General features: G+C 50.0%; 1 protein-coding gene across 4 annotated transcripts; it reads right to left on the reverse strand.

The window, feature by feature from the left end:
* Window positions 1-1,267: 1,267 nt before the first annotated feature.
* On the reverse strand, window positions 1,268-120,328 carry ECE1 (endothelin converting enzyme 1). Of its 4 annotated transcripts, none has more exons than XM_077837228.1 (19): window positions 120,212-120,328; window positions 69,341-69,427; window positions 47,647-47,788; window positions 46,593-46,805; window positions 31,938-32,062; window positions 29,335-29,481; window positions 29,073-29,138; window positions 27,925-28,116; window positions 23,580-23,722; window positions 21,426-21,540; window positions 19,180-19,290; window positions 17,904-18,002; window positions 17,134-17,211; window positions 13,125-13,228; window positions 10,830-10,940; window positions 9,351-9,418; window positions 8,014-8,204; window positions 6,681-6,776; window positions 1,268-5,174 (listed from the first exon to the last, which is right to left on the reverse strand). In XM_077837228.1, the coding sequence occupies exons 1-19, from the start codon at window positions 120,212-120,214 to the stop codon at window positions 4,998-5,000; spliced, it is 2,268 nt and encodes a 755-aa protein (XP_077693354.1). In that variant the 5' UTR covers window positions 120,215-120,328; the 3' UTR covers window positions 1,268-4,997. The 4 variants fall into 4 exon arrangements, with proteins under 4 accessions (XP_077693354.1, XP_077693355.1, XP_077693353.1 ...); XM_077837229.1 differs by lacking the exon at window positions 120,212-120,328 and adding an exon at window positions 109,552-109,681; XM_077837227.1 differs by lacking the exon at window positions 120,212-120,328 and having other exon boundaries at window positions 69,341-69,481.
* Window positions 120,329-143,634: the final 23,306 nt, after the last annotated feature.

Consider the following 143,634-nt stretch of genomic DNA (forward strand, 5'->3'; position numbering starts at 1 on the left):
CAATGTGTATGATAATCAAGGTGGGCCATTTCCAGTACAAATCCAGGTTTTCTCCCCCCCCAACACACACAAACCCACTCTCCTGCTGGTAATAGTTTATCTAAAGGCATCCGATGAAGTGAGCTGTAGCTCACGAAAGCTTATGCTCAAATAAATTGGTTAGTCTCTAAGGTGCCACAAGTACTCCTTTTCTTTTAGCTTACTTGTGGCACCTTAGAGACTAACCAATTTATTTGAGCATAAGCTTTCGTGAGCTACAGCTCACTTCATCGGATGCCTTTAGATAAGCTATTATCAGCAGGAGAGTGGGTTTGTGTGTGTTGAGGGGGGGAGAAAACCTGGATTTATGCCGGTAATGTCCCAAGTTGATTATCATACACATTGTAAGGAGAGTGATCACTTTAGATAAGTTTCAGAGTAACAGCCCTGTTAGTGTGTATTCGCAAAAAGAAAAGGAGTACTTGTGGCACCTTAGAGACTAACCAATTTATTTGAGCATAAGCTTTCGTGAGTTACAGCTCACTTCATCGGATGCATACTGTGGAAAGTGTAGAAGATCTTTTTATACACACAAAGCATGAAAAAATACCTCCCCCCACCACACTCTCCTGCTGGTAATAGCTTATCTAAAGTAATCACTCTCCTTACAATGTGTATGATAATCAACTTGGGACATTTCCAGCACAAATCCAGGTTCCCCCCCCCCAAACCCACTCTCCTGTTGGTAATAGCTTCTCTAAAGTGACCACTCTCCTTACAATGCATCCAATGAAGTGAGCTGTAGCTCACGAAAGCTTATGCTCAAATAAATTGGTTAGTCTCTAAGGTGCCACAAGTACTCCTTTTCTTTTTGCGAATACAGACTAACATGGCTGTTACTCTGAAACCAATCATCATTGCTGTGTACCAGTATTAAATTGTTTGTTTAAAATTTATACTGTGTGTGTATATATACACAGCCTTTGTCTGGTAAAAAAAATTTCACTGGAACCTAACCCCCCCATTTACATTAATTCTTATGGGGAAATTGGATTCACTTAACATCGTTTCGCTTAAAGTTGCATTTTTCAGGAACATAACTACAATGTTAAGCGAGGAATTACTGTATAAACCCATCTGCATGTTAGGCATGGGATCCCACTGATGTCCCATACAATACAAACCACACTGTCAATGCTTAGAACTGACTCACCTTGACCAACCAGGTGAGAAGGCCCTGGGGCCTGCAGGAATCAGAGCAGCAATAAAAGAGACAGACAAAGCCTCAAACCCAATAACAAGTATTTTATTTCAATTACAATAAGCGCCACAATGAATGTTGAAAAAACAGTTACAAAAAAATCCCTCCTTTAACATATAAATACTAAAAATCCCTAAAAGTCCTTCCCTTTGTCTAAAGTATGATGGTGCCCCTTGCTGGAGGAAAACAGACTGGAAGCCGTTACTGTCAGCAGTTTCCTGTTAAAATCTAGGAGAGAATATTGAGCAGCCCACAGTCTCTATAGGCTCTTTCCAGGCCAGCTCCCTTGATGTCTTGGAAGCACAGACTGAAGGGACTGGCTTCCTTTGCTCAAATGGAGGCTGTGCTCTGAAAGCTCACAGTCCTGACCTCCCTGTTCCCTTTCAGCTCTTTGAGTTGACAGCACATCTTGAAGCGATCATCGGGTTCCTATACTCCAGTAACCCATCCCAGAATGGTTTAACTATGAGACTAGACTACCTGTGGGAGGAGCACATAGGGTTACATGATAGACAGCAGAAGAAATCATCCCAAGGCTGGCACTGGGTGAGATGCTAGGACTCTGCCTAACAAATCTGCTGTGTGAAAGGCCTCAAGCCACCTAGTGAGCCACAGAGCTCTCCCAGCACTGAGCCCCGCTCTGTGGGCTCACCTTGGGTAGTTTGCTTAGGAAAATCCTCCCTGCTCTGCACTGGAAGCTGTGAGGAAAGAAAGGGGCAGACATGGAAAAAAATTCCCCTAGCAATGCAGAAGAGCCACATGCAATGCTGGACAACTTATCTGGCCACGGTGCCCAAGCCCACAGGCTCACATGCAGAGAGCAGGTAGTGTTGTGGCAATCCTGTGGCTAGGAGACTGCCAGACAGGAATTTAACAGAAGCCCATGGGGTGGGCCTGAAACGAGGCCATGGCTTTTAGGGAAGAGACAGGAACACAGCAGGAGTTACTCTGCATTCATGATCTGAAATCTGGACAAATGCATTGCCTAGGAGCAGATGAGGCTCTTCATAGCTAAGCCTACTCTTGGTCGCTCATGGCCTATTTTCAGCGCTGTGAAGCACCTGCCCCTCATGCTGAACGAAATGGGTACGGTGGGTTCTTGGTTCCTCTAACTATCAGGCCACAGGCTTCTAGGCTCATTAGGCATACTTGAAAGAAAACCTGTCCCACTTGCCCCAGCAAGACCATCAGATCTGTGCCTCTGCCCATCCAGAATGACTCTTCCAGCCCCTGCCAGATCTCCATTTAGAAGGGGGTGGGGACTAGCTCTTCCATCTCCCAGACAGCTGAGAGACATCCAGCCTCTACAGTCCTACAATGTGCTTAACCTTTCCCAGCTTGCAGGGCACTGGGGTTCTCTTGCATGTAGCAATGACTATGGCGAGCCTGGCTAATACCTGCAACACAGTAAGTAGGCCAACCTGTGACCCAGCCTTCTCAGTATCAGAATCAATTGAGGACTCCAGCTCCACAGTGCTCACACCAATGGCTACTTTCCAACGTCTTGCTTATGGGAAAGGAGGCATTTCAACTTGGAAGAATCCAAGGAAGCGGCAATGAATGGGACTGGATGGAAATAAGAAGAAAGGGAGCGAGATGAAGTAAGTCAGAGAGACTTGAACAAACTGTTTTCCCTGGGGGCCATGGCACCAAGAGCTCCCCCATCACCTTCCTTCCATAGCTCTTGGAGGTTTAATGCTTTTTGGATTCCCTTTTTCCCATTCAAGATTGGGATTTGTGCAGACTCTGAGCCCGGAAATGTGGGCTGAACTCCATGCTGGAGCAAACGTGCATATACTCAGGCTGTTGTGCCAGTCCAGAGGGAGGAGGCTGCTTTCACAGCTGAAACTGAACATTTGTAAGGCCCTGGAAGGGCTCTAGGCTGGATTTGTCATTGGGCACTACCCAGGGTGGTGCATAGCCAACATCCACCCCTCTCTGAGGTTACTGATTCCCACCCTTTTTTCCTATGGATTGCCACTGTGCACAGAAGAGGTAAGACTGGCAGTCCACCAGGCAGTCGAGGGGTGCGGGGGGGGGGGGGGGGTTTGTGGCTGGGATGGTAGAGGAATGCCCAAGGAACCACCACATTCCACATGATCTCCACCAGCCCAGGGACCATGGGGTCCTGTGGTTACAACTATCCCCTTATGGAGCTGCTCAGAGGGGATGCTAGCAGTATTGTTAAATAACTGGCCAGCTGTTTACACAGGAGAGAGGCCTCAGCCGTCACAGGACCGTGAGCTGTCTGAACAGAGCCGTTTCCCCAGCCTGCCAGCCAAACAGCAAAACCCAAGGAGACTTACATCTGTGCCTGACCAAAGCTACACTGTGCAAGACGGGTTTCAGCAGTAATAATGATGACATGCAGAGGGTTGGTCGTTGCTTGGGCTGTTCTAAAGCAGTAAGACAAAGAGAGAGCTCATAATTTAATAATCTAGTGCAGCCGGCTGCCTTCCTCTCCCTTTGTATCCAGATGTTAAAGATGGCCCAAGAAGGTTTAAAGTTACAATGCAGCTTTCACTATACCCAAGTACAGCTGCCTGGAGACAAGTTAGGTGGGGCTGGGATCCCAGTGTATCCAAGTCACAGCGTGCTGCTCTTAGCTTGCTGCAGGGGGCAGGAGAAGAGAGAGGAAACACCTTGTCACCAACTCAAGACAGATGGAAAGTTTATAGAATGAATGAATCTCTCTTTGGTTTCCTGTTCTGAGAGACTTTTTGTAATGGACCTTGTACATCAGCAGAGCTTAATATGGCTTCCAAGACCTGCAAGCATTTGCCTGCAAATAAAGCTCTAGAGATACGTTCAGGGCCTGTCACCCAGCTATAAGTGCACGCACCTCTCTCATGGCACTTACCCTCACCGCCTTCTACTGCTGCTCAGTTCCAGCTAGCTACAGCTGGCCATTGCCGCCCTGGCTCTGAGCAGACTCTTCCAACTGTGCACTGGACCAGTGTCCACAACGGACTAGAAGAGCAGTTCTTCAATCTTGTTAGCGACCCCAGGGCTTCAATAAGAATCCTGGTCTCCAGGGCTGCAAAGTTAATTTGTTGCCTCAGTGACACCCTTCGGTGTCCTGTGTTTCAGTGGAATGGTCTCTGCTGAAATTCTCATATCTAGTTGCACTACTTTTTTAAAAAAGTAATAAATATACTAATCCTTTTGCTTAAGAAAAAAAGGCTTTTAAATGCATTTTCCCTGAACTTTTCCAGTGTATTTCATAATGTTCAAAAAATATTTTCCCAAAAATATATTTTAAAATATTTTACACACACACACACATATATATATGTGTGTATATATATATATATATATATATATATGCACATGTGTCTCTGGAGAGATTAGCGTATGTTGGACATATTTCGATACACAGTCAAACCAGTTATCACTTTCATCTGTGGGTCTCCCTTTATCAATTAGAAAAAGTCTTCAAGCCTGTGACAGGACAGGGGCTTAACTGTGTATGTGTAAATATGGGTCAAGGCATACAGACACATGCATATATACACACACCCTATGCAAGGTTTTAAAAAAAAAAGACATTTCACAAGTGAGTGAGATTAAGAAAGGTTTTCACAGTAGATAGAATCGCAGATGATACCTAGAGCTCAGGGATCCATTCCTGCTGAGAGTTTGACAGTTCGTTGAAAGAAGAAACTGCCCTTTGAGCAGAGAGCCTGGGAAATTCAATTCTTGATGAAGGAACAATAAACCAAAAGTTGGTTTCCACTATTTCCTGGTCCTTTTCTTTTCACCATACTTCACACTTCTTCTGGGGGTTCATAGGGGAGCCGGGAGGACAGTGGAAGTGCTCAGAGAACTCTTTGGAGTTGGAGATGGTACCAATGACTCGGAAACGTGATGGACTGTGGGGGTCAGTGATGAGTCCTTCGTGGGAGCTCTCCGGGGTGCGAACCGAACACCAGACCTGCAAATGCAAGGGAATAGGAGTTAGCTCAAGGGCTTCATTATAGCTGAAAAGTGTCTCTGTCCCAGCTATCATGACATATGGAAATCACAGATCTTCTTAAATAGGAGGAGTTTATTATAGGAAACGACAACTATTGATACAAACAAGTTTCCATGAAGCTTGAGTCCCAACTTGGTCTCCCTTGTTTACAAGCAACCACACACTGGATCCACACATTGCACACACATCTGGAGGATGAATAGTGTATTGTAAGTAACCTTATCATTACACCAGCAAAGGGGCTTCACCCAGAGACTTCAGCAACCTGAAGTTGTTCTATCTGCAGGAGTGTATATCTTACTTTGCTGCAAAATGAGCATTATACTTGTCAAAATGCATCAAACAGCTGGCTTGTCGAGTCTGTTATCTTGCCTTTTACCAGATGCTTTATAGCAGGGGTGGCCAATCTGTGGCTCCGGAGCCACATGTGGCTCTTCAGAAGTTAATATGTGGCTCCTTGTCTAGGCATTGACTCCGGGGCTGGAGCTACCGGCGCCAACTTTCCATTGTGCCAAGGGGTGCTCACTGCTCAACCCCTGGCTCTGCCACAGGCCCTGCCCCCACTCCACCCCTTCCTACCCCCTCCTTTGTGCCTGCCATACCCTCACTCTTTCCCCTCTCCCCCGAGCCTCCTGCATGCCATGAAACAGCTGATTGGGAGGTGCGGGGAGGTAGGGGGAGGCACTGATCGGTGGGGCTGCCAGTGGGTGGGAGGCACTGGGAGTGGGTGTGGGGAGAGTTGATGAGGGGCTGCTGATGTATTACTGTGGCTCTTTGGCAATGTACACTGGTAAATTCTGGCTTGTTTTCAGGCTCAGGTTGGCCACTCCTACTTTATAGGAAGGCAGGCTTTCCACACTGACTGTAATGTATCTCTCTCTTCACAATACATCAAGACTAATATTTGCTGCACTCCTCTGCCATTTGAGGGGTCAGGAATCAGGGCCTGCAGCACAGCCAGTCTCTGGGCAACCTAATGAGTGCAGCTGACCTGTAGGAAATTGCTTAATTGGCTATGCCACCTGATTGGCTGGAGAAGTCAGCAGATTGGCTCATAAGCCTAACAGCAGCAGCAGTTCAGTGGTTGCTCAAAGCACTAGCCCATGACTGAGACAGCTCCTGCTCCTTCCTTCCCTGACTCCAGGTAATCCAGTTTTGACCCTCAGCTTTGGTTCCTGACTCCTGCTCTGACACTAAGCTCTGACCTCTGGTTCACGATTCCTACTGTGACCCTCGCACATCTCAGTCACTCATGTGGGGACTCAGTTCAGGAAAAGGAATGCCCTAGACCTTTGAAGGGGGTTTGGGAGGAGGTGAAGATGGGAGGGGCACTGCCACCCTACAAAGTGGAGTCTGCTGTAAATTGCATTCCTGCTAACCCAGCAGCTGGAGCCACTGTTATTCCCCAGCTCACATAGTGCACCTGGAGACAGAACAAAGGGTTGTGGGATGGCAGAGACTCACCTGGGCGAATCCCACAAAGAAGAGCTGGTTGTTGGAGAGGCCAAGTGTCGGCAAAGCCTCCTCATTCCCATTCTTCTTCACCCAATTTTGATAAGCCTGTAGGCAGGAGAGAACAGAGGCTAACCTGCATCAGTAGAAGTACATAATGGATGGAGTTAGAGGATGAGAGACACTCCCACTGCCTTGTGGGGGTACAAAATGCTGGTCCAGCTAGCCATGGGGGCATTAACCCTTAATGGATTAAACCGGTCCAGTCTCCATGGCACATGCTGGCAGGGAGGGAAATGTCAGCATTGCAAGAGTCTCCCCTGTGCCCATTTTCCATTTGGTCACAGAAAGCCAGAGACAAATCTAAGACAGCCTTAGGGGCTGTGAAGGGAAGAGAAAGCACAAAATAAACCCACCACTAGAGCTGAGTAAATAATTGACTTTTGGTTCAGGGGCTGACATGAAAAATCTAAAACAAAAATCTTTTCGGGTTGAATGAAAGGTATCATTGAACTCTAAAGAATTTCCCCCCTAAATTTTTTGTTGTGGCTAGTTTTTGGGGATTATTTACCTTTAAAAAAAAATCTAGCTAAATTTCAACATGAAGCATCAGTCAAACTGCTTTGTTTAGAAAACGCTGAAATGAACTGATTTGACTCTTTCATTTGTTTTCAGCTGAAACTATTTGCCAAATTTGAACCAAATCTGTGAATAATTTTGGTTGACCCAAAACTGTATTTTTTGGCAAATAAATGATTAATCCAAAAAGTTTTTCCTAGCTCTACCTGTGACACCCAGGATTATGTCTGGCCTACAGGAAACAAATCAGAATGGGGATCCATTGAGGTAGTGTGACATGTCAGAGTTGCACAGGGAGAAACTTGTATCCAGTCAAGGCAGACTCATCACCTCCTACCACATTTGCTACATTTGCCATTGCCAATGGGAGGATCTGGAGAGGAGTTAAAGCCTCTTCCAGTTAAAATGGTCAGGTTCTTCCTTCCCCTGAATCTCCTTCAAAAGCCCTCTCCTGCACATCCACCCTCTATGGGCTGTAGATTGTCAGGTCTACAATTTCCTGGTCCAAGGACAGCAGATCCCAAATCCAAGAGTCACCTGAAGACTTATATATGGTCATGGCCCACCCCCTTCCACAGATAGGACAGTGCCTAGAAAAGGAGCTCAGAATTTTACACTTTCTTAGAGCAATTCACCTTGCCATCACTGTACTACCAGGAATCTCTCTCCAGCTATAGCATCAGGGGAAAGTCTAGGACTACAAAAGGATCCACACAGCCATGGCTACAAAGAGAGATATCAGACTGTGCCTGTACTAGACTCCTACCCGATACGCAGCTTTGAGGCCCCCGTTGTCAGCAATGTTCTCTCCCAGCGTGTGTTTGCCATTCACTGCCTCGCCATTCACAGTGTAGCTGCTGTACTGTTCCACCATGCACTCAGTCTGCTGCTTGAAGGCCTCCACAGAGGAGTTCTTCCACCAAGGGCGCAGATTTCCATCTTTATCATACTCCCGCCCTGCGGAGGAGCAGACCAAGTGAAACACTGGAACTAGAAGATACTTCATCTGAGACGGCCTTTGGCAGAACCAAGCCTGTGTGTGTGGTGGGGGTGTTGTTTGAGATTAGAGCACACAATCTGGGGGCTTGGAGATGCGGTGAGTATACTAGCAATGGCATGGCCTCTTCAGAGAGGAGAAGCGAGTTCTGAGACCTCCTGAACTTATTGATCGTTATTTTATTGCACCACCATAAATCCCACAGGAAGAGATTGCGAACAGCTCTCTGTCCAGTGCAACAGATCATCACAAAATGCTTTTGGCGTTAGTAAGACACGCTCTTGTGACAGAGCACAGGGTGCAAACAGCTGAGCCTGCATTCTGATCACTTGAATAATAATTAGTTCCCCAGTAGGAAGCTGATGGGGTAATTACGCAACCAGGCTGCCTGGCTGAACCAATTACCCTATCAGCCCTGGGCGATAAGTGGCGGTACAGCAAGGGGAAGGAAGGGGAGAGGGAGGAACAGGGCTAGTTGAGTCTTGCCAGACAGAGGTTCGGAACAAGGAGTCCTTGGTGACCCTCAGGCCCTGGTGAGAGGTCCAAAAGCCAGTTGAATATTGAAAACAGGCTGTTGCACAAGGACTGTTGTGAAATTGGGCAGGAACACAAAATAAAAAGGCATGGTGAAGGCACAATCAAAGGAGTCAGTGTAGTTTCTGTGGGGAGAAGCTAGGAGAAGGGTCACACCCCATGACAGCCTGACTGTCCCATTTTAAGGCTTTCACCATTAATGAGCCACATGTAGGTTTCCTCATTCTGGCAGAAAAGCAGCAAAGAAAAATTCCTCTTGCCTTCTTTCAGCTAGTTAGATTTTTCCACCTCAGAGACTGGGCAGAGTCTCAGATGTCAAACATATTTAATCATTCTGGGCCAGATCTGTACCTGGTGTAGCTCCATGCAGGTCACTGGAGTTACACGAGGGATGGCTCTGGCCCATTCTCACAAGATCCGCTTTGAGAAGGCTCTTTGATACAGGGGCCACCCAAGTTTAGTTTTGACTCCTGGCACTGGAAGCCTTTCAACAAAGAGGAGAACAGAGCTCCATCAGGAAGAGGAAGAGGGAGAGAAAGCAACAGGAAATAAGGTGTCTTCAGGTTGCCCACCTTGGTCATCAAAGGCATGAGTCAGCTCGTGGCCCACAACGACGCCAATGCCACCAAAGTTCAGTGCCCTGTGTGAGAAGGACAAAGAGCATTAGGATTCGTGCTTCACTAAGGCCATTGCCTACTAATGTCTGCACATAGGCCCTGTGACTCTACCCACCGGAGCATTAGGGTAGGGGAATTGGACTAGGAGGCGGCTTTCACTTGGACTATGAGCTGCTCCTCATTACCCCACTTTTTTGCTCTTCTTGCCTTGGCTTCCCCCGCGGACAGAAAGAGTCCTTGTGTTCCTGCACCGAGCCCCAGGCATATTGAAATTGTTACATCTTTCTATTAACGCCAATTGCAAAATGAATCTGCTGCACTGCCAACCTCCATTAAACAGCTCTATGGTGTTTTCTGTAAATGACTGAAGTGCAGAGGGAAATCTGAACCTATTTTTAAAAAGCCCCCTTCATGTTCCACTGGGGGCAGCAGACAATTCCAGCAATGGGACCTAGGAGAAGCTATGAAATCCGACGAAGTGGGTATGCATCCGACGAAGTGGTTATTCACCCATGAAAGCTTATGCTCTAATACGTCTGTTAGTCTATAAGGTGCCACAGGACTCTTTGCCACTTTTATGAAATATAGAGTTGATCACAGAGCCCCTCAGGCCGTTGGACACCCAGACACAAGGATAAATGTTCTGTGGCTTCTCTAGGCCCCAAATGAGCCACTTTGCAGCTAGCCAGGCATGTTTATTTCCATGATACCATTAGACACAAGACTGTATGAGCCCATAATGTTGCATGTCTAGCAGGTGCCAGCATAGAAGAACTAAGAAAGTGAAGGTGTGGCCTCATCCAGACTGGGAATCTCTGGGGATGGTGCCTTTCCTCAATTTTGCTGGGTTTCCCTCCATTTTGCACAGACCTGTCACTAGGCCACCTTCTATTGGTCTGTCCTACTGTTCTATTGGACCTGGCCAGAGAGATGCCTTACCTGTTAATGGGGAGGGCGGCACAAGACGGGGAGGGGTCAAAAATGGTTGCGAATCCCTCACTGTCTCCCTCACTGTCTCCAAGAGGCCTGACAAAAGGGGGAACCTTAGACTAACTCGGGGGGAAAGATCCAGATCCTGTGCTGAAAGAGCACACATCCACCACTGTCCCTGGCAAAGCTGGCAGCTCTTTGTGCACTGGCATCAAGATCCACGGAGTCTCCTAGCACGAGTCTGGCAGAGCCAGTGCAATCTCTCTGAGCCCCAGCATTCCTCCCCTGGCTGTTTTCTAGCCCCCAGCTCAGGAAAGGACTCTCTTTAGCTACTGATGATTGCAGACCAGGATACAGAGGTGTGTGAGGCACCCACCACCTTCCAACTGGGCTGCTGCCAACAGAGTCCCCACTCCCCATCCTCCTCCAGCTTGGGGAGGAGGGTGGAGTGGGGGAAGAACAATGGGAGAGGGGGGCAGCAGATGAGCAAGAGGATGTTCATACTTGGGGGAGGTGCGGGTGTAGAAAGGAGCCTGCAGGATCCCAGCTGGGAACACAATCTCATTCTTGGTGGGGGAGTAGTAGGCGTTCACTGTTGGAGGGGTCATACTCCACCTGCAGGAGACAAAGGGGATTCTCATTACAGCCAGGCTGGAAGGTGCATACCCCTCTCACGTTGGGAGATTGGCACAAGGCACAGGTATTTCCTGGCCTCCCCCACAGTCCCCTGAAGCTTCCTAGGATACCTAGCAACTACAGGAACATATGGCAATCAGGGCCATGGGCAAGGACTGCAGGATTCACTGTCGCAGACCAAGGAACAGGTCAGAGACAAAGAACCACCGAGTCTTCAGCCAATGAAGAAAGCTGCAAAAATACGGATGCCTGAAGAAAGTGTAATACTCCTACTGTCCACGAGAGGGAACCAGAGCACTAAAGTATTTTGACCAGATGGGGATACAGATGTCAGCCAGTCACATAACACACACCTCCCTCCTAGTATAACTCTTGGGTGGGGAGGTCTGAGCAGGGAGTTCCTTGTTGGGCAGGCTTGTTGCATCATCTCTCCCAGGTCCTTGCCTGCTCACTTCTTTTGAGAAAACAGGAAAGATATTTACAAAAGACTGTAAAGCTTCTGGAGCAGGCACAGTCTTTGTTCTACATTTGTACAGCACCTAGCACAATGCCTGGGGTTCCTAGGTGCTCCCAAAATACAAATAAATTAATAATAATTATTCCTGCACTCTTCCTGCTCTCAATGCTATCTCCAACAAACATGGAGGGGAGATATGCATATGTCTGTAGGTTAGGGTTGGTTGAGTATGCTGGTTCTGCTGAGGAAATAGGGTTTTAACTGTATTATGCAGCTCAGAGATTTTGTAAAGACTATGTAGGCACAAGGTGAAGAGAAGGTTACTCACCTTGTGCAGTAACTGAGGTTCTTCAAGATGTGTGTCCCTGTGGGTGCTCCACTTCAGAGGGCAGTGTGTCCCGGGGCTGTCAATCGGAGATTTTGTCAGCAGTGTCTGGTTGGGGTGCGAGTGTGCAGTAACTGTCTCATGGCAGCACTGATGCCTCTTCTGGCACGCGCATGCCCTGACCCCCCCTCAGTTCCTGCTCTACCGTGGAGTTGATTCTTACTCCAAAGCAGATGGGAGGATGGTGGGTAGTGGAGCACCCACAGGGACACACATCTCGAAGAACCTCAGTCACTGCACAAGGTGAGTAACCTTCTCTTCTTCATCCAGTGGCGTCCCTGTGGGTGCTCCACTTCAGGTGAATGTAGAGCAGTGCCCTCACGTGGATGGAAGGGGCTTCGGAGTTGATTGTGTAGCTACTGCTAGGACTGTGCAGCCTAATTCAGCATCTGCTCTCGAGCTAAGCATGATTGCGTAATGGTCGGTGACAGTGTGTTCGAACGCCCACATAGCTGCTCTGAATACGTCAAGGACGAGCATGTTGTGCAGGAATGCTTCCAACCTGATATTCTATGATTCTATGAAAAACCATCTACTTAAATCCAAGCTTAAACTAACTATTAACAATATAAGTACTATCCTAAATATCTAATCTAATCTAAATCTAATTTTTTTGCTACAGGTAGGGACACTGCTAACGGACTCCATCTAAAGCCAAGGATGGCGTCAGCACCACCACAAGACAGCTACTGTGCACGTGCGCCCCAACCAGACACTGCTAACAAAATCTCCGATGGCTGGTCCTGGGACGCACTGCCCCTGAAGTGGAGCACCCACAGGGACACCACTTGATGAAGAAGAGAGACCTCAGCTGAGTTCCCAAGGCTCTAATGGATGTAAATCAGACCTTAGCATTATGCTTGATTTTTGCGGTCTGGAGAAGAGAGGTATTCTAGAGGCTGCTCAGAGCTCTGTGCACCATTGGGGTGAGGAGCAGTTTGTGAGTAGTACAATAGCAGCCCATGGGAGAGCAGAAGTACTCCTAGGTGTTCCAGTTAGCAAACGGACCAGCTATACACGTGTTCTGAGCACAATCACTGAAACTACGGAAAGGGATGGATTTTTGTTTAGCTATCAGCGGTTCTGGAACTGGATGCCGTAGAGATTTTAGTCCCTAGATCAATGTGCTGTAGCATCATTATGGAAGAAGCCAAACCTAGTTACTGGTCAGACGGTGGCTGAGTTACACAGCACTGGGTCCCCAGGTTGTGTAAATGTGTTGAAACTAATTGTATAATCTAGGGCCTAGAGTATGTCCCCACGTCTCAGAGGAGACTCCCCCAACCCCTAGCAGGGAAAGGCAGGGCAGGGGAGGACTTACTGGTCCCGATTTGGAGGTTTCCGTAGTTGGTCAGCGGCCACTTGGGCAGAGAAGTTATAAAATTGCATGACGTTCTCGAAGTAGAGACTGGAGACAGCTTCATACTGCAAAACCCAAACCCATCAGTCCTGGAGAGAGAGCCACCAGTGTGACCCGAGACCAGTATCCCCCGCTGTTACTGTCTGCACCCTGCAGCTGTCTGGCTAGGGGCTCATACAGTGCCCATCACTACAGTATCTGAGTGCATCGCAGAGTGGCATCTGTACCTTGCACACAGGTCTCAAAGGTTTGCAATGGGCAGCTGTTCTTCTGTCTCTAGGCATCTAACATACAGTGTCCCTCAGGGCTCAGTCTCACCCCGTTCGTAGGAATGCTGACGTTTGGCCATAGGACAGCACGAGGACACACTGCAGACTCCAGGGCTGTCCATAGACAGATAACACCCAGCTCCACTCTCTTCCCAGCAAGCCCTGACCAAAGAGTTCGCTCATGGACTGTGGGGACGACCTAGACCAGTAGTTCTCAACCTATTTATATGCGGCCCAGAAAGTGTTAGCTGGGCTGCAGGTTGAGAAACACTGTGCCCCCCACCCATAAACCCCTATGCTCAGTGCCCTCAGACCCCTCCATAGAATGAGCCAGGAGTGGAGAACTGGGTAGGGGGCAGGGATCCGGACCCTGGCGCGTGGTGACCATGACCCCCGCTGTGGGAGTGGGTGGGGGGCTGCTAGGACCCTGACCACTGGACCCCACCATTGGGGGTGTGTGTGTGTGGCAGCCAGCTGCCTGGACCCTGAGCCCCGCCGTTCAGCAAAGGGGCTGGGAGTGCGGACCCCTGAGCCTGCCACATGGAAGGGGAGCCAGCAGCCCGCCGGGTGGGAGGGGAGCCAGGAGTCTTGACCCTGAGCCCCACTGCGCGGCAGTGGAGTCGGGAGCCTGAGCCCCATTGCAGGGGGCTGGGTGGCAACCGGCTGCCCAGGCCCTGAGTCCCAATGCGGGCGGAGAGAGGAGGGGAGGCAGCCAGGACCCTGACCCGGACCCTGCTAGGACCCTGTGCCGTGCCATGCAGGGTCGGCAGGGCAGCCCAGCTGGGAGCTGGCAAGCCGGAGCCGCTGCCTGGCAGGACAGCTGGGACCTGGCAGCCAGGAGCCTGCTAGTAGCCTGGAGCTCACAGCACACAGCCTTTAGCACACAGCTGAGCTGGGCCGCAGCTGTGTGCTAATTGGGTCGCGGTTTGAGAACCGCTGACCTAGAGAGATGTGTCACAGCTTGCTCAGCCCCAACCCAAATAAGACTGAGATGGTGCTTATCACGTCCAGAACTGGCTAGAACCACAGTGATTTCCAGTGACAGAGCTAAAAGGCAGGGAGAGGGGCAATCGCCTTGTGGTGTGTGTGTGATGCCTTTCTACGAACATTATGCACTTGACAAAAGGTGGATGACATGAATTTTCATACAGGGCTGGGGAACGAACCCACCCTGCACTCATCTGGACGGGGCAGCTTCTGTCACCTTGGGCTGGGCCCAGCTCCCGGCTCCAGGCGCTGTGACATGGCTCATCGAGCTGCTTGGCACTGCGACCCTGGAACCAGGTTGCAATGCCACTCACTCAGATTTGGCCCAGCCTCCCGCCCATCATTACAGAGGTGTGGCTGGGCCAAACCTGAATGGTGCTGCACCCCCTTGCACCAGGTCGCAGCGCCAGGAGTGGGGAGCTGGGCCCAGTTCCATGGGACAGAAGCTGCAGGTAGGGTTGCCAACTTTTTATTGGCAGAAAAACAAACACCCTTGCCCCACGCCCTGCCCCGCCCCTTCTCTGAGGCCATGCCCCCCGCTCACTCCATCTCCCCTCCCTCAGTCGCTTGCTCTCCCCCAACCTCACTCACTCGCTCATTTTCACCAGCTGGGGCAGGGTGTGAGAAGGGTGAGAGCTCCGGCTACGGACTATGGGGTGGGACTGGGGATGAGGGGTTTGGGGTGCAAGAGGGGGCTCCAGGCTAGGGCATGGGATTGGGGTGCAGGAGGTGGTGATGGCTTCGGCTGGGGGTGCAGATTCTAGGGTGGGGCCAGAGATGGGGGGATGCAGGAGAGGGCTCCAGGCTGGGGCAGTGGGTTGGGTGTGGGAGGGGGTATGGGCTCTGGGCTGGGGCTAGTAATGAAGGGTTCAGAGTGCGGGAGGGGGATACGGGCTGGGGCTAGTAATGAAGGGTTCAGAGTGCAGGAGGGGGATACGGACTGGGGCGGGGGGGTGAGGAGTCCGGTTGGGGGTTGGGCTCTGGGGTGGTGCTGGGGTTTGGGATGCAGGAGGGGGTTTGTGGTGTGGACTCCGGGCGGTGCTTACCTCAGGTGGCTCCCGGAAAGCTGCCAGCATCTTCCTCTGGCTCCTAGGCAGAGGTACGACCATGTGGCTCTGGGCGCTGCAGGCGCCGCCCCCTCAGCTCCCATTGGCTGTGATTCCTGGCCAATGGGAGCTGCTGAACTGGTGCTGGGAGTGGGAGCAACGCGCAGAGCCCTCATGGCTATCCCTCTGCCTAGGAGCCAGAGGAAGATGCTGGCAGCTTCCCAGGAGTTGAGCAGAGCCAGGTAGGGAGCCAGCCTGCTCTGCCAACCGGACTTTCAATGGCCCAGTCAGCAGTGCTGACCAGAGCTGCCAGGGTCCCTTTTCGACCAGATGTTCCAGTCGAAAACTGGACAGCTGGCAAGCCTAGCTGCAGGATTGGCTCACTCCCCAGCTGCACCCCTGCCGGGGCCTCCCTCCACAGTGGGCTGGGATTAGTGTGGTGGGCTGGGGCAGAGGATGCAGCTGTGGATGGCTGGTGCCCCCGCAGCGGGGCCAGGAGGAGGAGGCGGGAGTGCACCCATTGACTAGGGAGGCTGCATCTGCCGCTCAGTTCACTGGATGGCACTGTTTAGAAGGTGAACTGCGTGCATACCAGTCTGTTCAGTTTACTGTAAGTAGCGAGCTGCACCTTGGGTAGTTCTGTGAGATTTTTAGGCTTAGGCTGCTGCAGCTGAGAAAGCACCACGAGCTGTTGGCTGTGCAGCTCAGGCTGGTCAGAAAGGCAAAATGGTCAATTAACTTGTGTACTGGGGAACCAGGAGGTTCTTCTCAGGAGTGAGGATGGTTTTAAAAAACTAAAAGCCAATAGACATAACAAAGGTGTCATTGTCCTGTCTGGTGGAGCCTGCCAATGACCCATCAGCCCTTGGATTGCAAAATCTGGCTTCACCACTGGTGACTTCTACAGAAGGCATTATCCTGCCAGGCTGTCAGTTGCTAAGAATTCTCTCCAGGATACTCAGCTTATAGCAGTGACCAAAAATACCCAGTGTGCTACAGGTTTCCCTATCAGCCATGTAGCCAACCAACAATCCTTGTGCTGGTCACCTTGGGCTGGGCTGCTGCAATGCACTTTTACTGGGGTGGACACTGAACCCAGCATGTCACCACCCACATGCTGGCTGGCAGTACTACCCTGGGTCGATTGCAAGCTCCTTGTGTATAGGCCACAATAAACAAGGACACAGCTGCACTCAGGAGAGCTGTTCCCACAGAACCCTGGAACGTGCTGCTGACAGAAAGGAGGTGGAGTCTCATGGCCTTCAGAATGGAGGTTAAGCTGCACCATTTCACAAAGGAGTTTCCCGGTTAACCAGGTGAGAAGTCCTCTCCACAGGGCACAGGAAGTGGAGAAGAGTTTCTCCTTTTAGAAGGAACCCAGTCTTAAATTCATCAAGTGCCCAGATACTGCAGTGATGGGGGTCATAAACACATGCAACAATAATAAGAGAGACTTTGGCAATATTAAGTTTCTTGGCCGCAGATGAATTGGTTTAGGACACATTTTGAATCATGGAGGTTTAATTTTGAGGCTGGTCTATTTGTAAGGGCTACTGTATCAGAATTTCACATGGGGCAGAAGTTTCCCCAGTGGATTCCTACAGTGGGGGGCAAGAGAGGAGCAGTAGAGGAAACTCAGACATGGGAGTGTGTAGCCAGTCAACTCACATCATGGAACACCTTGTCCAGCTCCTTGGGATCCAGGATAAACTTGGGGTAGCCAATCATGTCATAGATTGCATCTGCCTGGGTTGAAGTTGGAAAGAGAGAAGAGTAACTTATAAGGGTTGCACAAGGCTGTTCCTCTGATCTGTGCACATCCTGTGGGTTTGTTCAGGGTAGGTGGGGAAAGAGTCCAGCGTGACCACAGGGCTCTAATTCCAAGGGCTGTCATACATGGTAATCTCAAGTTCCTTACTTTCCATCCAGATCTGTGTCACTTCTCACAACTCACTTTTATTGCTGAAAATTATTTGCATCAGATATGCAGGCTCCTGGAACCATGGCCACGGAGAGGGGGGTTTACATGGATGGAAGGGATCCCACAGCATTTTTAACTTTCTTGCATGAATAATCGGTGTCCCCCTCATTTTGAGTCTTTTCTATGCGTCACCTACTGGAGCCTAGACTTGTTAGGCAGAGAGGTCTACACACGTTTATGGGATCACAAATCTTGGGTTATTGGGATTTACAATTTACGGTGTTTAGACGATCATGGCCCTGGACCCCGCAGGCTAGCAAGGCAACAGCCAAGGATGGGTAATAAATACTGAAAACAAATTAATGTGAGAGCTCCCCAGCTCTGAGGAGGCAAAAGGAAAATGCCAAGATCTGCTTGAAACCAGTTGGAATCTCATGGTGGAAATGCTAGGGGCTGTACAGAGCTCCCCCAAGGCACAGAGTGAGGGGAGACTGTGCCTTGCTTAAACACCACTAGCCTTCTCCTTGGCAGATTTCCTCGTCTCTTCATCCATCCACTGCAGAGTAGCCAGGCTTTCCTCAAAGGCAGTTTTAATCTCTGTAATCATTTCCTCGGCCTAGACAAAATAAGAGGTCTTGTGTCAGCTGGAAGCCCAAATATTTACCCTGCTCTACAGGATCAAAGACTAAGTAAAAGTCTCTTGAAATAGCTGTGGGGAGATAGAACAACCTCCACCAGACCCAGCTGTAGACAGGATATGAAGGGCCCAGATGGTTGGGGTGCTGTCCAGAATTCACTCCTAAAAATATGACCTACTTTGAAACTGGTAGATTGCAACAATGAACTAGTGGCTTGGTTCTTGTTTGGGACCCACACGGAGAAGCAAACGCCCCCCATAGCAGAGCTGCTGCTGATGGGAGAATGCCGCTGCAGGAGACAAGAAGGTCAAGCTGGCCCAAGTGCCATTAGGCGCAATGGGGGCTGGTGTACGTGTGTTTTGGGCTCTGCCAAAAGAAGGACAAACGTAGGTCAGAAAAAGAAAGTGGGTTTTGATCATCTAGCCAGGAGGCTGTCAGGATGAGGGGAGTTAAGTAGGTCACTGAGAGCATAAGGGACATTATGGAGGGAGCCTTAAGTCTGCAGCCTCTCCAGCTTTGGTGAGATCTGCTCCTAGAGCATGGCCTGTAGCCCTGCAGCATGTAATGACAATCCGGCATGTCCATTTGGGACAATGTCCTCAGTCTGCTGCACTGGATAGTCTGGGGATGAGATAGATGGTCCCTTTCCAAACAGAAGAACTGCCAGTTCTCCCAAGAAATGGCATGGAGCAGTGGGTAGGGCACAGGATTAGGAGCCAGAGGATCTAGGTTCTGCTCCAGCTCTGCTGCTAACTCACTGTGTGACCTTGGACCAGTCATGTCCCTCTGTACCTCAGTTTCCCCATCTAGGAAATGGCAAGAGCTCCCTGTGAAGTGCTATAGAAATACTAGGGATTTCTCTTGTCCCCATTATACAGGTTTGGTGGTGGCAGTGGTTGGCAGCAGTTAGTTACTGGAGCTGTGACTGATTCGGGGCACAACACCAACCCTTTTCCTCTACCCCCAGACACAGATTTTCCAGAGGCATTTATGGGGTCCACACTGTGCTGTTGTTTGAAGCTTTAAACACCATTTTGGGGAGTTTCACTTTCACATGCAAGGTGACTCGAGAGACAGTAAATCCATCTGGCTCTAGAGTCACTCCTCACTGGCCTGTGAGCCAGCCCAGTAATCCAGTAGGAGGTGGGGACGTACTATTTTCTTGCTGTCCTCTGCAAACGTGGCTTTAACAAACATGGCTCCCAGCGCAAAGCCCAGGCTGTTGTCTGTGTCGCTGACGCAGAACTTCCAGCGTGGCAGACAGGTCTGTGGGGGGAGAAGAGCAATGATTAAACCAGTTACTCCTGCAGCCTGCCAGACACAGGTTTTGCAGAGAGGTCTCTGACACAGGGCTGGGAGCAGTGGGTTAAACAGGAGAGGGTGCTTTCAGTGCACCAGCTACGGAGCAGGAGCTGGGGGTCCTGCTTAGCCAAGCCAGGGAAGGAGAGGCACAGAAGGGGGGGCTCTGTGTGGGGGGGGGATTGTGTGGGGACAGAAGGGCACTTGTGCATGTGTGTGGGGAAAGAATACTGCTTAGCCAAGGCAGGAAGCCAGGCCCGCTGACAGCAATTCTGGGTCCCAGGGCAGAATAGTCAATGGGCCCCCTCGCACACACAAGCCGCGCCTGCGCGGACGGGGTCCACCTGAATTTTGGGTGGTGCCCAGAGAACTGCCAGCTCTGCTGATGGGTGCGCTCTTCCAGCATGGCCAGGGCTCCCACATGCCCGCCCGGTAGGGCTGCCAACGGTCTAATCGCGCAAACCCAAAGACCATTGCCCCGCCCCCTGCCCCTTCCCTTCCCTGAGACCACGCTCCGGCCCACCCCTTCTCTGAGGCCCTGCCCCCAGCTCACTCCATCCCCCTCCCTCCGTCGCTCACTCTCCCCCACCCTCACTCACTTTCACCAGGCTGGGGCAGGGGGTTGGTGTGTGGGCTCTGGAAGGGAGTTTGGGTGCAGGAGGGGGTGTGGGGTGCAGGCTCTAGACTGGGTCAGGGAGTGAGGGGGTTGGCGCTTACCTTGGGTGGCTCCCAAAAGCGACCAGCACACCCCTCTGGCAGCAGCTCCCAGGGGGTCCTCCGCGCACTGCTGCCTGCAGGCACTGCCTCCACAGCTCCCATTGGCCGCGGTTCTCGGCCAATGGGAGCTGCAGCGTCGGCGCTCAGGGCGGGGGCAGCGCGCAGAGACCCCCCCTGCCCAGGGACATCAGCTACTTCTGGGAGCGGTGCGGAGTGAGGGTGGGTAGGAAGCAGGTTTAAATCGCTCGGGACCCTGGGCAATTGCCCCCTTTGCCCCCCACTGTCGGCGGGCCTGCAGGAAGCAGAGGGGATCTCGCCTCCCACTCTCCCTTACTTTAGCCATGAGAGTTTCAGAGAGACACTCCCATCACTCAAGCCTGCTAAGGCCTCTCTTTCGCGCCCCTGAGATGGTCATTTCTATGCCCTGCTGTCCCATTCCTTCCTCCCACCCTCCCACCATGGGACTGGGTGAGTGCCTGCCCCCCAGGACCACATGAGGCCCAGAGACTCCCCCGTCCTGCCATCTCCTTCCCCTCAAAGGTGCAATAAAACCATCCTCACGCCTTGTCCGAGTGCTTCAGAGGCTGCTCTTATCTCAGCATGATAAGAGCAGTCACCCAGATGATCCTGGATGGATTTGCAGTTCAGCCAGGCTGGGCCAGACTGCAAAATAACTCCTCCCTCTTCCAGGCATCTGGTCCTAACCGCTTGCCTGGGAAGAAGTCAGGGCTCCAGGGACTGTGAGTGGGCTGGGAAGTCAGTTCACAGGCTGGTTGGAGGAGGGAGCGATCCTGCTTCACTCTTACAGTGGTATTCGGCAGCTCTGTGGTGCAACCTCCCCCACTTCACAAAGAGCTCAGTGCAGTGGGTGGGGACACTATATCTTTGGACAGCTGGATCCATTGTGAAACGACTGAGGTGGCCTCCACCAGTCTTTAGTGAGGAGGCAGAGGCAAGGCAAGTGACTGCATGGGGCCAGGCACCCCACCCAAACTCTGCAACTCTTGGGCCAGCACTCTCTACAGCCAGCAGCAGGGAACTGCCCTGTGCCAGGCCTTCCCACAGCGGGGAAGAAATGGAGGAATTTCTGCCCTTTCCTCCATGCAAACAGCTTGCGGCCCGGCCAAATTAGAAGGGCAGCCCCACGTAAACGGAAAGCCCATGTCTCCTCCTACGTATGGATGAAGCTGTGGAGCACCTCCATCACCGTGGGAAGTGGGAGCCCTTTGGAGCGACCTGCTAGGCTGAAGGAGAGCAGCCTGGAAGATTTTAAGCTAGGAGGCACGGTGATTTGGGGGTGGGGACAGAAGACTGTCTTGGGTAGTGACGCATGTTTTGTTATGTAGTTTCTCTCCCATCTCCCCCTTGTTCCCCCACAGACTCGCCTTCTTGGTCCCATACATGACTTCCATGAACTTCTCCTCTGCATCCTGGAAACGCTGGTCCAGGAAGGAGCTGGTTTTTCTCACCAGGTTCCAGATCATGTAGCTGTTCAGAAGGCTTCAATGGAAGAGAGAATAAAAAGATTTTCTACAAAACATGGAAGTTCCCAACTATTCTATGGAGTCAAGTCCCCCCGACCTTTGTTGTTCTGCTCTACAAGGGGGTCAGCCACTTGGTCCCTGTGACAGGGTGCTGGGAATCAGCCACTGACCCACTAGCTCTCTGGTCACTGTTTAATCAGTCAGGCCCACTGCGAGGGCCTGATTAAGGAGAGGAGTTCCCCATTACCAGATCAGACTGGGGGAGAGAAGCTAATGAGCTAATTAGCCCATGAACAAGGAGACTGGATAAAAAACACAGGAAGGAAGTGCAAGGATAGGAGAAGCAGAAGAAATAGCGGCTAGCAGGGCCTGACCAAGGGGAGTTCTCTGGAAGGAGGGACCAGTTCCCCGCCCCCAGCTTCTGGAGAAGGGGTTAGAAAGTTGAGATATGGTGTATAAAAGTGTGGAGATACTGCTTTGTATGGATGGAGGAATTAAAACACTGCAAATAAACTACACAGGGGTGTTTGCGAGGAAGAAGGTCTTTGCATCGGCAGTCAGATGTTTGGCTGCATGTGTGTTCTCTCTGTGTGCCATTCCACCTCTGCGCAGACAGATTCTGTGACCCTGCACGCAGACAGAGAGAGCTGGACATCTGCCCACAGCCTGGCTTTTGCTAACTTTGCTTTATATCAGCAAAGCTTGCCCACTACTTTAGTTCAGGCCTCATACCAGACCTCTTAAACAAGGGCTTATGTCTTAGGCTCTCTTTCTACTACAGCAAAAGAAAGAGGGTGGGAGCACTCGATGCCCTGGCACAGTATCTGGTGCCCTAAGGGGGGATTCTGCTCTGACTTACAGTGTCCCAAAGTGTCTCAAAACCTTTCCGGCCCCCCTCCCCCAAACATGGCCTCCTGATGCAAACGGCACAGAACATTGGTAGCACTGTGCACGGCTGCACTTGGACTCCTGGGTTCCAAGGCCACCTCTGGCTGGCCAAGGCCTGGTCTACACTACCAAGTTAGGTCGACTCAGCTATGTGAAAAATCCACACCCATGAGCGACATAGTTAAGCCGACCCAAATCCTGGTGTAAACAGTGCTAGGCCAACGGAAGAGGTGAATTACTCATGCCAGTTGGAGAACCCCTGCTGCTGCTGAGGTAGCGTCTACACTGAAGCACTACAGCGGTGTAGCTGTGTCACTGTAGCATTTCAAGTGTGGATAAACCCAGCATTCCTGAGGGAGTGGCTAGGGTATGGCATGATACTTAAGGCTGTGTCATAGAATCATAGAACATCAGGGTTGGAAGGGACCTTGGGAGGTCATCTAGTCCAAGCCCCTGCCCCAATATTTGCCCCAGATCCCTAAATGGCCCCCTCAAGGGTTGAACTCACAACCCTGGGTTTAGCAGGCCAATGCTCAAACCACTGAGCTCTCCCTACCACTTATGTCAGCAAAACTTAAGTCACTCAGGGGGATGAATATTCCACCCCCACCGAGAGACATACATTATGCCGGCATAGCACTAGTGTGCACATTGCTATGTCAGCAGGAGAGCTTCTCCTGCCAACATAGCTACTGCTGCTCGTTGGGGGTGGATTATGTCGATAGGAGAGCTCTCTCCCGTCGGCACCGAGCAACTACACGGGAGACCTGAGAGCAGTGTAACTCTGCCACTGTAAACTCTCTAGTGTAGACACAGCCTAAGGCTACAGGAGAGCCTCTCCTGATGACATAGCTTCTGCAGCTTGCGGAGGGTTTTTTAATGCCAACGGGAGAGAGCTCCCTGTTGGCATACAGCCTCTTCACAGACACGCTGCAGCTGTATTCGTACAGCTGGGCTGCTGCAGCGCCATATGCATAGACATACCCCGAGTGGCACCTTGCTCCGTAAGCCCCCTCTGATGTGGGAGAGATGTGATTGGTGGAGAGGTTATTGCCATCTCTTGCAGGGTATAACAGTATCGTACCCTAAGTGTTTCTTGGTATGCAGACTGGATCCTGCATGATGTTTCCTATACCTGCATTGCCATTCAGAGGTAAGAGCTCTCACCATCTGTCCGTGGCTTGGATGAGGCTGGAGACCTGCTCCAAGTACTCTTTGGCATAGACCACCACTGGCTCGGATTCATTGAGTTCCACCGGGTAGAACACAGTGGTGAGGAAAGGCATCCAATTGATAGCTGGCGCCAGGTTCTGGAAGAGAGGCAGAGGTAAAGAACTATATATTGCCCACCCAATGAGACACAGCGCACAGGAGGCAGGGCTAAGTTACCTGGACAGACTGTTAGCCCAAGGGCCAGTCTGCAGGGCAGCTATGATCCCTGGCTATATGTGTCCTTTAAATACACCTTCACTCCAAAGGCATGAATTAAAGCACGTGTTTTACCTTTAGCTTCACTGATGTGTGTCTGAAGCCAGGCGTGTGAGGGAGGAAACAGCTGCTGTGTCAGGTCAACCATGGATGGATCTTATTTTGAGAACATGTCTTGCAGTTGGGGTCAGATGGACTAGGCTGCTCCAGGGTCTTTAGCTATGGTCCGAGGACTCCTCCAAGAGGAACCTGAACTGGTAGGCAGTTTCAGTGAGGAATAGACCATAGCTCGCTGCCACTGCATGCAAGATAGATGTTTTTATAACGGATTGCTGTTGTTCTAAATTACTGATGACTTAAATTGGTCCTGTATGTCCAGGCTCAGCCAGCTGCCTTCCCTTTTTATGCAGAGATGCAAGCTATTATCCCTCAAGAGTGAGGAAAACACGTCCCCCTCAATCTAATGTCAGACTGGAGAGAGGTTACCAGTGGAGTTCCTCAGGGATTGGTTTTGGGACCAATCTTATTTAATCTTTTTATTACTGACCTCGGCAAAAGTGGGAGTGTGCTAATAAAATCTGCGGATGATACAAAGCTGGGAGGTATTGCTAATTTAGAGAAGGACTGGGATATCATACAGGAGGATCTGGATGACTTTGTAAACTGGAGTAATAGTAATAGGATGAAATTTAATAGTGAGAAGTGTAAGGTCATGCATTTAGGGATTAATAACAAGAATTTTAGTTATAAGCTGGGGACGCATCAATTAGAAGTAACAGAGGAGGAGAAGGACCTTGATGTATTGGTTGACCACAGGATGACTATGAGCCATCAATATGATATGGCTGTGAAAAAAGCTAATCTGGTCTTGGGATGCATCAGGCGAGGTATTTCCAGTAGAGATAAGGAGGTTTTAGTACTGTTATACAAGGCACTGGTGAGACCTCACCTGGAATACTGTGTGCAGTTCTGGTTTCCCATGTTTAAGAAGGATGAATTCAAACTGGAACAGGTACAGAGAAGGGCTACTCGGATGATCTGAGGAATGGAAAACCTGTCTTATGAAAGGAGACTCAAGGAGCTTGGCTTGTTTAGCCTAACCCAAAGAAGGTTGAGGGGAGATATGATTGCTCTCTATAAATATATCAGAGGGATAAATACCGGAGAGGGAGAGGAATTATTTAAGCTCCGTACCAATGTGGACACAAGAACAAATGGATATAAACTGGCCATTGGGAAGTTTAGACTTGAAATTTGATGAAGGTTTCTAACCATCAGAGGAGTGAAGTTCTGGAATAGCCCTTCCAAGCGGTGCAGTGGGGGCAAAAGACCTATCTGGCTTCAAGATTAAACTCAATAAGTTTATGGAGGAGATAGTATGATGGGATAACATGATGTTGGCAATTAATTGATCTTTAACTATTCATGGTAAATAGGCCCAATGGCCTGTGATGGGATGTTAGATGGGGTGGGATCTGAGTTTCTACAGAGAATTCTTTCCTGGGTATCTGGCTGGTGAATCTTGCCCACAAGCTCAGGGTTCAGCTGATTGCCATATTTGGGGTCGGGAAGGAATTTTCCTTCAGGGCAGATTGGAAGAAGCCCTGGAGGTTTTTAGCCTTCCTCTGTAGCATGGGGCACGGGTCACTTGCTGGAGGATTCTCTGCTCCTTGACGTCTTTAAACCATGATTTGAGGACTTCAATAGCTCAGACATAGGTGAGAAGTTTATTACAGGAGTGGGTGTGTGAGATTCTGTGGCCTGCATTGTGTAGGAGGTCAGACTAGATGATCATAATGGTCCCTTCTGACCTTAATATCTATGAACCTATAATGGGTTAATCAGAATTTGCAGTTGACTTCCCTTGACAACTCCTGCTTCTAGAGGTTGAAGGGGACAGAATTATTTCCTGTCTTGACCTCTCAAAGGAAAAAAAAAAAGATGTAATAAATCCAGAATGGTGCAAATGGAGTGCTCAAAGTGGAAAGTGGAGTAAACTTATTCCCACTCCTCTAGGAATAACAACAATTGTAATGATGCCCCCAGCTGCACCATTAGTAGGGATTGAACCAGGGACCTCTTAATCTCAGCAATCAAGCCTCTGCAACTTGAGTTAAAGGAGCATCTCTTTTAGCTCAACAGCAGACACATAAACTTTTAGAGTGGATGAGCCCCTGGCAGGGACAGAGTCACGCTGTGTTAGTGAGGGCTGCAGAGCTCCTACACTCCTCTGTAGCATTTTTTGTCTGTTGATCTCAAAACATTTATAAAAGAAGGTCAGTATTATTATCTCACTTGTACAGATGGTGACACTGAGGCACAAAGGTCATGCAATGGGTCATTGACCACACTGGGAATGGAACTCAGGTCTCCTGTCTCCTTGGTCTCTGGGCCTCACTGTCTCTCAGAGCAGCTTGTGGCTGCTGGAGGAATCCCAACACCCTCACTTTTATGTACCCAGCTGTTAGTGACAAAAGCTTGAAACCAAATCTTGTATGCCGGTATACTTCTACTTCCCAGCAGATGCTGGCAGAGAGAAATAACATCTGCAAATGGGGATACTGACACTGACCTGTGAGGCTGCAAAGTGCTAGACAGTAATCCCACCTAGCTCCTAGCTCCCTTGGCGTGGGAGAGGTATGAAACCTGTAGTTTTACTGGAGAAGAATGCCACGCCCAGCTTGGTGCATTCACTGTGTTGATACACAGCGTCTCATCAAGCTTTCAGGCGAAGGATTCAGGGACCCAGCAAATACCAGCCACCAAGAAGTTAGTCTTTGGATGTCATGGAGATGTTGATCGTCCAGCAGCACCCAATTATCACAGGTGATCCTTGTCACACATGTGCGCAAAACTGTGCAAACAGCTGCCTCTCAATTGAACCAGTGGCAGATGGCTGGGTTAACAGCAGAAACAGCGCAAGGCAAGAGGCTATGTGTAAACAGTGTGCAATGCTGGCAGCATGTCACCAGGTCACCTGCTGCAGATCAGAGGAAAAATATGCCCACAGAGCAAGAGAGTCAAAGATGGAGTCATTCATCAGCCCAGAATAGCCAGACTGCAGCACATTCCAGCTACGGCTCCTACCCCACCCCCAGCACACTCCAGTACTGGGGACTGCATAGGGCCAGTCTCCTAGCCCTTCACCATCAGGGAACCTGCCACTTTGAAGACTTCAAACACAGGGGTGATTTGAGTGGAGTGCTGGTAAGAGACTACAGGTCTGGTCCTCTAGGCAGCAAGCTCAGATTCATTCTCCAAAGAGAGAATTCTACCAGGCGAAGTTTAGGCCTAGAGGAGCAGGAGCGAGGTAACAGCAGGCTCTCCAGAGTCATGGGGGTTTGATATATTTAGCCAGGCCCTCAGCATGGAGAGGCTTTGAGAGAAAACTCTTGCTGTTCACGCAGTAAAGCAGAGATCAGTTAGTTAGATCTTGATGGGGCAGCAGGGGTCGGGAGCAGCAGTCTGCTGGGCAATAGATCACAGCACCCTGGCCCAACATTTCAAACACAGGTGCCTACGGTTAGGTTTCCAAGTTCAACCTGAGCTTCCAGAACATGTTGCTTGGTTCCCAGAAGGGCTCAGTGCTTTTTTGTGAATTGAGGTGGGTTTTTTTTTTTTAAACTTTCTCAGCCTTGGGCATGAGCTGGGTCAGTGAGACCAGTGTGCTGACACCAGAGTCTCTGAAAAGTCTCAGATCCAGGGTTATGGGCTGACACCAGAGCACTGCTAGGCATGGGAAGGCAAGGAGGTGGTGGGCCTAGCAGTCACATTTGCTTTTGGACATAGACGGGTTCACACGAACATGATCTATAGGTTGGTTTCTGAACCATTATAGAAGAGAAGCTGTTAGTGTGGTTCCCGGCTTGCACGGTGCATGTTCTGCAGTGTTTCTCGCCCCAGCACAGTAGGAACACTTTGGTATTGGCAAAGCGTATCCCATTGCCAGTGGCAGGCTACCAGCATCAAGATCTAAATGTAGCTGGCCCCCCCATTCCCCAGCGAAGCCCTTCCACCTCCACTACTGCCAAGGACCTGCCTCTGCCTCTCACACAGAGCGCGTGTGTGCCGCTGCGGCCTTCACCTTGAGCTCTCCGGCTGTCACTCTGTGGTAGATCACTTCCTCATCCCTACGCTTCTCCTGAGGGATGGTGATGTTGGCTAGTGCTGTCTCAAAGTCCAAGATCTGCTGCATCTGCTGCCGGGTGGCCTCCTCATCTGCCCCTCCCAGGAGCATGCCCAGCTGCACCATGTAATTCAGGTACCCAGTAAGTACCTAGACGCCCGGGAGAAGAAGATAAGGTGATTGGCCCTGCTGTTAGTTGCTGCTCCTGGCTGGGAATGAGAAATGAGGGAAAGGCCTGAATTCATTCCCCAAGGCTCAGCCTGAAACCAGTCACCTGTAGCAGCCCTGCTAGGACAGAGACAACAGGCCAGCTGGGTACTGAGCAATGGAGAGACTCTCTTCCCTGCCTATGTTTAATCTATTATCCACACCAGGCTAGAAATAAACCCTCCCTGCATAACTCCTGTCCCATCCCCCAGTTCCAGCTCCCACTGAGATGACTCTTATGGCTCAGAGGGCTACTTTTTGTCTCCTCCACAATGCATAGCTGCTAGCTTGTTTTCCTCTCCCTTTTAATTTAAGATCCACTAGTTCATGGGGATGGAGCATGGAGGTAGAGCAGCAGCCAGAGTTAGGGAAGTTATATGGCTGAGCAGTGAGGTCGCCAGCCTGGGGTATAGTGAGCAGTTAGAATCCCATCTCCTCTAAAATGCCAGCATTGTGTCCCATCTTGCCCCTGGAGCTGGCCACCCTCCACCCACGGGGAAGGATGGGTCACTGATGGTGGCTCCTGGGCTGAGAGTGAAGGTGAATAATATGCACAAATTTCAGAGTAGCAGCCGTGTTAGTCTGTATCCGCAAAAAGAACAGGAGGACTTGTGGCACCTTAGAGACTAACCAATTTATTTGAGCATAAGCTTTCGTGAGCTACAGCTCACTTGATTGGATGCATTCAGTGGAAATGAAGTGAGCTGTAGCTCATGAAAGCTTATGCTCAAATAAATTGGTTAGTCTCTAAGGTGCCACTGGTCCTCCCTTTCAATATGCACAAAGACTTTCTGGTGCTCAAACAGATGTATCTTGCAGAGCATAGGCGTTAAGTAGTCCTTAACTGCTATACTGAATCCATGCTTCAAGGAAGACCATGAGAGGAGATGGACGCTTACCTTCTCGTTCTCCGTTTTGTTCAGGTAATAATCTCTGGAAGGTAACCCGAGTCCTGACTGGTCTACCTGAAAAATAAACAGAGCAGGAGTGAACAGGTGCACAGCATGGAGAAAGAGAAGAGTGTGGCTAAGGTACGAGCAAAACCCCTGTAGCCAAGTGACTTGGCTCTCACTACAGGGGGGCACTATTTCACCCCAGTGAAACAAGACCATGCAAAGTGAGGAAAGGACCCTCTCTCAGGAATGAGGCTGTTGCACTCACCTGGATGACGTTGCTGTTGGAGTTCTTGGAGTCAGCACTCACGTAGATGGAGAAGAAGGGTGAGGTGTGGTAGTGTGCCGTGACCTCCTGCAGGGTCTCGTTGAAGTTATCTTTGTCCCAGGGGCCCGTGATATTCCAGCCACCAAGCTGGGAAAGGAGAACCCCAGACAGATGGGTGAGACAGGGCCCTAGATGTGCAGAGGAGGGGTCTTGTTTCCTGTGAAGGAGATGGTGCAAGGGACTGGTTGCACCACCTAGAGCTGAGCAAAAAAAGGAGACAAACTCGTGGGAGCATGGATCGAACACTGACTGTCAACTGGATTTTTAGTGGCCAGATTGCTGCTTTCTGCCTTGAGGAGTCTATAGCCTGACTCCTCTCCTGCTCCTGCCTTCCTATTCAAAGCAGCAGGTCTTGAAAAATGAACAAAGGTACAGTCTACATTTCTCCAAAGATGGGACATACTGAGGCAGTGCTTAAAGTGCTGTGGTCACGGACATGCGAAAACAATTCTGAATAGCCAGCCAGTTGCTGAGGGGTGCACGATGTCAGTAATGCCTGGGGACCCCTCCCTCCGATTAACTGCTTCCCTCCTTGCCTGCCTCCCAAGGAAGAGCAGCCAATCACAGCTGATTGAACCATGTCGAATTCTTCCCTGCTCCCCCAACAGCTGACATTTGTTCTCATGGACGAGGATGGGGGTGCAAAAAGAGCCCAGCAGCTCAGGGCAGCTCCCCGCTTCTACCTCCATCCCTCCTGTGAACAACAGACTGGCTCCTCTGCTCCTGGCCCCCAAACTGCACCCAGCCTGGGAAGGGGCAAAGGGGGTGAAGAGCTGCTGGGGGAGCTGAGGTGAGGCTGTAGGGGACAACTGATGTAGAGGCAGAACTGATGGTGGGTCTGGAGGAGGGAGAATGGCTGTGGGGGCTGCAGAGCACAGGGTTGATTTGGGACAAGGGGATGGGCAGATATTGATGATTGACCCCCTGGGTTTTTCAGACCACTTTAAGCACGGCAATCAGGTAGCCAGGGTCCAAAGTTTTTCTTGACTCTCAGCAGTTATGCAGGGTGAGATTTTCCAAAGCACTCTGCGTTGGCCATCAATGGTAGACCTCCCTTTCACTTTAATGGGAACAGAGATAGAACAGTGCTGCTGCGTTTGAAAATCCACACTTGGGCATAGATGTTCTCAGAATCATATTATCTATTGAATTTAGAAGCCAACATTGTCACGTGGAAGGTTAATAAAGAAGCTGGATCTTGATTTAATGTAGCTCCTACAGAAAAGTGACATTCTGGGCATTTTTTACTGCCTCCTGCTTGCTCCACCACATAAGTTTGTCTCAGAGCAATGCTGATCTCACTGAGGTTTCAGATACTAACATTTAACTAGAAGAGAGTTTGCTAGATCAAGCCAGTGGGAGAAACATTTTCAAGCTTCCAAAGGGGGTTTTACAAAGTATATAAAGTACTGGCAAGTGACCTTTGAGCTAGTGGAAGGAAAGTTTGGGATGTTAAGGTGTACTGATTGGAAACTGGCAGTAATCTTTTGGTATTTGGTTAAATACAGAGTAACTTGGCATTTGTTTGATGGGCTGCCTTAGTGCCTTAGGCCATTTGGTCTTCATTGCATATTCGCCATCCAGTAATGGAAGCTTCATGGAGAGACCAGACCTCATTCAATCTCAGTTGCACAGCTGGCTTCTGGAGGCTCTGAAAGCAAGAGTGGAAGAACTACCGCACAGTGTGTATTGGACCCCATCCACATGCACAAGGTTTAGAGCTTTATTTGTACCCCTGGCCTGTAGGAGGTGCTGGAGCAGGAAGAGCTAGGCAACTAGGCAGGTAAGAGCAGCCTTTTCTTTCTAATTAGTGAAAGACACTCGCTCCCCTGCCCTGCCAGCTTTATGGATCGATGACATCCGCAGACCACTCAGTACGGCACCCACTTCAGTTTTGCCGGGAAGAGTCCATGTCCTAGGTGGATACATGTCCTGTTGGACAGTGTCCTGAGGAGAAAGGTGGGGATGAGTCTCCCTCTTCAGACCCATTGCTGACTTGAACACTGAAGGTACTGGGTGAGATTTTCAAAGGCACAAATGGCAGCTAGGTGTCTAACTCCCATGGCCAGTCAATGCGGGATAGGCACCTAAGTGCCTTTGAAAATCTCCCTCACCATTTGCACCCTTGCATGGCTCAGCCTACCTGCTGTAACATCTACCAAAGCCATGGAAGATGCAAATATCCTGAACTGAGGTTACTCTAGGGTAGCCCTTTAGGAGGTGATCTCCCCGAGGGTGAAATGGCCCACATAGGCCATCTGGACACTAGGAGTAGTCCATGCCCATGATACAGAGAGGTAAGACAGACATTCCCGTTCCAGGACATTTACCCTGTACTGCACAATTATTAGAGATGCAAACCGACTGTCTTGCAGTTTACAACCAGAATGGGACTTAACATGGAGATTCTGGCCGAGAGAGTGTCTGGGAGCCGCTGTGGGAACCTGCAGCGATGCCAGTCCCAGCCATCAGTGCTGTGGGAACTGGTGTATGAATGGTGGAACCCCCAGCCTCTTCAGGCACTTTGAGTGGAGAGGGATTACCTTCTCAATCAGCTCCATCAGTGGTTTGGCCTTCAGCTCCTCGATCTTGGTCTCGTTCATGCAGGACTGGTAATAGCGCTGGGCCTTGCGCTCGGCCTCGCTGGACATGTTTGATGTGGTGTTTTCTGTAAGACAAGCCAGGTATGGGGCTAGGAAGACTCCATCTGAGCCAGAGGAGGGATGCCGATGATTCCCGGTCACCCCAAGCATTGCTGTTTAGGAGGGACAGCCTGTACTTGGTAAGAAAAGCAGTGCTTAACTAGTAATGAAAGAGGAGCCGGGGCTCAAGCAATTTTTTTACATTCATAAGTGATCCAGCAAGCCCAGAGATGCTGGGGCTCTGAACTGCCAGGCCCAGAGGTTAGGGTTGCCAACTTTCTAATCACACAAAGCCGACCCCTGCCCTGCCCCTTCTCCAAGACCCTGCTCCCCCATCCATACCCCCCCCCCATCACTCGCTCTCTCCCACCCTCACTCACTTTCACTGGGATGGGGGTTGCAGTGCGGGGAGGGGGGAGGTGAGGGCTCCAGCTGGGGGTGTGGAATCTGGAGTGGGGTTGGGGATGGGGGGTTTGGGGTGCAGGAAGTTGGGGTGCGGGAGGGGGGTGAGGGCTCTGGGATGGGGCTGGAGATGAGGGGCTTGGGTTGCAGGAGGGGGCTCAGGGCTGGGGCAGGGCGTTGGGGTGCGGGAGAGGGTGCAGGGTCCCGGGAAGCGGCCACCAGGTCCCTGCAGCCCCTATGTGCATGTGCAGCCAGGGAGGCTCCGCGTGCTGCCCTCGTGCCCACATGCGCTGCCCCCTCAGTTCCCTTTGGTCACAGTTCCCGGCCAATGGGAGCTGTGGAGCTGGCACTGGGGCGGGGGCAGCGCGTGGAGCCTCCCTGGGCACTCATGCATGTAGGGGCCGTAAGGACCTGGCGGCCACTTCCGGGAGCTGTGTGGAGCTAGGGCAGGCAGGGAACCTGCCTTAGCCCCGGGCAAACCGTTGCGCAGCGACTGGACTTTTAACTGCCTGGTCATCAGTGCCGACTGGAGCCGCCAGGTTCCCTTTTCAGCCAGGTGTTCTGGTCAAAAACCAGATGCCTGGCAACCCTACCAGAGAGGTGCCAGGACTATGTACTGCCAGGCGCAGAGGTGCCAGGGCTATGAACTGCCAGGCCCACAGCTGCCGGGACTCAGCCCTGAACAAATTAAGCCCAGAAGAAAGGTAGCATCCCCACACTGTGTCTCTCTGAAGAGCTCTCCCAGATCAATGAAAGTATTTCCCTCTCCCTCAATATCCCCATTTATAGCTTTCAAGTGCTGGCAGGGCCACAGTTCTCCAGGAAGGCTCTCTGTTTTCCAAGGGTCATCTCTGATTTGGAGTCCCCAGTCTTCCACCTCCTCCAGCTTCAGAGACTGATCCTTGAGAAACAATCCCCCATTGCTCCCATAGGCCTTGCCTACACTGAGCGTTTTTGAAGTCCCTCCACTCCTTTGCTCTAGCCCCAGTGGGAAACCCCCACTGCCTTATAATGATCATTCTGGGGGGAAACACCACGGGGGTAGATACTCAGGACTGCCAGCCAAAGTAACAGACCTCCTCTGCAGCCGGCAGTCCTATATGCTGTCCCCAGCAGTCCCTCCTGCTGAGAGTCACAGGGACTGGAGCAGCCAGATTAAACAACAGAGATTATTCCAATAACCCAGGATGAGAGGGAAACTGCTCCCATAAGCCTGTTCTCATCTCGGTTTCTAGGCAGCTAGTCACATACACAGCTGAAGCCCATACACTGCTGGGTGCAATTGTTTCCCTTATGGAACTCAGCATCCAGAGACGAGGAAGAGGTGGGGCAGCGAAGAGGGTGCTAGCCAGACAATAGGGCAGATGTAACCAAGTCAGGGAGTCCCCATCATTCAGCGGCTGGGCTTGGCACACATGCATCCCACATGCAACCCCAGCAGTACTTCCGGTGACTCCCTGGCCTGTAGACAGCAGTCTGCTAGGTGAGCCTCCCCTGCAAACACCAGTAGGGGCTGGGCTAAGGCTTGTATCAGCTGGAAGGTGCTTTTTGCATAACAGAGAGTGAGCAAGATGCTGCTTGTAAAGGGAGCAGCAAGAAATAGTTTAGAAGGCCCTTCTGGATGGTAACCTGCTGGCTCCGACAGAAGGGAGGGCAGAAGGACACCTGACACTGAAGTCACCACTTGTCTACTGGAGATGGAGATGCCCAGTGTTCAAATCTCTTAAAAGGCCCCCTCACTAGACTCATCCATAGAAAAGGCAATGTAGACGGCAATATCTTACACAGAAATAATACTGGGGTGACTTCCTACTCAATTACCTCTACGCTGGGCCCCAGCTCCAGATCTATCTAAACATGGCACTGCGGGCTGTTCTGGCATGATCCACCATGAGCTACGCAGCTGCACTGAAGAGGAACTCAAGTGTGATGTCCCCCTGAGAACTCCTATCAGCGTCAGAGGGGAGAACAGGTGACCTGTGATGGAAACCTGCTTGACTGGAGAGGGTGGAGGAGAGCACTCTGACTGAGCAATGGGGAGTCACTTGGAAGGGTTCTCTGGCTCCAGGGGTGAAAGCCGCTCCCAATCGTGCTCTCCCTGGCGGAAGAGAGCACGGGAAAGTGGATTTCCCCAGCCTGTGCTAACCCTGCTACTCAGCACAGCAGGCAACGGTGTGAATCATGGATGTGCCGACGTGCGTTAAGCAATAGCTGCATCGGAGCCTGCTTACACTTAACACAAGCCTGGCCCTCACTGAAGAAGGCCTTCGTCCGCTGGAGCTGGAAGAACAGGAGGCATGTGGCAGGTCTACAGAGGTGTGGGGCAGAGGGAGTTATCAAAGCTGTGACAGTGACAGATCTCTCCCTGAGGGTTGAGAAGGAAGTCAGGGAGACAGTAGCCGAACACTTGCACATCTGTGTGCTACAACAACCAAACACAACCCACTTGTGTGAGCTGGAGAAAGCCAGATCTGGGAAAGGCTCTCAGAGCCCAGGGAACGAAGTGCCTCCATTGCCATGGGAACCGTTCCCCAGCACCAGGCCCACGCCAGCTCCTTTGCCTGGGAAGTGGCAGTTGAGGGAGCAAAAGCTCCATGCGGGAGCTCTTTGTTGTGTTGTTTCATCTGCTACTGGAGATGCACCAGGGCATTTGAAGTTCAGCAATTCCAACCTGCCAAAATGGGGTGCTCATTTGTGTCTCTGGCTGCCTGGTCCTGTCTCCACACACTGCAGTGGCGGGGCTCGCCCTTTGGAGAAGCAAGACCAGGAAAGCAAAACAAAAGGCCTTTCCCAGAAGCCCTTGAAAGTTCTGCAGATGGGCTGGCTCCCGTTGCTGAACTGACTGTAAGCGCGCTGTGTTCCTGGGGCTAGGTTTCTTGTTAGCTCTCATTTATTTGCATAATAAGATCCCCAAGTCTGCAAGCAGCTCCCTGAAAGACAGATAATAAACTCTCCTTCAGGCCAGAGCAAGATACTTAGGACAGGCCTTAAAAAGGAAGCCATAAAAGGGTAGGTCTCTCTGAGCAGCCATCCACTAGTCAAAGGGACATGCACCCACACACTTTCTCTCAGATTTAGGACCTACAGTCTGGGCAGCTTTATAACCAATTGGAATCCACCAGGGAACATCCTTTGAATAATCCAACCTCTCAACTATGAAAGATTTTAAAATTAAATGGACAAAGCACTAGAACACACCCTACAGGGAACAATTTTGCAGTGGTCTTTCTGGACTGGATGGATGGCATGGCCCAATAGATGTTTGCTGTTTCTAGCTTCTACAATCTGTTAAGGTTCCCTCCCTAGAACTCCATCACTCTGTCAACCTAAATCCGACATCTGGGGGAAAAAAACGCACAGGCAGGTCCTATTGAATACAGGACTGCAGCCTGCAAAGCAGTGATGCTGTCCACTATGATCTCTACATCCTTTTCAAACATCAGAACTTGAGATCCTACTGCAATGCTGTGGCAAAAAGCACTAATAGAATCCTTGCCTGTATCAACAACGCAGTGAGTCAGAGCTGGGAGGTAATTTTACCTCTCTATACAGCATTTGTGAGACCAATAATTGAATGCTGCATCCAGTTCTGGTGTCTACGTTTTAAAAAGGATATTGAAAAGTTGGGAGAGGATATAGAGCAGAACCACAAAAATGATTAGAAAGCTGGATACAATGCCTTACAGGGAGAGATGGAAGGAGCTCCATCTGTTTAGCTTATCAAAAAGAAGTGACTAGGTATGCACAGCTTCACAAGAAGAAAACACCAGCAACGAAGGGCTTTTTAATCTAGCGGAGAAAGGCAGAACAAGAACAAATGACTGTAAATTAAATCCAGACATATTCAAATAAGAAATAAGGCACACACATTTAACAAGAAGGGTGATTAACCACTAGAACCAACTCCCAAGGGGAGTGGTGGATTCTCCAATTTAAATCTGCAAATCAAGACTGGATCCATTCTGGGAGATGCTTTAGTCAAACCCAAATTATTACTCATTACAGGGGCAACTGAGTGGAATTCTCTGGCTTGTGTGATGCAGGAAGTCAGACTAGCTGATCTAATGGTCCCTTCTGGCCTGAAATCTATGAAAATAACTCCACTGGCCATAGTGCAGGCAGCCCACAAGAAAGGCTGATGTAAGACAGAGTCCATTTAGCTTCAAATTCTTTTAGAAATTGCCTCACACCCACCCTTCCTAAGGTAGGACAGACAATCAGCAATGAGGACAGTTAGGGGTGGGGGAGAAAATGTATCAAAAAGGATATGAACAACGGAGAATGTAAATGATTTAAATGCCCCCCAGCCCTCCTTTCAGGCAAAGAGGAGATTTTTTGTGTTGTAATTAAGTGAAGCATTTAGTTTAAGAACTAATCTAGAAAATAAAGATAGTGAGAACAAGAAGGCTGTAGAGCAATACTGTCAAGGTTCCTTCCCTACTCTGAACTCTAGGGTACAGATGTGGGGACCTCCATGAAGGACCCCCTAAGCTTATTCTTACCAGCTTAGGTTAAAACTTCCCCAAGGTACAAACTTTTACCTTTTGTCCTTGGACCTTATGCTGCCACCACCAAAGTGTTACACAAAGAACAGGGAAAGAGCCCACTTGGAGACATCTTTCCCTGCAAAATCCCCCAAGCCCTACACCCCCTTTCCTGGGGAAGGCTTGATAAAAATCCTCACCAATTTGTATAGGTGAACACAGACCCAAACCCTTGGATCTTAAGAACAATGAAAAAGCAATCAGGTTCTTAACAGAAGAATTTTAATTAAAGACAAGGTAAAAGAATCACCTCTGTAATCAGGATGGTAAATACCTTACAGGGTAATCAGATTCAAAACATAGAGAAGCCCTCTAGGCAAAACCTTAAGTTACAAAAAGACACAAAAACAGGAATATATATTCCATTCAGCACAGCTTATTTACCAGCCATTTAAACAAAACAGAAATCTAATGCAATCTAACTAGATTACTTACTAAGTTCTAAGACTCCATTCCTTTTCTGTTCCCGGCAAAAGCATCACACATGTACAGACCCTTCCCCCCCCCCAGATTTTAAAGTATCTTGTCTCCTCACTGGTCATTTTGGTGAGGTGCCAGTGAGGTTATTTTTTGACTGGTTTCAGAGTAACAGCCGTGTTAGTCTGTATTCGCAAAAAGAAAAGGAGTACTTGTGGCACCTTAGAGACTAACCAGTTTATTTGAGCATGAGCTTTCGTGAGCTACAGCTCACTTCATCAGATACATACCGTGGAAACTGCAGCAGACTTTATATATACACAGAGAATATGAAACAATACCTCCTCCCACCCCACTGTCCTGCTGGTAATAGCTTATCTAAAGTAATCGTCAGGTTAGGCCATTTCCAGCACAAATCCAGGTTTTCTCACCCTCCACCCCCCCACACAAATTCACTCTCCTGCTGGTGATAGCCCATCCAAAGTGACAACTCTTTACACAATGTGCATGATAATGAAGTTAGGCCATTTCCTGCACAAATCCAGGTTCTCTCACTCCCTCACCCCCCTCCAAAAACCCACCCCCATACACACACAGACTCACTCTCCTGCTGGTAATAGCTCGTCCAAACTGACCACTCTCCAAGTTTAAATCCAAGTTAAACCAGAACATCTGGGGGTGGGGGGGAGGAAAAAACAAGAGGAAATAGGCTACCTTGCATAATGACTTAGCCACTCCCAGTCTCTATTTAAGCCTAAATTAATAGTATCCAATTTGCAAATGAATTCCAATTCAGCAGTTTCTCGCTGGAGTCTGGATTTGAAGTTTTTTTGTTTTAAGATAGCGACCTTCATGTCTGTGATTGCGTGACCAGAGAGATTGAAGTGTTCTCCGACTGGTTTATGAATGTTATAATTCTTGACATCTGATTTGTGTCCATTTATTCTTTTACGTAGAGACTGTCCAGTTTGACCAATGTACATGGCAGAGGGGCATTGCTGGCACATGATGGCATAAATCACATTGGTGGATGTGCAGGTGAACGAGCCTCTGATAGTGTGGCTGATGTTATTAGGCCCTGTGATGGTGTCCCCTGAATAGATATGTGGGCACAATTGGCAACGGGCTTTGTTGCAAGGATAAGTTCCTGGGTTAGTGGTTCTGTTGTGTGGTATGTGGTTGTTGGTGAGTATTTGCTTCAGGTTGCGGGGCTGTCTGTAGGCAAGGACTGGCCTGTCTCCCAAGATTTGTGAGAGTGTTGGGTCATCCTTTAGGATAGGTTGTAGATCCTTAATAATGCGTTGGAGGGGTTTTAGTTGGGGGCTGAAGGTGACGGCTAGTGGCGTTCTGTTATTTTCTTTGTTAGGCCTGTCCTGTAGTAGGTAACTTCTGGCCTGAAGCAAATACTCACCAACAACCACATACCACACAACAGAACCACTAACCCAGGAACTTATCCTTGCAACAAAGCCCGTTGCCAATTGTGCCCACATATCTATTCAGGGGACACCATCACAGGGCCTAATAACATCAGCCACACTATCAGAGGCTCGTTCACCTGCACATCCACCAATGTGATTTATGCCATCATGTGCCAGCAATGCCCCTCTGCCATGTACATTGGTCAAACTGGACAGTCTCTACGTAAAAGAATAAATGGACACAAATCAGATGTCAAGAATTATAACATTCATAAACCAGTCGGAGAACACTTCAATCTCTCTGGTCACGCAATCACAGACATGAAGGTCGCTATCTTAAAACAAAAAAACTTCAAATCCAGACTCCAGCGAGAAACTGCTGAATTGGAATTCATTTGCAAATTGGATACTATTAATTTAGGCTTAAATAGAGACTGGGAGTGGCTAAGTCATTATGCAAGGTAGCCTATTTCCTCTTGTTTTTTCCTCCCCCCCCCCGATGTTCTGGTTTAACTTGGATTTAAACTTGGAGAGTGGTCAGTTTGGACGAGCTATTACCAGCAGGAGAGTGAGTCTGTGTGTGTATGGGGGTGGGTTTTTGGAGGGGGGTGAGGGAGTGAGAGAACCTGGATTTGTGCAGGAAATGGCCTAACTTCATTATCATGCACATTGTGTAAAGAGTTGTCACTTTGGATGGGCTATCACCAGCAGGAGAGTGAATTTGTGTGGGGGGGTGGAGGGTGAGAAAACCTGGATTTGTGCTGGAAATGGCCTAACCTGACGATTACTTTAGATAAGCTATTACCAGCAGGACAGTGGGGTGGGAGGAGGTATTGTTTCATATTCTCTGTGTATATATAAAGTCTGCTGCAGTTTCCACGGTATGTATCTGATGAAGTGAGCTGTAGCTCACGAAAGCTCATGCTCAAATAAACTGGTTAGTCTCTAAGGTGCCACAAGTACTCCTTTTCTTTTTGAGGTTATTTTAGTTTCTTAACCCTTTACAGGTAAAAGGACTTTGCCTCTGGCCAGGAGGGATTTTATAGCACTGTATACAGAAAGGTGGTTACCCTTCCCTTTATATTTATGACAAATATAAATAAGAATAATGATTAACAACTATAATAACAGAATCCTCACCCTGTAAGGCTATGTTTACTTGCAATATATGATTCAGTCACTAGATGGCTCTGTGTGATGCAAAATGTTTCAAACAGGGAGCAAAAGACAGTGGTAAATAACAGAGATCAAGCTGGAACCCATTAATAAATGCATCCCATCTAAGATGAATTGTGGCTACATTCTATATATTCTTAGGGCTCTATCCAGCAGAGAAGAACTCACATCGCTTTGTGCATGCCACAGCCTGTAACAGTCATGGAATCAGTGGGTTTGTATGTATGGATACAACAAAAATAAAACCAAATAGAATAAACTGCTGTGGATTACTGGAACTCTGTGGGAATGGAGTAACCCCATGCTCCTACCTTCCCTCTTTGGGAAGGAGTTGCCTTCCGCAACCTAGCTAAACTTTGAGATGCTCGTTTGAGCTGTGCAGCACCTGCCCCCTGTAGGCACCAGGCATGGCTAGTAGCCTCAGCTGGGATGGATTTCTTAGTGCCTAATCCCAGTGACAGAAGACTGACAATTAGGTTCCCAAGCTAGCTCTGCCTTCCTGCTGCCTATTCTGAACTGGTTTCCTTGCTACCTAAAATTTACCCTCAAGCCACCCCGATGGTCCCAGTCATAACAGTTTGTGATCTGGGGGGCATTTCTTGCCAAGCCCGCAGAAGCTATGGAACACAGACTGTGTAGGTCTAGAGCAGCAGTTTTGGGACAGCAATGGGAGTCTTGTCTCCAGCACATGTGTTTGTTATTAGCACTGACGGTTTCATTTAACATTAGCAGGTCGGATTTCTCCGATGGCTGCAACCGCCCTGAAATGTTATAACTAATGTTTTGCTCTGTTGTGTAACTGAATTTTGTTTTAAATTAGAGATCTGCAGCGATTACACAAACCCCAGATGCAACCTGGAACCTGCCTGCATGTTTTTACTATCTCAGGTCCCTTTAAATTAAAAAAACAATCCTATGCAGAACTGCTCTGCTTGATGCTATATCCCTTTTCAGTCCACTTGGTATGTGGCATATCCACTGTGACCCTGACACTAAGTGCAAAATGTACCATGCAGTCTGCAATGGATCAGAGACGAGAGGAACACAGACCTGTACCACATCTCTCCAATGAAGCAAGAACTTCCTCACTATCCTCCTACAGATAATTATCGTCAGAACCAGCCTGGTTCTTTGAGTCAATAGCATTGATAAGGACCCATTTGTTTGCTCAAAGTCTGCACAAACACTGCCCTGAGGGCTGCAGCTGTACAGATGCAATTTTCCCACTTCTCCTTTCACATGCTGAGAGCATGCAGAGATCAGCATGGATCTATGATAAAGCCCATGGAAGCCATCAGCACCCAGCTGCAGGTAGCTCTCTTGTGTCTGGTTGAAAGTCACTTCCCTGTTTTTCTTTGGCAGCCTTACTCTTAGCACAGAAAGCTGCACCTGGCAAGGAGGAGTTGTACAGATTAGAAATCAACAGCAAAGTCATGGGCAGTCACAAAGGCTTGACTTTCTCTGCTGGTGGGACGTTTAAGCCAGCTCAGGTTCATGCCAGGTAGAGCCACACTATGTGGATACATGCCACCAAAAGCCAGCACTCCATATCCCCCAGCCCCAATAGGGCTTGGCTGCAAATGTAACCTCATGATTGGTTAGACATTAGGAAAAACTGTCAGGGTGATTCAGCACTGGAATAAATTGCCCAGGGAGGTTCTGGAATCTGGAGATTTTTAAGAGCAGGCTGGACAAACACCTGTCAGGGATGGTCTACATAATACTTAGTCCTGCCATGAGGCAGGGCACTGGACCAGATGACCTCTCAAGGTCACTTCCAGTTCTACAATTCTATGATGGGAGCCTAGAATGGGGGCTATTCTTTGGGACAGATGCCAGCTTTGCTGTCACCAGGGGCAACAGAGATGAACCTCTTCTCTCCTTGAGCCAATTGTACTGCCTCAGCAGGGACATGTTTTTCTTGCATATAGTCACTGTGGTTTGCACTCATTAACCCAGTGGTTCTCAACCAGGGATACACGTATCCCTGAGGTACGCAGAACCCTTCCAGGGGCTACATAAACTCAACTAGATATCTGCCTAGTTTTACAACAGGATACGTAAAAACCACTAGGGAAGTCAGGAAAAACTAAAATGTCATACAGACAATGACTTGTTTATACTGCTCTATGTACTATACACTGAAATATAGGTATAATATTTATACTCCAATTGATTTCTTTGATAATTATATGGTAAAAATGAGAAAGTCAGCAATTTTTCAGTAATAGTGTACTGAGACACTTTTATATTTTATGTCTGATTTTTAAACAAGTAGTTTTTAAGTGAGGTGAAACTTGGGATATGCAAGACAAAGCAGACTCCTGAAAGGGGTACAATAGACTGGAAAAGTTAAGAGCCACTGCATTAACCCACCCATTAATTCACGGGGCTGGCTAGACTAAGCTTGTGCAGCTCACCGCTGAGATTTTGTGCTTGTTTAGTCGTTTATTATAACATCCCCTGTCCGCACCTAACCTTCCTCTCTGCATTTCCCTTAGGAATTCCCCATCTCCCTCTCACTGCAAGTTATCCCTATCCTTGGGCAAGAAGTTTTCATCATAGAAAGAGGGGGATGCTGCAAAGCCCACTCTGTTCCAGAATCAGAGAAATGAGGGCTACAGGGAAGCATGAATTACTCTTTCCTGTCCACTACCCACTTTATTAACGGGGTCAAGATTCTGCTCTTGGTCAAACTGGCTAGCGAGTCACTCTGGGGAAGCTTGCAGGGAGTTTTAGAGCAGGAGGAGAGAACATTTGAGCAAGACCACTTCTGGGTTTGCTGCTGCAAGTGATAAAAGTTCCTCTACTATAATGTGGACCTTGTGACCATGTCTGCAGGATCTATGCTAGGCTGGAGGTCCCAGGAGGAAGGCAGAGTTATCATTCTCAGTCTGCAGAGACATGTAAGAGAGGCCCTTTCCCCAGCCAAAAACCTGGCAGCAATTCTCCTCCATTCTCCAAGCCACCTCTGTGGACTGGTGGAGCGAGTGAGGCTGTTGCAAAAAGGGCTGTAGGACAGGAGTAACTCCCAACTGAGCACAGGAGAACCCCTACTCCTGACACCGACAGCACCTTCTCTGCAGGAGATGTGCTGGGGCAAGCCAAAGTAGGGTGCAGGTGGCCAGAGAAAAGGGGAGACGGCCAGAGTGGATTTGTGCCCTGTCGTTCTATGCTCCTACAAAGAAAGCTGCATGGGGTATTGAAGTAGCAGCACAAGTTGGGGCAGCCCCAGGGCCACATGACCTGTCCCCAAATCCTGTATAGGGGAGACACAAGCAGCCTCCCCTCTGAACCTGCACCAGCATCAGCCATAGTGAGCACTGGGCGTTAGCCTGAAGAGACTCTAGTTTTATATGCTGGGAGTTCAATCCAAGATACCTGACTACGGGAGAGGGATAGCTCAGTGGTTTGAGCATTGGCCTGTTAAACCCAGGGTTGTGAGCTCAATCCTTGAGGGGGCCATTTGGGGCAAAAATTGGGGATTGGTCCTGCTTTGAGCAGGGGGTTGGACTAGATGACCTCCTGAGGTGCCTTCCAACCCTGGTATTCTAGTGATTCTAATGACTAGCCTGTGCTGGGGGCAGGTCCTGTCTCAGACTAGCTCAATAAGCAAAACACGGTTTGATATTAGGGTTTGCAAATAATGATTGAGGGAGGGAAAGTCCAGAGTTAGTGATTTTCCTAGATGTCCAAGGAGCAAGTGTCTCAGCCATGAGGGCCCTGCAGCCATTGCTACCTTCTCAGCTACCCCAGCAAAACTGAGTCTGTATCACTGTGTAGTAAAGTTGCCTGCTAGAGCTGAATGTGGGACCTGAAGTGGGGCAGAACCGCAGCTGTGTCTCAGAACTGCAGGCCTCATACCCCACCTATGTGCCCACATGAAAATGGGTTTGTGGCTGGTCAGCTGGGGCAAACCCATCAAACACTGGACTCTTGTGTGTGTGTGTGTGAGCACAAGCTAGGCCTGGAATCCAGAGAGGAGCCCTAGAATGCCCCACAACAGGGGCTCAGGCTAACGGAGAGTGGGCTTCCTACCGGGCCACTGAATTTCAACACTGCTTCGGGTAAGAGACAATGAACTCCGTCCTGGCCAGATACCAAGGGGCTTCCTTAGCCAGGAGTGTCTGGAATCAAGGACAGAAGATCCTGGCCTGGATTGTTATTCCCCTCAAAACAAGTTGGCAATTCCACATTTGGCTCCCGCCTGGGTTAATGAAACAAAGAGGCTCTCTCCGCAGTGAGGGGGCGGGGCCTCAAACTCACTCTGCAAACTCTCCTCTATCCTAGACAAAGCAATGAACACGAAAGACAAAAATCCTGGGGGCGTAAAGAAAAATAAACACTGGAAAGATCTGGTTTCCTGGCTGAGCCCACAGACGCCACATCTGAGCTGCTGGATCACATCCTGCCCTGGCTGGAACTGGCACCGGAGAGAGGCTAACCCCTCTGCAGGCTGCTGGCACACAGCACGTGGCGAGCACTCCCTTAGTGTGCAGACAGGGAGGTGCCCGAGTTCCAAGGGTTAGATCAGAGGACAAAGCCCTGGCAGAATTACAGAGAGCTGCACAGGGGGAGCGCCATGTTTTATGGGATCCTCCGTAGCCCCTTGCTCTTCAACACTCCCATCAGGGGGCTGGAGGATGCTCCCCTGCAGATTGGCACCCCCACTGCTTCAGAGTTTCTTCCACCAGCACAGGATTCTCAGTTCCCCAGAGACACTCCCATCTCTCTCTTGGGCAACTTGTCTCACTCTCCCAGGTTCACAACAGACAGGACTTTTCTACTCAGTACGGGCAATCTCTCTCATCACACCATATCCTCAGTGCTGCAGTGTGCAAAGCCACTCATGCTGGATCCACTTAATTTAAAAGAGTGAGGGCTGGCAGTTGAGCTTTCTTAGTGAGGGGTCCGCAGGTCTGAAATAGCTTGGATATTTGGATCTTCAGGGCATGCTGCACAGTGCATCTATACTATATCTATGCCTCCAGGAACCTTGGGACATGTTGCAAACTTCTGTGCTGGGTGGGTTAGATCTGTGGGGGGTGGCGGGCAGGGGAGAGGAAGCTGTGTATTTTCTAAAAGATTCAGATCTCTTGGGTCTCGGTGTCAGGGGGAAGACAGTATACTGCTGGTTAATTTTAATTTTGTTATGTGTCAGGGCACCTAGTTCTTTGAATAGGGGCTACTTTTATTATTATTATGGATAAGCTTTTGTCATGGTAAAATTAGGCAAAATTCACTGATCAGCCATGGTAAAAATGTACAAAAATCAGGATATGATCAGAGCAACCAAAAATCTCCGCTGAGCGTGGAGGCATTGACACTGACTGACCTACAGGCGAGATGGCCCGCCGAGGTGAGTCAGAGGGCGGAGGTGGTGCTCCCTCCCTGAGCCCCACTGCCAGGGGCTGAGACTGAAGAACTCACGGAAAAGTCTGTTAAAGTCATGGAATCTGTGACCTCTGTGACCAAATCATAGAATATTAGGATTGGAGGAGACTTCAGGAGATCATCTAGTCCAATCCCCTGCTCACAGCAGGACCAACACCAACTAAATCATATCAGGAGGGCTCTGTCAAGCCGGGCCTTAAAAACCTCTAAGGACGGAGATTCTACCACCTCCCTAGGTAACCCATTCCAGTGCTTCGCCACCCTTCTAGTGAAATAGTGTTTCCTAATATCGAACCTAAACCTCCCCCACTACAACTTGAGACCACTGCTCCTTGTTCTGTCATCTGCCACCACTGAGAACAGCCGAGCTGCATCGTCTTTGGAACCCCCCTTCAGGAAGTTGAAGGCTGCTATCAAATCCCCCCTCAGTCTTCTCTTCTGCAGACTAAATAACCACAGTTCCCTCAGCCTCTCCTTGTAAGTCATGTGCCCCAGACCCCTAATAATTTTTGTTGCCCTCTGCTGGACTCTCTTCAATTTGTCCACATCTCTTCTGTAGTCGGGGGGACCAAAACTGGACACCATACTCCAGGTGTGGCCTCACCAGTGCTGAATAGAGGGGAATAATCACTTCTCTCGATCTGCTGGCAATGCTCCTACTAATGTCCTTAATTATTGTGGAAACCCAGCAGGAGCAAAAACCCAAGCCACTGCCCTCTTGTCAACTGGCAGATAGCATCGCAATCATCCTCTCCTAACCCCCCACTTTTTGGAAGTAAAAGATCCAGGAGCCATTTGAATGCAAGGCAGAGTTTGCTTCTGGCAAAGTTAGCACTGGGAAATGATGCTGCAGGGCTGGTCCCACCCAGCTGCAGAACATGCACTTTCGAGAGGTGGGAAGAGATTGTTTGGCAGCGCTTGCTTGGTTCCAGGCCCATCTTACAGCATGGGAGAGCACTACCCAGATACTACAGTTCTCTTGAGGCAATGTTGTAACCTTCACCTCTTTCAGAAGGAGTAGGATCTTTATTGGGACCAGCCTATCCAGGTTCATGGAGATGGCAAGTCAGCACCCCAAGAGTCACAAGGAAGGATCAGCCGAGGGGCATCGCCCCAGTCCCTGGATTCCTGCTGCTTTTCCGCTTCTGCTTGTGAATGGCCACCTTGCCTCACGGGTGGTACATAAGAAGACAGACACTCACCTAGAAGGTGCTTCATGATGGCCTGGTTGTGCTCCCAGAGGTTGTTGAAGGTGCCCCAGCGCGAGTGGCCATCGGGCACGGGGTTTCCCTTCATCCACCCACCACAGGCATATTTGAAGAAATCCTCGCAGGGGCTCACTGTCCGGTCCAAAGAGCTCAGGATGGAGCTGGTCACGGAGATGCAGGCTTCCGTCAGACATGACTTGGACGGCCCTGGAAGGGAAGGGGCAGAACATCAGACCACAAGTCACCCTGGAGGCATCCAAAGTTTGTCCTGCTGCCTTGGGTTGAAAACAGAGTTCGCTGGAAAGGCTTCGGCATCAAGGTGGGGCAGAGTCTGAGACAAACCCAATGGGACAAGACACTTCCGGTGTCTAGGCACATGTACAATTGGACCTTTTGGCTACTTCTCTTGGCAAGTGAGTCTTATTCCTCATTTCCTCCCTCCTTTAGTTAGGGTCTCAGATCCCTTAAAAAAAGGGAGTCGGGGCTCCCAAACTATCGTACAGCAGCTCACTGAAGGGGCAAGCAATGCAGGATGACAGGGCTTAAAGTCCCTCTTATTTTACCATGGTGCCACTTCCCACCAATGCCAGGGACAATCTGGCTGACTAGAGCCAGGGGAACGTTGTCCCTAAATTCACATGGGTGGAAGAGTTCACAAGTTCTTTACACATCTTGAACTAGGTCTGCAAAGCAGCCTTTATTTCCCTCTGTCCCACCCAGAGGAGTGCAGTGCTAGTCAAAGAGTTGCCTGATGCCCCACAGAACAGAATCCTCCTTCCAGCCATATTTGTCAGCATCTCTCAGCCCTGCCCCAGAAAGGCCCTTGCTGCAGGGGAAGGTGTTTTAGCCTTCATCCCCATTTCAAATCCGAGGCCTCCGAGTCTTATAGCAAGGATGCCGATTGTTGCAATGGATTTTGTGATCTGACCTGCCCATGAGGAGCTCAGCTGTAACCCCTGGCTCACTTCTGTAGCAGCTGCCATCAGTGCTCTTCACACAGTCACCCTACAGCTACCATACACAGATCTCATGCAAATGAAGGACTTACTATCTCTGTACTGGAATCCCAGGGCTAAGACACAGGCCAAGAGGCTGAGTGCTAGAACCACGATCAGGACCAGGAGACGCTTCTCAATGTGAGTGCGTTCTGTCCAGCAACTCCTGCTGTTCCCAGAGCCACGGAAATTTACCTAGGAAGGGAAAAGGAAGAATCAGTCCAATTACTCTCCCACACCGATGACAGGAATGTCTACACCTTCCCACGAGGTCAATATCCCTTGAACTGGGGCTACCAAGAAAAACATCCCCCCTCATATTTTTCTGTTTCTATAGAATTGTATTTTAGGTGATACTGTTCAGATCCTGCCCCCCCCCCCCCCCCCAGAAGACGTGCCAGTGATGGAAGGTAACTGGGGTAGTTTATTTAAAATAGTCTGAAAACTCATCGCTTATTTCTAATGCCACAGGAACTGTGCTACATGCAGACAGTGCTGCACTGAGATTGCTATGAACAAGTCTCTATCAGGTCAGCAAAGCTCCAGATTCTTTGGGGAGTGTTGATAGAAGGAGGGGGAAGAGCCCATGTAAAGCTTAGGAACTCGAAAGAACTCTGCACTAACCAGAAATCCTAACAGGAAGGGAGGCACAATCAGAGGAAATGCACCCAGAACACTGGAAATTGGAATATTTCAAGACGTTGGCAAGTCTAGAGCCATCATCACCTGTTCCCAGTCAGACGTGTTTGGGTAGTTTTCATCAGCTGGGTGAGGAGGAGCTTGGCTGGCACTTGGAAACTTCAGGCCCAGCTCCCTTGCCCAGCAGGTGCTCCAAGCCAGAGATGGATGCACTTGTGTGTTTTGTTACCTCCATGCTGTTACCTAAACACTTCCATTTGACTGGAAGTCAGATAAAGGAAACACTGAAGAATAGGATGCACAGGATGGCTTTGCAGAGCTCCCTGCTGGTTCATGAGTAACTGATTAGGCAAATCCCTTTACTTCAATGCAATGGAAGGCTTTATCCTAATGTGGGCCACATAAGACTATAGGGACAGGGTATTTATGGTGCTGCGGCATTGAATAAAAAATCCTGGAGCCCAGAGATGGAAGAGACCTATTAGGGCAACAGTGTTCCCAGGCAGTACTGTTCCCTATAGTACTTCTTCTGTTGTCACCCCTAGTCCGGGGGGAAGGTTGATCTAGTGGCTTGATGCTCAAGACATGGGTTCAATTCCTACTGCTTAATACATTTGCAAAAAAATATCCAGAGTGGGTAAATCCAGGGTTTTGATTTCACACCAGTGCAAACTATTTCCACGTCGCCTGCCCGGGACTGAGCTCTGCTGGTGGGCATAGGGGTAGTGCCATAGGGATCACTACAGCTCTGCTAACGTACGCCAGCTGAGGAGCTGACCCACCGAGCTTAACTGTGGAACAGAGTTTTTTTTAAAAATCCCCTGTTGATTTTCTTGACAGTACCACCTACCCCAGAGGGGAAGGATGATCCAGTGATTAGAGTGCTGGCCGGGGGGGCGGGCAGGTTCAACTCCCTGTTTTGTCACAGGCTTTCTGTGTCACCTTGGCTAAATCATTTAGGCCAGGGCATGTCTACACTATGTGCAAAGGTGACCTCTTAACTCAGATGAGCTAACTGGGGTTAAAATACACACTAACTTGGCAGCTGGAGTTCGATCTCAGGCTGCCCTATAGGTTTTAACTGGAGCTGCTAACACACATTAAAAGCAGAGATGCTGCATCTTCACTGCTATTTTAACCTGAGCTGGCTAACCCGAGTTAATAACATACCTTTTTTTTTTGGTGTAGACGTGCCCTTAGTCTCTCTGTGCCTCCATTTCCCATCTGTACAATGGGGATAATAGTCCTGCCCACACAGGTGTGGGAGGATAAATAAAAGGTGGCGAGATGCACAGATGCTGTGGTAACAGAGGCCATAGAGGCATCTAAAACAGGCACTGAGAGTAATTGTCTTGGGCTGTCATTTCCTATGCATGACTGTGTTGGGGGAAATATAGGCTTATTCTTTGGGGCTCCCCTTGGATTGGCCACCCCTCAAACAGCCACATCAGTGGGGCTCTGGTCCATCTGCTCCTAAAGCCCAGTTTCAGGTGGTTTGCCTCTTTAAGAGACGCCCCTGCCTCTCCTCCAGCAGCTGAGACCTGCCACACCTGCACAACTGTGGCCCAGCTGCCCAGCTTGGGTGTGGGAAATCTGCTCCTCCAGGGCCCTGCCTCTCCATGCCAGTAGCCACTGCACCATCACTATGCCAGCTGGCACCCCTCCAGACAGTTCGGGGTGGGAAGCACCTAGGGCAGCGAAATACCGTCTAGTGGGCTTAACATTTGCCCTGCCCTGCAACATCTACCCAAGATGGCAACTCTGGCAGCACCCTCCAGCTGCAGAAACCATCAGGAGGCAACAGGAAATGCAGGTGAGGCAGTAGCTGCTCTGACACAGAGAGGACCCGTTTCCTCTGGCCGTTGAAGGAGCAGTGTTTACAAGACCTGAGGACTGCAGCCCAGCGGGGAGCAAAGGGGCTTTCCCTGGGGAAGGGAAGGCTGAGTCTTCAGTGTTTAAGGTCAGAAGGAACTACCACATCATCTAGTCTGACCTCCTGCATGTCACCACCAGCCATCTTACACCCAGCCCAACCACGGGAATCAGACCCCTGTATTACAGCCCTGCAGACTGCAGGCTGCTCAAACACACGGCTCTCCTTGGGCTTGTCGGTCTGAATCAAGTCTGTTGACCACTCAGTGAGTCTGAGACAGACTCTCCTGGCCCGCCGGAGGAAAGGCAAGGCCTCAATATGAACGGAGGGAGGGAGAGAGGCAGGCAGGGGAGAAGAGAATGGCATTCCCTTGGAATTGACCCAGTCCATGTTGGACTCAGAGCAACAAGACGGTTGATGGTTTTGAGTACGGAGGTTTATTGCCAAGTTGTCTGTTTGCTCCAGCTACGGCCACCTGGCTCCTGACCAATGGCACCTTTGCTTTAGCACTAGACCAAGCGACAACACACTGCATTTGTGAGAGCAGGAATGGGTTACAGACTACGCTTCCCATCCCACAAGCTGGGTCTGAAGTCACTGTCTTAAGCAAGGCATGGAAATAACAGATCTCAGTCCTAGAGGACTACATCCTGTGAGGCAACCTCATAGGTTTGCTAACACAGCACGGAGAGCTGCAAAGGAACTGGCTCAATCACAATTCTGACTTGCCCCTTAAGTACGACAAAGGTTGTTGCAGAAAAGGTCGATATCCCTAGCTATGCATGAGGTGCTTGTGGAAAATGATAGAATCATAGAAAATTAGGGTTAGAAGAGACCTCAGGAGGTCATCTAGTGCAACCCCCTGCTCAAAGCAGGACCAACACCAACTAAATCATCCCAGCCAAGGCTTTGTCAAACCAGGCCTTAAAAACCTCTAAGGAAGGAGATTCCACCACCTCCCTAGATAACCCATTCCAGTGCTTCACCACCCTCCTAGTGAAATAGTGTTTCCTAATATCCAACCCCCACCGCAAGTTGAGACCATTGCTTCTTGTTCTGCCATCTACCAACACTGAGAATAGCCTAGCTCCATCCTCTTTGGAAGCCCCCTTCAGGTAGTTGAAGGCTGCCCCTCATTCTTCTCTTCTGCACACTAAATAACCCCAGTTCCCTCAGCCTCTCCTTGTAAGTCATGTGCCCCAGCCCCCTAATAATTTTCATTGCCCTCCACTGGACTCTCTCCAATTTGTCCACATCCCTTCTGTACTGAACACAAAGAGCCAGAAAAGGAAGCCAAACAATCAAGCTTCATGGCTCAAGCTGGGTAAAATGCAACAATAGCCGACAGTGTAAATGGTGAAAAAGCATGTTAGTGGTTGAATCCCAAGAGCGTTCAGTTCTGACCTGACTCTGTTCCCATTTGGCAAGTCTTCCATTGACTTCAGGGGAATGCTGAGCACTCTTGAGGTCCTGACTCAGGTTTTGGAAGCTGAAAATTTCACTCCAAGGTGAAAAGAACAGGAGTACTTGTGGCACCTTAGAGACTAACAAATTTATTTGAGCATAAGCTTTCATGGGCTACAGCCCACTTCATCAGATTCATGCAGTGGAAAATACAGTAGGAAGATTAGGACACAATCATAGGGCCTAATCACATCAGCAACACTATCAGAGGCTCGTTCACCTGCACATCTACCAATGTGATATACGCCATCATGTGCCAGCAATGCCCCTCTGCCATGTACATTGGCCAAACCGGACAGTCTCTACGTAAAAGAATCAATGGACACAAATCAGACGCCAAGAATTATAACATTCATAAACCAGTCGGAGAACACTTCAATCTCTCTGGTCACTCGATTACAGACCTAAAAGTCGCAATATTTCAACAAAAAAAACTTCAAAACCAGACTCCAAAGAGAGACTGCTGAATTGGAATTAATTTGCAAACTGGATACAATTAGCTTAGGCTTGAATAGAGACTGGGAGTGGATGGGTCATTACACAAAGTAAAACTATTTCCCCATGTTCCCCCTTCCTCCCCCCCGCCCCCCCACTGTTCCTCAGACGTTCTTGTCAACTGCTGGAAATGGCCCATCTTGATTACCACTACAAAAGGTTTTTTTTCTCTCCTGCTGGTAATAGCTCACCTTAACTGACCACTCTCATTATAGTGTGCATGGTAACACCCACTGTTTCATGTTCTCTGTGTATATAAAATCGTCCTACTGTATTTTCCACAGCATGCATCCGATGAGGTGGGCTGTAGCCCACGAAAGCTTATGCTCAAATAAATTTGTTAGTCTCTAAGGCGCCACAAGTATTCCTGTTCTTTTTGCGGATACAGACTAACATGGCTGCTACTCAGACTCCAAGGTGAGTTTAGTAGTAAGGAGAAGGGCATCCTCTAGCAAATATGGCTCCCCCAGGGTCCCTCTGAGAACTTTGCTATCTCAAATATTTCAGGATGCATACAACATGGAGGCATTTGTTGCAACGCCATCATTAGGGTTGAGCACAGTTTTGCACTTGAAGCAGGAATTCAATCTCTGTGCGGTGTATTCTCCCCCAACATAGAGCACTTAGACCCGGTCCACACTACAAAATTAGGTTGACCCAGCTGCATTGCTCAGGGGCGTGAAAAATCCAACCCCCTGAGCAACATAGTTAAGCCGACCTAACCTCCGGTGTAGACAGCGCTAGGTTGAGAGAAAAATTTTTCAGTCCACATAGCTACTGCCTCTCGGGGAGGTGGATTAACTACAGCGACGGGAGACGCCCTCCCGTTAGCATAGGCAGCAGCCTCCTCTACACTGAAGCGCTGGCACTGTGGAGCTGTGGCGTTTCAGGTGTAGACAGGCTCTGACTCTGAGCACAGAATGAGTCTGGTAATGAGTCAGAGCTAAATAAACAAACCGAGTCCTACAAGAAATTTAGCATCTCACAGCTTCTTATGGGACGGGCATAGGTAATTCACCTCTCCAAGAGGCGATAGCTAGGTGGATGGAAGAATTCTTCTGTAAATCTAGCACTGTCTACACATAGCCTTAGGTCAGCTTAACTCTGTTGGTCAGGGGCATGGATTTTCACACCTCTGAGCGACATCGCCGGGTCAACCTAATTTTCTAGAATAGGCCAGCCCTGCAGCAGTCTTCTTTGTCCCAAGTGATCTTAACAATGGATTAGCACAGACACTTCAAGCTTTCCATATAATTAAACTAAATTCAAACCTTGTGCATAGGCTATACTGTAAGAAATTAGGTTGTAATTAAGCTATTTAACTATTGTATCTAATTCTTCTGATTATGTAGTCTCCAGACAGGCTTAAGTGGTGCCACTGTGATAGAGGTAACTGAGCCAATCACCCCCTTTCCTCTCCAGCTAATTTGCATCCAATAAACCCTATTGGTTGTAATGACTCTCTGGTGTGGTGACAGGACATGTGTCAGGAGTTCTTACTGGTAGATATTTTGGCCTCACTGTCACTGCTCTTCTAAGGATTGTGGCAGTACACTTTACTGGGCACAGGTGTCTGCCTCAGATCTACTGGGAATTGAGTCAGCACTGCCAGGGAAACTGAGGCAGGAGTGTAGCAGGAGCCCTTAAAACACAAAGCCAATGGGACTTAGAGACTGGGCTTGCCCTGACCCCTCTTCAAATAGCACCAGCCTCACTAACACAGACCATCAGTCACTGGCAAATTAAGGACCAAATTCCCAAGTATATTCCGGTTGGGGTGTTGCTCTGGCTAGGCAGGGGTAAACCCCAGTAAACTGGCTAGTGTGTGCTGGCTACTCAGTACTGCTTTTGTGCACTGCTGAATCTGCCCTTAGTTCTACCATTTAAAAACTATTAAGGTTGGCAGTATGTAATGTTAGTCGATCAGAAATGGCACATGGCAGACCTCCTGTTGGTTTTCTGTTCAGTGTTAATGTATGACATTTTTAATAATAATAATAATAAAAAAAGGAAATTCCCAGGCCACAAAACCCAAGAACCACGTTAAGATGGGATGAAGGCTGAGTGTGTGCATTCTATGTAGTGTATTTACATTGTCAGTTCTTTTTGTTCTGTATTTGTACTAGCGTGACCAGACAGCAAGTGTGAAAAATCAGGACGGGGTGGGGGTGGGGGGGTAATGGGTCCCTATATAAGAAAAAGCCTTGAATATTGGGACTGTCCCCATAAAATCGGGACATCTGGTCACCCTAATTTGTACAGCTCCAAGCCCCATGGAGTCCTGGTCTGTGGCTGGGGCTGCTAAGCGCCACCGCAACACAATAACTAATTGAGTGTATGTATCAGTAACTGAAGGGTAAAACACATTACAGGGATGTTATAAGTAACTCAACTCAAGCTAAAGAAAATCTTAATTAAAGCTACACTTAAAAGAAATCTAAACTCAACTTTCATTCAGGATTTCTAATGCTTGTTGTTAGCATAATTACACAATCCCTCTAACATTTTTACCCTAAATTGATGTACTGTCAAATTTAACTCCACCGTGTGTGTGTGTGTGGCTAGTCTCTGCAGCCATGCAGTGCTGTGTGTAGGAGTTAGGAATGGAGAATTGCTACACTGGAACAGAGCAGTGTCCAGTCTCCACCTGTGGATAAGGTTATTGATCACCTTAGCATTTTGCATACCAAGTGACACAAGGATTGTAACCACAGCCCTGCAAGAGGCTCTCCCTCCCCCCCCACCCCAACAGATTTTGACCACTAAGGAAGAGACATTACAAGCAAAAAAAAGTTTGAGGCACACCAACTCCTGCATCATTTAATCAAAGCAGCCATGTGATTTTATTGTGGCAAGCCCTGTCCTCCTTTCCCTCTCCACCTCCTCTCTTAGCTTGGACTGAGAGCCCATCAGGGCAGGGGCCCTTGTAAAATGCCATGCATGTTCATGGTACTGGAATATGCTGGCTTTTCGCCAAGTGTCTGAGGCGCTGGACTCCAGCCAGATCTGATTATTCCAAGAGAAGAATATCTTTCTGTTGTTCAGCTAAGAGTTGGGAGAGGACAGGGAAGGAAGCAGGTGAAAGATATGCAAGTTCTCTGGAAAACTGGCGTTTAGCTGCAGAGCCCCTTACTCAGAGCAGAGTTAGAGGCATGTTGTATCTTTGATGTGCATTAGTGTGTCTCCTCAGTTAGACAGGACATTCCCTTTCCAGTCAGACAGGAGCTGGCCACAGGTGAAATATCTTTGCACTGACCTATTGTACAGCTGAGCTCCTGCTAAGCAGTCAGGCCATTGTCCTCTGTAGTCTGCATGCCTCAGAGATGCAGCAAGGAATAAACTTCAGAGTGTGGACAACAAAAGTTATGCACCTCTGACTCAGCACTGTCTCGCAGTTCATGTGCACAGCACAGATACTGTAGATAACAGTAGCAAGACACCCAAGGTTACAGCTCCTGGCAGCAGATGAACGTCAGCTCGCTTTCTGCCCTGGAGCCTGGCACCTGCAGAAATTCACTGGCACAATGGGATGTTTAAGTCCCTACACAGTCCCTTTTCAAAGAGTTTCTCCATTCTTCATTGTTTTGGAGGAACTAGACCGAGATTAGAGTAATCTCCTTTCAGGAAGGGGTAAAGATTAAGATGCAGCAATATCTCATGGCCCACCCCCACCTATTAACAGGAACAAACTCTGCAGGCAAGGGCCTGAGATGGTGCATGGGAACAAGGGAGCTGCATTCAGAGGGATGGGCAGGAGAAAAGGTCAGACAACACTAGTACCCAAGGAGCAGCGCCAGCCACTGATGAGGGTGAAGGGTCAGAGAAACACCGCTGAAGCAGAACACAACAGAGGCCAATAAAAGGTAACAGGAACAGCCACACATAATGCACCAGTGAAACCTAGCACAATAATAGCAAGAAGCACAGCGATGCCATTGTAGACTGCAATCTCAACAGAGATTACGCAAGCTATGCAAGGCCTGGTTAACCCTTGGCCAGAGACTGAGATGCCCAAGTGCTACAGGAAGTGTCATTGGCTGCCATCTTGGCTGACACACCAGGATTGAACCAGGGACCTCCAGAATTAGAGGCCTAAATGTCTACAATTTGAGCTAAAAGGCCAGGCTCTAGGGACTGTAATAGACTCTGAACCTCTGAGGATCAGGCATGGGTGGGAGGGGGGACATGGCAGACTCTTCTCCTGGAGCTAGTGCTCACCTAGGGCCCCTCACAGTGCTAGGGGATGCTGTACTGCAGGAGGGCTCTCACAAGAGATGTGAAAAGTGAGGCACTGGCTCATTTATTTTCAGTGAACACTTCTACTATTGGAACACTCAAAGGCCTCAGTCAGGATCAAGGCCCCATTGTGCTCCGTGCTGTACAGAGAGACAAATACAATTCCTGTTGTGGAGGGCTTACAATCTTGAGGATCACATATTAACTCTGGTATCATGGACTAATTACAAATGGGAAGTTACCAGCGCTGGGCTATTTGCTGGAAAAATGTTGCCAATTAATTGAGCCTCTTCCCCATTCGCAGGTAACTTGCAAGCAGACCAATTTTTACAAGTTTTTGTTCAATTGACACTTTACAGGAATATACTGGAGCTCAGCCTGTGTGGACAGAAAAATATTTGCTGCTGATTATCTGTAGGGCATGAAGTCACATTACGTTATTTCTTTTCTCTGTCTGAATGACAAACTAATGGAAGGGATGTGGGGAGAAATCCAAGATGGTGGCACTTACAGCTTTTGTTCTGTCTCTGTACAGCCCCTAGCACTATGGAATCCTGGGCCATGACTGGGGCTCCTCAGTGATACGATAATATAAGCAAGAAATAATTACAATCTCTGGTGCAAACACATTTGAGGATATTCATGAGACTTAATCTTTCTTTGGTTCTTTGCAAGAAAGTCTAAAGTGCCAATAAGGATTGTGTATACAGTTAACATTACTGATCCAGATTTCCGGCTGGCTTCGGTGGAGCTGTGCCAGTTTACACTTGATGGGGATCTGGACCAGTGTTTTTATTTAAAAAACATTCACACCTTTTTGTTGTATTTGTCAAGTGCTAGTAACTTTCTGCCAGTTTAAATTCTCCCACTGGAAGTTTCTGTTGGATACAGAATACTTTTCCTCCTGTTCTAAGTAATGCTATGCTAAGTTTGATGACTGCTGCGTTCCACTCCAGAGGTGGGTGCCCTTTTGGATGAAGATATTTCTGCATTATGTGGATGTTAAAAAAATGTGAAGAAAATTTTGCCATGGACTTGGATGAGAGCAGGATTGGATTTTACAGGCTGGAAAATACTTTGGGATGCAAAGAGCTACCTAAAAACAAGATCAAGAGAAGAGCTGACAAGGCATCCCAGGGTATGTCTACACTGGAATAAAAGACCCGCAGCACAGCCGCGGCTGGACTGGGTCAGTCAACCCCCTCTTCTCATGGGATCCTGGAGCCCAGGCTCTAACCCGAGCCCGAATGTCTGCACAGCAATTTTACGGCCCTGCAGCCTGAGCTCTGCACGCACAAGTCAGCTGACCCAGGCCAGCACAGGTGCTTAATTGCAGCATAAATGCACCCACAGAGGCTAAGGAATTCCTTTCCCTTGTACTACTAGCACTTTCCTTGTATTAGTATTCCAGTTCTCTTCCACTATCTCCTTTGATAGGATGGGTCATTTTTAAAAGTGGCAAATAGTTGTCCCCAGGCATTGTAACCTGGCCACATCTGTTCTGAATCAGAGAAAAATTTACTATTATATTCCTTGGAATATTATTATATTGCTTAAAGTACTACGGGGGGGTTGGGAGCATCTGGCTATCTGCAGTTCTTACAGAGTCCAGCTGTGCAGGTCTCTCACACGGCGTGCTCAGTTGCTCCTGATTGTCACTAATTAGTGCTGTATTTTCACGGTGCTAGTAGCTACGTCCTCTTTAACTGGAAGTTAGTAGTACATGAAAATGCTCTGTAGTCTCTGCCACCATTATGTGCCGACTGAATTGAGTTACTGCACAGGTAAGTGGCCCAGAATAGTGTTGTAGAAACCAGGCAAGGTACTAACAAACTTCAACAGAACTTTATTTTTAAAGTGGAAACCTCTTTACCAAGCTGCTGCTGCAACCTTGGTAGCTCTCACTCCCCTCCCTCCCCACTTCCTGTTCCTGTCCTTTCAGATTCCCAATAGCCAGTGCTCCCAGTTCTAATAATTACAAGCAGCATCTAAACACCACATTCCCTCCTCTCTTAAGAAACTCTCCCAATTAAAATAAACATTGTTCTAACCACAGGAACAAATATGAAACAAGACACTATATTGTTGGCAGAAATATTATACTGAAAACACTGTAGATACTACATAACATAGTCTCTAGTCCAGACAGGTGGTTGTCTGGGTCGGACAGGCCGTCTCTCAAGCCCCGGTTCCAGTGCAATGTCTTGTTGTGTTGATACTATGGTGAAGTCATCCAATGCAGACTGGGTATTGGCATAATCTCCTCTTGGTGCATAGGCAGGTGCAAGATAAAAAGCATTCCATACCCGCCCATCAGAAAGTCGATAGGTGTAAGGTCCCTTCTTCTCTATGATTTTAAGAGGAGCTGTGAATTTATGGTCCCCTTCGTGTAAAATTCCACGTTTTCATATTCTAATGAAGAAACTGCACTCAAACTTTGGTTTCTTAGCACCCCACCGCTTGTCTGTGAAAGCCTTATACTTTGCTTGGTTCTGTTCAACTGTTTTTCTCACATCATCCTCGGTTGAGGCATCAGGTCGTGCCTTTAACAATCCAGCAACGTTCAGTTTAGTATTCATCTGTTTCCCATGCAGTAACTCTCCGGGTGATCTTTGCGTTGTGGCATGTCGTGTAGCCCAGTATGCTTGCAAGAAATCAGTAGTGAAGGGTATCCACAATCGCCCTTCCAGTTTAGCCATTTGCAAACTCTCTTTCAAACTTCTGTTAAACCGTTTGATTTCCCCATTGGCTTGAGGGAAATATAGGGATGACCTTCTGTGTAAAATGTTCCCATCTGCTAGAAAAGTTTCAAACTCCAGGGAAGTAATTTGACTACCATTATCTGAAACCAGTTTTTGGGGTTACCTTCCCTGCTAAAAACTGGAGAGGAACTTAATTACTGTAGCAAAAGAGATTTGCAATGTAAACGCTACCTCGGGCCATTTACTGAAATAGTCTATTGAAGTGATGGCATAACGGCAGTCAATTGGAGCAGTATGAAAGGGTCCTTACAATGTCAATTGCCACTTTTCCCCATGCAGATTCAGGAAGAGGAACAGGCTGTAATGGAGGGATACATGTCACTGCTGTCTTATCATGCATTTGGCAAGTGACATGGGATTTTATGAGTGCTTCAGTTTGAGAGTCCATCCCTGGCCACCAATACAGATCCTGTAGTCGTTGTTTGGTTCTGACAATTCCTTGATGAGTATCGTGTGCAAGGTGTGAGTTTTGACTGTAATTCTTCTGGCACAAGGAGCCGTTGTGTATCTCATAGCACACAGCCATCAAGCAAAGAAAGTTTGTCCCAAACTCTAAAATAAGGCAGCAAAACTTGGTCAAGATTTTTAGGGTTACTGGGCCATCTCTTTGTCAGAAATTCCCGTAGTTTTTGTTGAATTGGACATGCAGAACAAGCAGCTTGAAATTGTTCTTTTGTAACTGCAGTGAGAGCGTTGTAATAAGTGTAACCACTACACCCTCATCCTCCGGTGGACCATCTGGTGAAGGCAAAGGCAGGCGAGAAAGGCAATCGGTGACCACATTTTGGTTTCCAGGCTTATATTCCAGTTCATAATTGAAAGAGAGTAGTCTTGCAGACCACCTAGCAATACGATATCCTGCTCTTCCCAGTCCTTTCATGGTGAGCAACATAGTCAAAGGGCTGTGGTGTGTGCGCAACTTGAACGTGCGGCCCCCACAGGTAAGTTCTCCATTTTTCCGTAGCCCAGACACAAGCAAGTGCTTCTTTTTCGACTGTAAAATATTTCCTCTCAGCATTACTTAGTGTCCTTGAAGCAAATGCAACAGTCCTCTCTGTGTTGTCCTCATGAAGTTGTGTGAGGACAGCCCCAAGTCCACAATCAGAAGCATCAGTAGTTACAATTGTTGGCAATGCAGGACTGAATAGTGCAAGTACTAGACTATCCAATCAAGTATTTCACCGTTTCGAAACTAGCTTGTTCATCCGTTATCCACGCTAACGTTGAACTTCTCCATAGTAATTCTCGTAACGGTTCAATGAAAGAAGCATAATTGGGAATGAATTTTGCATACCAGGAGGTAAGACCCAAGAAGGAACGTAAAGTTTGCAAATCTGTTGGAGGAGGAGCATTTAAAATTGCCAGGATATGATCTGGATCAGGTTTTAGTCCAGCCTGTGAAATTGTATGCCCCAAAAAGGAGAGCTCAGTTTGTCTAAATTTGCATTTGGACCTATTGAGCTTGAGACCTGCTTTGCTGATGCAGTTTAGTACAGACTGCAGGTTATTGTCATGCTCCTCAGAAGTATTTCCAAACACGATAATATCATCCAGATAGCACTGAACTCCATGTTGATTCTTCAGAATCAATGACATCATTGTTTGGAAGGCACCTGGGGCAGATGCGAGACCGTATGGAACATGTTTAAAACGAAATAGTCCCTCATGTGTAATAAATGCTGTGAGGTCTCCGCTATCTTCATGCAACATAACCTGGTAGTATGCTGTCATAAATATAAAGGGAAGGGAAAGCACCTTTCTGTATACAGTGCTATAAAATCCTCTTACCTGTAAAGGGTTAAGAAACTCAAGTAACCTAGCTGGCACCTGACCAATAAGGAGACAAGATACTTTCAAATCTGGGGGTGGGCGGGGAGAAGGCTTTGTCTGTCTATCTGTGTGATGCCTCTGCCCGGGGACAGATTAAGAAAGCAAGCAATTCAACTCCTATAGTGTTAGTAAGTAATCCAGCTATAAAATGCGTTAGATTTTGCTTTTGTTTTTGACTTGTGAAATTTGCTATACTGGAGGGAATGTGCATTCCTGTTTTTGTGTCTTTTTGTAACTTAAGGTTTTGCCTAGAGGGATTCTCTACGTTTTGAATCTGACTGCCTGTGAGATTATCTTCCATTCTAATTTCACAGAGGTGCTTCTTTTACCTTTTTTCTGTCTAAAAAAGTTCTCGTTCTTTTAAGAGCCTGACTGATCTCTCTATGATCCTAAGACCCAGGGATTTGGGTCTGTGAATCACTTTGTAATCAGTTGGTTAGGATATTATTCTCAAGCCTCCGCAGGAAAGGGGGTGTAAGTCTTGGGGGAATAGGAACTCCAAGTGGTCCTTTCCCTGATTCTTTGTTAAATCACTTGGTGGTGGCAGCGTACCCCCCAAGGACAAAAAGTTTGTGCCTTGGGGAAGTTTAACCCTAAGCTGGTAGAAATAAGCTTTGGGGGTCTTTCATGTGGGTACCCACATCTGTACCCTAGAGTTCAGAGTGGGGAGGGAACCCTGACATATGTGCTCTGCAAACCAAGAGTAGAAAACATCTTTGCTCCACGGAGTTCTGCAAATACTTTTTCTATGTGAGGAAGAGGATGGCTATCAATCACAATAGCTTTATTTGGCTCCCTTAAGTCCACACAAAGGTGAATATCTCCACCCTTCTTCTGCGTCACTACTGTAGGTGAAACCCATTCTGAGGAGTAAATCTCTTCAATAATGTCCTTTTGAACAAGTTTTCTAAGTTCCTCTGAAATAGCTTCCCTGACTGAAAATGGTAAGCGCCGTAACTTCTGTCATACAGGCATCACATTATTGCACATTTTAACTTTATGCAGAAACCCATAAGCACAGCCGAGTCTCTCCTCAACCTGGTGTTGGGTCCCAGCTGAAACTGGTGTGTATACCACAAGAGTGCTTTGCTGAGGAAGATCAATTCGTCCATTAACTACCCTGCGATTTAAAGAAGCCAATAAAATCTCTGCCAAGGATAGGGGTGCCTTTGTGGACAATGTAGAACTCTGCAGTGACACAGCAATCACCAAAACTAACTATTGGTGGCAGGCAGCCATGTACTGGAATATGGTTTTTCAAATAGCACACCAAGTGAAGTTTGGGTTCAGTAAGAGGCACATCTTTAAAGTAATGCAAATAGATGGAATCAGGTCGTATAGATACTGCTGAGCCAGTGTCCAACATTAGCTAACTAGAGTGTGATTTGCCTGAGGGTATGGCGGAAATGTTTACAGTGCACTTTATTTGTTCTGGAATATGTGCAGTAGTGATTTTGTCCACGCTCAGCACAGTAACATCTGGTATTGTAACTGCATGCACCTGTTGATTGAACTGGCTGCTGCGACATACTTTAGCAAAATGCCCAATCTTTTTGCAATGATTGCACTGAGCTACTTTTGCCTGACATCCTGTGTAGCTTGCAAGGTGTTGTGGGGATCCACAGTGAAAGCATGCTTTTACTGTATTTTGAATTTGCTGATCTGGTCAATTTTCCTCTTGTAATCGTTTGTCTGCAGCGATAGTGAACTTTTCTGCAAAAGGAGTCACAGCCTGGACTCTGCCTCCTATATCCATGCTCATTATTTTGGCTTCAGCTGTAGCTGACTCAATCTGAGTAGCAATGGTTACACTAGAAGAAGCAATAAGTTGTGGTTCTAGAAGTAAACTTTCTCTTACATGAAGCATGGTTGTTTTCTCAATGAGCTGGTCTCTAATCATCTCATCTGTCATATTCCCAAAGTCACAAGTTACCACCAGACTCCTCAGGGAAGTAATATACTGCATTATAGTCTCTCCTGTTTTCTGCTCACGCTGGCAAAATCTGTAGCGATTAGCTACCACATTCACTTTTGGCACAAAGAAGTTCTTTAATGCAGTGAGTGCAGTCTCATATTTATCATCTGCAAGGGGAAAAGTGTAAAATATGCGCTGCCCTTCTGCTCCAAGGCAGTGGATTAGCAGAACACGCTTTCTTTCTTCAGAAATCTCTATAGCACTGATTGCAAGCAGAAAAGTCTTAAACATATGGATCCAGGCAGTAAAAGTAACTGGAGACTCACCTGGGCTTTGCAGAAAGGGTGCAGGTGGGTTCAGAGGCAGAAGATCCATCCTCATCACCAAAATGTTGTAGCAACCAGGCAAGGTACTAACAAACTTCAACAGGACTTTATTTTTCAAGTGGAAACTTCTTTACCAAGCTGCTGCTGCACCCTTGGTAGCTCTCATTCCACCTCTTCAACTGCCCCCCCCCGCTTCCTGTTTCCTGTCCTTTCAGACTCCCAACAGCCAGTGCTCCCAGTTCTAATAATTACAAGCAGCATCTAAACACCACAAATAGGCAATCAAACCAGTATGTCCACAACATAATGTTTATGCTGCAGCTAATGTAAACCTTTGGCATAGATTTGAATAAAGCTGTTTCCAGCAGATCTGCCTTCAACTAGCTCCTAAAGACAGACTTTATGGCTGTTTAGATGCAGGAACCCTGTCACACCCAAGCTTGTAAGGCACAATACAGTTTAAGATGATTTACTGTGTGGAGACTGAGCAATTTTTCCATACCATGTTGAACTCCTGGAACTGACAGAAATTCCTGCCTTTTACCATCTGCACACATCAGAAGGGAGACAAGTTGTGACTGTCTCTCCACTGAGCCTCAAGCTTAACTTAAGAGATGCTGTTTTACATACTCAGAGGCAGCGATTCTTAACTTCACACAGAACCAGCATGGTCTTTTTGAGGCTTGATTGCCACAGTACCTCTGAATTAGTTGGTCCCTGTGAAATGCTGGCTCCACATCCTTGGTAAGTGGTTCTGATCCAAACTCCGAGGGATCACACTAGCTACCGAGAATGACTGGAGGCATCCTGGGGTAGCTTGTGCATGCGGCTGCAGGGAAATTAGAACCTTAACTTATTAATTTTATTCCTACCTGTGTACCATTAATTCAGACAAAGGATGGTTCTGAGTGTTGCTGCACTCACTCTGGGAACACGTGCCTCCTCTGTGCACCAGAATCTGCACACACTTGTGTATACAACATTTTTCTAAGCAGCATGCAACTCCTTGGCAATAGGCCCAGCCCAGTGCGGCTCTCCTAAAGATGGATAGGTCTATTTCTCTAAGTGCCTTCTGAAAAAATGATCTCTTCCCTGATAACATCCTCCATTCTTGACAGGCTAGAACACACACAGGGCAGCCCCAAAGCCAGTTCCTTCCAGCTGTTTAACAGCATGCACCACTCCAACACATCCACTTTGAATGAAGAAGAATCCTGCGTCCAGCTGACCCTACCGAGGAAAACTGAGGCTGGCTGTATGAAATGGCTGCAGTTAGAACGGGCTGGGGCACTGAGAGGAAGGATGACCCAATGATTTGGGTGCTAGTTTAGTTCCTGCTCAGCCCTAGATTTTCTGTGTGACCTTCTGTGACATTATTTGATTAAAATATGACCACACAGATCATTGTTGCAACCACTGTTATATATTTGCAACAAATCTTGTACAAAATGTGGCATGTAAAATGTCTATGAAAAGGTTATTGGCTGGTTATGATTACGCTATTGGTTATGAATATTGGCTCTATACCTGGATTTCAAATGTTTGCTCCTGGGGTAATGCCCACAAGGTAGTTAGCCAGCACATCTTTGAGGGACTATTCAAATTAAGTAGCTCATCAAGAAACACTTAACGGACAACGGACCATGTGAGATGCCCATCTACACTGAATGGACTGTCCCGCAAAGATGCTTTTTGAGGTATAGGTAATGGCTTCTGCAGTGTCCAGACCTTCATGCGTGGATATGTGACTTGCCTATGTGACTCCAAACACTATCTTGTCACCTGTAATTTTCCACTAGTGTGCTGAGGGCTTTGTTTGAAACAATGGGTTCCCTCCACATGGCAGGAGATATAAAAGTCCGTGGAAACCCCTCCATTTTACTTCTTTTCTGCTCCAGCCTCTGGACTATGAATTTATACTAAGGGGGCATTCTAACCACTGGACTGAGGACCTTCCAATGATTTAGAAGCAGCCAGAGACTTGACTTAAGCCAGCAGTTTATCCAATCATTGCTACAAGCCTGAACCAAGAACTTTGCAGTTATTGTATGTATTTGATTCCTTTAACCAGTTTTAACTCTCACGTTTCTTTCTTTCTATGAATAAACTTTTAGATTTTAGCTACTAAAGGATTGGCATCAGCGTGATTTTGGGGTAAGATCTAAGTTATATATTAACCTGAGTGTGTGGCTGGCCCTTTGGGATCAGGAGAACCTTTTATTTGATGAAACAGGTTGAAAAGAACCACTCCCTTTAAATCCAGTGGTGGTGATATAAGAACTGGAATAATGAAACTGCTTTTGTGATTTCTTGTTAGCCCATGTGATGAAACAGAAGTTTACTTTTGTTGCTGACTTGGTATATTTTATGGAAGAAATAACCACCAATCTTGGAGTTTATCTGCCCTATTTCTCAGCAGTTTGTCCTGAATTTGGCATCCTCAGTTGTGATCCCCTGAGGCATGGTTACACCTTAGCTCTCTGTATTGCCCGTGACAAAGTTCCAAGCCTGTATTGGTGGGTTCTGTACTTCCGGGTGGATTCAGTGACCTCAGAAATTCACTAAGGCTCCAATGTGACCTTTCTTTCACAGTGTAATGGCAAGAGTCACAGCCTATTGACAGGTTTCAGAGTAGCAGCTGTGTTAGTCTGTATCCGCAAAAAGAAAAGGAGGATTTGAGGCACCTTAGAGACTAGCAAATTTATTTGAGCATAAGCTTTCGTGAGCTACAGCTCACTTCATCAGATGCATTCAGTGGAAAATACACTGGGGAGATTTATATATGCAAAGAACATGAAACAATGGGTTTTACCATACACACTGTAACGAGAGTGATCAGGTAAGGTGAGCTATTACCAGCAGGAGAGCGGGGGGGAGAAAGCATTTTGTAGTGATAATCAAGGTGAGCCATTTCCAGCAGTTGACAAGAACGTCTTTCCACTGAATGCATCCGATGAAGTGAGCTGTAGCTCACGAAAGCTTATGCTCAAATAAATTTGTTAGTCTCTAAGGTGCCTCAAATCCTCCTTTTCTTTTTACAGCCAATTGAGTTACTTTCATCACAGGCCAGTATGGGAGCTGGGAAGGGGAAATACCCCACAGTCTTTGTTGCTCTGTAGAGCTCAGAAGGCACAGTTTGGACCTCCTGACTGGACCGAGTCCTGCTTCCCTTCTCCAGGGGATCTCTGCAGAGCATGGGGCGGGGCTGGGGAAGAACCCGGGTCCACCCTCTATTCCGGGTTCCAGCCCAGGGACCCTAATGGTAGCAGCTGTTGGTGGATTTCCCTTCACCATTGCAGCTGCTTTGATTCCCTAGGCCACTTCCCCTGTGGTCCCCTTTTCCTAGCTTCACCCTCACCTCCAGCTCCTTTCACCTAGACTCCCCCAAAGGAGCTGGAAAGGAGAGCTTTTAAGCGATATGAGCGAGACCTTGCTTGGTTCCAGCTGTCTCCATTACCTAACAGTCTTAACTGACACTTTGCCAATTAATTGGGGTCAGGTGCTGGCATTAGCCAAATGACCTTAACTGGTTAATTGGCATCAGGTGTCTTGACTGGCCTGCAGTAGCCTTTGTTCAGCTATCCAGGGGACAGGGACCTGCTCATTCTGAGGCTGATATAGCTGCCTTCTACTACTCTCTTATCCTTCTGGTCTGAGTCTCTCACAGAGGATAAACATATTCAAGACTGGGAGGTGCTCTGATACTACAGTGGTGGGAGTCATAAGTCCCTTTGATAGACAGGGCTGACACCTGCAAGAAGGACCATGGTCAGAATTGGTCCTCCAGCATCACAGCACCCTTGTACCGGCTGCAGCATCAGTTCAGGACTGACGCAGAGCCCTGCACACTGAATCACCACAGCACTTCCTGCAGCACCCGGACTCTGCTGGACTCAGAAATGCTCCACTAGCTCCTGGCATCAGCCAGGGTTCTGTAAGTGTCACACTTGCAGCTCAACTCAGACCTGTATTGTCTGTTCACTACTCCTTTGGCTGAAGGAGATTCAGGGCTTGGAGTGAAGAGGGGTAGTGTATCGAGTGGTGAAGTTCAGCAAAATCCCATCGGGCCCAGCCTGGGAAACAGGGCAGATGTAAGAGGGGTTTGTTTGACAGTTTCAGACCTTGGTATGCAGTTGCTGACTCCGTTTATTTCAAGGGATCAGGAAGGTCAGGGAGGACAGCATCACAGGGCAAGCTAAAAGGGAGACCGTACTGGGTTCACTCAGGCAAACACAGGACTTTTTCCTTCTTTGGAAAGTTCCTTTAGACCTGTAACAGGTCATTAGCATTAATGCCTTGTTTTCACAACTTTTCAGGCCAGAAGGGACTGATATGATCGTCTAGTCTAACCTCCTGCAGAGCCCAGGCTGTAGAATGTCACCGAGTGATTCTGTGTTGTACTGTGACCTGTGGTTGGGCTAGAGTATCTCTATAGTAACAACATCCAGCCATGAGTCAAAGTCTCCCAGTGCCAGAGGATTTACCGCATCCCTTGGCAAGTTATGCTGATGGTTAATTACCTTCACTGTTAAAAATTTACATCTGATTTCAGTGTGAACTTTGCTGGCTTCTACTTTTAGTCACTGGATATTAGTATGCCTTTCTCTGTGTGGTTAGAGAGCCCTCCAGCATCAGAAACCTCCTTGGCGCCTGTAGACAGCGATCAGGCAGGATGAAACTATATTTACTGTGGGGCTAATCTCGTCCTTCCATTAGCCAGGGACCCAGCAGATGGTGTGGAGTTAACTGAGGGTAGGTGGGACAGCTCAGGAGGGCGAGCAGACACGAAGCACACACTCTGCTGCTCATCTCACCATGGACTAGGCTCTGCTCTGCCCCTCACTGCACATCAGCTGGGCTGCACCAGGCACCTGTCAGGTCAAAGCTTCAGCCCTAGGGGGTGTGTACTGTGCACAGAGAGGGCAGACCAATAAGAGTTTCTAGGAGTTCTCACATCACCACTCCTCTGGCTTGCCTGCCTCACAGCCTCTCCCTAGGGGGCCTGGCAGGGCAGCCCTATTTGTGACACTAGACATTGGTGGAGTCACACCCAGGCTAGAGTTAGCCCCCAAGTGTTTGTGTTGAAGTCACTGTGTCTAAGGCTCCCGACTGCTGACAGACACAGCCCTGGGACAATGGGGCTGGGCCGGAGGTGATTGCTTAGGATGGAGAATTCAAGAGAATATCTGTCAGGGCAAATCCCAAAAGCAAAAACTGCCTGTTGAAAGGTTTCAGAGTAGCAGCCGTATTAGTCTGTATTCGTAAACTTAAAAAACAGACTCCAATGAGAGACTGCTGAATTGGAATTAATTTGCAAACTGGATACAATTAGCTTAGGCTTGAATAGAGACTGGGAGTGGATGGGTCATTACACAAAGTAAAACTATTTCCCCATATTCCCGCCCCCCCACCCCGTTCCTCAGACGTTCTTGTCAACTGCTGGAAATGGCCCACCTTGATTATCACTACAAAAGGTCCCCTGCCCCACTCTCCTGCTGGTAATAGCTCACCCTTCCTGATCACTCTGGTTACAGTGTGTATGGTAACACCCATTGTTTCATGTTCTCTATGTATATAAATCTTCCCACTGTATTTTCCACTGAATGCATCCGGTGAAGTGAGCTGTAGCTCACAAAAGCTTATGCTCCAATAAATTTGTTAGTCTCTAAGGTGCCACAAGTACTCCTTTTCTTTTTGCCTGTTGAAAGTGTTACTGGTTCAGCCATTTCCTGGGCTCAGATTCAGTGAGTCCCCGCATGTCTCTAGCCTGGGCTATCTCAGGTACAGCGCTCTAACCCACCTGACCAGGTCTCTGCAGAGCAGAAGACCAGGCTCCGCCTGCAGCCAACTCTGAACAGACAGGCACTTTCCCTAGCTGTGCTCAGCCCTGGGAGAGCAGGCCAGGTGCATGCACAGTCAGGAAGCAGCCTAGATAGAGAAGCACCTACTCCTGAGTGTGGGGTGAATGGGGCTTCCATGGTCACAAGGCAGAGGGGAACAGAGGAGGGCACAGCGGGCCCATTCTGACTTGCTACATCACTGGAGGAGAGAGTTCCTTTCTATCAGCAAGGCACAAGTTCCCTACACATCCCCCTTGCTCACGGTATGGTGGCAGGACAATCACTGGGGGAGAGAGAGGGCTGTGTTTGGAATGACCTTACAGTCACATTGCTTGCAAAGTGGAGTATCACGGACTGGATAGCCTACCTGGATTCCATTAGGGTAAACTTCCCCTTCCCCGATTGAGTCCATCAGATCTTCCTCATCCAGCGTCGCCCGCTTGTAGGTGGACATCTGAAACGTCAAATGGAGAACAGATTCTCTTAGCATCTCCATGGCAAGGAACATTTAAAGGCATCAGACAGACAGACACTGCTTTGTGAACAGGGCAACTCAGACATCAGCTCAGCCCTTGCAGGCTGGATCTTCATCTCCTGTGATCTTTGCTCAGACTAAGAAGCTGGTGATTCCAGAGCCATCTGTCCAAGTGTTACCAGGTAAGTCTCTGAACAAGATTAATCAGGGCAACCTCCCCTTTCTCCCTGGATCAGCTCCACAGATCCTTCCAAGAGAGTCGAAGTGGAATGGCACCTGAGGCAGCAAGAGAGGCTTTGGCTGGGACATCTGCCCAGCCAGGTTGTAAGTCCTCCTTTGTGCTGAATCCAAGTGACTGAGATATAAAGTTATTGAACAATTATAATCTGAAGAAATGCAAAAAAGGCACGAGAAAGGCAGCCCACCCACAGGCCAAACCACCCGCCCCCATGTCTCCTCTGAAGCCTTCCTCTGAGCCTTAAGTCAACTTTCTCTTTCAATGGGAAGAAAGACTCCTGTGCAGAGAGGGGCTGCCGAGCTCAGCCTGGGAACATCAGACATGCACGTTTCAAAACACAGAATCAGGGAGCAAGTCAGAGAACAGGAAGTAAAATAAAGTCTGCCTGCGTTTGTAAAGCTGCATTCCACAGCAGGAGCCAACGGATTGTTCAAAACTTTCAGAGGCCAGCCTCCTTTCCTCATTGTTGGCTCCACCGGGCCTCAACTCCATCTCTATCCTGCCTTATCCTTCCTGCTTATCTAACACACCAGAGCTGCTCTCCAGTGAGGAGAACAAGGGACAGGCAGAGGGGATGGTCAGAGAAGCAGATGGTTCTTGCAGCCATCATCATCCAAATGATATACCAAGAAATAATCATTTCATTCACATGCTGTACCTTTCCATGTAGTCAAATGTGCTGAGTGTGCCATGCCAGCCTGGAGCTTGCACCTGTGCCTAGGGTGACCAGATGTCCTAGCTGGCTCGATTGTCCCAGCTCAGAGGGTCTGAAACTGGGGCAATGCACTGGATTCCACTGAACCAGCCAGGAGGGCATCCTTCCACTTCTGCCCAACTTCTCCAACTCCACCACTACTGCCTACCTTCCCAGCAAGGTTTGCAACTGTTGTCTACCAAATCTAGCTGCTACCCAAGCAGCATCCAGTCCACTAGCCAAGCCACCCCTGCCTTTGCCCCAAGCCTTCCTAAATGCAGTAAGGTGTGCCCTGTCTTCAGCTTTAGAGGTCAAATCCTGGTGCCCTAATCTAGGCTCCCTCATTTAAATTCTTGCCCCATATAGTCCCCATCCATACATCTATTTAGAGGCCTCCAGACTGTTGCAGTCTCTGAATGGCTCTAAGTTGGCCCTGCCAGAATTAGCAACGTGTTCAGCCCCAAACCCTGGATCTGAGCATATTCAGTATCTAGGCTTTACAGTTCAGGTTTATCTCTAGCCTGACCCCCACTTTTGAGGGGACTGGAAATGCATCATGACTGAGGTCACAGCAAGCAAGGGGCAGGCAAGCCAGCAACTTATTACTGGATGCTTATTGTGGGAAATCAGGGTATGAACCACAGGGTATGTGGAATGACTAGGATGGGATCTCTTGTAAGGACACCACAAGCTCAGTTCAGGTTTAGGAGCCTGCACAGGAATTTGTGGAAACCGAGTCCCTGTGCACAAGGGCAGAGCACAGTCGTTTCACTCCAACAAGATGCCATGCAAAACTCTAGAGTCCTGAGTGAGGTCTTTGGGTTTGTTCAGGCTCCAGGCATGACTGAGAGGCCTGAGTGCATGAACCATGGGAGACAAAGGATGCCTTATGCCTTCTTTGCATTCCTCCTACGTGGGCCTATCTACAGGTCAGCACAGCCTCAAGCATATGTTAGAGCAGCCCTGAGGCTGCTCCAATTTAGCTCTGCTTCCCCAAGAACCAGACAATATCTGTAGCACTGTGTGTTCTGCCCATGCCTCCTTCTCACCCTTGGCCTGCCCCAAAGGTGCCCCTTATGCTAGAGCCTGGAACAAGGGCAGATCTATGGCAGTGGGAGAGTCCCCTTGGAGGATGTTTCCAGCCCCTTTACTCCACCAGAGCCATGAAAAGAGGCCTTAGCAGGATCAGGAATCTGCCTCAGAGGGTGCAAGGAAAAAACCCAGCTCCCTCCAGAAGGCCCCAAGGCCATATGCTGAAACCCCCACTGGCCTGCCTCCCGCTACCCCAGGTTGTATTTCCACACAAGTCTAATTGAAAGTCTGATTCCCTCTACAGTGTTCTCACCTCTTCCCCCCACGCAGATACTCAGGGTGAAGTTGCTCAGGCCCCAGAGCACGGGTGGGGAAGGGGAGATTGTGCTCCACAGCAGCACAGAAGGCCTGAGTCTCCACTGCCCATAGGTAAGTATTCCATCTGCTTGGGCCAAAGGAGGGTGAAATGCTACCTTCCAATTTGTTATGGTTTCACCTGCCGTTTGGCCAGCTGTCTCCAAGAGCTGTAAGGCACAGGTCAATCGAACTCACTGACCCCTCCCGGCCCTCGACCCATGGCCCTGGCAACACAGGTGTGTTGGCACTAGACTGCCAAGTAGGGTTGCCAACAGTCTAATGGCACAAACCCAAATATCCTTGTCCCACCTCCTGCCCTGCCCCTTCCCTAACACCCCTCCCCTTTCACTCAACCCCCCCTCCCTCCATCATTCACTCCCCCGCACCCTCACTCGCTTTCACCAGGCTCAGGCAGGAGGTTGGGGTGCAGGCTCTGTGAGGAAGTTTGGGTGCGGGAGGGGGTGAGGGAGTTTGGGTGCAGGCTCTGGGCTGGGGGTTGGGAGCGGGTGAGGAGTGCAGGCCCTGGCTGGGCAGCACTTGCTTTTGGGATCCACCCAAGGTAACCAGCACATCCCTCTGGCAGCAGCTCCTAGGCAGGGGGCCAAGGGGTCTTCGCACGCCGCTGCCCCTGCCTGCAGCCAATGCCCCTGCAATGGGAGCTATGGAATCGGTGCTCAGGGCGAAGCAGCACACGGAGACCCTCTGCCCCCCAGGGGCTGCAGACACGTGCCAGCAGCTTGTGGGAGCGGCAAGGAGCCAAGGCAAGTAGGGAGCCTGCCTTAGCCCCGCTGTGCTGCTGGACTGTTAACGCCTAAAATCTCCCGGTTTGGCTGCAATAGCCTCTGGAAGATAGATCATGATTTCAGGAGACTCCTGGTGAAACCGGGAGAGCTGACAACCCTACTGCCAAACCAGCGCACTGTTCCACTCGCCTTGTGCTGCAGCAATGCCACAAACACCCAAGCTCCAAGACTCTCCTCAGCCTGTAAAGCCCTATTACCACTGGGTACTGAGTAGCCCTCTTGGCTGGGGAACTGAAATACATTTCCCCAGTGCAGGAAGGAATCACAGCCAATTGCACAAACAGTGCTACTGAGATACAGCTCTAGCAGCTAAGGGGTTAACCAAGAAATCTAGTCTGACAACAATCTACTGGTCATGTTTTGAAACACTTCTTCCTCCCTTTCCACATGTCCCACAAACACTCCCCCTCTATATTAAACAGAACATTCAAACACAAGCCCTGCCACAGCTGACCTTGCTCATTCTTTCTAACAAGCAGCTGCTGCCACTTAGCCTCTTGAAATATCCTGCAGGATACTGCACCTGGATTTTAATTCCTCAGTCAGGGACTGGTGCTCTCCCAACAGCATTCCGCATTCAAAAGACTGATAAACAGAGGCCCCTGCAAGGTCACATACATTTATGAATTGGCTAATACCAATCTAGAGTAATATACTCCTACATTTCAACTGTGTCAGTTACAACTGTGAAGTTAATTGAATCCACCTATCTGAAACTCTGTGAATACTACCAGAATCAGGGTATAGGAGGGAAATGTTTAGAGATCAAAGGAAAACACAGCTGGAAATGAAGCTGGGGATATTCCAGGTTTCTGATTTACGATAGAAGAATGTTTCAGGGTAAGCAGGCCAAACCCACCAAACAGCATGATAGAATCATCTGGACTGTGGGCGCTTCTTGCTGCCACAGATCCGAAGTCTGTAAGCTGGCCTATGAGGGCTGACTCTTACGGACCTCCAGTGAAGTCAAGAGGGGTCAGCCCTCGGCAGAGCTTGCAGAACTGGAGCTATAGAGGGGAAATCCTCAACTAGCTGCTTTGAATTGCAGAGTTGAATCAGAAGGCATCAGTTACACGCTCCTGACTCTTGAATACATCTTTGCACCCTGTTTCAGCATTCAAATACTGTCTCTGAAATGGAGTGAGCCGATCACTTAGAACAAACAGTGTGTGATGGAGTGTGCCGGCCTTCTCTGCTCCCTGCTGGAGGCATTGCTGCCCTGACACACCCACCCAAAGGAGGAGTGTCACCTGGGAAAGAAGAGTGGACAGTGAGGTTAGATCACCGAGCATCATCATCTAGACAAGCCACGCAGGGTAGAAAGGCTACAGCAGCACAGCTGCAGGAGGGGTTCCGGGCTGCGGCTGAGGGGTTTGGGATGCAGGAGGGAGCTCTGGGCTGGGATTGAGGGGTTTGGCGTTCAGGAGGGGGCTCTCGGCTGGAGCAGGGTGTTGGTCTGCGGGGTGGTGTGAGGGCTCTGACTGCGGGTGCAGGCTCTGGGTGGGGTTGGGGAGGAGGGGTTTGGGATGCAGGAGGGAGCTCTGGGCTGGGATTGAGGGGTTTGGCGTGCAGGAGGGGGCTCTGGGCTGGAGCAGGGGGTTGGTCTGCGTGGTGGTGTGAGGGCTCTGACTGCGGGTGCAGGCTCTGGGTGGGGTTGGGGATGAGGGATTTTGGGATGCAGGAAGGTTCTCTGGGCTGGGATTGAGGGGTTTGGCGTGCAGGAGGGGGCTCTGGGCTGGAGCAGGGGGTTGGTCTGCGTGGTGGTGTGAGGGCTCTGACTGGGGGTGCAGGCTCTGGGTGGGGTTGGGGAGGAGGGGTTTAGGATGCAGGAAGGTTCTCTGGGCTGGGATTGAGCGCTTTGGCGTGCAGGAGGGGGATCAGGGCTGGGGCAGGGGGTTGGAGTGTGGGAGGGTGACGGCTCCAGATAGAGGTGCAGGTTCTGGTGTGGGGCTGGGGATGAAGGGTTTGGGGTGTAGGAGGGTACTCAGGGCTGAGACCAAGGGGTTCGGAGGGGGATCAGGGCTGGGGCAGGGGATTGGGATATAGGGATGGTCTGGCTGGGGGTGTGGGCTCTGGGGTGAGGATTTGGGGTGCAGGAGGGGGCTCTGGGCTGGGACTGGGGTTTGGGGGGCTGGAGGGGGCTCCGGGCTGGGACTGAGGGGTTTGGAGGGTGGGAGGAGGATATGGGCTGGGGCACAGGGTTGGGGTGCAGGGGGGTGAGGGCTCCAGCTGGGGGTGCAGGCTCTGGGGTAGGGCTGGGGATGAGGGGTTTGGGGTGCAGGAGGACACTCCAGGCTGGTGCTGGTGCTTGGGGCAGGGGCAGCGCACGGAGTTCCTGGCTGCCCCTACGCATAGGAGCCGGAGTGGGGATATGCCGCTGCTTCTGGGAGCCATGCAGAGCCACGGCAGGTAGGGAGCCTGCCTTAGCCTCGCTGCGCTGCTAACCGGACTTTATACGGCCTGGTCAGCAGGATTCACCAGAACCCTCAGGGTTGGTTGAAAACCAGATGCTTGGCACCCTAGAGCTGCATGAAGCTGGGACAGGAGAGGAGGGGCCTGGGGCCTTCAGTTAAACTATGTGGCAAGCTGTTTATTTGGTCGTGGCTGCCATTTTTTAATTGAATTTCAATTAATTGTTACTGGACTCGAAGGGGCTCCCTGCTCAGGACACCTTGCTCCTGGGCAGCTTTGACACAGTGCTTCTCTTCCATGCTACCTTTCATCCAGTTTTACAGATAGGGAAACTGAAGCATGGAGGCTAAGTGACTCGCTGGAGGTCACAGATTGGGGCCCTGGCCCACTCCCATTGAAGTCAGGGTAGGTTTTGTCACCAAATTTCGTAGGAGCAGTTTGGGGTCATAAATCAATGTCAAAGCCAGGGTTAGGACCCAGGTTTCCCAGCCCTATGTGCTAAAGACCCCAAATGGCTGCCTCTGTCTTTATAGCTTAGAGCTCCACTTCAGTATTGGGCCTTTGTGTAGCCACAGAGGAACCACTGGAATTATGATATGACTTTAAATTATGGACGGAAGAGGAAGGCTGTTCTTGGGGTTAATACATGGGGCTCAGGAGATCCAAGTCTCTACCACATGCTCTCTGTATGATCTTGGGCAAGTCACTTAGTCTCTCTGGGGCCCAGTTCCCCATCGGTGAAATGGTAGTAATGAAACTTTCTGTCTCCCACCCTCAGCCTACATTGTCTGTTCAGACTGTAAGCACTGCAGGCAGGGACTGTCTCTGTTCTGTGTCTGTACAGCGCCTAGCACAACGGGGTACCAATCCACGGCTGGGGCTCCTAGGCACTGCCAAAATACTTAGGCACGGTGCTTAGCACAACAGGCCCCATCTCAGCAGGCACTTCTGCAATATTGTTTCCAAATCATGATCTTGCAGGTAGCTAAAATTCCTGGCATTTAATCAAGAGTGACATTTGCATGTTGGCATGAAATGAGTAGTGCTGTGAGGAATGACCTACATAGATACCACAAGCTAGCTAGCCTGTAGCTGAGGAGTTCGAACCTAGATGCAGTATACATACATTGCCAGTAGCTATTTACTGAGGTGGAACTGAATCAATTATAGGGAACTACGAGAGAGATTAGAGGCATGTATGTAAAATTATTAAGGGTTTGTCTTTCTGGGGAAACTGACTGGAAGAAGTGGTATAATTCGAACACTATGGCTATGCCAGTACAAACCCCACGTGGACACTCTATTCTGGAATAAAAGTGAATTTTTATGTAGTTAAGATGAGTAATTATGCCAGAATAAAGTGTCTTTTATTCGGCTATACCAGTGTAGCTATATGCTATGCCACTGTGGTTCCACCAGTACATTTCCCTGCATATACAAGCCCTACATCTGAATGAAATAAGCATTGCCAGCAGATCAAGGGAAGTGATTATTCCCCACCTATTCAGCACTGGTGAGGCCACATCTGAAGTACTGCGTCCAGTTTTGGGCCCCCCCACCACAGGAACCCGAGTTTCTAATCTGCCAGTGGATGCTCCCTGCCCAGCTCTGCCCAGGCCCTGAGCCCACTCCACCCCTTCCTGCTTCTTTCCACCCCTGCCCCTCCTCTTCCTGCCCTCGCCTTGCCTCTTCCCCGCCCAGTTCCGTCCCCTCCCCTGAGTGCGCTGTGCCCTCGCTCCTCCCCTCTTCCCCCAGCACCTCCTGACGTGAAACACCTGATCCATAGTAGGTAGCAGCGCTGGGAGGTAGGGGGAGATGCTGATCAGTAGGAGCCACTGGCAGGCAGGAGATGCTGAGAGGAGGGCTGCTGGTGGGTGCTCAGCACCCACCATTTTTTTCCCCATGGGTGCTCTAGCCCTGGAGCACTCATGGAGTCGGAACCTCTGCCCCCCCCCCCCCAGAAAGGATGTGGATAAATTGGAGACAGTCCAGCGGAGGGCAACGAAAACGATCAGGGGGCTGGGGCACATGACTTACGAGGAGAGGCTGAGAGAACTGGGCTTGTTTAGTCTCCAGAAGAGAAGAGTGGGGGTGGGATTTGATAGCTGCTTTCAACTACCTGAAGGGAGGTTCAAAAGAGGATGGAGCTCGGTTGTTCTCAGTGGTGACAGATGACAGAACAAGGAGCAATGGTCTCAGGTTGCTGTGTGAGGTCTGGGTTGGATATTAGGAAACATTATTTCACTAGGAGGGTGGTGAAGCACTGGAATGGGTTCCCTAGGGAGATGGTGGAATCTCCATCCTTAGAGGTTTTTAAGGCCTGGTTTGACAAAGCCCTGGCTGGGCTGATTTAGTTGGTGTTGGTCCTGCTTTGAGCAGGGGGTTGCACTAGATGACCTCATGAGATCTCTTCCAACCCTAATCTTCTATGATTCTATGAAATCACTGGGGTTTTTAAAGCCTAAAAGGCTGTTTCTTTCATAGTAGGGAATCCTTGTGCTTTTGGGTGGGCTTGGAGTTAAGCATTAACAATGGTCTCTGCATAGGCTGCTGTCTGGAAAGTAGCACCCACTCAACATCTAGGAGGAATTCCCTGTCAGCCATGTGCTAGAATGGATCCATTAGATCAGATGGAGCCAATGGAACTTTCATGATGAAATTAAATATATGCTGAACAGTCACAGCCCTTTTCATGTGCCCTTGGGGTCACTTCCGTTCTCCGGTTGGGGACACGAGGGTATTTTGGGGTTGTTCCATTCTGGGTAGTGCAAACAGGCGGGGTTGGCTGGATTCATCCCTGTGTGAGTGCTGGGATGGGGAGAAAGGGAGAGGCTCAAACTGCCTTCTATTCTGGGGCTGCTGGAGCAACTTTGGCCCCCAGCAAAGGCTGCGGCAACCCCCTCCCACCAAAAAAAAGTTGTGCTCCTGTTTCAAAGGGACTCTGCAGGGGTGGAGAATTGTCAGGGTGGCCGATATGTCCTAGTTACACCCCATCCTGCTCCTTTTCGCTCCAGCTCGCTCTCTACAACCAGGGCTTCTGAGGAGGGAGCATAGGATCAGCTCTGCCCTGGGCAAAGAGGCCTCGTGGGACAGGGTTATTCCTGGGGAGGGGGGGCAGGAGCTGTACCCTCCTGAACCATGATAATTGGGTCCTAGTGTCCTATCTTCACTGTGAATTCTCACTCAGTTACAACAGGCTAAGCCTCCCACATGGCTATATCATCATTCCATACCATCGACTGAGCTATGGGGTAACAGAGTGGTACAGCCCGGCAGCTGGATAGGGCATACTCTTTGCTTCCCTGCTCCGTGAGGAGTCTCTCACACCTCTGCCAAGTACTCCCCATAGCAAGCTCTTTGGGGCACAGGCTGTCTTTTTGTTCTGGGTTTGTACCAAGCCCAGTGCAATGGGGTCTTGATCCATGATTGTGGCTCCTTGGTGCTACCACAATACAAGTCAATTATTATTACTAATAGGAATGGGAGCATTTCCTCACTTTGCACAGATGTCAATGACAATGCAAGGTGAGGGCAGTGAAGACTCTGGCTGGTTCAGGATTCTTGCTCTGAGGAGCATACGGTCATAGATGGTGCAAGTCAAATGAGACATGATCTGTAGCACGCTCCCAGCCTTAGGCCAAAATTTGCAGAAGTGCCCAATGATTTTGTGGGCATTGATTTTTGAGAGCCCCATAGGAGATGCTATAGGCTTTATGTCTAGAGGTGCTGAACACCTACAGCTCCTGTTGGCTTTCATCAGAAATGCTGCTTCCCAGCCCCTCTGAAAAGCTGGGTCCAAGAGGGGCTTACATTAAGCCCTCATAACACAAGGCATCCCAAATCAGAGGCCACTTTTGGTCCCCAGGAGTGCATTGTTGTGTCTCTTACTCCAGGATCCAGTCACTAACCATGCATATTACACCCCAGCTTGGCACTCTGCAACTGAAGTTATGTTGGGCCCATTGTAGCTGGGGCCAAATTGGGAGAGACGCTGTTGACTCCATCAACCAAAATATCTTCAGGCTGATGTGAGACTCCCCTGAGCATCTACCCAGAAAATTACAATTGGAGAAAGTCAGAGATAGGAAGATCTGGTCATCAATTTGCCCTTCTCCCGACACTTTTCCAGCCACTACATTTATCTAAGCATGATGTCCTCTCCAATTCTTTGGCATAACTGATGAAAAAGCAAATATGACCCCTCCAACCCTGCTGTAGCTCAATCAGAGGACCTGTTTCTTCTCTCTTCCAAGCCAATTAATCCCTCTTTCCTGCACTCTGCCTTGCAGCCATTTGTGATCCCCGCCCTCGAGAGAGAGCAAGCGGAAACCTCTCCCATTCTGACAGGTTTCAGAGTAGCAGCTGTGTTAGTCTGTATCTGCACAAAGAAAAGGAGGCCTTGTGGCCCCTTAGAGACTAACACATTTATTTGAGCGTAAGCTTTCGTGAGCTAGAGCTCACTTCATCAGATGCATCAAAGCTTATGCTTATGCTCAAATAAATTGGTTAGTCTCTAAAGTGCCAAAAAAACAACCCTGACACTTCTACAAAGCTGTTTTTTCCTTGGAGTGGCAGAAAGGCACTTTCCATTACAAACAGAAACCTAATGCTCGGTTTCCCCTCCATCTGCATAACGGTTGAGAGAGGCAATTCAGTTCAGCTACATTATTTTATCGTCAGTGCCTATCGGAATCTTGAGCCACATCTCCAGCAGAACTGCTAAACAGGACAGTTGTAGCAAAGAGGCTCAGCGAAGCCCTTTCGCCCACACTCAAAAAATCAACTAGCTACATTCTGCCTCCTCCATACACAGCCAATAGCATGGTCTGCTGGACAGGACACGGCATGGGGCCTCAGAGACTTAGCTCCTAAATGGCTCTGCCAATAACCTACTGTGTGACCTTGGACAAGTCAATTCGTGCCTTCATTTCCCATTTGCCCAGGGATGGGCAAACTTTTTGGCCCAAGGCCCACATCTGGGTGGGGAAATTGCATGCAGGGCCACAAATGTAGGGCTGGGGCAGGGGTTGGGGTTCAGGAGGGAGTGCAGGAAGGGGCTCAGGGCAAGGGGTTGGGGTGGAGGAGGAGGTGCGGAGTGCAGGAGGGGACTTAGGGCACAGAGTTGGGTGCAGAAGGGTGTGGGGTGCAGGAGGGGGCTCAAGGCCGGCGGTTAGGGTGCAGGAGGAGGTGCAGAGTGCAGGAGGGGACTCAAGGCCAGGGTGCAGGAGGAGGTGCAGAGTGCAGGAGGGGACTCAAGGCCAGGGTGCAGGAGGAGGTGCAGAGTGCAGGAGGGGACTCAAGGCATGGGGTTGGGTGCAGCAGGGGGCTCAAGGGAGGGAGTTAGGGAGCTCAGGGCAGGGGGCTGGGGTGCAGCAGGGGGTTAGGAGGCTTAGGGCAGGGGGTTGGGATGCAGGAGGGGTTCGGGGTGTAGGCTCTGGGCTGTAGCTGCTTACATCGAGCGGCTCCGGGGTGGCAGCGGCGTGCAGCGGGGCTAAGGCAGGCTCCCTCCCTGCCTGCCCTGGCCCTGTGCCACTCCCAGAAGTGGCCAGCATTTCCAGCAGTGGCTCCTGGGGGTGGGTGGGGCAGGCAGCTTCACCACACGCTACGCTCACCTGCGGGTACCATCCTGGAAGCTGCCATTGGCCGTGGTTCCCTGTTCCTGGCCAATGGGAGCTACGGGGGGCGGTGCCTGCAGGTGAGAGCAACGCATGGAGCCCCTGCTCCCCCTCACTCCCAGGGGCCGCAGGCATGTGGTGCCAGCCGCTTCTGGGAGTGGCATGGGGCCAGAGCAGGAAGCCCCATGTGGCTTAATCAACCTTGTGGGGCTTGTGATGACCCCACATAGGTACCCGTGGCCAGTTAAGATGAATGGCATAAAGACCATTGCATTGGTGGACTCCAGGACTGCCATCACGCTGGTGTCAGGGAAACCAGTGGAATAGGACCAGCTGTCTTGGGCCAAACACACAGGGATAACCTGTGTACATGGCACTGTCAACTACTATCTGACCATCCCTGTACAAATTGAAGTTCAGGGGAGTACCATGAGGGCGACGGTGGGGATGGTCCCTAAACTCCCATACCCAGTCCTCATAGGATGAGACTTCCCAGGGTTTGGGAATCTACTTTCGGTGGGCGAGTCCGAGGAGGGTAATGACCCCAGGAGTGATACTGTGGCCCCAGTATGTAGCTCTCTCCCATTTTTCTCTGAATTTGCCCAGGACTTGTTCTCTGCAACTGGGAAGCCCTGGAAAACTAGGCGAGAAAGGTGGGCGGACAAAAGGTTGGGAACCAGGCTCTTGGCTAGGAACCACTAGGCTGTGCTCATAGGGAGGCAATCTCGTCCCGCGGGCAGGGGGGCAACTCAGGTTGAAGACGAGCGAGAAGCTGGACCCAGTTCTGCTGATTCCAACCCTGGAGAGGAAACAGAAATAGGTCCCCTTGATTTAGAGCATATTGGGCCCTCATTTAGAAATTCTGGGCAACACCAAGCCAATGATCCGCTGAATGGGGTTCCAGTGGAGGGGAAACACAAAGACTCAGGGCCATACTTCGTGATAAGAAGGGACCTATTATAAAGAGTAGTCCAAATGCAAGAGCAAGAAGTGGAGCAGCAGCGCTGTGCTTGTTATGCACCAGAGAGCAGCACTGGACGTAGCTCACAGCCATTTGTTTGGAGGACATCTAGGGATAGAAAAAACCCTTGACTGAATCCTACGAAGGTTCTTTTGGCCAAGAGTTTATATGGAGGTCTGACGATATTGTGCCTCCTGCCCAGAATAATAATTACACGGCCTATGACCACACTTAAGGGCTCCTCTAGTACCTCAGCCAATTATTGAAGTCCCATTTGAGAGGATAGCCACGGACTTGATAGGCCCACTGAAGAAGTGGGCCTGAGGCCATCAGTGTGTGCTCGTTGTTCTGAACTATGTCACCCGTACATAACACGATGTCCAAGACCACAGCGAAAGAATTAATTCAAATTTTCTCTAGAGTAGGGATACCCACAGAGATCTTAATGGATCAAGGAACCCTCATCATCTCAAAATTGATGAAGGACCTGTGTGCGATGCTCCACATACAGGCCCTATGAACGTCAGTCTACCATGCACAGACTGACGGCCTCGTTGAACACTTTAATAGGACACTGAAGAACATAAGAAAAGTGGTGAGCCGGGAAGGGAAGAGTTGGGATACCTTTCTACCTTACCTGATGTTTGCCATAAGGTAAGTTCCCCAAATGTCCACGGGGTTCTCCCCCTTTGAGCTGCTATTTGATCACCATCCCCATGGCATACTGGACATTGCCAAGGAGGACAAGAACAGCCTAATCAGGGGAGAAACATAATTGAACATGTGATGCAGATGCAGGACAGGATAGCCCAAGTCACTCCCATCGTGCAGGAACACATGGAGAAAGCACAAGAGGCTCAAGAGACCTATTACAATGGCTGAGCAAAGGTGTGATCGGGTAATGGTGCTGGTGCCCACAGCTGAAAGCAAGCTCCTGGCCAGATGGCAAGGGCCATAGGAAGTAATTGAAGCCACTGGGGAGGTAGACTATAAGGTATGACAGCCTGATCGCCAGAAGCTGGAGCAGTTCTACCATGTCAACCTGTTAAACCCTGGCAGGACGGAGGAGCTCATGTGGTCACCCTAGAGACACCATCCTTAGAAAATAAACCACAGGGGCAAGTGAGAATATCCCCTGAATTGACCCCTGAACAACTGGCAGAAGCCACCAATATAACTGAACGAAATCACGATGTGTTCTTGGAGAAGCCAGGCAGAACCACTGAAGCTCATCATCATATCATCATGGACCCCAGAGTAAAGGTCAATGTTAAGCCATACTGGATCCCAGAGGCGAAAAGAGGTGATCAGGACCGAAGTTAAGAGGATGCTGGAGCTAGTAGTCATTGCGGAGTCCTATACTCAGTGATCCAGTCCAATCGTTCTGGTACCTAAGCTGATGGCACCATGAGATTCTGCAATGATTTCCGGAAATTAAATGAGGTGTCCCAGTTTGATGCCTATCTCATACCTCGGATAGACGAGCTAATCCACCATTGGGAAAAGCACGATTCCTGTCCACCCTCGACCTGACCAAAGGTTATTGGCAAACTCCTCTGGCCAAGGAAGCCAAGGAAAAGACTGTCCTTTTTTTAAACCAGAAGGATTGTACCAATATACTGTCCTCCCTTTTGGATTACACGGGGCTCCTGCAACCTTCCAGCGGCTCATGGATAAGCTGTTATGTCCACATGCCAAGCATGCAGCTGCTTACCTCGATGATGTAGTCATACATAGCCCAGACTGGGAGAAGCACCTAGAAAAGGCGGAAGCAGTACTGGATACCCTGAGGGATGCGGGTCTCACTGCAAATCCCTCCAAATGTGCAATAGCGCTAGTTGAAGCCAAATACCTCGGATACACCATGGGAAGGGGTGTAGCGAAGCCCCAACTGAATAAATTAGAAGCAATACAAAGTTGGCCCCGACCAATATGGAAGAAACAGGTCAGAGCTTTTCTGGGGATAGTAGGGCGATTCATTCCCCACTTTGCTACCAGAGCATACCCGTTGACGGACCTGATAAAAGCCCGAGGCCCAGACATAGTGAAATGGCCCAGCGCAGCTGAAGAAGCCTTTACAGATCTGAGGACTGCCCTCTATAGTAATCCAGTACAAGTAGCGTCAGACTTTGAAAAAGAGTTTTTACTACAAATGGATGCCTCCGAGGTCAGATTGGGAGCCGTACTTTCTCAAATGCTAGGAGAGGAAGAACATCCAATCCTATTCCTTAGTAGGAAACTCCTACCCAGAGAAAAAGGTATGCCGTGGTAGAGAAGGAATGCCTTGCTGTGAAGTGGGCCATGGAAACCCTATGCTACTACCTACTCGGATGGAGATTTACCCTCATTACTGACCATGCCTCCCTAAAATGGACGCACCGGAACAAGGAATGAAATGCAAGGGTAACAAGATGGTTCCTGTCGTTGCAGCCCTTCCACTTCCGAGTGCAACACAGAGCAAGGATCAAGCCTGGCAGTGATGATGGTCTATCAAGGGTACATTGTTTCTTATCCCAAGTAGCCCAACCCCATGGTGTTAAGCGGGGGGAGGGATATGTGACAAAGTCAGGCCAGACGGCTGCAGGAGGGTCTGGGAAAACAGGTATGTTAGCCCTAGACTGCGAAAGGTCCTTTTTCCTACAAGCTGGGAAGGGGTTACTTCAGTCAATTAGGGACACCTGAGTTAAGGGCTGCCTGAAACCGGTTAAAACCTCTCTCCTGGTGAGAGACAGCGTGGGAGAGGACAAACGGCTGCAAGGCTGGAGGCAGCAGGGAGATAGGCTTCTCCAGTGAGAGAAACTGCGCTCCTCCCCACCGGGGAAACACCCAAAACCCGATGAAGTGAGCTGTAGCTCATGAAAGCTTATGCTCAAATAAATTGGTTAGTCTCTAAGGTGCCACAAGTCCTCCTATTCTTTTTGCGAATACAGACTAACACGGCTGCTACTCTGAAACCCAAAACCCAGTGCCTGTTTAGGGGAAGGACTGACACCCCGGGGCCAGCGACAGGACAACACCTGCCCTCGTGAGGAGGCCAGAGAAAGGTATTCCCCTTTTGTTTCAGTGCATTATAGACTTTTCTCCTTTGTTTGGCAGAGGAGCACTCCTCAGGCCTGCCCTGAGGCCTACCGGGCAGGCTCTGAGAAACGAACTCCGAAGAGGAAAGACAGACACGCTCCAGAGTGGGGGGCTGATTTACCCCAGGCCCTGTCCCTGCCAGAGGAGGGGGAGCTAAGTCCAGCAAGGCAGAAGGGGTGCCTAGACCATCCTCATCGACGTCACGGTCTCCCTTGAGAACAGGATGCCGGCCTTCCGTGAAGCCCGAGCTTGTAAGCTGGAAAAATACGCCCCCATGGCCGACATCCTGAGAGCGAAGGGCTACGAGGTGCAGATGGACACCCTTATCATTGAAGCCCTGGGAGCTTGGGACCCCTGCAACGAGCATGTGCTGCAGACATGTGGGATTGGTCGACGCTACGCATGGCTCATAGAATCATAGAATATCAGGGTTGGAAGGGACCTCAGGAGGTCATCTAGTCCAACCCCCTGCTCAAAGCAGGACCAAGCCCCAACTAAATCATCCCAGCCAGGGCTTTGTCAAGCCTGACCTTAAAAACCTCAAAGGAAGGAGATTCCACCACCTCCCTAGGTAACGCATTCCAGTGTTTCACCACCCTCCTAGTGAAAAAGTTTTTCTTAATATCCAACCTAAACCTCCCCCACTGTAACTTGAGACCAATACTCCTTGTTCTGTCATCAGCTACCACTGAGAACAGTCTAGATCCATCCTCTTTGGAACCTCCTTTCAGGTAGTTGAAAGCAGCTATCAGGTCCCCCCTCATTCTTCTCTTCCGCAGACTAAACAATCCCAGTTCCCTCAGCCTCTCCTCATAAGTCATGTGTTCTGGTCCCCTAAACATTTTTGTTGCCCTCCGCTGGACTCTTTCCAATTTTTCCACATCCTTCTTGTAGTGTGGGGCCCAAAACTGGACACAGTACTCCAGATGAGGCCTCACCAATGTCAAATAGAGGGCAACGATCACGTCCCTCAATCTGCTGGCAATGCCCCTACATATACATCCCAAAATGCCATTGGCCTTCTTGGCAACAAGGGCACACTGTTGACTCATATCCAGCTTCTCGTCCACTGTAACCCCTAGGTCCTTTTCTGCAGAACTGCTGCCGAGCCATTCGGTCCCTATTCTGTAGCTGTGCATGGGATTCTTCCGTCCTAAGTACAGGACTCTGCACTTGTCCTTGTTGAACCTCATCAGATTTCTTTTGACCCAATCCTCTAATTTGTCTGGGGCCCTCTGTATCCTATCCCTACCCTCCAGAGTATCTACCTCTCCTCCCAGTTCAGGGTCATCTGCAAACTTGCTGAGAGTGCAATCCACACCATCCTCCAGATCATTTATGAAGATACTGAACAAAACCAGCCCGAGGACCGACCCTTGGGGCACTCCACTTGATACCGGCTGCCAACTAGACATGGAGCCATTGATCATTACCCGTTGAGCCCAACAATCTAGCCAACTTTCTATCCACCTTATAGTTCATTTAACCAGCCCATACTTCTTTAACTTGCTGGCAAGAATACTGTGGGAGACCATATCAAAAGCTTTGCTAAATTCAAGGAACAACACGTCCACTGCTTTCCCTTCATCCACAGAGCAAACAAAAATGTTTAGGGGACTGGAACACATGACTTATGAGGAGAGGCTGAGGGAACTGGGATTGTTTAGTCTACGGAAGAGAAGAATGAGGGGGGATTTGATAGCTGCTTTCAACTACCTGAAAGGGAGTTCCAAAGAGGATGGATCTAGACTGTTCTCAGAAGCAGCAGATGACAGAACAAGGAGTAATGGTCTCAAGTTGCAGTGGGGGAGATTTAGGTTGGATATTAGGAAAAACTTTTTCACTAGGAGGGTGGTGAAACACTGGAATGCATTACTTAGGGAGGTGGTGGAATCTCCTTCCTTAGAAGTTTTTAAGGTCAGGCTTGACAAAGCCCTGGCTGGGATGATTTAGTTGGGGATCGGTCCTGCTTTGAGCAGGGGATTGGACTAGATGATCTCCTGAGGTCCCTTCCAACCCTGATATTCTATGATTTTATGATTCTAACTGAAACCATAAACTCACTGAACATTAAATCCCACCAAATGAGGATAAATCCATCCTCATCATCATTATACTCCACACCTGTACATAGCCATTATATGAACAACATACCCTCATATTTCAATGTCTGTACTTTGACCGGTTAACCTTTTACCCCCAATCGGCGAGACTGCAGATTATTTATTCCTTACACCATCTGATCCTAAACCGAACTTTTGCACTCCTTGATAATCTGTACCTTATTCCCTGATAACCAGAAACTTCTACGCTTAAACTCTGTACCATTTTTTTTAACATCATCTTAATAAAATTATTAAATCTGTTAACACACACACACATCTGTATGCATCATGTTTTGGTTCTATCAACAACGTAAGTCCAGACTCTGTTAGCAGGCAGGCCCCGAAGACAGTAGCTTTGCTTGTGTAGATGGACTCTGACTCAGCGACTGGTCACATCCCCTCAGCCAGGCAACACAATAGCAGGAACCTCTACTTCAGAATTCTTGAGGAATGACAATTGAAATCTACGTGTGCTGAAAACCCACACATTCCAAAGATCTCGAGTCTCGGGGCCAGTTTCCTGTAGACTTGCTGTGTGCTCCAGGATATACTGTATGGAAGCAAATGAAATGAAAGCTAAGTTCTGTGTTCCGTGTTGCAGAATCCCTTCCGCATGTCCAGTAAATCACTGCACTTCTGAGTCTGGAGGGAGACTGAAACAACATAGCCAATACAGTGCCGGATCTCAATGCACAGATAAGGCCTAATTATGATATGGCATAAACACAGTTAACCTCTTCGCCTCTGATCATTGGGGCAGACTGTATGGTCAGTTTCCAAAGGACATTCACTGTCTGATCTGAATAGAAGAACAACATGCATTTTATCTCCATTTCCAACACCAATATAGGTCTCCCATCCAAACCTAAGCCATACCAAAACCCACTTAGCCAATGAGGACAGACACCAAATGGGGGTGGAGAGTGAAAAGGACTAGAAGCACCTCTCCAAGCAGAGTTTTGAAGAGCACTGGCTGCTCCTTTCCAGACAGGCAGGTTTATTCAGGCTTAAGATGGCAGACAGCGTAGTCTAATGGCTAGGGCATGGGACCTAGAGTTGAGGAACCTGGGTGCTGGTCCCAGCTCAGCCACTGACTTCCTGGGTGATCTTGGACACGTGGCGTCCTCTCCCATCCTGTGTGTGTCTTGCCAATTTAGACTGTAAACTGTCAGGACAAGGGCTGTTTCTGCAGCAGCCAGCAAAATGGGGTCTTGTTTGTGTGCCTCAGGTGCTACTGTAGTAAAAAGGAGGGAAACCTCTTCGGCAGGAGCTAACTTCTCATTCTAAGTAAGGGTCCCTATGTCCTTCGCAGTACATCACAAGTAATGCAGCAGAAACCCCTGAATGATGTAGCAGTGATCAGTCCTATAAAACCAAGGACTAAGATACACGTTCTACTGGCTCCTTATCAACTAACACAGCTTTAGAGCACTCCTGAACCAGCACTGACCTCTGCCCCAGGTCTTGTACAATCAGTACTGCAGTCCTTTCTCTCTCCTTTGTCATTTATTCATTTTATATTAGATGAGTTTTATATTGCTACTATATTTTCAATGTACTGGGGATTTTTGTACTGGCAACACAACTGCATGGTCCAAGTTCTCGGGAGGGAGTTAAAGGGATTGGGAGCTGGGCAGAGGGCATTTGAGGGTTTTGTTCTGGGGGAAGGGATTCAATTCCTCTTTCCTTTTCAGCTTTGGAGCAGGAGTGGAAGTAGGGGCTTTGATCTTCGGGTTTAGTGGGCAGGTGGCAGACAGTGGTGGTGGCCTGTGACATACAGGAACTCACTGATTATCTGGTCCCCACTCGATAGATCCTGCTCTGTATACTGCCACTTCTCTCATCTGCCTCATCCCCAGCAGCATCCCTCAATTTACCTCTGTCCCTCACAAACCTGCCATCCTCATTCCTAGGCTGTGAATTATTGACAAGAGAAATGCTGACTCAGGGGAGCCGGGGTTACAGAATGGAATCTCAATAGACAAGTGAGCTCCCCAAGTTAACCTCCCTGCAAGTTCCAATTTCTAAAGATGGGCAAGTTCAGAGTAAGAACCCTTTCCCCTTTAGAGCACACATGTCACTAGAGGATGCAGCATCTCAGCTCTCTGGACAACAGCTCAGATGTGGTTCTCAAACTTCATTGCACCACGACCGCTTCTGACAACAAAAATTACTACACGACCCCAGGAGGAGGGACTGAAGCATGAGCCTGCCCAGGCCCTGACATTTTAGGCAGGGGTGAGGCAGGGGACGGAAACCAAAGTTCAAGCCTCACCACCCCAGATGGCCCAACAGGGGGACCAAAGCTGCAACCCAAGGGCTTTAGCCACAGGCAGGGGGCCTGCAAGCTGAACCCCATCACCTAGGGCTGAAGCTGAAGCATGAGCCCTGCCACCCAGGGCTGAAGCCCTGGGGCTTGGACTTCAGCCCCAGCCCTGGGTGGTGGGGCTCACGCTTCGGGCTTGGGCCCTGGGCGGTGGGGTTTGGGTCCTGGCCCCAAGCGGTGGGGCTCGGGCTTTGGCTTAGGCCCTGGAACCCAGCAAGTCTAACACCAGCCCTGGCGACCCCATTAAAATGTCCCGACCCACAGTTTGAGAGCCCCTGGATTAGATGATCATAAAGATCCTTTCTGGCCTGGATCTATGACAGCAAGCGACGTGGTTTAGGATCCTCCAGAATGGTTGACACATCTCCTGTTCGTCTCACTAGACACGGATGTCATGGCTGCAAAAGAGGAATTATCTGTGACTGCAGAATTTTTAAAATTCTGAAGCCTGAGCAAGGAAATATAGAAATTGGAGTTTGGGTGGATAGGCAGATGGGTGCATGGGGATAGAGGAAGAGAGATACAGATACAGATAGAACATATATGATGCAGACAAGCGAGCTAGGCAACTAAAGATCAAAAAAAAAGGAAAGAGAATCTGCCCCACTGGGGTCTCGATCGCTGATACTCTGTGACTCCTCCACGAATTTCCAGTGGAAGATACAGCTGAAGTGGCACCAACTCTCTATCCTGTTGGCGCTTGGGATCTGTGAATCATTGCCTCAGCCAGCCAGCTACCTGGGGACTTTGCCAGCTCCCCGCCTCAAGTTCTCTGAAGTGGAAAGGTGAGTGGGTATTTGTCATCCATTAATTCAAACTAGCCCTGTCAGCAGCTGTTGCAAGAGACAGAAGCAATTATGCTGGTCGAAGGGTCATGCAGCGAACAGCGCCGGGGAGGGATGTGCTGCCGTCACATCGCTGGGCCTACTTGCGATTCCTACAAGTGAGCTTTCATAACCAGCCTACAAAATAATTAGCATTCTTGGCTCTGGATTCTGCTTTGTTACATTCTGTTACATATTATTATTATTCCTTTGTGCCCTGCATCTTTTGGCTCCTGTTCAGCTACACAATTGCACAATTAATAATTGGGACAATACTTCCAGATAATGAAAGACATCAGAGACCTGTTTTTAATTAGCCAGAGGCATGCATGCTATTGCGTGCCTATATTTGTATATGTATTTCTCCCCACAAGCCATGCCAGATGACTTCATATGCAAATGGCCAATTAGGTGCCCTTGTGCAATGCACAACCATGGGAGGTGGGTGTGCAGTCGCAGGAAGCGTGCAGGTATTATTTCCTCCAAACCTTGGGCCATTTTCTTTAAAAATTTGCCTCCCGGGGACTTGAATTTAAACAAACTAGGTAATTGTATTTCTGAGCCACCAACTCAGAAACAAGCTGCAACAGCAGCTGTCAGCAACTGTTTTATTTCAGAATCTAAATACATAATTCATTTAGTTTAACTGGCAGTAGAAAGGTGAGGAAACAAACAGCTGGTTTGACAACTGACCCCTTGCATTCCTGACACTGAAGAGATGAGCTCCATCACAAGCTGACAAAGTTCCTTCTGTTCTGTGAAAGCAGGGGTGCCACATATACAGTACACAGAGGACTGCAGCTTCCCATCCTCCATGCAACTACAGGGCAAGACGGACAAGGATGATTTACTGTAGTGCGAGTTCAGATGGAGCCCAGCTAGGTCTTCCATGTCAAGTTGAAATACATGTTGAGCAGAGTCCTTGCTGTTTGAATACACTAGGTAATACACTCCATCGCTAGCCGAAGAACATTGTATGTTATATCTCCAGGGAGAAAATAATCTACCAAAATGCAACAACATGTAGATAATACCACAAAACTTTCTACAACATCCTGTTCTCTATTAAATTAAATTAATAAGCTTAGTCTATAAACATAAATGAACCTTTCTCAAATCCTGCAATGTCAAATCACACCAGCCTCAGTGGAGCCAGGACTAACACAATAATAGTTATACTTAAGGCTATGATTGTCACGGAGGTCACAGAACTCACGGAATCCATGATTTCCAGAGACCTCCATGGACTTCAGCCCGCGACAGTTGGGAGCTGCAGGGACTCCCTCTCTCCCCCAGAACTCCAAGCCACTGCAGGTGGCGGGGGTACCCTGCAGCTCCAGGCTGCCATGGGCAGCGGGGCCCCTGGAGCTCTGAGCTATGAATAGACCCGAGAGCTCCCAGCCACCACAGGCTGTAGGGAACCCTGGAACTGCGAACCCCCATGGTTGGTGGGGCCCCCAGAGCTACGAGCAGGGGCCCCGCAGCTGCCCACCTGCCAGAGGTATGGGGACTCTGTAGCTCCCCATTTTGTCACACATATTTTTAGTAAAAGTCACAGACAAGTCACTGGCAATAAAGAAAAAATCATGGAAGCCTGTGACTTGTCCATGACTTTTACTAAAAATATCCATGACAATCTTAGCCTTAGTTATACTGCTATTTTTACATTATGCTTTTTAATCAGTAGGTCTCAAAGCCCTTTACAAAAGACATCAGTAGCATTATCGCACATTACAGATTGGGAAACTGAAGCACAGAGATGCTATCTAACTTGTTCAACACATAGCAGGCTAGTGGAGAAGAAACTAAGGTTTCCCCGAGTCCTAGGCTAGTGCACTATTCACTAGGCAATACCGCCTTCCTAGAGCTCTGCTTCTTCAAGTATTAAACATGCAGGACTTTAATGGTTTTACTCAAGATCTCTCCCTGCTGATAGTTCTAGTAGCAAGTCTCTTATGTGTCTTATGGCCCGGCAACACAAAAGACTATTAAAGACTAAAGGTTTGTTTACAACTGAACTGCTTAACTTTAAAAAATAAAAAAGACTTCTAATTTATTTTCTCTTCCTATTGATCTTCTGCATCCAATAAAATAACTCACATATACAGAGTTCAGCAGCAACATGAGTGCATTAATGTTATTGAATTTGCAGACACATGCATGTAAAACCAATCAATACAAATGAGGTTTAAAAAAAGAAAATCAACGGCAGGATTTAGTCGCTGGTCAGTCCTGCCAACAAGCCGTTTCGTGCCGTTAGCAAGGGAGATTTAAGCACCTGATGTATTTGCAAACGACTGCAGGTACAGTGGTCAGTCTCCTGGTCAGTTACTGAACACCAGGCATCACAGACTTCAGTGACCAGTGCAATAGCTGCAGACTGCGCCTTACAGGCACACATGCAGCAGTTTCATTTACATCAACGGCTGAACTAGCCTGTGACCCAGAAGCTGTGGAAACTATTTCATGGATTGCAGATGGGCGAGTGGAATCAAATTTGACAAGCAACTTCCAAGTGAAGGCATTGAGCGCACTGCCCGGCAGGTTGAAGGCCAGTGAGATGATCACCAGTTCTGGGTAACAGGCAAACACTCAGCAACCCAGACTGCTCAAGTGTGGCTCCTGGACATACCTCTCCATCCATCAACCAGGTGAACTCCCACGTGTCACAGAAGGGGCTCTCCCTTTCCCCAAAGCTTGGTGCTGCATCCCTTCCACTTCTACTTTCCGACAGGGATAAGGGATGGGCCAAACAACTTGGATATCATAGGTGGGGAGTACTCAGCGCTGGACCGCCTCTGCTCCCATTGAAATCAATGCGAATGTTCACATAGTGGAAGAAGAGCTAGGGCAATAGTGAGCACTTCTGACAATCCCAACCTCACTGTAACAGATTTATTTGCCCAGACAAACTCTTTAAGCCCAAACATTGGCTAACATTTCTGCCTATAGCCATGCACGATCAGGCTCAGACTGCAAGCTCAGGGGGGCCTTGATGCTCAGTGCATGGACCAGAGCCTTCCAAAAATAACCCAAGTGGATACAGAAAGAGGTGGTAATTCATAGGTAATCCTAGGGTTGCCAGATGTCCGGTTTTTGACCGGAACACCTAGTCGAAAAGGGACCCGTGTGGCTTCGGTCAGCACTGCTGACTGAGCTGTTAAAAGTCTGGTCAGCAGCGCAGTGGGGTTAAGTGAGGCTCCCTGCCTGCTGTGGCTCCACGCAGCTCCCGGAAGCAGCGGCATGTCCCCTCTCTGGCTCCTACAGCTCCGATTGGCCGGGAACCACGGCCAATGGGAGCTGCGGGGGCGGCATCTGTGCATGGGGCAGTGCGCAGAGCTGCTTGGCTGTGCCTCCACATAGGAGCTGGAGGGGGGACATAGCTCAAGCAGTTCCCAGAAGCAGTGGCAAGTGCCACCCAGAGTCTGCACCCTGATCCCATCCCGTGTCCCAACCCCCTGCTGTGATCCACCTCCCACCCTCCAAATGCTTCAATCCCAAACCGGAGCACCCTCCTGCACCCCAAACCCCTAATCTCCAACCCCACCCCAGAGGCAGCACCCCCAGTCAGAGCCCTCACATCTAAAACCCCTGCCCCAGCCCTGATCCTCTTCCTGCCCTCCGGACCTCTTGGTCTCAGCCCAGAGTACACTCCTACACCCCAAACCCCTCATCCCCAGCCCCACTCTAAAGCCCGCACCCTTGGCTGCACCCCTCAGCCTCCACTGCACCCTCCTGAGCCAGCCCAGTGAAAGTGAGCAAGTGACAGAGGGAGGAGGGATGGAGTGAGTAGGGACAGGGTCTCAGAGAAGGGATGGGACAGGGCCTTGGAGGAGGGGCAGGGCAGTGGGCGGGGCAAGGGTGTTCGGTTTTGTGCGAGTAGAAAGTTGGCACCGTAGGCGATTCTCTTGCCTCTTTCAGCATCGAACCAATGCCCAGCATGCTAGCAGAGGTTGTGTTGCTGCAGGAGCTATCTTCTGGACGAGTAGGTTTGAGATGAGGTCTGTAAGAATGTGCCTTTTTACGGCTGTCGAAGAAGCGACTGAGAGCCGCCCATTTTCCTGAAGCAAAAACAAAAGGCCCCATTTGCAGCAAAGGTACAGCTGCATGAAACTGGGTGGTGTCAAGTCTGCACCGTGTTTGTTGAATCATCTCTGTCTTTTTCTGGTATCGATTAATGCCCGCTGGCATTTGTGTTCAAATTAACCCCAAAACTTCATAGAATCATAGAATATCAGGGTTGGAAGGGACCCCTGAAGTCATCTAGTCCAACCCCCTGCTCGAAGCAGGACCAATTCCCAGTTAAATCATCCCAGCCAGGGCTTTGTCAAGCCTGACCTTAAAAACCTCTAAGGAAGGAGATTCTACCACCTCCCTAGGTAACGCATTCCAGTGTTTCACCACCCTCTTAGTGAAAAAGTTTTTCCTAATATCCAATCTAAACCTCCCCCACTGCAACTTGAGACCATTACTCCTCGTTCTGTCATCTGCTACCATTGAGAACAGTCTAGAGCCATCCTCTTTGGAACCCCCTTTCAGGTAGTTGAAAGCAGCTATCAAATCCCCCCTCATTCTTCTCTTCCGCAGGCTAAACAATCCCAGCTCCCTCAGCCTCTCCTCATAAGTCATGTGTTCTAGACCCCTAATCATTTTTGTTGCCCTTCGCTGGACTCTCTCCAATTTATCCACATCCTTCTTGTAGTGTGGGGCCCAAAACTGGACACAGTACTCCAGATGAGGCCTCACCAATGTCGAATAGAGGGGAACGATCACGTCCCTCGATCTGCTCGCTATGCCCCTACTTATACATCCCAAAATGCCATTGGCCTTCTTGGCAACAAGGGCACACTGCTGACTCATATCCAGCTTCTCATCCACTGTCACCCCTAGGTCCTTTTCCGCAGAACTGCTGCCTAGCCATTCGGTCCCTAGTCTGTAGCGGTGCATTGGATTCTTCCATCCTAAGTGCAGGACCCTGCACTTATCCTTATTGAACCACATCAGATTTCTTTTGGCCAAATCCTCCAATTTGTCTAGGTCCTTCTGTATCCTATCCCTCCCCTCCAGCGTATCTACCACTCCTCCCCGTTTAGTATCATCCGCAAATTTGCTGAGAGTGCAATCCACACCATCCTCCAGATCATTTATGAAGATATTGAACAAAACCGGCCCCAGGACCGACCCTTGGGGCACTCCACTTGACACCGGCTGCCAACTAGACATGGAGCCATTGATCACTACCCGTTGAGCCCGACAATCTAGCCAGCTTTCTACCCACCTTATAGTGCATTCATCCAGCCCATACTTCCTTAACTTGCTGACAAGAATACTGTGGGAGACTGTGTCAAAAGCTTTGCTAAAGTCAAGAAACAATACATCCACTGCTTTCCCTTCATCCACAGAACCAGTAATCTCATCATAAAAGGCGATTAGATTAGTCAGGCATGACCTTCCCTTGGTGAATCCATGCTGGCTGTTCCTGATCACTTTCCTCTCATGCAAGTGCATCAGGATTGATTCTTTGAGGACCTGCTCCATGATTTTTCCAGGGACTGAGGTTCAAGCAATAACAACTCTGCAGAGGAGCTTGAGGAAAGTTCCCCATGAAGGCAATGGGGAAACAGCACACTGTAAGGATATCTGCACTTTGAGCTGGAGATGTCATTTCAACTCAGGTACACATAAACTTGCTAGCTTTGATCAATGCACTAAAAACAGAAGTGCAGCTACAGTGTTATGGGTGGCAGCATAGGCTAGTATGACCCTGCACCCGAGGTACTTCCTCGGGCTATTACCTTCCCTGCCGCAGTGGCTACACTGATATTTTTAGTGCTCTGACTCAGACTTTAAGGCCAGAAGTGGTTCAGGACTATTTAGAAAAGCTGGACGTGCACAAGTCCATGGGGCCGGATGCGCTGCATCCGAGAGTGCAAAAGGAGTTGGCAGATGTGATTGCAGAGCCATTGGCCGTTACCTTTGAAAACTCTTGGCAATCGGTGCAAGTCCCGGACGACTGGAAAAAGGCTAATGTAGTGCCCATCTTTAAAAAAGGGAAGGAGGAGGATCCTGGGAACTACAGTCCAGTCAGCCTCACCTCAGTCCCTGGAAAAATCATGGAGCAAGTCCTCAAGCAATCAATTCTGAAGCACTCAGAGGAGAGGAAAGTGATCAGGAACAGACAGCATGGATTCACCAAGGATAAGTCATGCCTGACTAATCTAATTGCCTTCTGTGACGAGATAACTGGCTCTGTGGATGAAGGGAAAGCAGTGGACGTGTTGTTCCTTGAATTTAGCAAAGCTTTTGACACGGCCTCCCACAGTATTCCTGCCAGCAAGTTGAAGAAGTTTGGGCTGGTTAAATGGACTATAAGGTGGATAGAAAACTGGCTAGATTGTCGGGCTCAATGGGTAGTGATCAATGGTTCCATGTCTAGTTGGCAGCCGGTATCAAGAGGAGTGCCCCAAGGGTCGGTCCTGGGGACGGTTTTGTTCAATATCTTCATTAATGATCTGGAGGATGGTGTGGATTGCACCCTCAGCAAGTTTGCAGATGACCCTAAACTGGGAGGAGAGGTAGATACACTGGAGGGTAGGGATAGGATACAGAGGGCCCTAGACAAATTAGAGGATTGGGCCAAAAGAAATCTGATGAGGTTCAACAAGGAGAAGTGCAGAGTCCTGCACTTAGGACGGAAGAATCCCATGCACAGCTACAGACTAGGGACCGAATGGCTCAGCAGCAGTTCTGCAGAAAAGGATGTAAGGGTTACAGTGGATGAGAAGCTGGATATGAGTCAGCAGTGTGCCCTTGTTGCCAAGAAGCCCAATGAGATTTTGGAATATATAAGTAGGGGCATTGCCAGCAGATCAAGGGACATGATCGTTCCCCTCTATTCAACATTGGTGAGGCCTCATCTGGAGTACTGTGTCCACTTTTGGGCCCCACACTACAAGAAGGATGTGGAAAAATTGGAAAGAGTCCAGCGGAGGGCAACAAAAATGATTAGGGGACTGGAACACATGATTTATGAGGAGAGGCTGGGATTGTTTAGTCTGCGGAAGAGAAGAATGAGTGGGGATTTGATAACTGTTTTCAACTACCTGAAAGGTGGTTCCAAAGAGAATGGATCTAGACTGTTCTCAGTGGTAGGGGATGACAGAACAAGGAGTAATGGTCTCAAGTTGCAGTGGGGGAGGTTTAGGTTGGATATTAGGAAAAACTTTTTCACTAGGAGGGTGGTGAAACACTGGAAAGCGTTACCTAGGGACGTGGTGGAATCTCTTTCCTTAGAAGTTTTTAAGGTCAGGCTTGACAAAGCCCTGGCTGGGATGATTTAGTTGGGGATTGGTCCTGCTATGAGCAGGGGGTTGGACTACATGACCTCCTGAGGTCCCTTCCAACCCTGATATTCTATGATTCTATGACCATCATGATCATCTAGTCTGACTCCTGCATAGAACTCCATCTACGCACCTCTGTAACAGACCCATAACCTCTGGCTGAGTTACTGAAATCCTCAAACCATGATTTAAAGACTTCAAGTTATAGAGAATTCCCCATTTACAATAGTTTATGGTGATCAGTTAGACCCTGAGCATGTGGGCAAGACCCACCAGCCAGACACCTGGGAAAGAATTCTCTCTAGTAACTTAGTGCCCTCCTCACCTAGTGTCCCATCTCCAGCTGTTGGAGATATTTGCTAATAGCAGTTATGGATGGGCCATATGCCATTGTAGGCAAGCTCATCATACTGTCCCTTCCATAAGCTTACCAAGTTCAGTCTTGAAACAAATTAGGTTTTTTGACCTTATTATTCCCCCTAGGAAGGCTGTTCCAGACCCTCACTCCTCTGATGGTTAGAAACCTTCATTTAATTTCAAGCCTAAGCTTCTTGATGACCAGTTTATAACCATTTGTTCTTGTGCCAACACTGGCCCTTAACTTAAATAACTCCTCTCCTTCCTTGGTGTTTATCCCTCTGATGTATTCATGGAAAGCAATTCTCTCCTCAGCCTTCGTTTGTTAGGCTAAAACGAGCCGAGCTCCTTAAGCCTCCTTAGTATGGTAGGTTTCTCCATTCCTCTGATCTTCCTAATAGCGCTTCTCTGCCCCTGTTCCAGTTTGAATTCATGTTTCTTAAACATGGAAGACCTGCACTGCAAACAGCATTCCAGATGAGGTCTCACCAGCTATCAAAATGGTAATAATACGTCCCTATCGCTACTGGAAATACCTCTCCTGATGCAAGCTAGGACTGCATTAGCCTATTTCACAGCTGCATCACATTGGTGGCTCATAGTTATCCTATGATTGATACACCCAGGTCTTTCTCCTTCTCTGTCATTTTCAACTGATATGTCCCCAGCTTATAACAAAAATTCTTGTTGTTAGTCCCTAAGAGCACGACCTCGTACTTTGCACTATTAAATTTCATCCCATTTCTATTACTCCAGTTTTCAAGGTCATCCAGATCTTCTTATTTGATATTCTGGTCCTCCTCCGTATTGGCTATACGTACCAACTGTGTGTCATTTGCAAATCTTATTAGCATGCTCCCACTTTTTGTGCCACGGTCATTAATAAAAATGTTAAATAAGATTGGTCCCAAGACTGATCTTTGGGGAACTCCACTAGTAACTTGCCTTCAGCCTGACAGTTCACCTTTCAGTATGACCCATTGCAGTCTTACCTTTAATCAGTTCTTTACTCACCTATTAATCCCCATCTTCTCCAGTTTAACTAATAATTTCTCATGTGCAACTCTATCAAATGATTTACTGAAATCCAGATAGATTATACCTACTGCATTTCCTCTGTCACGAAAATCAGTTCTCTTCTCAAAGAAAGAGATCAGATTGGCCTGGCACGATCTACCTTTTGTAAAACCATGATGTATTTTATCCCAGGTATAGGTATTTTATTTACTCTCTCACAATACCTTGCATATAACTGAGGTCAAACTAACAGGCCAGCAGGTTTCCTGGATCACTTTTCTTCACCATTCTTAAATATAGGCACTATATTTGCAATTCTCCAGTCACAGGGTACAACCCCCAAGCTTATAGGTTCATTAAAAATCCTTGCTATTGGGCTTGCAATTTCATGTTCCAGTCCAAGCAAGCTGTTTGAGTTTCGTTTCCACCTCCAATGTGGTAATTCTACTCCCATATTGTCATTTCCATTAACCACCTGCCACTGTCCTTAAGCTCCTCACTTATGGGCAAGGATAGCTCAGTGGTTTGAGCATTGGCCTGCTAAACCCAGGGTTGTGAGTTCAATCCTTGAGCAGGGGGTTGGACTAGATGACCTCCTGAGGTCGCTTCCAACCCTGGTATTCTATGATGATACCCCTATTAAAAACTGAGGCAAAATATTTGTTAAGGTGTTGGGCCAGGCCTAGATTATCTTTAATCTCCATCCCATCCTCAATGCATAGCAGTCCCACTTCTTCTTTCCATGTTTTCTTTTCATTTATACGGCTGAGGAACCTTTTACTCTCGTTTTTAATCTCCTGTGCAAGTTCCAGCTCTGCTTGGCTTTTGGAAGTTCTCACTTTTTCCGTACACTTTCTGAATGCAAGAGGTAGCTTTCTTTGCTGATCCATTCCTTGTAGGCTTTCTGCGTTCTTAAAATAACCTCTGAGATGCTTGTTCATCCAGTTTGGGCTGCAACCCTTCCCTACGAATTGTTTGCCCTTGCTTGGGATATCGGGTTCAGGTATTTTTTGTAACTTTGATTTAAAGTAATTCCAAGCCTCCCATACATTCAGATCCATAGCATTTGTCCTCGCGTCTGTATCTGGGAAGTTAAAGTCTCCCATAATCACACAATTCCTGGTAGTGTTTATTTCATTAAAATATTAAAGAGGTCTCTATCCATATCCAAGTCAGATCCTGGGGGTCTATAGCAGATCCCAAGCACTATCTCTGTGGAGCCTCTGTTACCATTCTTCCCCAAACTGAATTTTATCCAAATAGATTCCATTGTATCCATTCCATCATTTCCTTAGTCCACCGTGCCTTTAATATACAATGCTACTCCACCACCCTTACCTTTACTTCTGTCCTTCCTGATCAGCACATACCCTTCAATACCTTTGCCTGCGTCATGACTACTGTTCCACCAGGTTTCTGTTACCCCTGTTATATCGGGTTTCACTTCCTGCACCAGGAGTGTTAAGTTCTAGTTCCTCCGTTTTGTTACCCAGGCTCTTTGCACTGGTGAACAGACAACTTCATTCTTTCTGCTTGGCCTTACCCAGATTCCTCACCTGATTAGGTACAGTTATTTTACTGCCAGTATCGCCTTCCTGACCATTCCTGTCAAGTGATCTTGGGATTTTCTCCTACCTCTGTTGTTCCTTTCGCCATTGCTGTAACCCCTCTCACTTGATTTTCCTCCTCTTCAATATTAGGATCAGGCATGGAGATTACATGAGCATCTTCCAACCATCTCCCCCAAATTCCTAGTTTAAAGCTCTTTTAAATTAGCTGTACCAGCCTCCACCACAGCCTCCCTACTTAGGTGGAGTCCATCCCAAGAGAGCAGCCCTCTGTCTGTGAATACCTCCCTGGGGTCAACATCCCAAAGCCCTCCTTGTAGCACCACTGCCTGAGCCATCTGATGATTATCATAATCTTGTCCTGCCTTCGTTCCCTCTTCTAGGGGCAGGCAGAATCCCACTGACGATCACCTGAGCCTCCATTTCTTTAAGCATCTTCCCAAGCCTGGCATAGTTTCCCTTGATGTGTCCTAGCGAGAATTTAGCAGTATCATTTGTTCCCACATGAAGGACAATCAGTTGATTCTTTCCTGCTCCCTTTAGGTTCCTTTTCAGTCTCAGGTTCACATCTAATATCTTAGCTCCTGGCAGACAGCACACCTTTCTGTTCTCCAGATCAGCTCTGGGTTTCACGCCTGACTATTTTTCTTAGTAGGGAGTCTCCAATCATGTAGATTTTCCTGGTGTTGGTGTGATTCTCCAGCCTTCCCTCTTCTCTTCTCAGCAAGTTAAAGAAGTATGGGCTGGATGAATGGACTATAAGGTGGATAGAAATCTAGCTACATCAATGGCTCCATGTCTAGTTGGCAGTCGGTATCAAGCAGAGTGCCTCAAGGGTCGGTCCTGGGCCAGTTTTGTTCAACATAGAATCATAGAATATCAGGGTTGAAAGGGACCCCTGAAGGTCATCTAGTCCAACCCCCTGCTCGAAGCAGGACCAATTCCCAGTTAAATCATCCCAGCCAGGGCTTTGTCAAGCCTGACCTTAAAAACCTCTAAGGAAGGAGATTCTACCACCTCCCTAGGTAACGCATTCCAGTGTTTCACCACCCTCTTAGTGAAAAAGTTTTTCCTAATATCCAATCTAAACCTCCCCCACTGCAACTTGAGACCATTACTCCTCGTTCTGTCATCTGCTACCATTGAGAACAGTCTAGAGCCATCCTCTTTGGAACCCCCTTTCAGGTAGTTGAAAGCAGCTATCAAATCCCCCCTCATTCTTCTCTTCTGCAGACTAAACAATCCCAGCTCCCTCAGCCTCTCCTCATAAGTCATGTGTTCTAGACCCCTAATCATTTTTGTTGCCCTTCGCTGGACTCTCTCCAATTTATCCACATCCTTCTTGTAGTGTGGGGCCCAAAACTAGACACAGTACTCCAGATGAGGCCTCTCCAATGTCGAATAAAGGGGAACGATCACATCCCTCGATCTGCTCGCTATGCCCCTACTTATACATCCCAAAATGCCATTGGTCTTCTTGGCAACAAGGGCACACTGTTGACTCATATCCAGCTTCTCGTCCACTGTCACCCCTAGGTCCTTTTCCGCAGAACTGCTGCCTAGCCATTCGGTCCCTAGTCTGTAGCGGTGCATTGGATTCTTCCATCCTAAGTGCAGGACCCTGCACTTATCCTTAATGAACCTCATCAGATTTCTTTTGGCCCAATCCTCCAATTTGTCTAGGTCCTTCTGTATCCTATCCCTCCCCTCCAGCGTATCTACCACTCCTCCCAGTTTAGTATCATCCGCAAATTTGCTGAGAGTGCAATCCACACCATCCTCCAGATCATTTATGAAGATATTGAACAAAACCGGCCCCAGGACCGACCCTTGGGGCACTCCACTTGACACCGGCTGCCAACTAGACATGGAGCCATTGATCACTACCCGTTGAGCCCAACAATCTAGCCAACTTTCTATCCACCTTATAGTGCATTCATCCAGCCCATACTTCCTTAACTTGCTGACAAGAATACTGTGGGAGACCATGTCAAAAGCTTTGCTAAAGTCAAGAAACAATACATCCACTGCTTTCCCTTCATCCACAGAACCAGTAATCTCATCATTAAAGACGATTAGATTAGTCAGGCATGACCTTCCCTTGGTGAATCCATGCTGGCTGTTCCTGATCACTTTCCTCTCATGCAAGTGCTTCAGGATTGATTCTTTGAGGACCTGCTCCATGATTTTTCCAGGGACTGAGGTGAGGCTGACTGGCCTGTAGTTCCCAGGATCCTCCTTCTTCCCTTTTTTAAAGACTGGCACTACATTAGCCTTTTTCCAGTCATCCGGGACTTCCCCGGTTCGCCACGAGTTTTCAAAGATAATGGCCAATGGCTCTGCAATCACAGCCGCCAATTCCTTCAGCACTCTCGGATGCAACTCGTCCGGCCCCATGGACTTGTGCACGTCCAGCTTTTCTAAATAGTCCCTAACCACCTCTATCTCCACAGAGGGCTGGCCATCTCTTCCCCATTTTGTGATGCCCAGCGCAGCAGTCTGGGAGCTGACCTTGTTAGTGAAAACAGAGGCAAAAAAAGCATTGAGTACATTAGCTTTTTCCACATCCTCTGTCACTAGGTTGCCTCCCTCATTCAGTAAGGGGCCCACACTTTCCTTGGCTTTCTTCTTGTTGCCAACATATCTGAAGAAACCCTTCTTGTTACTCTTGACATCTCTTGCTAGCTGCAGCTCCAGGTGCGATTTGGCCCTCCTGATATAATTCCTACATGCCCGAGCAATATTTTTATACTCTTCCCTGGTCATATGTCCAACCTTCCACTTCTTGTAAGCTTCTTTTTTATGTTTAAGATCCGCTAGGATTTCACCATTAAGCCAAGCTGGTCGCCTGCCATATTTACTATTCTTTCGACTCATTGGGATGGTTTGTCCATCTTTATCAATGATCTGGATGATTGGATTAATTGCACCCTCAGCAAGTTTGCAGATGACACTAAGATGGGAGGAGTAGTAGATATGCTGGAGGGTAGGGATAGGATACAGAGCGACCTAGACAAATTAGAGGATTGGGCCAAAAGAAATCTGATGAGGTTCAACAAGGACAAGTGCAGAGTCCTGCACTTAGGACGGGAGAATTCCATGTACCGCTACAGACTAGGGACCGAATGGCTCGGCAGCAGTTCTGCAGAAAAGGACCTAGGGGTTACAATGGACGAGAATCTGGATATGAGTGAGCAGTGTGTCCTTGTTGCCAAGAAGGCTAATGGCATTTTGGGCTGTATAAGTAGGAGCATTGCCAGCAGATCGAGGGACGTAATCGTTCCCCTCTGTTCGACATTGGAGAGGCCTCATCTGGAGTACTGTGTCCAGTTTTGGGCCCCACGCTACAAGAAGGATGTGGAAAAATTGGAACGAGTCCAGCAAAGGGCAACAAAAATGATTAAGGGGCTGGAGCATATCATTTATGAGGAGAGGCTGAGGGAACTGGGATTGTTTAGTCTGCAGAAGAGAAGAATGAGAGGGGATTTGATAGCTGCTTTCAACTACCTGAAAGGGGGTTCCAAAGAGGATGGATCTAGACTGTTCTCAGTGGTAGCAGATGACAGAACAAGGAATAATGGTCTCAGGTTGCAGTGGGGGAGGTTTAGGTTGGATATTAGGAAAAACTTTTTCACTAGGAGGGTGGTGAAGCACTGGAATGCGTTACCTAGGGAGGTGGTGGACTCTCCTTCCTTTGAGGTTTTTAAGGTCAGGCTTGACAAGCCCTGGCTGGGATGATTTAATTGGGGATAGGTCCTGCTTTGAGCAGGGGGTTGGACTAGATGACTTCCTGTGGTCCCTTCCAACCCTGATATTCTATGATTCCCTCCCAGAGTTTATGTCTGCTGTCCTAGCACATAAGGTCCCTATTGCTCCTATTTAAAGAGCAAACCCCTGCTGGAGACCTAAGCAAGGGCAGTTAGTATCTGTCTGGAGTTGCCTCCCTTTGTCCAGCCATCAGAACCTGAGTCTCCTGCCTGTGTATTGCCATGGACCTTCTCTCCTGCAGCCCTGACTGAGAGAGGCTTTGCACAAATCAGCTTCAGCGATCTCATTTCAAGGCCCTAAGAACTTCAGTGTGACCCATCTCTGCCACGTTCACTCATGAACTCGCCCTGCCCTGGTACTGCTTTTCATTACAGTCCTGGCCTCCCTTGACCCCATTTGCTTTACAGGGCATCCCTGTATTGTATTCCCTGCACTGTTGTATTCCTACTGTGATGTTTGCAACATTTCCCTGTGGGCTGGTTTCCTTTCTCATCCATCATCTTAACGACCCTCCTGGGAGGATGTGTCATGTCCCTTTAAATCTGTGCCAGGGAGCTGGGCATGACAGCAGCATAGGGCCCCAGATCCATTTAGCCTCCTCACATCCCTTGACTTCAATGGAAATTAGGAGCCTACATACCTTTGTGGATCTGGGCCAGGATGACTATCCCCTTTAGGAGGGGGCAGGGTTCAGTGCAGCTGACTGATTACCTGCTGTCCAACTGGGCTTCAGGGAAGGCGCCTGGACCTTATAAAAGGGGAAGCAGCTGCAGATGGGGATTTGCAGATGCCTGCAAGCATAGCAGGGAGCAAGAAGGCTCCTAAGTCAACAGGGGGAAGACACCAATGGCCTGTGGAAAGGCCAAATTCCAGGCAAGAGGTGATGGGAGATCGACTGTCAGGGAGGAGGGACTGAGCTAGGCCCTGATGAAAAAGGAGTGAAGGCTGTAGTTTGAGTTCTCTTTTGAAAGACGCTGTGCAGGACTTAATAATTGGATCCCAGAAGGGGAGTGTTTTGAATATCTGGACTGTGTGGCCCCGAGCAAAGGGGAAACTAAGGCAGGCCCCAGCAGAGCCACACTAGCCTGAAGGTGGCGCTACAGGGCACACATGCCCTTTGATAGAAAGGTTCTAAGCTCTCCAGGGAAGCAGAGCGAAGGACAGAGCGGCTTTGGGCTAATACTGTTTTCCTTATTCTAACAGAGTTCCTAGTTCAGTGATAGAAGAAAGCAGCTCTTCATGTGATTCTTTACCATTGTCCTGGCATAGATGTAAGAAGCAGGGGACATACTCTCCCAGATGCAGATTCCCCTCCCCTGGCACAAGGGGCAGGAGATGCCTTGAACTTTGCCTTGTGGAGCTTCCTGATCATCACTTCATGGAGCAATGGGGAGAGCTGCTCCCCTTGCAGGCCCCTAGGCTAGCAGATCTCCTGCTGGGCTGTAAGGAGAGCACATGCCACCTTCCGCATAGTAACCCTTCCTCTGCCACAGGCAGACACACTCTCTCCTGGAGGGGAGGCTGTGGCTGCTAATGCCTCTTGAGGCAGCAAATCCAGTTTCTTGCCGGAAATCAGTAAGGTGTAAAGGGGAGCAAAGTCCAAGAGCAGTCACTACCAGAGCCATCCCTAGGGTACGGCGAATCAGGGCGACCGCTCTGGGCCCCACTGGCCAGCGCGACTGGCTGGTGTGCATGGGCGGTGCGTGAACCCAGCCCCACCCCTTCTGCATGTCCCAGAACCCATGGTCCCCCACCACTGCCACTGGCCCCCGCCCCAGGCTGGCTAGTGCCCGCACCCCCACCCCCCAAGTGCCAGAAGGGAGAGCGGCATGGCCCAGCCCCCTGGAGCCCAGCGGCACTGCTGAAGCAGGGCCCTGGGGTGGCAGAGTGCGGACAGGGCCACACCTGGCTGTCTGGAGAAGTACTGCCTCCCTCAGCCTTTCTTATCCGCCGCCCAGCAGGGTCGGTTCCAGAAGTGACGGATTAGTCACTTCTGCCCCAGGCTCCGCCCCCCGCCCCCAAGAATGGCCCTGGTCACTGCCCCTCCCAGAAAGAGAGGGAGTTGAGAAGTAGGGCTAGACCCAGGGTCTCCAACTCCCAGCTGGCTACCCTAACTACTGGACTACAGTGTCAGGCTCACATTCACTCGCTTTGGCCCAGTAATTAGTTAAACATTTAGTCACAGTGGAAGAATCATTGGGCCAGAGAGAGGGAGAATGGGTCTGTAGTCAGTCACTAGGGCACCCACCTAGGGGGCAGCAGACCCTGGGTCCAGGCCCCCGGTCCAACTGCTCGTTCATTATTTATCCAGAGTGGGACAGCTTCAGCAGGAGAGAGTGAGGGAGCCCCAGAGCAGAATATCCCAGACCCAAGTAGTTCTGAGCTTGCACCTGAGAGGAGTGGGAGACCTCTATTCAAACGCCTTCTCTCCCTCAGACAGAACGGGGAACTGAACCCGAGGCTCCCACATTTCCTTCCTTAGAAGTTTTCAAGGTCAGGCTTGACAAAGCCCTGGCTGAGATGATTTAGTTGGGGATCGGTCCTGCTTTGAGCAGGGGGTTGGACTAGATGACCTCCTGAGGTCCCTTCCAACCCCGATATTCTATGATTCTATGATATGAAATCAGTCTTTGGAAATAGTTATTTAATGTAGCTCTAATTCTCTCTTCCCCTTCAGGGTTTCCTTTGAAATATTGAAAGGCCAAAGGGGAGCAGCTTCCCTACCACAGGCTCTCTGCTGCTCTGTGGCATCAGAGGGGGGCAGAACAGAGGACTGCAGCGAGAGGTCAGGCTAAAGAATGACGAGGTCACAGTCCTTGCTCCCAGGCAAAGACTCCAAAGAAGAATTCAGTGGCTGCATGACAAAGCTAGCCAAAAAAGAATCACCCAAACAGGCCCACAAGCTGTAGGACGTTCATTGGCAGATCATGCTTACAGAAGGAAGTTCTTCTTTTAAGCAATTTCAGGATGCTAAAGGAAGGGACCGTGCCCTAGACCAGGGGGGTGACATTTTCATAAAAAGGACCACATCTTAAAGAGAGAATGTCCTGTGTCTCCCTTATCTGTTATCATCAGTGGGGCCTAGTTCCCCTTCTGTTTGAGGTAGCCTGGCCCTGTTTCCCTCCTGTTTACTGTTGCACAATATCCTTGTCTGATGGCAGTAATTGACAACATGGAAGAGTAAAGTAAGGAGATATTTTTAGCTTCTCTTAATGCAATTTAGCAGGTGGAAAAAAGGAAGGAACCATGTGGCAGCCAGCTCTCCACAGACCATCAAGTGCCCGCAGACCACAGTTTGAGAACTGCTGCGATAGGAAAGAAGAGCAATCGGTCTAAGACACATTGCTTTTCACTTAATGTCAGGTTTCAGAGTAGCAGCCGTGTTAGTCTGTATTTGCAAAAAGAAAAGGAGTACTTGTGGCACCTTAGAGATAAATTGGTTAGTCTCTAAGGTGCCACTAGTACTCCTTTTCTTTTTTCCAGTTCATGACATTCTGCAGAATAAGATCCACCCTGCAGTTGCAGCTGGATACAGTCCCCTTTGTTTTCGTTCCTAACAGTGGACTATTCGCTGCCATGCCGGGCCCCAGAGGAGGCTGCCTTTCAGCAGTACATGAAGCGGCTTATTAGTGTCTTTCCTTTCCTGGAAGAGCTGCTGTTTCACAGAGTAGCAATTCGTGGGTAAATGGTTTTTGGTGTGCATTGGGTTTCTTTAGGACAAGTGGAACTATAGAAATCCAAGATTACTACTCCCATTGTCATCACTCCCAAATTATAAAACCATCCCATTCCAGTACTGGGGAGCCCTAGCCTAAAGCCAATGGGACAAATTCATCCCAGATGTAACTGCACTGACTTCACTAGAATAACATCAAGGATAAGCCACCTTGGAGCCACTTTTACAGACTCTGAGCCTTGGTTTACACTACAAACTTATGTCTGTATAACCACATTGCTCAGGGGTTTGAACAAGCAATGCAGTTATACCGACCTAACTTCCGGTGTACACAGTACTATGTTAACAGAGGGCTTCTCCCATCTACATAGCTACCGCTTCTGGGAGAGATGGCGTACCTCCACTGGTGAGAGAAGCCCCCTTGACTCTCATAGATCTACGCTTTAATGTCCACTCTGCTAGAGAATCTGCCTGCCATAGCGGGACACCTTGGACATGCAGTCAGTACAAGGGGAGCTGCCTTTGTTTAATTCTGCTCAGAGGACTCTTACGCACCAGAGCATGTTAAAACTGGGCAGCCGTTTTTCTGGTTGTTTCCACTGCAGTTGCGGATACATGCAGATAAGCTCACGCTTTCTCAAAGGGCTGCTTCCCCTTTCTCCTGTGGGGGAGTTACACTTCTGCCTTTCTGATGCTGGGCTGTTAGTCTGCAAGTAGCATCTCAAAAGACCACCATTGTACAGTGTCACTGGAACTATGGGAAGCGAGAAGCCACAGCTGATGCACACTGAACACATGGCTTCAGCAATTAGTGAATGGGGTGAAAACTAAGGCAAAGACAGGCTGGGCATTTCCTTGAGGTTTAAAAATACCCTTCCTAAAGGGCTAATCCTGCTCTTCCTCCTGCAGTGTCCAGACCCGCCCCAGAACCCAAGTGGTCCATTTTGCCTGCTCATCCATCTGGCTCCAAGGAGTTCTGGTATCTCTCTGCATTGGCATTTGTTACACACTCACCGCTGTGTTATCAGAGCACCAAACTGGGCTTATGCATCCCAAGCACAAGTACCCCAGAATGAGCCATTTCATTAAAGCACCCCATTGAATAAATGACACTGACTAGGTCCCTCAAATGCCACTTTTGGGGGACACCTAAAAGAAAGTGACCAAGGCACCCATCTGGAAGGAGACCCCCTAGCGATGCCTTCCCTGATGGAAGACCGATCAACAGGTTCTTACAGATACCTGTACACTCCCACTGACTTCACTGGCAGCACGATTTGGCCCTAAATCCCTGTGCTAAATCTGCCCAGAGCAGCTGGCTGCCTGTTGGATGATCCCTCCCAAAGCAAATCTTGACACCACCAGGGGCTAGGAAATGGATCATGTGCCTTAGCATCAGATCCCATAATCCTCACATGTGCAAAACTCCCATTGACCAGCAGCTGCTTCATTCCCATCCTTCCCACATTCCATTACTATTAACTCGGTTTATTTTGGTGGTGTCTAGCGACCAACCAAAGTCAGGGCGCCGTTGTTCTAGGCACTGCACAAACCTGCCCTGAAGAGTTCACAATCTCCATAGACGAGGCAGGCAAAGGGCAGGGGAAAGGGGTGGACATACAAGCAGTGACATAGCCCAGCACATGCCATTCAGTGACAGGGAGATTTGCCAGCAAGAGGGATGTGTGTGCTCAGCCCCATCCTTCCAATCAGATGATAATCCCACCATATAACTGCACCATGGAGTCTCAGCAAATGAAACCAACCAGACTGGACAATGCCAGGCCCCCTGGAGGAAACCCCTTTCACCAGACAGAAGCAACTACACTGCTAACCCAGTGTCCCCTAGGCACCAGACCCTCTTCCCCAGACGATTTTTTTAAAAGGTTAAAAACAAGAACAATTCCGTGAAGTCAGAAGCTGACTTACCTCTTGCCAATTCAGCCTGGAGGCAGCAGCAACGGCCTGGGATGATTCTTTTAGATGGAAAAGAGTCCCAGGAGACTCTTTAAAAGAACTCTCGTCGAATACTGGGGGAAGCACCAGACCTCAGAGGACTGTGCAGCGTGTATATGCGAGCCCCTGCTGAAGCTTGTGTTAACAGAGCCCAGCCCACACACTGTCAAGGTGCAGCTGCGTGAGAGCGTACGCGCACGAGAGGTTCCCTTTCACTGAATCACTTCCTCTGCTAATGATTGCCTGATATCCTCTGAAGCAGAGAGAGGATGCTGGGGGTTGGGCTGTCGAGATTGCACTTGTTTGTAAATGTTCTTCCCTTTTGGATGGTTCTGTGCATGTTGCACAGGAGCTGTGTCTGTGAGAACCCAGTACAGAGCTCAGAGCCTTCAGCACCTGGCAGGATCTCATTCTCCAGGGTGCAAAGTAAACAATATGCACCTTCCAGCTGTCTGAACAATCATACTGTAAAGTGGACTTTAAAGTGGATCCAGTGGCTAGAGTGTGCTTGGGCTTTCAGAAAGCCTTTGACAAGTGGAGTTCCCTCACCAAAGGTTCTTATGATGTGAGCTGTAGCTCACGAAAGCTCATGCTCAAATAAATTGGTTAGTCTCTAAGGTGCCACAAGTACTCCTTTTCTTTTTGCGAATACAGACTAACACGGCTGTTACTCTGAAACCTGGCAAAATAAGTTGTCATGGGATAAGAACGCAGGTCCTCATGGACCAGTAACTGGTTAAAAGATAGAAAACAAAGGGTAGGAATAAATGGTTAGTTTTCAGTGGAGAAAAATAAATAGTGGGATCACTCCAAGGCTCTATGCTATTCAACATAGTCATAAATTATCTGGAAAAAGGGTGGCAAAATTTGCAGATGATACAAAATTACTGAAAATAGTTAAGCCCAAAGCTAACTGTGAAGAGTTACAAAGGGATCTCACTGAACTAGGTGACTGAGCAACCAAATGGCAGATGAAATTCAATGAATCAATTAAAACAGATCATTTTAAAAGGCCAGGCAGCACAACGGCTAAGGCGGCTTCCCGCCTGCTCCGCTTCTGGAAGCGGCCAGCATGTCCCTGCAGCCCCTGGGGGGAACACGGGGAGGGACACATCTCCACATGCTACCCCCGCCCTGAGCTGTGGCCAATGGGAGCTGCGGGGTGGTGCCTGCAGACAGCAGCGCATGGTGACCCCTCCGGCCCCGTCTAGGAGCTGCTGCCAGAGGGGCGTGTGGGTTGCTTTCGGGAGCCACCCGAGGTACGCACTGTACCCCTCACTCTCTCCCACACCCCAAACCCCTGCCCCAGCCCAGACCCTGCGTGCAAACTCCCTCCTAGAGCCTGACACCCACACCCCCTCCTGCACCCCAACCCCCCAACCGAGAGCTTGCGCCCGAACTCCCTCCCAGAGCCCGACCCCTCCCCCCTCCCAAACTCCCTCCCAGAGCCTTAGGCAGGTGGGGAGGGAGGTGGGACTTGGACCTGTTCTGGGCACCACCAAAAATTACACAAACCTGCTGCCCCTGAACACAGTCAACCAGTGGAACTCATTGCCAGGGGATGTTGTGAAGGCCAAAAGTATAACTGGGTTAAAAAAAAAGAATTAGATAAGTTCATGGAGGTTAGGTCCATCAATGGCCATTAGCTAGTGATACAATCCCATGCTCCGGGTGTCCCTAAACCGCTAGTTGCCAGAAGCTGATACTGGACAACATGGGATGGATCACTTGATAACTGCCCTGTTCTGTTCATTCCCTCTGAAGCACCTGGCACTGACCATTGTTGGAAGACAGGACACGGGACTAGATGGGCCATTGGTTTTTCCCAGTATAGCCGTTCTTACGTAAGGGGAAGAAATGGATTGTGCCACTTTTTGCTTCTTTATGGCATATAAAAGCTCCTTGGAAGACTGAAACAAACCAATTGTTTGTTTTTTGGTCTCCATGAAGAAAATGGAAAATCAGGTCTTGTTTAGCCTAGAAGAATCTGTGGTGGCTAGAGAACTAGTGAAATATGTTGTTTTGTTCATATCTATTTAACTCCAACTCTAATTAACACATAGGATAAATTCCGTATCTGCCATTGTTATTTGCAATGGTGTTGTAGCCATGTTTCTCCCAGGATAGGAGAGATACAAAGTGGGTGAGGTAACTTTTGTTATTGGACAAGCTTCTGTTGGTGAAAGAGACAAGCTTTTGAGCTCCACAAAGCTCTTCTACAGGTCTGGAAAAGGTAACCCAGTGTATCACAGCTAAATACAAGGTGGGAGACATTGTTAAGCATCAGGGTTCAGAGTAGCAGCCATGTTAGTCTGTATCTGCAAAAAGAAAAGGAGTACTTGTGGCACCTTAGAAACTAAAATTTATTTGAGCATAAGCTTTCGTGGGCTACAGCTCACTTCATCGGATGCATACAATGGAAAATACAGTAGGACGATTTTAAATACACAGAGAACATGAAACAATGGGTGTTACCATTCACACTATAAGGAGAGTGGTCAGTTAAGGTGAGCTATTATCAGCAGGAGAGAAAAAAACCTTTTGTAGTGATAATCAAGATGGGCCATTTCCAGCAGTTGACAAGAACATGTGAGGAACAAACAGTGTGTGTGTGTGGGGGGGGAATAAACATGGGGAAATAGTTTTACTTTGTGTAATGACACATCCACTCCTAGTCTTTATTCAAGCCTAATTTAATGGTGTCCAGTTTGCAAATTAATTCCAATTCAGCAGTCTCTCATTGGAGTCTGTTTTTGAAGTTGTTGTTTTTCCCCCCTTCTCTCCTGCTGGTAATAGCTCACCTTACCTGATCACTCTCGTTACAGTGTGTACGGTAACACCCATTGTTTCATGTTCTCTGTGTATATAAAATCTCCCCACTGTATTTTCCACTGCATTCATCCGATGAAGTGGGCTGTAGCTCACGAAAGCTTATGCTCAAATAAATTTGTTAGTCTCTAAGGTGCCACAAGTACTCCTGTTCTTTTTGAGGAGTCTGGTTGTCGCAGTTTGCCTTGTTATGAAGGAGGTCAGGCTAGCTGATCACAGTGGTCCCTTCTGGCCTCAGAACTATGGAGTTTTGGGTCCCCATGCCCAACCTGAGACCATGAAAAGCTGGCCCCTTTAACATATCTTGATTTCAATGAGCGTTAGGACCCTAAAGACCTCCGAAGATCTGAGCCTTGGGCTGTGTCTCCAGAAACCCCACAGAACTTCTGCTCAGATTCCAGTCAGATTCACCAGCCTGGGCCTCTCCTCTGAAGTTTCCCCGAGAGCTGTGTAGAGCATGGAGTGGCTAAAAGCAGAGGGAAATGCTGACCTTGTGGTGTTTACACATTGTTATTTCTCCTACCACCTCCTCCTCCTGGCTAGAGCACTGCGATCTTGGCACACCTTTGGCTGCCTGCAGCGCCCACATGTTTACAATCATGTGTATGTAGCAAGTGTATGAGGTGGATCCAAAACATTCCCTGGAGCAGGTGATGAGCAAATGATTCCATTCTTAAAAACAGCAAGACATGTGGGAGCTGGTTCGTTCAGCAAACCCAGGATTTCTAAAACACAGAGCATGCGGCATACGGTCATCCTAGACCAGTACTCTGCCACGCTTTCAAGGCCAGAGCCTGCTCTCAGTTACACAGTAGAAAATCTGGAGTGACTCTGCCAAAGCCTATGGAGTTATTCTGAATCCAACCCCATATGGGAGTCAGCAAGGAAGAATGGTCTGGTAAGTTAAAGCACTGGAGTCCAGCTTGGATTTCAGACTCCCTGCAAGACATGAGGCAAGTCACTTAACATCTCTGGGCCTCAGTTCTTCAGCTGTAAATGGGGATCACAATATTCTTTTCTCCCACCCCTTTGGCTTGTCTATTTATAGTCCACGAGCTCTTCAGGGCAGGGGCTGCCTCACTCTGGGTTTGTGACCCGCCCCCCCCGCCACACACACACACACAAAATGAAACCCTGATCTTTAGTTGGGACCTCTAGGTGCTGCTGAGATACAAATAAGATTCTGCCCTTGGTGTGCTGGAAACCAGTGCAGAATGGGGGGGTATTAGAGTCTGATTCTGCTATCAGCTCTAAACCTGCACTGGTGCAAAGTGGTTGATAAAGGCCCTATCAGCGTGCAACCACCATTGATTTCCATGAAGTTACTCCTGATTTACAAGGACATAAATGGGAAGAAAAATCAACCCTGTGACTTTGCATTCATTCATTTTTAACTATGCAGCACTTTCTCTGGTTTTGCAGCTATACATCAAATTCCAAAGTCATTCTACTTCCCTCTCCCATCTTGGGATCCTACATCCAAATACCACAATTATGTGGGTGTTTGTGCATGCGGCCTCACTTTCACTTCTCCTCCCAACCTCAGTTTACTCATCTGTACGAGTTTGTGGGGCACATGCATTGTGGGGCTCAAATTATTAATGTTTGAAGAGCACTTTGAGAGCCACTAATGAAAGAGGATAAATAGAGGGCTATTACTGTACTGTAATAACAATGTAAAGCAAATACCACCTTGATTTCTTTAGTGCCCAAAGCTATTCTTGGTTTATAGATTTGTGCCTTTAGTCTTCCGTTTGTTCTAGGCTCTAGTAGCCTTGGCTTAATCATCTCTTCTTCCTATCTCATGAACCTCCCAAATCTTCTACCCCAAATCTTTTCTAACCCCACACTTGCCCTTCCTCCTAGCCATTCACTTCTTTTTAAAATTTAACTAAAGCCCGTCCTTTTCCCTTTCGCTTACCATTAGCCCTGCATTAACAAAGGAAGCTATATTTAAATGAAAGTACTGCACTGAACTCCTCTCTCCTTTAGTGGGCTTGCTCTGGCTGAGCAAAGAACTGATAAGTAATCCACAATAGGGAGGAGTGGAAGGAAAATGAATTATGTGAGGTTGTCATGCACCAGGGAAACATGTTTGTGGCACCCCAACTGGAGTGGGGTGCTCAGACCTGTTTAAGTGTGCGCCTATGTTGCCTCTTAGTGGCTGCAATCCACAGTCTATATACCTTAATATTACCACCACTCAAATAAAATCTCTTTTAGCATAAGTGCTAGAGGAGGGATTCTCAAACTGGGGTTCAGGACCCCTCAGGGGGTCGAGAAGTTATTACATGGGGGGTCGTGAGCTGTCAGCCTCCACCCCAAACCCTGCTTTGCCTCCAGCATTTATAATGGTGATAAATATATTTTAAAGCATTTTTAATTTTAAGGGGGGGGGGTCACACTCCATGGCTTGCTATGTGAAAGGGGCCACTAGTACAAAAGTTTGAGAACCACTGTGCTAGACGTTTGTGCTCTGGAAGAAAAGCCTCTGAGTTCTATGTATGCTGCTGTATATGACCCAGTTAGCTAGTGAGCAGTGTCTGTTGTTTGAAACCACTGATTTAGTAAAGGAATGGACTATGGACCAAGTTAAGCAAGTATGAACTAGAAAAGGGGTCTCAAACACGTGGCCCAGGCGCCGACTCCACCGGCAGCCAAGCTCCCCTCACCCCTCCCTGCCCGAGGGTGCCACGTCCCTGCTCCTCTGCCTACCTCCCAGCGCTTCCTGCCACCACACAGCTGTTTGGTAGTGCTCAGGACTTTCCAGGAGGGAGGGGGAGGAGTGGGGACACGGGCGTGCTCAGGGGAGGAGGTGGAGAAGAGGCGGGGCCGGGGCGGGGATTCATGGACTAGATGAGCAGTCAGAGGTATGAAGTTCAACATGTAGGATTCTTTGCTGTGAGTAGTTGGGAAGAATGTTTGTTAAAAGTGGCAACATATTTTGTATGAATAGTTACTTTAAAAAGTTCCTGCCATTACAGCTATGTTGATAGACTGTTACTGTAGATCATCATCAGTGTTACTGACCACATAATAAAATATAAACACCTGTAACTATTCCTTAAAACCCCTCTTCACATTACAGTTTTAAAAAAGTTAATACATTGACTTTTAATAGCATACTATATTACTCTTCATTTTTTAACTATACTTTTATATCGTTGTATGAAAAGGTGTCAGTGATGCAGCCCTCGGGCCAATGTACTAGTCCTCATGTGGCCCTCATGGTGATTTGAGTTCGAGATCCCTGAACTAGAAGATCAAAGGCCAAGAACAAACATTTGTGCTGGACAACATTCCATGGGAGGGTCTATGTGAGCAGAGAAAGCCCAGTCCCCATCCCATGAGAGAGTAACCGATGTCACAGGACCAGCGGGCCTGCTTCTCACCCCGCATCAGAGTTAGTCCATTGATTTCAGAGGAGCCGCTCTGCACTTGCACCAGGGACGTGAAAACAAACTCAGGCCCCGAGCATCCAAGTTTCTTTCTCTACTTAGAACTGGGGTGGGAGGCTGCAGGCAATTAAAACATAGTTCCAGTTAGCTTTTTAAAGTCCTACAGCCCTGGCTGTTTTGCCAAACACAGAGTCCTAAAAAGTCTGATAATCTCCATGGCTCCCCATTTGTGGGGGCCCTGCCACACGTCAGCCCAGCTTATGAAACAATGTGCAAATGTCATTTATTGGGAGTTTGCTGATGTTGGAACAGCCTGTTCCACCCTGGTTCTGCTGGGAAACATGAGCAATTTAATTATCAACTGGAAACATGGGCCTGAGGAAGCCAGGAAGCCCAGCCGACTCCACCCCCATCTTCCAAATGAGCCATTAGGGCCCTGGCTTTCTCATCCTCCCAATGCTTGTTCAATCGGCCTGGATTGTTGCATTGGGAAGCTTATTCCAACTAAGCCACTTAAATGCTTCAGCTTCCTTAGAGACGGGGGACAAATATTGCTTTCTCTTGTACCCACTACATTCCTGCTGAGCTACCAGCAGAAGCTTAGATCTTAAAAGATCGTCATCTCCCCAACATAGTGGAAGAGGGAGTGTGGTCCAGTGGTTAGAATGGGCAATGGGTGAGTCAGGACTCCTGGGTTCCATTCTTGGCACTGTCACCGAGTCGCTGCGTGAACTTTGACAAGTCACTTAACTGCTCAGTGCCTCAGTTTACTCATCTGTACGAGTTGGGGGGGGGGGGAGGGAAGTGTGTTGTGAGGCTTAAATTATGAAATGTTAGAAGAGCACTTTGAGAGCCACTGATGAAAGATCAATAAATAGGGGACTATTATTGTACTGTAATAACAGGGTAAAGCAAATACCACCTTGATTTCTTTAGTGCCCCAAACTATTCTTGGTTTATAGATTTCGGCGTTTAGTCTTCTGTTTGATCTAGGCTCTGGTAGCCTTGGCTTAATCATCTCTTCTTCCTATCTCATGAACCTCCCAAATCTTCTCTCCCAAAGGGCCCAGAGTGGTGTGACTCTTTAGTGACTCACCCTCTAGTCCCTGCCCCATTTGAGTTGCCATCTGCTGAACCTTTCCATCAACACAAGCACTGTCAACCATTAAGCTAACGGGATTCAGAACAATGTAGTGACTTCCAGTTGCCCTCAGTTAACGTAGCCCTTCTGCAGGGTGCAGATCATCCCCCACCACAACCCAGGATGGGTTATTTGTTCAGATCAAACAGCTGCTGACAGTCTTAGCTATCAAAATCCCCATTGCTTAATGTTAAATGTTTGTAGCTTAGAAGGGCTATCAAGGGGTGTGTCAACAAACTGCATCACCAACAGCCTGTTTATTCCTTTGGGGCTCACTGCTGGGCGCCTCCCATCAGTCTCTGCTGTTTTCACTTTACACATCTCCTCTGTCCCAGCCAGATAATTTGGATAAGGAGCTTCTCTGCTTGCATATTACAGAGGCACTCAGATGTTTCAGTGATGAGGGCTATGAAAACCTACACTCAAAACCTGCTTTAAAGGGCTAAAACCTGAGATCCTGACACAGTTCCTGACTAGGCCAGACTCCTATCAACATCAGATAGAGCTGTGCTTGAGTAAACAACATCGCACCTGTAACACAGACTGAACCTGGGGACCTCGGAATCTAAAAGCATGAGCCTCTGCTAACTACCGCTGCAGCAGACTTATCAACCTCTCCATGGGACCCAGCCACCACTCAACAGCAAAGGAAAGTTTCAGTGCAGTTTAGGCTACACACTGCAAGCCTCATGCTTGGACTGAAATTCACACTTACAAGAAAATTGTTCCGGGGGGTAAGGGGGGTAGGAATACCTTTGCTCTCAGAAGCCTTCAGTGTACCACAGACCCCTCTATTGGGTACGCTAATGTAGTATGTGCTGTTTCAACTTATGTTCACTGCCTCTTGTTAATTCCTCCCCAATGTCCGATTAGTTAGGTCCTATCCCTTTAGTGATTCTTGTTCTGTTCCATGGCGCACACACACATGGAGAAGTTAGATAAAACATAGAATACTCTTACTAGAAAGTTGTAACATAACACTACTGTATTTCTTACAATTCAGAAGAACAACCACCAAGAACCCAAAACACAGGGAGAGAAAAAACAGACTGCTCCCTAAGGAACCACAGCACAACTCATCCCACTTTTCAGGCTTTTTTCAGACTGACTGTTGCAGTGCTCCCAGACACTTCTCCACAGAGTCACCTAGCCTACAAACAGGACCAGAACCTCACCCCCATCCCGCCTCCCCGCATTCTTAAAGCGATACCTTTCTATGCCAACACAGACCTCAATATACCATAATGCTGTAACTAGTTACATGTCTAGGTATTTCCCGCTCTTCTCTGATTCATGGCCTCAGCCTCCTTCCACGCAGACTGTGGCTCCTCAGCTTAGTCCCCTGCTGACCTCTTTCCAGTTTTAAGGTCAGCATGGTTGCCAAATGCTGCTGCTGAACATGCGCTCCCTAGCTAAGAGCTTCTGGGTGGGCTGCACTGAGTTCAGGTCTGGGTGAGATGAGGCAGCCATCCAGCCCCTGTTCTGGAAGGTTGATGGCTTTGTGTGTGTCCCTCTCCTTAATCCAAGGCACTAAGATTTTGCATTTTCCTATCATCTCTGTGCTCACAGGCAGCCTCACAGCACTGACTTTACTCTCAGGGCTCTGATTCGGCCTGCTCTGGGCTCAGTGTAAAACCTGAGACAGATTCCTTGAAGGGCAGAATCCTCAGTGTTTATTCCAAAGTCCTGCTCAGGAATCTGGAACAGAGAAGTCCAGCCAAGACATTACAAGTGGCTATAACATGGAGAGTGGAGTTTATGGTGGGATACATGGGAAGGTCCTAGATGATGGAGAGCACCTCCGTGCAAAACATGGGCTGTTCAGGCTCCCAAGTGGCACAGATATTGGCCAGACGACGTCTCTTAAGATATTCCTAATGCACCCCTCACCATGCTATCTGGACACCCCATCAGGTTGCCTTAGCAGTCACTTTCTCTTCATTCTCTCCTGTTCCCAAACGGGGCCACTGCTAGATGTCACCTCGCCCCAGATCCCACTTGCTACTTTGGACCCGCCACTGCCTGAAGTTTCTTGGCCTCTAGATGTTCTTACCACATGGGAATCTGCCCGTGCTCGGTTAGTCTTTAAGGTGCCACGGGACTCCTTGTTGTTTTTGTGGCTACAGATAAACACAGCTACACCCTGATGCTTGTCCATGCTGTCACCTGCTCCCAGCCACCCCTGCACACACCCGCCCCCCAACAGACCCACGCCGCCGTAGCGCAGAGGCACAGAATTACCTCAGCCCTGTCGTGCCTGTTCCGGGGCGCCCCCCACACGGCCCATCAATCCCCACACCCCGGCGCCCCCCACACGGCCCATCAATCCCCACACCCCGGCGCCCCCCACACGGCCCATCAATCCCCACACCCCGGCGCCCCCTCCGGCCCCCCACACGGCCCATCAATCCCCACACCCCGGCGCCCCCCACACGGCCCCCCACACGGCCCATGAATCCCCACACCCCGGCGCCCCCTCCGGCCCCCCACACGGCCCATCAATCCCCACACCCCGGCGCCCCCTCCGGCCCCCCACACGGCCCATCAATCCCCACACCCCCGGCGCCCCCTCCGGCCCCCCACACGGCCCATCAATCCCCACACCCCCGGCGCCCCCTCCGGCCCCCCACACGGCCCATCAATCCCCACACCCCGGCGCCCCCCCCCACGGCCCATCAATCCCCACACCCCGGCGCCCCCTCCGGCCCCCCCCACGGCCCATCAATCCCCACACCCCGGCGCCCCCTCCGGCCCCCCCCACGGCCCATCAATCCCCACACCCCGGCGCCCCCTCCGGCCCCCCCCACGGCCCATCAATCCCCACACCCCGGCGCCCCCTCCGGCCCCCCCCACGGCCCATCAATCCCCACACCCCGGCGCCCCCTCCGGCCCCCCCCACGGCCCATCAATCCCCACACCCCGGCGCCCCCTCCGGCCCCCCCCACGGCCCATCAATCCCCACACCCCGGCGCCCCCCCCACGGCCCATCAATCCCCACACCCCGGCGCCCCCCACACGGCCCATCAATCCCCACACCCCGGCGCCCCCCACACGGCCCATCAATCCCCACACCCCGGCGCCCCCCACACGGCCCATCAATCCCCACACCCCGGCGCCCCCCACACGGCCCATCAATCCCCACACCCCGGCGCCCCCTCCGGCCCCCCTGGCCTGTCACGTGGCGGTGCGAGCGTCCGCAGCCCAGCGGCCCCCGCGGGCAGAGCCCGGGGTCAACGCCCGCAACCGCCCGCGAGCCGCCACTCACCATGTCGAGCCTGCAGCCGCTCTCTTCCCGGCAGCGGGCGGCGGGCTGGGCTCGGCGCCGCGCTGGACGGGGCCGGGGCCGGTCGGGGGCTGGGCTGGGCTGGGCTGGCCGGGCTCGGGGCTCGGGGCTCTGGGCTCCGGGCTCCGCACTGGGGGGCTCGGGGCGGGCTCTGGGCGGGGCGGGGTGGGGCTGGTCGGGGTCCGGGCTCGGGGCTCCGCACTGGCCGGGCTCGGGGCGGGCTCTGGGCTCGGGCGGGGCGGGGTGGGGCTGGCCGGGGTCCGGGCTCGGGGCTCCGCACTGGCCGGGCTCGGGGCGGGGCTGGCCGGGATCCGGGCTCGGGGCTCCGCTCTGGGCTCGGGCTGGGCGGGGCTGGCCGGGCTCGGGGCTCCGCACTGGCCGGGCTCGGGGCGGGGCGGGGCGGGGCGGGGCGGGGCTGGCTGGGATCCGGGCTCGGGGCTCCGCTCTGGGCTCGGGCTGGGCGGGGCTGGGCGGGCTCCGGGCTCCGCACTGGCCGGGGCGAGCACTCGGCTCGGCCCGCCGGAGAGGCGGCGGCGCTGGCCAATAGGGCCGCTGCCGAGGGCGGTACCTGGCCGGAGCAGCCAATCAGGCAGCGGGGGGTTGGGCTTCCTGCCTCGGGCTTCTCGCTGCGGACGCTGCCCGGCTGAGGCCGGAGGTGGGCGCCTGCTCCCGGGTCAGGGCGGCCGGGGGCCCCGAGGGGAGCAGCCCCGCCCCGCCCCCCGGGCCCCGCCCCGCCCACAAGGCCCCGCCCCCTCCCTCCGGTGCTCGCTCTGCCCCACCTCACTGTCGGGCGGGGCGCGGGCGGGGGGCAGGGGCAGGCTCTGGGAGGGAGTTTGGATGCGGGAGGGGGCTGGGGGTTGGGGTGCGGGAGGGGATTCAAGGTGCAGGCTCTGGGAGGGAGTTTGGGTGCGGGAGGGGGGCAGGGGCAGGCCTGGGAGGGAGTTTGGGTGCGGGAGGGGGGCAGGGGCAGGCTCTGGGAGGGAGTTTGGGTGCGGGAGGGGGGCAGGGGCAGGCCTGGGAGGAGTTTGGGTGCGGGAGGGGGGCAGGGGCAGGCTCTGGGAGGGAGTTTGGATGCGGGAGGGGGCTGGGGGTTGGGGTGCGGGAGGGGATTCAAGGTGCAGGCTCTGGGAGGGAGTTTGGGTGCGGGAGGGGGCAGGGGCAGGCCTGGGAGGGAGTTTGGGTGCGGGAGGGGGGCAGGGGCAGGCTCTGGGAGGGAGTTTGGGTGCGGGAGGGGGGCAGGGGCAGGCCTGGGAGGAGTTTGGGTGCGGGAGGGGGGCAGGGGCAGGCTCTGGGAGGGAGTTTGGGTGCGGGAGGGGGGCAGGGGCAGGCTGTGGGAGGGAGTTTGGGTGCGGGAGGGGGGCAGGGGCAGGCCTGGGAGGAGTTTGGGTGCGGGAGGGGGGCAGGGGCAGGCTCTGGGAGGGAGTTTGGATGCGGGAGGGGGCTGGGGGTTGGGGTGCGGGAGGGGATTCAAGGTGCAGGCTCTGGGAGGGAGTTTGGGTGCGGGAGGGGGCAGGGGCAGGCCTGGGAGGGAGTTTGGGTGCGGGAGGGGGGCAGGGGCAGGCTCTGGGAGGGAGTTTGGGTGCGGGAGGGGGGCAGGGGCAGGCCTGGGAGGAGTTTGGGTGCGGGAGGGGGGCAGGGGCAGGCTCTGGGAGGGAGTTTGGGTGCGGGAGGGGGGCAGGGGCAGGCTGTGGGAGGGAGTTTGGGTGCGGGAGGGGGGCAGGGGCAGGCCTGGGAGGAGTTTGGGTGCGGGAGGGGGGCAGGGGCAGGCCTGGGAGGAGTTTGGGTGCGGGAGGGGGCTGGGGCAGAGGGTTGGGGCGCGGGAGGGGGGCAGGGGCAGGCTCTGGGAGGGAGTTTGGATGTGGGAGGGGGCTGGGGTAGGGGGTTGGGGCGCGGGAGGGGGGCAGGGGCAGGGGCAGGCTTGGGAGGAGTTTGGATGCGGGAGGGGGCTGGGGCAGGGGGTTGGGGCGCGGGAGGGGGGCAGGGGCAGGGGCAGGCCTGGGAGGAGTTTGGGTGCGGGAGTGGGGCAGGGGCAGGCTCTGGGAAGGAGTTTGGGTGCGGGAGGGGGCTGGGGCAGGGGGTTGGGGCGCGGGAGGGGGGCAGGGGGTTGGGGCGCGGGAGGGGGGCAGGGGCAGGCCTGGGAGGAGTTTGGGTGCGGGAGTGGGGCAGGGGCAGGCTCTGGGAAGGAGTTTGGGTGCAGGAGGGGGCTGGGGCAGGGGGTTGGGGTGCGGGAGGGGGGCAGGGGCAGGCTCTGGGAGGGAGTTTGGGTGTGGGAGGGGGCTGGGGCAGGGGGTTGGGGCGCGGGGGGGGGCAGGGGCAGGCCTGGGAGGAGTTTGGGTGCGGGAGGGGGGCAGGGGCAGGGGGTTGGGGCGCGGGAGGGGGTTCAAGGTGCAGGCTCTGGGAGGGAGTTTGGGTGTGGGAGGGGGCTGGGGCAGGGGGTTGGGGCGCGGGAGGGGGGCAGGGGCAGGGGCAGGCCTGGGAGGAGTTTGGGTGCGGGAGGGGGCTGGGGCAGGGGGTTGGGGCGCGGGAGGGGGGCAGGGGCAGGCTCTGGGAGGGAGTTTGGGTGCGGGAGGGGGCTGGGGCAGGGGGATGGGGCGCGGGAGGGGGGCAGGGGCAGGCTCTGGGAGGGAGTTTGGGTGCGGGAGGGGGCTGGGGCAGGGGGTTGGGGTGCGGGAGGGGGTTCAAGGTGCAGGCTCTGGGAAGGAGTTTGGGTGTAGGAGGGGGCAGGGGCAGGGGGTTGGGGTGTGGGAGGGGGGCAGGGGCAGGCTCTGGGAGGGAGTTTGGGTGCAGGAGAGCACTCACAGCTGGGAGTTGGGGTACAGGAGGGGGCTGTGGCAGCAGGTTGGGGTGCAGGCTCTGGCCGGGCAGTGCTTATCTTGGGTGGCTCCCAGAAGCGGAGGCAAGGTCTGGCAGCAGCTCCTAGGTTCACGGGCTGCTAGGCAGCTCTGCACACTTCCCCTGCCTCCAGGCACCACCCCACAGCTCCCATTGGCCATGATTCCCCATTCCCAGCCAATGGGAGCTGTGGAGTTGGCACTCAGGGCGGGGACAGTGCGTAGAGAGCCCCTGGTGGCCCTGCACCTCGGGGCCACTGTTGGACATGCCAGCCACTTCCAGCAGCAGCACGGAGCCAGGGCAGGTAGGGAGCCTTCCTTAGCCCTCCTGCGCCACTGGACTTTTAGCAGCCACAATCTCCTGGATTGCCTTCGGTAGCCTCCTGGAGATCAAGGCCAATTCTGGGAGACTCCTGGCCAAACTGGGAGGGTTGGCACCCCTACCTCTGGCTGGGGGTATGGGTTCTGGGGTGGGGCCAGGGATGAGGGGTTTTTGGATGCAGGAGAAGGCTCAGGGCTGGGGTTGGGGTGCAGGAGGGGGTTGGGGTCTGGGGTCCTGTCGGCGCTTACCATGACTCCGAGGAAGTGACCACCAGGTCCTTGCGGCCCGTAGGCACAGGGATGGCCAGGGAGGTTCCATGCGCTGCCCTCACGCCCCCAGGTGCCACCCACACAGCTCCCATTGGTCGCGGTTCCCTGCCAATGGGAGCTGCGCAGCCGGTGCTCAGGGCGATGGCAGCGCGTGGAGCCTCCCTTGCCACCCATGCGCCTAGGGGCTGCACAGACCTGGTGGCTGCTTCTGGGAGCTGTGTGAAGCTGGGGCAGGCAGGGAGCCTGCCTGAGCCATGGGCCCCTGCTGCGCTGCTGACCGGATTTTAACGGCCCGGTCGGCAGTGCTGGCCGGAGCCACCAGTCTTCCTTCTTCGACTGGGCGTTCCGGTCAAAAACCAGATGCCTGGCAACCCTACCCTGGATCAGAGCCACACATGGAGACAGTGCTGGCGCTGCTGGAAAATTCACCCAGTGGCATGAGAGGGGGTGCTGAGAGCCCTTGAACCATGCTGTAACCCCTCTATGTGATGGAGCCCACTTCAAGCCATGGGGTGCTCCTGCACCCCTAGTTCCAGCACCCCGCCTGTGCCTAGGGCTTGGCCTCACCTGTCGGCCTGATTCCCTTTGACTTTGTGCCTTGGGTCCCTGTTTACACCTCGGGAGGGGCTGGCTCGTCCGCGGTTCCCAAAGGCCGCACAGTCAGGCCCAGAGTCTCTTCCCAGTCATAGCTTTATTTTCCAAACAGGCGAATGGAAAAAAACAATTCCTGAGCCCCCCTGGGCTACAGCTCCCCCAGGGGCTCCCCTTTGTCTCTCTTGGCACCCCCTGCCTCGGGGCCTTTGGCAGCGTTCTTCCTTGTCCTGAACCCAAAGCAGACTTTTTGCTGAACAGCGGCTCCCAGGGCTTGCTGCCTTGAGACTTTCCCTCCAGCTGATTTTGATTGCCTCCCTTCCCAGGGGACTCAGACTTACCCCTGCTCCTCCTTCCTTACCCATAGCCTGGATTTTTATGGAAAACAGCTATCTCCGCCTCACCCACATCGAATTCATGACCAGGGCTGGCTGGCTACCCTGTTCTACACCCATACACAGCAAGTGAAATGCCACCACTCGTGTGAGCAGAGCCCTGCTCGGAGAACATTTCCCATGCCCTTTGCATGGATCTCAGTGGTGGTGCAGGGCAAGGCAACCAAGAATCTGGGTCATTGTGTCTTCAAACCTGACAAGCTCCTCTGTATTTGGACTCCACACCTCACTTGCCACCAGGTGCTTGTCTGTCCTGTTCTGGTCAGGCCTCTTTCTGTACTCCGCTGGGACACTGCATGTTGTCATGGAAGAACTCTCGCTTCATGTTGCAGCTTGATAGCACTCATTGGTGTATTCTTACATTTTTGTGCTCCATACAATTTAACAAAGCTTTCCCCCTGACAAACAGCCCCTTTCCATGATAGAACATTAACAGAGCAAAGATTGGAGACTAGTTTTTAACAAAATGGACCAATTGTTACCATTTTTGCAGCATGGAAAATTGTTTGTGGAGGGAAGTGCCCTCAAGAACCCTTTAGAGTTTCAAGGAGCTCATCCCCAACCTTTGGATGGGGCCAGCTGTCTGGATAATTTAAGAGAAACAATTCTGTAAACACTGATACGTAACTTTTACTCCTTAAAAATTAGCCATAATTTGCCTTAAAAGCAAAGGCAGAAAATCAGAAACAATCCATGCCAGAAAACGGAAATCCTAGCGATCCCCAGATTCTTGATACATTGACCATGGCGATGCTCAAATGCTTTATTGTGCCAATAACAACTATAGTGCTGAGCTCTTATGTGGGTCTGTTTGGCCATAGATCGCTCAGCGCCTGATCCAGCAAAGAGCTGAGACCTCTCAAAGCCCAGTGACCTCAGTGCCCTATATAAATAGGTATTGTTACCATTCCCATTTTTCAGATCAGGAAAGTGAGGGTCAGTGAGGACTTTGACGGGATTGGGTGACGGGATTGGGTCCCAAGATGTCCCAGGTCATATAGCAAGTCAGATAGAGACCCAGGAATTGAACCCAGGTCCCTAGATTTCTAGTCCTGCACCTGGTCCAAACTACATCCCAACACAACTGAAAATGAGGAATCTGCCCAAGGGAGTGTCATGCTTGTTATTGCAAAGCCAATGGCTAGACACCTCGATCCTTCCACAGGACAACCACTAAGTGGGACAGTCTGAGACCCCAGGCTGATGGCTGGCCACTGTTCAGGCTCAGGGAAGGAGAGGACTTTCCAAGATTGAGAAACTCTATTGGGATAGCCAGCTATGCCTGGGGGAGCCAAGTCACCTCCTGTTTCCACTGCACTCAGCGGTCTCCCCTTGTGAGATGGCTCATGCTTCATTGCTGCTTCCCACCCCATTTGTACTGGGGTAATAGGGTGCAGCACCTTATGGCAATTCAGTGTAGTGCGTTTTAGCTTCACTGATCAGGAGGATGTGATGACTTTTTTTAAACTGGACTCTGTGCCATACAGCGGCCATTATGCCAGGGGCTGGATTGTTTCCTTGGTCACAGGAGGTGAATCAGGAGTTGACCTTGGTGTGAGAGCAGAACGAGGGCTATATCTACCTCCAGTGTCTCTGAGCACCTCACAGCTTTTAATGTATTCACCCTCACCACACCCAGGGCCGGCCTTAGGGAAATGGCGCCTTGGGCAAATGCGTATTTTGGCACCTTCTTTGAGTTTGCGAACAGCAGTGTGCGGCCCAGGGTGAGGACCAGCTCCTGGCCCCAGAGCCTGGCCGAGCTGCAGAGGGAGCCTTGACTCCCCCGGCCATACAGCCCCGACCGCCTAGCAGAAGGAGAGTGGGTGTGCAGCCACCGCCCATGCCTGCAGGAAGGGGGAACCCTGGGGCTGGCCTGCTGGCTCTGCAGGGGCGAGCCCTGCTGTCTTCCCTTCCTCACTAGGCTGGCAGCTCTGAGTGGCACCATCTGCCCCCTGCCTGGCCAGGGGCTCCAGTCCTGGGCTAACCGGCACTTACCGCCACTCTGGTGACCCAGGTCAGCTAGCTTGCAGCACTTAGACAACACCCCGCTAACCACAGCGCCCTGGGCAGTTGCCCATGTCACCCACCATCAGACTGGCCCTGACCACACCCCTATGAGACAGGGAAGGGCTATTATCCCCTGATGGGGAACCAAGGCACAGGGAGTCTAAGTCATTTGCCCAAGCTCACACAAGAAGTCTGTGGCAGAGCAGGGAATTGAACCCAGTACTCCTGTGTCCCAGGCTAGTACTCTAACCACTGTTAGGGCACTTTCCTTATGTCTCTCCCCAATATTTTCTTCTGTCTGTGCTTTCTCCTTTGCCATTTTGTTTACAGAGGCGATGTGCACACTGTGCTCTCTCCTGACGATTGTACTCTGTCCTTTAGTTGGTTGGTTTCCCTTAATCTAAAATAAAAGCAGTTTAGACTGGAAGTATCTGATTGCTCACAGTGCATGGAGAAAATAAAAAGAAATGATCTGGAGGATGGTGTGGATTGCACCCTCAGCAAGTGTGCAGATGACACTAAACTGGGAGGAGAGGTAGATATGCTGGAGGGTAGGGATAGGATACAGAGGGACCTAGACAAATTAGAGGTTTGGGCCAAAAGAAATCTGATGAGGTTCAACAAGGACAAGTGCAGAGTCCTGCATTTAGGACTGAAGTAGGGTAACCAGATGTCCAGATTTTATAGGGACAGTCCTGATTTTGGGGGGCTTTGTCTTACATAGGTGCCTATTACCCCCACCCCCTCTCCCGATTTTTCACACTTGCTGACTGGTCACCCTAGATGGAAGAATCCTATGCACTGCTACAGACTAGGGACCGAATGGCTCAGCAGCAGTTCTGCAGAAAAGGACCTAGGGGTGACAGTGGACGAGAAGCTGGATATGAGTCAACAGTGTGCCCTTGCTGCCAAGGCCAATGGCATTTTGGGATGTATATGTAGGGGCATTGCCAGCAGATCGAGGGACGTGATCGTTCCCCTCTATTCGGCATTGGTGAGGCCTCATCTGGAGTACTGCGTCCAGTTTTGGGCCCCACACTACAAGAAGGATGTGGAAAAATTGGAAAGCGTCCAGCAGAGAGCAACAAAAATGAGTAGGGGGCTGGAACACATGACTTATGAGGAGAGGCTGAGGGAACTGGGATTATTTAGTCTGGAGAAGGGGAAAACTACAGTGACCTGGCAGAGGGCCAAACCATGATGAGGAAGTAGTCGAGTCCTGAAAGAGAGAAACAGAGAGAGAGGCAGAGTGAGCACCTGCAGGAACAGGCCTCAGACTGGCACAGGTTATCCCCAGCCATGGCTACAAGGACGTGCTCATAGAGTGAGGAGAGCACCCCAGGACACTCTCCTAATAGAGATCCACACCTCAAAACTCATACTTGCTCAGATCAATGGGCTCTGCAGCATGCCTGAAAGGCCAAGAAAGCAAGTGGATTCCAAAGTCATGGGCCTTTCATAGAGAATGCCCTGCCGGCAGCTCCCTCTTGTTTCGACTGAATCCCTGGGAACCACGAAGATGTGGAGAGAGAGGCATTTTTTAGGTAGGCAGTTCCCGGGCCATTTAATTTATGACTTTTGTAGCCCACTGCTAACACCCTGAACTCCAGCCACCAGTGCAGAGCCCAGAGTCTGTGTTCTTTGCCTTGGTGATATCTTGTGGTAGTGAGTTCTACAGGTTAACTTGCATCATGTATATTATGTGTTCAAGGCAAGAGACTTCACTTAACAAGCAAGCTGCCACATCCTGCACCTTCCCGCTGCAGCTCCCAAGCTGTTCCGAGGTGCAGCCCGTTGTGCCATGCACTGCCATCAAGATACGGATCCAGTGCTTAATTGGTAATGAAAGAGGCCCTGGAGCTCTAGCAATATTTTTACTTTTATAACGGACGTGGCAAGCCCAGAGGTGCTGGGGTGCAGCCCTGGCAAGCCCTGCACAAATTAAGCCCTGTATGGATCCTGGCAGCAAAGTCCCTGTATCTGAGAGAGGTAGCTATGGACTTCTCACCACATGCAGGTGAAACGTAAGCCCAGCCTGGTCCCTGCTCCTCTGGTCATCCAGAAACATACTAAACTGGTACTAAACTGGGAGGAGTGGTAGATACGCTGGAGGACAGGGATAGGATACAGAGGGACCTAGACAAATTGGAGGATTGGGCCAAAAGAAATCTGATGAGGTTCAATAAGGATAAGTGCAGGGTCCTGCACTTAGGACAGAAGAACCCAATGCACAGCTACAGACTAGGGACCAATGGCTAGGCAGCAGTTCTGCGGAAAAGGACCTAGGGGTGACAGTGGACGAGAAGCTGGATATGAGTCAGCAGTGTGCCCTTGCTGCCAAGAAGGCCAATGGCATTTTGGAATGTATAAGTAGGGGCATAGCGAGCAGATCGAGGGACGTGATCGTCCCCCTCTATTCGACATTGGTGAGGCCTCATCTGGAGTACTGTGTCCAGTTTTGGGCCCCACACTACAAGAAGGATGTGGATAAATTGGAAAGAGTCCAGCAAAGGGCAACAAAAATGATTAGGGGTCTGGAACACATGACTTATGAGGAGAGGCTGAGGGAACTGGGATTGTTTAGTCTGCAGAAGAGAAGAATGAGGGGGGATTTGATAGCTGCTTTCAACTACCTGAGAGGTGGTTCCAGAGAGGATGGTTCTAGACTATTCTCAGTGGTAGAAGAGGACAGGACAAGGAGTAATGGTCTCAAGTTGCAGTGGGGGAGGTTTAGGTTGGATATTAGGAAAAACCTTGTCACTAGGAGGGTGGTGAAACACTGGAATGCGTTACCTAGGGAGGTGGTGGAATCTCCTTCCTTAGAAGTTTTTAAGGTCAGGCTTGACAAAGCCCTGGCTGGGATGATTTAATTGGTGATTGGTCCTGCTTTTGAGCAGGGGGTTGGACTAGATGACCTCCTGAGGTCCCTTCCAACCCTGATATTCTATGATTCTATGAAATAGCCAGGAGGCTCCCAGTGTATTCACACACCCTGCACCTGATGGCTAATGCTTCTTTACTCCATAGCTTCTCTCTCATAACCAACTTGATTCTAAACAGTGAACATGAGAGCTGACTCCCTGAGTAACAGGAAGAAAACTGTCCAGTGCCTAGAAAGGGAGTGTAACCTCCCTCTCTGGCCAGGATAAAGGCACATGGGACAGCCTCGATGCTAGCTGTATTCAAAGAGAGATGGGCATGTTCTGCTCCCAGTAAGTGCAAGAGAGACTTAGGACTGCCGAGTAACAGGTCCTATCTCATTAGCTCTGCTGGAGCCTGCCTGAAGGCCCACAGTTTGTGCCATCAAGGCATCAGGCTCATCACGAGCTGGGCAAAATCTGCCTTTCCTGGCCTTCTCAGGGGATGCTTCCGGCTTTCCTGGGCACAGTCCGCTCCCCAAGCTGCTGGGGAGCCAAGGCAGTACAGTGCAAACAGGCATATCACAGCAGCTCCCTGCCTGATGGGCTCTCCCACCATCCTGTAGCATCTCATGCGAGCAGTCCCTGCAGGATCCTTCCCAGACAGCTTCTGTTTCCCTGGTTTGTCCTGTTTCCCTGGTTTGTCCTGAGCAGCACTGGGCCCATAAGGGCTGTATTGGCCCAATGAGGTGTGAGCTAGGCTCCCCAGCAGGCAGGGCCTGTGCACCTCAGAGAGGCTGTGGCATGTGCTCCGCGTGGGGGGACTTTGTACTCAGTGTAGCCCTCAGGAGTGTGGGTGGTTGGGGGTCTAGCAGCATTTTCTCCTGGTCCCAGCACGGGTTGGGACAGTCTCAATGGGGCATGGGCTCAACCCCGTCACTCCTTCCACCCTTCTCCCAGTGCAGGCGCCCACCCTGGCCCACTATAATTTTGACCTCACATGGCTTTCCTAGTTCACCTGGCCCTTTGCTGGGCACACAGCAGCAGAAGCTCAAAGAGGCTCCTCTAATGCCCAGGGCTGTCATGGGCAAGACAGAAGAGGCCAGTTTTCCTGGCTTCTCTTCTCCAGACAGGAAAGGGGAGCAGGGACTGGGCTGGGAGAGTTGTACTCTTCTCCGAAGTTGCGGGCATGCCTATAAGAGGGAGCCAAAGAGCGCAGGGCACCGACGGCCAGCTGCAGGCAGCGCTTGCTCTCCTAGCAGGCAGGCATGTAAGGTGAGGCAGTGGAAAATCAAACTAAGAGCCTGACGTTGCTGTGTGTGCATTAGCCAGGGATGGGCCCAGGGACTTTGCCTGCCACTGGAGTTCAGAGCTTGTCTGAGGTTTGATGAGCTCTGGCTGACATGAGTCAACAGTGTGCCCTTGTTGCCAAGAAGGCTAGTGGCATTTTGGGCTGTATAAGTAGGGGCATTGCCAGCAGATCGAGAGACGTGATCGTTCCCCTCTTTTCGGTATTGCTGAGGCCTCATCTGGAGTACTGTGTCCAGTTTTGGGCCCCACACTACAAGAAGGATGTGAAAAAATTGGAAAGCGTCCAGCGGAGGGCAACAAAAATGATTAGGGGGCTGGAGCACATGAGGTGAATCTAAGGGAACTGGGATTATTTAGTCTGCAGAAGAGAAGAGTCTGCAGAAATGAGGGGGGATTTGATAGCTGCTTTCAACTACCTGAAAGGGGGTTCCAAAGAGGATGGATCTAGACTGTTCTGCAGATGACAGAACATGGAGTAATGGTCTCAGGTTGCAGTGGGGGAGGTCTAGGTTGGATATTAGGAAAAACTTTTTCACTAGGAAGGTGGTGAAGCACTGGAATGCGTTACCTAGGGAGGTGGTGGAATCTACTTCCTTAGAGGTTTTTAAGACCCGGCTTGATAAAGCCCTGGCTGGGATGATTTAGTTGGGGATTGGTCCTGCTTTGAGCAGGGGGTTGGACTAGATGACTTCCTGAGGTCCCTTCCAACCCTGATATTCTATGTTTCTATGATCTCTCTCTTCCTGCACTATCCCTTGTGCTCTCCTCAGCCGTTTGCATTTTGGGTATGGGGGGGCTGGTACTGTAACAGCCACCACCCGCAACAGGAAAGCGGGACCTAGAACCCTGGTCCTTTGGATCTAAAACTAAAGGCCTCTACTACTAGAACTGGAGAAGAAACTCTGGGTGGTGGAGCGTATAATAAACCCCCTTTCCTCTCTGCAAGCCCATCCCCTAGAACACTATTGCTCCCTCCTTTAAGCATATAAAGCCAGTACATTGCAATAATCCCAGCCCAAGTAGAGGCAGAAATTTGGAGTCACAGCCAGGTTTTATGCAAACTCCTGCCCAGTTTTCCAGACTCCACCTTGTTCGGCCATGGTGGAACCGCAGCCAGTAGCATCAAAGCTGTCCTTATGGTGCTGGGTTTGCCCTTTCCCCACACAAACTGGGCTCTTCTTTCACTTGAACAGGATTCTTCCTTTGCTGCTGCTTGAGCCCCAGGCAGCTCTAGGCAGTGATTTGGTGCTGCCATGGGTGGGTCAGGTGTGTGCATATTGTGGGGTCACCTACATAGAAGATCCTTTCTGCTGCACACATGACCTGGCTTCATGCAGGGTCCCTCCACCCAGCATGACTAGGGTTACTGGAACATTCTGCTAAATCTTTTCTGATTGGTGTGAATTTAATGTTGGTGGCAAGTGGTGTATTAAAAACTGTGTTAACATTACAAGCTATCCCTTTAAATTTTAAGGTGTTTTCCTGGTCCTGCTTGCAGACTAGAGGGCTCTGTAGGGAGGAGTGCACTCTGGGTCTTTCAGGATTAGTCTGAAAAGAGCCAGCCTAGAGCAAGCTAGGCTAAGTTGTGCCTTGCTGCCTTGGTGAGCAAGTTGCTTTGTCCCCCCCTGTTTTTCTTTCTTGGATTGTAAGAAATAAAGCAGTGTTATACTGCAACTTTCCAGTCAGAGTATTGATTTTCTGGAATCTTATTCCTCTGTGTGCAGGCTATGCACATAATAAAGAGAACTGGGTATGAGGATGGGGATTATTTAAAAAAGAAGAGAGAGCAGGTGATAAGTGAGGTTCTGGGCTGGTGGCCTCTAGTTATCTCCCACATCAGGCACTCTATAGCCCAGCAGGGCAAAGTTCCGCCATTCTGCCCCTACCCCATACACCTCACCCCTGAACTGGAGGGATCACCTCAAAACAGCAAGGGGGGTTCATTCGCCATGGCTCATTCAATGCTTTCTTTGTTCCTCAGCTGAGTCTTCTAGAGAGGGGCCCACCAGCGCCAGTTTTGCTGGAGGGGTCTGGGATGTGGTCACCATTGCGGGGCAGGATTAAACCTAGCAACAAAGACTGTCACTAACAGCCCCAGAGCCAGTTTATCCTCCCTTAGAGATGGTATATTAGCCCAATAAAGGGGGTGAGTGATGACTCCACTCTCCACCCCACTCTACAACTTCTGAAAGTCACTAAGGCAACTCCATACTATCCCTTGTTTGAGGGTCTTGCAAGGCCAGCCAGAAAGGCCAGCCCTGGCTTGTCTGCATCTGATGGTCCCATCCTGAGCATTCCGGCAACAGCACAGTGCTCAATATACTTAGGAGCTTTAAGTCCTTTGGGCAGGGACTGTCTTTTTGTTCTGTGTCAGTGCAGAGCCTCGCACAATGGGGCCCGGGCCATGGCTGGGGCTCCTCTGTGCTGTGATAATAAATAAATCATAATAATGAAACTGTTGGGGAAATAAAGGGCTTGTGTATGGCTGATGGAGGTTCTGCTATCCAAGGAGCAAGGCAAGGATTGTGTCTAGTTAAAGACACCCTTTACAGACTGCATGCCTGGCTCTTGCATTTTGCTGGGGTGAGGCACTGCTGATTTGCTCATCCAACCCCGCTAATCTCACTCTGACAGCATTACTATCCTTCCATGGTACCAGCCAGTCTCCACATAGCTCTCCCCACAGCACACAAAAACTGGTGGCCGTAGTGGGGAGCTCCCAGGAGCTGGCATGGGGTAGAGGGAAGCATGTGATTATTCCAGAGGTTGGCTAAAAGGCAAATCCCTGGACCATGGAGTTGGGGGTGTGGGATGGGTGCTCCTGGGGGAATTTTGTGCCACTGCACGTGCACAGAATTCATGTCCCCTGCGGATTTCTTAGCTTCCCCACAGAAAAATGACTTTCTGACAGGGAAGCAAAGGGAAGCTGCAAGAGTAGTCATGTACCACTCCCTAGCAACACAAGTACATCATTTCAGGAACCAGGAGTGGAGAGGTAAATCACCACGGGGCTAGGGACAGCCCGACCAGTGGTTCCTACCCTGAGTCGGGATCAGCTACTAGTCCTGGCTGGGCTGGAGGCTGCAGAGGATGGGACTTTCTCTTCTCCTGCAAGGAATGACTGGGGATGTGTCAGACCCACCCCCAGAAACCTTCCATAGCTGCAGGCAGCTCAGCATCCTCCCCTGCTTCCTGCCGCCATTGCTCCTCAGTTGTGAGGGGAGGGGTCACTGTACAGGGAGCTGCTCCCCCATCCCCCCAACCCTCATGCTTTGGACATCCCATACCCAGACACCCCTGCCAAGCCTCACCCGGTACATCCAGAACCGCCCTTAGCCCTCCCCATACCTGAACCCCACCCCACTGAACCTCAACACCTGCATCTGGAGCCCCCCTGCACCCAGGCCCCTGCCTCCGGACCCTCACCCCTGCACCCAGACCAGCCCCCACTGAGCTCCCTGCACTCAAACCCCCACCCTGATGCCCCACCCCCTGCACCAGCCTGAGCCCCCACATCCAGACTCCCACGCCACTGACCCCCAACTAGATGCACCCAGACCCGCACCCCACCAAGGCCCACTCCCCCAGCACCCAGACCCTGCACCTGCGTCTCCCCCACCTACACCACTCTGCTAAGCTCCAACCACCTACACCTCGAAGCCCCTGCAGAGTAATCATCAAGTGATCCATCCCCTGTCCCTCATTCCCAGCTTCTGGCAAACTGAGGCTAGGGACACCGTCCCTACCAATCCTGGCTAATAGCCATTGATGCACCTCTCCTCCATGAATTTATCTAGTTCTTTTTTGAACCCTGTTATGGTCTTGGCCTTCACAACATCCTCTGGCAAGGAGTTCCACAGGTTGACTGTGTGTTGTGTGAAAAATACTTCCTTTTATTTGTTTTAAACCTGCTGCCTATTAATTTCATTTGGTGACCCCCTAGTTCTTGTGTTATGAGAAGTAGTAAACAACACTTCCTTATCTACTTTCTCTATACCAGTCATGATTTTAAAAAGAAAAGGAGTATTTCTGGCACCTTAGAGACTAACCAATTTATTTGAGCATAAGCTTTCGTGAGCTACAGCTCACTTCATCGGATGCATACTGTGGAAACTGCAGAAGACATTATATACACAGAGACCATGAAACAATGCTTCCTCCCACCCCACTCTCCTGCTGGTAATAGCTTATCTAAAGTGATCACTCTCCTTACAATATGTATGATAATCAAGTTGGGCCATTTCCAGCACAAATCCAGGTTTTCTCACCCTCCGCCCCCCCTCCCCCCACAAACACACTCTCCTGCTAGTAATAGCCCATCCAAAGTGACCACTCTCTTTACAATGTGTATGATAAACAAGGTGGGCCATTTCCAACACAAATCCAGGTTTTCTCACCCCCCCAGCCCCCTCCAAAAACCACACACACAAACTCACTCTCCTGCTGGTAATAGCTTATCCAAAGTGACCACTCTCCCTACAATGTGCATGATAATCAAGGTGGGCCATTTCCAGCACAAATGCTTCTCTACAAAAGAAAAAGGATACTAAACTTTCTAAACTACTACATGCTACAAGGGGCCACAGCAATGGTTCCCTCAACCCACCCAGCAATATTGTTAACCTATGCAACTATACTCTTAGCCCAGCAGAAGCAGCTGTCCTATCTCGGGGCCTCTCCTTCTGCCCCTCCACCCCCACGAACATGATACAGTTCTGTGGTGACCTAGAATCCTATTTTTGACGTCTCCGACTCAAGGAATATTTCCAAAATACCTCTGAACAACATTCTAATCCACAGAGGCCTCCCTACCAACATTTCAAAAAGAAGGATTCTAGGTGGACTCCTCCTGAAGGTCGAAACAGCAGACTGGACTTCTACATAGAGTGCTTCCGCCGACGTGCACGGGCTGAAATTGTGGAAAAGCAGCATCACTTGCCCCATAACCTCAGCTGTGCAGAACACAGGGCCATCCACAGTCTCAGAAATAACTCTGACATCATAATCAAAAAGGCTGACAAAGGAGGTGCTGTCGTCATCATGAATAGGTCGGAATATGAACAAGAGGCTGCTCGGCAGCTCTCCAACACCACTTTCTACAAGCCATTACCCTCTGATCCCACTGAGAGTTACCAAAAGAAACTACAGCATTTGCTCAAGAAACTCCCTGAAAAAGCACAAGATCAAATCCGCACAGACACACCCCTGGAACCCCGACCTGGGATATTCTATCTACTACCCAAGATCCATAAACCTGGAAATCCTGGGCGCCCCATCATCTCAGGGATTGGCACCCTGTCAGCAGGATTGTCTGGCTATGTAGACTCCCTCCTCAGGCCCTACGCTACCAGCACTCCCAGCTACCTTCGAGACACCACTGACTTCCTGAGGAAACTACAATCCATCGGTGATCTTCCTGATAACACCATCCTGGCCACTATGGATGTAGAAGCCCTCTACACCAACATTCCACACAAAGATGGACTACGAGCCGTCAAGGACACTATCCCCGATAATGTCACGGCTAACCTGGTGGCTGAACTTTGTGACTTTCTCCTTACCCATAACTATTTCACATTTGGGGACAATGTATACCTTCAGATCAGCTGCACTGCTATGGGTACCCGCATGGCCCCACAGTATGCCAACATTTTTATGGCTGACTTAGAACAACGCTTCCTCAGTTCTCGTCCCCTAACGCCCCCACTCTACTTGCACTATATTGATGACATCTTCATCATCTGGACCCATAGAAAAGAAGCCCTTGAGGAATTCCACCATGATTTCAACAATTTCCATCCCACCATCAACCTCAGCCTGGTCCAGTCCACACAAGAGATCCACTTCCTGGACACTACAGTGCAAATAAACAATGGTCACATAAACACCACCCTATACCGGAAACCTACTGACCGCTATTCCTACCTACATGCCTCCAGCTTTCACCCTGACCACACCACACGATCCATCGTCTACAGCCAAGCTCTGTGATACAACCGCATTTGCTCCAACCCCTCAGACAGAGACAAACACCTACAAGATCTCTATCAAGCATTCTTACAACTACAATACCCACCTGCGGAAGTGAAGAAACAGATTGACAGAGCCAGAAGAGTTCCCAGAAGTCACCTACTACAGGACAGGCCTAACAAAGAAAATAACAGAACACCACTAGCCGTCACCTTCAGCCCCCAACTAAAACCTCTCCAGCGCATTATTAAGGATCTACAACCTATCCTGAAGGACGACCCAACACTCTCACAAATCTTGGGAGACAGGCCAGTCCTTGCCTACAGACAGCCCCCCAACCTGAAGCAGATACTCACCAGCAACCACACACCACACAACAGAACCACTAACCCAGGAACCTATCCTTGCAACAAAGCCCTTTGCCAACTGTGTCCACATATCTATTCAGGGGACACCATCATAGGGCCTAATCACATCAGCCACACTATCAGAGGCTCGTTCACCTGCACATCCACCAATGTGATCTATGCCATCATGTGCCAGCAATGCCCCTCTGCCATGTACATTGGCCAAACTGGACAGTCTCTACATAAAAGAATCAATGGACACAAATCAGATGTCAAGAATTATAACATTCATAAACCAGTCGGAAAACACTTCAATCTCTCTGGTCACGCGATTACAGACATGAAGGTCGCTATCTTACAACAAAAAAACTTCAAATCCAGACTCCAGCGAGAAACTGCTGAATTGGAATTCATTTGCAAATTGGATACTATTAATTTAGGCTTAAATAGAGACTGGGAGTGGCTAAGTCATTATGCAAGGTAGCCTATTTCCCCTTGTTTTTTCCTACCCCCCACCCCCCGATGTTCTGGTTAAACTTGGATTTATGCTGGAAATGGCCCACCTTGATTATCATACACATTGTAAGGAGAGTGGTCAGTTTGGATGAGCTATTACCAGCAGAAGAGTGAGTTTGTGGGGGTGGGGAAGGGGGGGCGGAGGGTGAGAAAACCTGGATTTGTGCTGGAAATGGCCCAACTTGATTATCATACACATTGTAAGGAGAGTGATCACTTTAGATAAGCTATTACCAGCAGGAGAGTGGGGTGGGAGGAGGTATTGTTTCATGGTCTTTGTGTATATAATGTCTTCTGCAGTTTCCACAGTATGCATCCGATGAAGTGAGCTATAGCTCACGAAAGCTTATGCTCAAATAAATTGGTTAGTCTCTAAGGTGCCACAAGTACTCCTTTTCTTTTTGCGAATACAGACTAACATGGCTGTTACTCTGAAACCAGTCATGATTTTATAGACCTCAATCGTATCTCCCCTTAGCTGTCTCTTTTCCAAGCTGAAAAGTCCCAGTCTTATTAATCTCTCCTCATATGGAAGCTGTTCCATATCCCTAATCGTTTTTCTTTTTGGCCCTTTTCTGAACCTTTTCCAATTCCAATATATCTTTTTTGAGATGAGAGGAGATACCTAGACCCCCCACTGAGCTGCCTGCACCCAGATTGTCCCACACAGAATCCTCTCACCCCACACCTGGACCCCTCCTCACTGAGCCCCTCCACACTTGGATCCTGCCTGTCCCACACCTGGTGCAGAGGGGCAGGGCCCCAGGGTGTTTCTGGGGCAGGCCCAGGCCTTGTACTGTGTTAGGGTCGGGTGCAGCCTCACCGCTGAGTCTGTGTCCTGGGGTGGGGGGGCTGCAGGGTGATCTCCCACCTTTGTGCAGCCAGTGGCCTGTGCTCCCCACTGCCATGCTGGAGCCTCTGTGTTCTGGGGCTGTACAGTTCAGAAAGGAGGGATCTATGGTAGCACAAATTCTTGGCGTTATCTGGTGGCCCTTTGTCCTGGACATCAGCTCCCCGCAGGTGGAGATGGTGATCTCTACTGACAGGCAGGATATCTGTTGGGGTACTCTGCTGGAGATTGTCTGGGCCTGCGGATGTAGTGACAGGTGATACCCCTAGATACCCAGGCATGATATCTATGCCTTTGCCAGGTGACCCACAGAAGTAGCACTGATTGGTGTTGTCCATCTGCCCCTCCCCGGCCCCGTGCTTTCAGAATTTGACCAAGTATTTGCCTCCATGGGGTGGGGTGGGCAGCAGCAGAGCCAGGGCTGCTGCTGATAATGTTCTGCGTGTGGGTCCAAGGGTCTGAGAGCTTTTCACAAACACACTGCAGGAAGCCCCTCTGGGATGGGTCATTACCCCTTCTATAGGTGGGGAAACTGAGGCACCCACAGGGAATGTGACTTCCCCAAAGTCACACAGTGAATCAGTGGCCAAGTCAAGAATAGAGCTCAGGAGTCCTGACTCCCAGGCCTGTCCCTTTTCCATATGACCAGCCTTCCTCCTTCTTTCCACTGCAGGAAAGGAGCCCCAGAAGTCCTGCTCCCTGTTTGCTTCTTGGACTGGGGTGAAGCTGCAGGGAGCCTGCAGCCGGTGTGGGGCCACTTTGCTGTGAATGAGATTCCTGGCCTTGACAATGTAGATCCTGGACTTGTCCATCTTGTGACCATCAGAGTTTTCTCTGAGCTTCAAAAAATGGTACGTTCCTTCCATACAGTTCTATAGCAATCAGGCCACCTACATCAGTAACGTCATTCTGGGATCTGGGGACCTTGAGGGGCAGCAGCCCCACCTTTCAGCAATACAGCAATGGCCTAAATCCAGAGGAGATTCATAAGCACAAGGAGTTGGGAAGTCCCAGATCAGGCAGCTACCTCGCACATACTCATACATATGGGCTTAGGAATCCCAAAGACGCCTGAGAGCACCTCCTTGGTATTGCTGGGACATGCATGGTGGAGGGTTGCTAGAGAACAGTCTAAGGCACATTCCTATTCCCAGGGCTGAACACGTTGCCTCAGCAGCTCTCCTCCCTCTGCTAGCCTGGTGGCGCAGAGCTGGCATCCAGAGCAGACTACTGCGGGCATTTAAATTATCGCTCTGATCGTTTTTGTCATTCACCCAGATACCACAATGACAGACACACAGAGAAACCATTAAATAAATACAACTCAGATGGTTTGCATCGGGAGTGTTGTGCTTCTGGGATCATGTTTAACCTTGCCATGCTGGTGTTTTCACAGCTGTGCATTTACTGGCAATGCCCCTCCACAATATACTGGAACTTTCTCCAGTCTCCAGCAGCCCTACCTCCTACCATAGCATATGGGCAACCAGTGAGGTCCTTGCTCTCTGATACTAGGAGTGTGCGCTAGACTTTAGAGCAGCACACAAAGAATCGTAACTCCTGGATTTTATTACCAGCTTGCAATTGACTCATTCTGAGCACATTGCTACCCGGCTCTGTGCCTCAGTTTCCCCAACTGCAAAATGAAGGGTGAGAATACTGAATTCTAGGAAGTTGTCGGGCTTCATTAACGAACACTTCTAAGGTAACTGTTGGGTGAATATGGGATCTAGACAAGTCCAAAGTGGCTTTAATAACAATTCTTTTACAACTTCTGATAAGAACTGGTGTAGGATCATGTGTAATGTTTACATATTGTGATAAAGTTCCTCCTCTACCTAGTTAGGTCCTGCGCTTATTGGCGGAATTTGGTCGCCTCAGAGATTCACAGAGATTGACTTTCGTGGCTCAAATCTGCCATTCACTCAGATAACCTCATCGCTGGCCAGCATGGGGAAAAAAGAGTAAGAACAATCCTCGCAGTCTCTGCTGATCCACCATGTGGGTCGGGGAACAGCCTAGAGACCTTCACCTCCGGTGGACTCTCCTGTGTGGGATCAGGAGTTGGGAGGTTTGGGGGGAACCCGGGCTCTCCTTCTACCCCAGGTTCCAGCTCAGGACCCTGTGGAATGCAGCTGTCTAGAATGCCTCCTGGAACAGCTCTGTGACAGCTACAACTCCCTGGGCTACTTCCCCATGGCCTCCTCCCAGCCCCTTCTTTATCCTCAGTACAGGACCTTCCTCCTGATGTCTGTTAATGCTTGTACTCCTCAGTCCTCCAGCAGCATGTCCTCTCACTCCCAGCTCCTTACACACTCCTCACTAACTGGAGTGAGAGCCTTTTTAAACCCAGGTGCCCTGATTAGCCTGCCTTAATTGATTCTAGCAGCTTCTTGATTGGCTGCAGGTGTTCTAATCAGCCTGTCTGCCTTAATTGATTCCAGAAAGTTCCTGATTGTTCTGGAACCTTCCTGTTACCTTACCCAGGGAAAAGGGACTTACTTAACCTGGGGCTAATATATCTGCCTTCGATCACTCTCCTGTGACTGTGGGGTCTATTTCCAATCCTCCATCCTTCACACATCTCGGCAGAGTTTCTCTGGGCGGTGTCTACCGACTCCCTTGACGCCTTTGAGGAGAAGTGGGCACTGTCTGGGGTTCTCTGCTCAGTGACCCCGTCCGGTTCCCTCCGTCTGACCCTTTGATTGAGGGGAAGAGCGAGAGACGCCAGCCCCAGCCGTTGCTGCTGTGGATACCATCCTTTCTGTCATCTAGGAGGGGTCCTATAATACGTGGGTGTCTACCCCCCCCACCCCTAAACCGCCCACCCCGCAGCCGTGCCCATCTTACCGGGCACTCTCAGGAGAGGGAGGATCGGTGACACTGGGCGCGGCACTGGGTAACTCGAGGGGGTGGAAGACCACGAGTGTCGAGGAAGCCCCCCCGCTCTAGGCCACCAGGTAACTCAGGAGGGTGGAAGACCACGAGTGTCGAGGAAGCCCCCCCGCTCTGGGCCCAGGCTAGCCTGAACACTTCTCTCTCCCGAAGGCTGCTGTGTTATACCTTGCGTTTGCTTTTGTTTTGTTGCATAGTTTTGCTTTATCCTTTTTGGTGATTTTTTGTAAGTGTTACACAAATAAAAATTCTTTTCTGCTTCAAAATCACTCTCCTGTAACCTTCTTATTTATGCATTCCCTATCCGTGGCCCCACAAAGTCACTGGACCTCCTGGTCAATCTCCTCCTGGCCCTGGCTAAAATGGCCATCTATAAAACCAGAGTGAGGAGGTTGGCTGATGGAGTCTCCTGTGACTGTGGGGCTTATTTCCGATCCTCCGTCTGTTCACGTATCCGGGCAGAGTTCCTCTGGGAGGCGTCCACTGACTCCTTTGATGCCTTTGAGGAGCAGTGGGTGCTTTCCGAGGTCCTTTGCTTGGTGACCCCGTCCGGTTCCCTCCATCTGATCCTTTGATTGAGGGGAAGAGCGAGAGGCCCCAGCCATTGCCGGTGCGGATACCATCATCACCGTCACCTAGGAGGGGTCCTATCACACGTGGGTGTACGTTCCCCCCCCCAAACTGCCCACCCCACAGCTGTGCCAATCTTGTCGGGCACTCTCAGGAGAGAAATAATCGGTGACACTGGGCGTGGCACTAGGTAACTCGAGGGGGTGGAAGACCATGAGTGTCGAGGAAGCCCCCCCGCTCTGGGCCCAGGCTAGACTGAACACTTCTTCCTCCTGAAGGCTGCTGTGTTATACCTTGCGTTTGCTTTGTTTTGTTGCATAGTTTTGTTTTATCCTTTTTGGTGATTCTTTGCAAGTGTTATGTAAATAAAATTCTTTTCTGCTTAAAAAAAAAAAAAACCTTCCTGTTACCTTACCCAGGGAAAAGGGACTTACTTAACCTGGGGCTAATATATCTGCCTTCGATCACTCTCCTGTGACTGTGGGGTCTATTTCCAATCCTCCATCCTTCACACATCTCGGCAGAGTTTCTCTGGGCGGTGTCTACCGACTCCCTTGACGCCTTTGAGGAGAAGTGGGCACTGTCTGGGGTTCTCTGCTCAGTGACCCCGTCCGGTTCCCTCCGTCTGACCCTTTGATTGAGGGGAAGAGCGAGAGACGCCAGCCCCAGCCGTTGCTGCTGTGGATACCATCCTTTCTGTCATCTAGGAGGGGTCCTATAATACGTGGGTGTCTACCCCCCCCACCCCTAAACCGCCCACCCCGCAGCCGTGCCCATCTTACCGGGCACTCTCAGGAGAGGGAGGATCGGTGACACTGGGCGCGGCACTGGGTAACTCGAGGGGGTGGAAGACCACGAGTGTCGAGGAAGCCCCCCCGCTCTAGGCCACCAGGTAACTCAGGAGGGTGGAAGACCACGAGTGTCGAGGAAGCCCCCCCGCTCTGGGCCCAGGCTAGCCTGAACACTTCTCCCTCCTGAAAGCTGCTGTGTTATACCTTCTGATTGCGTTGTTTTGTTGCATAGTTGTTTTGTTTTCTTTGGTAATTCTGTAAGCGTTACCAATAAACTTTCTTTCTGTTTCAAAAAAAAAAAAAAAAAAAAAAAAAAACACCTTCCTGTTACCTTACCCAGGGAAAAGGGACTTACTTAACCTGGGGCTAATATATCTGCCTTCGATCACTCTCCTGTGACTGTGGGGTCTATTTCCAATCCTCCATCCTTCACACATCTCGGCAGAGTTTCTCTGGGCGGTGTCTACCGACTCCCTTGACGCCTTTGAGGAGAAGTGGGCACTGTCTGGGGTTCTCTGCTCAGTGACCCCGTCCGGTTCCCTCCGTCTGACCCTTTGATTGAGGGGAAGAGCGAGAGACGCCAGCCCCAGCCGTTGCCGCTGTGGATACCATCATTCCTGTCATCTAGGAGGGGTCCTATAATACATGGGTGTCTACCCCCCCCCACCCCTAAACCGCCCACCCCGCAGCCCTGCCCATCTTACCGGGCACTCTCAGGAGAGGGAGGATCGGTGACACTGGGCGCGGCACTGGGTAACTCGAGGGGGTGGAAGACCACGAGTGTCGAGGAAGCCCCCCCGCTCTAGGCCACCAGGTAACTCAGGAGGGTGGAAGACCACGAGTGTCGAGGAAGCCCCCCCGCTCTGGGCCCAGGCTAGCCTG

Source organism: Eretmochelys imbricata, chromosome 18 (assembly GCF_965152235.1).
Source record: "Eretmochelys imbricata isolate rEreImb1 chromosome 18, rEreImb1.hap1, whole genome shotgun sequence".
Taxonomy (NCBI): Eukaryota; Metazoa; Chordata; order Testudines; family Cheloniidae; genus Eretmochelys; species Eretmochelys imbricata.

Bases quoted from the DNA above. Each gene is read 5' to 3' on its own strand.
- ECE1 (XM_077837227.1), bottom strand. From the start codon at position 69,481: ATGTTCCTTGCCATGGAGATGCTAAGAGAATCTGTTCTCCATTTGACG. The intron at 47,789-69,340 runs GTAGGCTATCCA...TTCCCTTCCTAG, and splicing joins TTTACCCTAATGGAATCCAG to GTAAATTTCCGTGGCTCTGG. The intron at 29,482-31,937 runs GTAATCCCTCTC...CTCCTTTCCCAG, and splicing joins TGATGGAGCTGATTGAGAAG to CTTGGTGGCTGGAATATCAC.